At 42.6% G+C, this 144179-nt stretch overlaps 1 protein-coding gene across 1 annotated transcript; it reads left to right on the top strand.

The window, feature by feature from the left end:
- Positions 1-74921: 74921 nt before the first annotated feature.
- On the top strand, positions 74922-128965 carry LOC126251740 (uncharacterized). Its single transcript, XM_049952349.1, has 3 exons — positions 74922-75055; positions 110529-110747; positions 128525-128965. The coding sequence occupies exons 1-3, from the start codon at positions 74984-74986 to the stop codon at positions 128705-128707; spliced, it is 474 nt and encodes a 157-aa protein (XP_049808306.1). The 5' UTR covers positions 74922-74983; the 3' UTR covers positions 128708-128965.
- The last annotated feature ends 15214 nt before the right edge of the window (positions 128966-144179 follow it).

Here is a 144179-nt window from a genome sequence, read left to right as displayed (position 1 = left end):
TCGCAACCGTCTCCATGAAGCTGGGCTACGGTCCCGCACACCGTTAGGCCGTCTTCCGCTCACGCCCCAACATCGTGCAGCCCGCCTCCAGTGGTGTCGCGACAGGCGTGAATGGAGGGACGAATGGAGACGTGTCGTCTTCAGCGATGAGAGTCGCTTCTGCCTTGGTGCCAATGATGGTCGTATGCGTGTTTGGCGCCGTGCAGGTGAGCGCCACAATCAGGACTGCATACGACCGAGGCACACAGGGCCAACACCCGGCATCATGGTGTGGGGAGCGATCTCCTACACTGGCCGTACACCACTGGTGATCGTCGAGGGGACACTGAATAGTGCACGGTACATCCAAACCGTCATCGAACCCATCGTTCTACCATTCCTAGACCGGCAAGGGAACTTGCTGTTCCAACAGGACAATGCACGTCCGCATGTATCCCGTGCCACCCAACGTGCTCTAGAAGGTGTAAGTCAACTACCCTGGCCAGCAAGATCTCCGGATCTGTCCCCCATTGAGCATGTTTGGGACTGGATGAAGCGTCGTCTCACGCGGTCTGCACGTCCAGCACGAACGCTGGTCCAACTGAGGCGCCAGGTGGAAATGGCATGGCAAGCCGTTCCACAGGACTACATGCAGCATCTCTACGATCGTCTCCATGGGAGAATAGCAGCCTGCATTGCTGCGAAAGGTGGATATACACTGTACTAGTGCCGACATTGTGCATGCTCTATTGCCTGTGTCTATGTGCCTGTGGTTCTGTCAGTGTGATCATGTGATGTATCTGACCCCAGGAATGTGTCAATAAAGTTTCCCCTTCCTGGGACAATGAATTCACGGTGTTCTTATTTCAATTTCCAGGAGTGTATTCAAATGACAGAACCTACCAGTCAACATCTCTGCAAATTTTGGCTACTGTTTTCGTGATACTGTAAAATTTTCAAACCCGTCTTTAATAGATAAATATTCCTTGTAATACCTCAGTGAAAGTTTTTGTGGTGCACAAAACAGAACAGTATAGTCTACTAAAAAGTGATCAAACTTACCTTTATTTTATTTTCTTGTTTTTTCATCATTGCTTGAAAGTCCAAACTCTGAGCTGATCATCTTAGAATTACTGTGGAATAGTTAATCGAAGTTTACAACAAGTATTACCGATTGGTTAAGCACGATTCCAAATTTGCCATCGATTTGTTTCTCAAACGTGACAACTTCTGGAGTTGTTGCCTATTAGAAAGAAATTCACATTTCAATCCTATTTCTAGAAGTGGCAAGGCAATGATTGCGTCACATTTTCATTCCAATCGATGTTCGTATGTCTCAATAAACCCAAGGCAACAAAATCTGCGTCTTCAGTTTTTGGGGAGTTATCCCCTTTTGGCAATAAGTGATTCAATTTACCCAGCAGTATTTCATGACAACTGTGTCGTCTTTCTTCTAAGGATTCCCATTTAAGTTTACGAAGAGTTTCTTTTCATACGGTCTGTTCGACCTGTTCCGATCCTAGCAGCGTCCAAGCACTTGGTCAGTGCTCTAGAATTGGTCGCACTAGCAGCCTGTATGTTATTTTCTTTAGAGGTGCATTGCATTTTCCCAGAAGTGTTCCATTCTACTTTCATAACACTGATTTCACATGATCACCCCATTTCACATTGCTTCTTATTGTTATCCCTGAACACTTACAAGATGTGATATTCTCAAGATGCTCACTACTAATCATGTAATCAGAGTCTCTGAAATCCGATTAGTATTTTCGGAGAAATTGCTGTATTTTGAACAGAATTTATCTGTTCCGAATTGAACATTAATGTGATTTCTGCCTTATTCGGCAGTTCGTGGTTTGATACCATCATAAGGAAATACGTCAAGTCGGGTAACGAGGAAACAAAGTATTGCACTAACGCAATACCGGTAAAAAGCGTCACGGACGAAATCTAGCTTTCTGTTACTCGTAGTACTTGTGTTTGCTTTGGCCACCCATAATAAACACTACAGTGAGTAAGTACTCTCGTCATACCTGAATTAACGTGAGTCAATGGTAAATGTTGTTCGCACGCCCTGAATAGTATACTACAAACAGATACAGCAGAACGACACTTCTGGAATAAGTCTGTCCAGCGTGATTAGCAAATTTTTGTGCAAACAGCGTCCATCCTCATGAAGGGTCTATTTACCAGTAGATTAAGCAGACGGACTGCAGAAGATGCGTAGAATTCTGTGGATCAGTTCTGAGTTAACATTCGGACAATAGGTTCGTTTTCAAATAATTCTCTTTAGCGATGAAACCACCCGAATGTTAGAAATGTGCGTTATAAGGCTGCTGAGAATCCGCACTGGCTGAGGCAGGTTGAACATCAGGGGCAGGGGATGACTCTTACAAATCGTATTTTTTTAAAAAATTGATATGCTAGTTAGTGAGTAATAAAAATGTAGCAAAAGGATTTCTGTATTAAAACAGTATTCAAGCAGCTGAGGAACAGTTTAAAAACAGTGAGAGATCAATAACATAATTACAGGAGATGCATAACCATTGGTTCAATATGTTGTGGTATCAGATGCCAAATGTGGCGTATGGAAACTCGGCAAGAACTTTCCAAATGATTTATTTGCTTCCACTACAATGCTCCATTCACCTCGGTCTGTGTTACATGGCCCCGCAATGCTGAGGAAGCACCCCAGCGGCCTGGGCAATGCAACGCTGTATCGTGCCGGCCTTGTATGCCAGCTGCAGAGTTCTGATTATGTCAGGATGGCTGCGCTAGCAGCCTACACAGTGGCCAGGTCACCATCCCTGTTGACTTCATGCTGCTCCGCCAGGAGTTGTAGGCCGCCCCGTTGCTGCTTCTTCCTCACTTGTGTAGCTGAGAACGTGGCGGCAACGACCGCCCGTGATCCAGTATCCGAACCTGCAGCCCTCGCCTCGGAAGTATCCATCGTGTGTTGGGAGCCGAGATGACTGCCTGTGTTAGCAAGCCTAAGAGTGGCTTGCCGCTGACTGGCTGCGGACCCCACGTTGTCCTCAGAGGGTCAAACCAATGACCCGCCGTGGAGTGGGACACTGATGCCCCATCTGTTGCTGCGTGTAGCCTGGTGGCGGGACACGCCCCACTGTCCAGGAGAGCTGTCACCCTTCAATGAATCTCTTTAGAAAACGGCACCTATTTATACTCAGCTGTGCGGCTCTGTTTTGCTAATGCACCGCTTCACGTCACATATGCATAACACTTAGGTTGCCCAGTGGCCCTCTTCTGCCTGTGACTTGCGCCATGGAAACTGCTGCGTGCGCCCTCTCCGGCAGTTTTACCCCCCTGAGGACTCTATTTGCCTTCGCAGCTTCTGGTATGCATAACTTACTGCAATCTGGCCCACACCTGGAGAAGCAGAATTCAAGAATGTTTAAGAATTGGACCAGAACATCCAGTTAGCCATCATAACCAATTACTTCAAGAACAAGTGAGCACTATGTGACTTATCAGTATGATTAAGAAAATGGAGCCACAGCTATTGTGCGAACAACTGTGCTCAAAATACTGAACTTCAAAGCCCACGCTAACCATTCAAGAATATCTTTTCAATAATCGTAAATGTCAAGCACATCAAACAAATAAAAATTAAAAATGGCAATTACTGGGCAAATAAATTGTGCACTAAATATGTTCAGTTTAAACTCATAACTAATAGATTAAAAATAGGTGCCACTGACTTAAAGCCCAGAGAATTCAACTGGCTCATGCTTAATAAAACCACTTCATCTCGTTCAGTGCACGGAAATATGTCCAACACAGACCAGTCAAGTGGACTCCCAAAGAAACAACACTAGGAAACCTAAGTTCCCTCGTACAACACACACATGTGGCAGACACTTGTTAAACACATACATGGATGGTAAAAGGCGCGGATTACCGACCGTGGCTGGTCCACCAGCCAGCCTGAACATGTTTGTTAGGCGGTTTCCCATGCTCGTTAGGCAAGTGCTGTGCTGGTCTCCACTTTCTGCCTCAGAAAATGCGATACACAAGTAGTATAAATTAACTGAATAAAAAAAAGTTTATTTGTTGTGATCTAAACCTGGACTGGACTGGTTTCCTATCTTTAACGTCGTGTATCTGTGTTGTTATCCTGAACAATGCAAGTGGTGTAGTTACGAAAACGCTGTCTGATAAAAAAGTCGTCACGACATCTGAAACTGTATTGCAAATAGCTTCTATTAAATTAATTAGAAAATCAAAACTATAAACTAAATGAGCTATCCTGCGCTACTCTGTGTTGTGCAGTGCAGTGAATGGTGCTACAACATGTGACATCACACTGTGTGACTCGCAATTCTTACATACAAAAGTAACAGAATTGAAATTCTACATAACATTACAAACCGAATATCGAACGAATAAATAACTACGGTAAAATTTTTCGCTAAAAATGCCCTGTGATTCCACTTGCGCAAACTGATTAAATAAAATTTCAAACATTGAATGATACGCCCCCAAATGTAACACTGCACTGTAAGAATTAGAGTGTCGGCGTGAGAAATGTTAATTTTAAACCGAACTTTATAAACTGCCATTACTAATTTTCAAGACTTACCCGTGATAACGTAAACTCGGTGCTGCTCGAAGTGATGAACGTAGAAATTGCTCCCCAGCAGTAAACTAGGTAAAGGAGAGAAAGACTTGCGTATGCGGTAGAAGGTCGTGGAACTATTCTAAGCAAATAATGCTTTAGTTTTAACCAGCCTTCCGCTCAGTGCAACGGGGCGACACACTCAACTAGAACTTTCGTGAGGAGACGGTGGTACAATTTAAACTTGTTAGATGATTGAAAAGAAACTAACCTTTTTAAAGAACTGTACTTTGAATAATGAAACTCATTGTCTGACTGTTACAGCCATCTTCATAAAAAGTAAGCCTTACTTAAAATATGACTATGCCAGGAAATTAATTAGTGAAACAGTAAACGAGTGATAAATCTGTAACCTCTGAGTGGGATCCATGTGAATAGACAGCTTGTTTAATGACGTCTCAATACTGAACTAACTGACTCAAACCTACAAAGAAAAATCCTACTAAAACTTCCCGTTATCCAAGCACATCGTAATCTTTGAATAGGATGTGAAAGCGCTATTAGTTGGTCTGCAAATTCGCTGCTGGATTTGCTTTCTGTTGGTTAAACTCAAAGATGAAGTCCATGCTGAAGTTTCTACGACCAAAGAGGATTTACAACTTCGCATTGTTGCTGTGTGGTCCGTTATATGAAGGAACAGTTTCGATTTGTCGAGGCGTCCTTACACCAAAGGATGCGATCGTGTATCACGGTCGAATGCTACCATTTCGAACATTTGATGAAATTACTGGAACTCTGTTGAATGCTTATGGCCATTTTCTTTTGTGACTTCCATTTTGTTGATATTGCTGAAGCGTAATTTTACACTGTCCATGTCTGTCTCTAAATTCAAGTTAATTTTTTGCTCATGTGAGGTTACTAGTTAACGGTTTATAAATCTCAGTTTCCTATTTTACAATGCCTTGGCGGAAACAACGACAGAATTACTGTCGTAGTTAAATGGTGAATCGTCCTTGAATGCCCAGGTATTTACACTACTGTCCATTAAACTGATAAACAAAGTAAGAGCCTACGGAATATCAGAACAGCTGTGTGGCTGGATTGAAGAGTTTTTAGCAAACAGAACACAGTATGTTGTTCTCAATGGAGAGACGTCTGCAGATGTTAAAGCAACCTCTGGCGTGCCACAGGGGAGTGTTATGGGACAATTGCTTTTCACAATATATATATATAAATGAGTTAGTAGATAGTGTCGGAAGTTCCATGCGGCTTTTCGCGGATAATGCTGTAGTATACAGAGAAGTTGCAGCATTAGAAAATTGCAGCGAAATGCAGGAAGATCTGCAGCGCATAGGCACTTGGTTCAGGGAGTGGCAACTGACCCTTAACATAGACAAATGTAATGTATTGCGAATACATAGAAAGAAGGATCCTTTATTCTATGATTATATGATAGCGGAACAAACACTGGTAGCAGCTACTTCTGTGAAATATCTGGGAGTATGCGTGCGGAATGATTTGAAGTGGAATGATCATATAAAATTAACTGTTGGTAAGGCGGGTGCCAGCTTGAGATACATTGGGAGAGTCCTTAGAAATTGTAGTCCATCAACAAAGGAGGTGGCTTACAAAACACTCGTTCGATATATACTTGAGTATCATCAGTGTGGGATCCGTACCAGGTCGGGTTGACAGAGGAGATAGAGAAGATCCAAAGAAGAGCGGCGCGTTTCGTCACAGGGTTATTTGGTAAGCGTGATAGCGTTACGGAGATGTTTAGCAAACTCAAGTGGCAGACTCTGCAAGAGACGCGCTCAGCATCGCGGAGTAGCTTGCTGTCTAGGTTTCGAGAGGGTGCGTTTCTGGGTGAGGTATCGAATATATTGCTTACCCCTACTTATACCTCCCGAGGAGATCCCCAATGTTTTACAGACATTCGAGCCCGCACGAAGGCTTTCCGGCAATCGTTCTTCCCGCGAACCCTATGCGACTGGAACAGGAAAGGAAGGTAATGACAGTGGCACGTAAAGTGCCCTCCGCCACACACCGTTGGGTGGCTTGCGGAGTATAAATGTAGATGTAGATGTAGATGTAAAATTGCTACACCAAGAAGAAATGCAGATGATAAACGGGTATTCATTGGACAAATATATTGTACTAGAACTGACATGTGATTACATTTTCACGCAATTTGGGTGCATAGATCATGAGAAATTAGTACCCAGAACAACCACCTCTGGCCGTAATAACGGCCTTGATACGCCTGGGTATTGAGTCAAACAGAGCTTGGATGGCGTGTACAGGTACAGCTGCCCATGCAGCTTCAACACGACACCTCAGTTCATCAAGAGTAGTGACTGGCGTATTGTGAAGAGTGAGTCTCTCGGCCACCATTGACCAGACGTTTTCAGTTGGTGTGAGATCTGGAGAATGTGCTGACCAGGACAGCAGTCGAACATTTTCTGTATCCAAAAGGCCCGTACAGGACCTGCAACATGCGCTCGTACATTATCCTGCTGAAATCTGAAATGTAGTGTTTCGCAGGGATCTAATGAAGGGTAGAGCCACGGGTCGTAACACATCTGAAATATAACGTCTACTGTTCAAAGTGCCGTCAATGCCAACAAGAGGTGACCGAGTCGTGTAACCAATGGCACCCCATACCATCACGTCAGATGATACGCCAGTATGGCGATGACGAATACACGCTTCCAATGTGCGTTCACCGCGATGTCGCCAAACACGGATGCGACCATCATGATGCTGTAAACAGCACCTGGATTCATCCGAAAAAATGATGTTTTGCCATTCGTGCACCCAGGTTCGTCGTTGAGTACACCATCGCAGGCGCTCCCGTCTGTGATGCAGCGTCAAGGGTAACCGCAGCCATGGTCTCCGAGCTGATAGTCCATGCTGCTGCAAACGTCGTCGAACTGTTCGTGCAGATTGTTGTTGTCTTGGAAACGTCCCCATCTGCTGACTCAGGGATCGAGACGTGGCTGCACGATCCGTTACAGCCATGCGGATAAGATGCCTGTCATCTCGACTGCTAGTGATATGGGGCCGTTGGAATCCAGCACGGCGTTCTGTATTACCCTATTGAACCCAGTGATTCCACATTCTGCTAACAGTCATTGGATCTCGACCAACGCGAGCAGCAATGTCGCGATAGGATAAACCGCAATCGCGATAGGCTACAATCCGACCTTTATCAAAGTCGGAAATGTGATGGTACGCATTTCTCCTCCTTACACGCGGCATCACAACAACGTTTCACCAGGTTACGCCGGTCAACTGCTGTTTGTGTATGAGAAATCGGTTGGAAACTTTGCTCATGTCAGCACGTTGTAGGTGTCGCCACCGGCGCCGACCTTGTGTGAATGCTCTGAAAAGCTAATCATTTGCATATCACAGCATTCGCTTCTTGTCGATTCTTGTCGATTAAATTTCGCGTCTGTAGCACGTCATCTTCGTCTTGTAGCAATTTCAATGGCCAGTAGTGTATTTGAAGTGACCAGGTATTTGAATCACATTGTTTAACTGAGGAATACGTGAACAATGATATTTAAATTCAATCTGAGATTAGTTTTAATTGTGCCACGCTGAACATGAATGGCAGATAAAGATGGGAAATATGAGGGCAAGGACAGTGTCAGATTTTATCACCGTGAAGGATACGATATGTTGCGTACTCGTCTGAGACAGCATTATCATCCTCTGACAGAGTTTGAAAGGGGTACCACTGCGGGTCCTCATTTGGCTGGCTGGTCGAATCGTGCAGCATTTGGATTTGTGGATCATTACAGTGTGCCAACGGCCCGATGTTGGAGTGCATGGAACCGTGAGGCTAGGCATACTCGCCGTCAAGTTTCCGGCCGACCGCGTCTGACCACCTCTATTACCTAACTGTGCATCAGGGGCAGTGACTGCGGCTCCGTCTCGGTGACACGGTGGAACTCACACGGCGTACAGACTCGAACTACCCCGAATTAACTCGGCGTAACAAGCTCGAACTAACTGAACTAACGGGCCCGCCAGTCCGCTGCGGCGGCTACCCAAATACTGACTGCCGATAGGGCGTTGGCGGCGCGATTCCAGCGAGTCTGTCGTTGGCCTCTGTCGATCTTCTTGTAAGCTGTATGCCACATGGTGTACTGGCGCCAGCTTACGCCAGCACGACCGTGGGTTTGATTTTCGACTGGACATTGCTCGTTAACTGATGACACTCATCTCTAGGAACTGATACTGAGGGGTTGCCGTGGCCAACACTATCCCCAAATCTGTGCCCTGTGCAAAAGGCGTGGGAATGTCAGAAAGCAACTATCCAGAACATCAAGGACCAGCTACAATAGTTGTGGGCCAGTATGCCTCAAGAGAGGGTGCAATGGCTTTATGACATCCTTTCCAATCGAATAAGGGCATGCATCCACACCAGAAAGGCTGCAACATCATACTGGTGAGTGGGCTCATACTGGCAAGATGTTTGTAACTTCGACTCGTAATCACTGACGTAACATCATATATCCTCTCTAACCATGAAGTTTCATTTCATGTCCTCCTTATTTTCTGGGAACTTCATTTTATTAGTCCATCAGTGCAGTTCATATACAGCGGCACCTCTTTGTGCAACAGACGTACACAAAGGAATAATTCGGTAAAGGTAAACTCTTTGAATATGGGTTTTGGTCTGCTAATGTCCTGGCCTCACTTCAGTTGGCTTTTTTTTTTTAATTTCGATATAATTTGTTCAGAAAGTTAAGGCTACTGTTTTAGAAAGTATAGTCTTGTAAAGCTGAATTTGGGAAATTCGTAAGAAGCAGTGATATACCAAGTTATTCATTTTCACAGAAGACATTCGAATACACCCCCCCCCCCCCAACCCCTCATGGGTAGTGGGGCGCAACTTCGATATCTTCAATAGGGACCAACCTTTTTATTGCAGATTACGGTTGTATGGCAAAATCTACATGCATTTTGTACGGAGCACTTTCTTCGTTTTGTCACAGAAGGCACTGTAGCTGGAGGAATACAAAAGGGTACACAATCGTAATTTACGACGTGCTACTCAATGGCCCCTGCATATCGAACGGCACGTGGGACTCCACCTCCATTCTGCAAGGGCAGGACAGAACAGTATTTCGTAACTTCTGATTGGAAACCCCATTCGCAACATTGTATTCCTCTGATAGATAGAAAACTCGGCGCGGCACTGTGGCCGTGGCTCGACGAGAACGCTGCTCTACTTTTCCAACTAGAATAAGTGCTCAAACGTAGTACCTCCAACTTCAATACATTTATTGATCCGCTTTTCGAATGACCGTACACAGGACAGAAGCATATCTGCGAGAATATCAGCACAGGCGTTTCTGATGCGGTCGACCATGTCTTCGCGGCCTATTGGTACTATCTTTTAGATATCCGCGACTTCAGATCCGGCAACCTTGCGGGCAAATTAATAGGGCGACTTCTGCCGATACACTGACCAGTGGTACGAGCGGTTCTAGGCGCTACAGTCTGGAACCGCGCGACCGCTACGGTCGCAGGTTCGAATCCTGCTTCGGGCATGGATGCGTGTGACATCCTCAGGTTAATTAGGTTTAAGTAGTTCTAAGTTCTAGGGGACTGATGACCTCAGATGTTAAGTCCCATAGTGCTCAGAGCCATTTGAACCATTTGAACCGACCAATGTAAACACAGTCTAATACCTCCCGTGTTTCAATTGCGTAATGCGCTGCGCGACCGTCATGCTGAAACCACACACGTAGTCGAACGCCCAGGGCAACATCCTGCAATAGTACCAGTAATTGCTGCTCCAGAAAACGTTCGATATTTGCTTGTTCCCTATGATGCCACACCATACATTAACCGACAGTGGTAGTTACGGTCAGCTTGCCGTTAGTAACGCATGCTATGCCGGTTAACGCTACCATGGTCTGTGAATGTAGACTCTTTGGAAAATAGTACCTCGACAAGAACGTGGGGGTCGTTTGCATTTGCATTTGCTGGCGTGCCCATTCACGAAACGCTACCCGCTTATGGAAATCGGCACCATTACGTCCATGGTGCTGTGACACGTGATATGGATGATACGACGATACAGTATTGAGACAATACTACCCACGGACCCGCGGTGTAATTTCCGGGCGCTTGTCCGTGGGTTGTTGTGCACTGCGGCTAGCGTAACTGTTTCATTAGCTTCTCCGTAACAGGTTCGCTTTGTTTTCTTTTGCCAGTCTGTACGCTGCCAGCAGACATAAAAGCGTTCGCAACCGTGTAACAGAACGAACGAGGGCGAGCTTTCTCTGGAAAACACTCGGCATACAAGGAAACACCAGCTTCCACATTTCGCCTACATTCTCCGTAAATCATGATCATTTCAATTTCTTCTTCTGTGGTTGCAACATACATCGTCCACTCGTAAGTTTGTTCTCCAAATAATATGTCGCAGTGCAGGCACCAAACAGTGCGCAAGTATTGTAATGTTTGGAGCCCACATCTGCTCTACGTCTGTACGATGCGCAAGTTCCGGTCCAGTGTACTGCCTGTTATTATACGTCGTAGTTTGCTTCACGTCTACGGTGGCGCGTCGAGATGTCCCCTGTTCTACATGTCGGAGAAATATAACGTTGCGAATGGGGTTTCTGATTAGAAGTTATGAAATACTGGCTGTCCTGCCATCACAAAGCAAAACGAGGATAATGGAATGTAGTCGAATTAAATCGGGTGATGTTGAGGGAATTAGATTAGGAAATGAGACACTTAAAGTAGTGAACGAGTTTTGCTATTTGGGGAGCAAAATAACTGATGATGGTCGAAGTAGAGAGGATATAACAAGTGGACTGGCAATGGCAAGGCAAGCGTTTCTGAAGAAGAGAAATTTGTTAAAATCGAGTATTGATTTAAGTGTCAGGAAGTCGTTTCTGAAAGTATTTGTATGGAGTGTAGCCATGTATGGAAGTGAAACATGGACGATAAATAGTTTAGTCAAGAAGAGAATAGAAGCATTCGAAATGTGGTGCTACAGAAGAATGCTGAAGATTAGATGGGTAGATCACATAACTAATGAGGAGGTATTGAATAGAACTGGGGAGAAGAGGAGTTTGTGGCACAACTTGACTAGAAGAAGGGATCGGTTGGTAGGACATGTTCTGAGGCATCAAGGGATCACCAATTTAGTACTGGAGGGCAGCGTGGAGGGTAAAAATCGTAGAGGGAGACCAAGAGATGAATACACTAAGCAGATTCAGAAGGATGTAGGTTGCAGTAGGTACTGGGAGATGAAGAAGCTTGCACAGGGTAGAGTGGCATGGAGAGCTGCATCAAACCAGTCTCAGGAGTGAAGACCATAACAACAACAACTGCCTTCGCAGCATGTAGATGGGGTTCCTGTTGCCACTGGATATTCAAGGGCCATTGAGTAATGCCTCGTAAATTACGGTTGTGTACCCGTTTCTATTCCTCCAGCTACAGAGCCATCTGTGGCAAAACGAAGAAAACGCTTCATACAAACCGTAAGTAGATTTTGCCGTTGAATCGTAATCTGTAATGAAAAGCGCGGGTTCCCATTGAATATTCCAAAGTTGCCCCCACCACCCACGCACGGGGTGAGATGGCGGGTGAGTGTGGTATCGTTAAACGTCCCCTTCCGAGACAAAGGAATTGGAATTATAATTTTTTTATCCGAAGTGCCGTTTTCGAGATATTCAAAGTCTTCAATTAAAATGATCACCCTGTATGAACATATTTTGTTGAGAGTGCAGTTTTATTGCGTAATTAAGTTCATATGAAAAAAGTTGCCTCAGCTATGACGTCACGTACCGATTGGGAAAAACTTAGCGATGAGGAGATATTACCATCCACGACAGAGGACAGCAAGTGGGCGACCTCGGCTGCTTCATTATGGCCAGTGGCGACTATCAATTATCGTTTGAAGGTGTCACGGATTTTCATGCAGAATCTTCTCTAGACCAAGGCTGGAACGGGAGTTGTGACGGTCTTTTCGCCTGTTAGAAGCGGGATGTGTCACTGCACATTCTTCGATTTATTGTCCTTCGTTTACAATTTCTGACAGAACTCAATGACTCGCAGTACAATGATTTTAACTTCAGGTTATTAGATGCCCTTCTGTAACTTCGTATGATTTTGCTACATGCGATAGAAGTTAAAAACATATTAGCGTTAGTAACCAATAAGCTCACACGCATGGCACAAAGACTGAATCACCAACTTTGAAAGTAGGCCGCGGTGGTCTAGCAGTTCTAGGCGCTCAGTCCGGAACCGCGCGACTGCTACGGTCACAGGTTCGAATCCTTCCTGGGGCATGGATGTGTGTGATGTCCTTAGGTTAGTTAGGTTTAAGTAGTTCTAAGTTCTAGGGGACTGATGACCATAGATGTTAAGTCCCATAGTGCTCAGAGCCATTTGAACCAACTTTGAACGCCCACGTGGCCCGTTGAGAGAGACAGCTAACGTTTTAACTGAAAATATTTTTTGCCACACAGGAACTAATTATAAAAAGGCTGCAAATATCACGTAAGCGGCTGTGGGTTCCTTTGAAAAGACAAGAAAGATAAGAAAACGAAAACTGACTTTGCTGTGAATTTCGACTCGTACAACGAACTGTACTAATGTCAAAAAGTTCCTTGTAATCAAGAAGTTAGAACGTAGATTCTAAAATTAGTAAATTCTGGGCACCTGTTACATCACTGGTTAATTATGTCGCTAAACTCAGCGGTTCACTTGTTGTTGAAAACTATATTTGATGATGTACTCTGGACGTACACTCATACGGTGAAACGTGGGAACACGTAACGCACTTGGGAACAGAGTCGAACACGACCGTTTTAGTGGCCCAAGTATTATGATGGGGCACAATGCTGCAACTGGCGTAGTGATCTCCAAATCTCGGTACATTCATCGGTCAACACTATTGTGACACTGTGCACCTTCCCCATTTGCGGCTTTTATGTGTGCGTACAGCTCTGGCTTCATTATTATGGATGACAATGCGCGAACGCTTCGAGCAGCATAGATGGAGGAGCTCTTGGAACGAGCGGATATTCGGCGAAAGAACTGGCCTACCCATTTCCACTACATAAATCCCGTCGAGCACGTGTGGGATACGTTGCGGAGAAGCATTTCAGCACGTCCACATGCACCGATGGCCATCTGGCAGTTGTGAATTACACTGCTGGAGGAATGGAAAGCCCAACACCTGCATTTGCATTTGCATTAACATCTTACTCCCAAAGCCGTCTATTGTGTGACTAACTGAGCCTTACAACCTTGTTAAACTCGCAAATAGCGCGTGGGAAGAAAGGTTGTCGGTAATCCTCTGTATTGGCTCTAATTTCTCGAATTTTCTTCTCATGGTCATTACGCGAGACGAACGTGGGATGAAGTAATATGTTGTTCGACTTTTCCCGGGAAGTGGCTCAAATGGCTCTGAGCACTATGGGACTCAACATTTGAGGTCATCAGTCCGCTAGAACTTAGAGCTACTTAAACCTAACTAACCTAAGGACATCACACACACCCATGCCCGAGGCAGGATTCGAACCTGCGACCGTAGCGGTCGCGTGGTTCCAGACTGAAGCGCCTGGAACCGCTCGGCCACACCGGCCGGCTCCCAGGAACTGCTCTCTCGAAATGTCAGTAGTAAATCTCTCCGTGATGCCCAACGCCTCTCTTGTAACGTCTGCCAATGGAGTTTGTTGAGCACCGCCGTAACGCTCTCGTGCCGACTAAGCGATACCGTAACGAAACGGGCCTCTCTTCGTTGGATCTTCGCTATTCTTCTGTCAGCCCTGCCAGATAGATGAACAGTACCCAAGAGTCGGTCGAACAAGCGCCTTATAAGTCACTTCCTTCGTGGATGAGTTACATTTCCTTAAGATTCTTCCCAGGAATCTGTGTGTGGCATCTGATCTTCACACTATTTATGTTGTCATTCTAGTAAGGTCGCTCTGGATAGTAACTCCTAGATAATTTACGGCCCATACTGTGTCCAGCGTTTTGTCATTAACTGTGTAACTATACAGTAATGGATTTCTTTTCCTATGTGTGCACAATATATTACATTCATTTACGTTCAGGGTCAACTGCCAGAGCCTGCACCTTTTATCAGTTCTCTGGAGGTCATTCTGCAAATCGTTACTTTCTTCTGGCGTTGCTACTTTCTAATAGACAACTGCGTCGTCTGCAAACAGCCTGCAAACAGCCTACTATGCCAAGGATAGTAACACGTTGCGGAGCATGTCTTTCCGTCTGCGATGATTACACAATCTGTTAAGAACAATGTCCCACTTCTGACAACGTCCAGGGGACCAACATCAATCGCAGTGGCTTCAGTGTAATTATTATCTCTGAATAAAAATCTCATCTTTGTTCGGCTCATGCGGATTTCTTTCAGTTATCTTGTGTACTACACTGTACCAGCTCTTTCTGTGTATGATCCAAGTTTTATCGAGCTACGATACCGGGTAATGACACATGAAGAGAAAGTTACTTTTGTCCTTACGATTTCCACACCAGTATATTTGACATCTGTCGCCATAATGTCGCAAGTAGCGAACTGGCGTAACTGTCTACAGTTGCGAACTAGCCAGTTATCGCAGAAAGATAATTTTGATCGTGGTTGTACATTCATATAGAGAAAAATAGATGTTAAGCAGTTTATCTATTTTAACAATGTGCTATTCTGCAAACATTTTATTTTAAAATTTAGTGCGATGCCTAAGTGGTGTATAGCATGTTGCAACTAGGCCATTCTGTTGACTGTAACACGAAAGTAAGTGAATCATAAATGCAATTTTGACATTAATATGTCGCTACGAGAACAGTGTGGCTAAATCAGATTTTATTTCGCACAGATAGAGCAGTCACAATGCAGGGTACAACAAATATGTCACTACATGAATATATCTGAATATGAGCAAAAGCCTTAAACATATCTTGCAAAATCAAGTTCAAGAAAGTGGCTAGGTGCTGTATTTCCTTGAGTGGTTTAGACCAAAGCCAAGATTGTGAAACTCCACTGTGACGCTCTCAAAGGAAAACGTATTGCGAGAAGAAAGGTAATCAGATCATCAGCTGCATGTTGTCTGAGTCAAGCCTTGTACATCTAGTTGTTAACAAGACACTTTTTGGACATATACCTGTATACATGCATGGGATATTTTCTCGTGGTATTGTCTAAAATCACTGATTTCAAGCTGGACTGTAATGGATTTTATGAAAAACTTCTAGGAGGCCATACACTGTTTTACACTGAAGAGCCAAAGAAACTGGTACACCTGCCTAGGGCTCCCGAGGGCACGGAGAAGTGCAGCAACACGACGTGGAATGGACTCGACTAATGTCTGAACTGACAGGGCCGTCCATAAATCCGTTAGAGTACGGGGGAGTGGAGGTCTCTTCTGAACAGATCGTTGCAAGGCATCCCAGATATACTCAATAATGTTCACGTTTGGGGAATTTGGTCGCCAGCGGAAGTGTGTAAACTCACCAGAGTGTTCCAGGAGCCATTCTGCAGGAATTCTGGACATGTGGGGTGTCTCACTGCCCTGCTGGAATTGCCCAAGTCCGTCGGAATGCACAATGAATATGAATGGATGCAGGTGATCAGACAGGCTTTCACCTGCAGAGTCGTATCTAGACGCCCCATACTTTTATATAGCCTCCACCAGGTTAAACAGTCCCCTGCTGACGTGCAGGGTTAATGTATTCATGAGGTTGTCTCCATACCTACACATGTCCATCCTCTCGATAAACTTTGAAACGAGACTCGTCCGATGAGGCAACATTTTTCCAGTCATCAAAAGTCCAATGTCGGTGTTGACGGGCCCAGGCGAGGCGTAAAGCATTGTGTCGTGCAGTCATCAAGGGTACACGAGTGGGCCTTCGACTCCGGAAACCCATATCGATGATGTTGCACTTCTGTCACGTTGAACGATTCTTTTCAGTCGTCGTTGGTCCCGTTCTTGCAGGATCTTTTTCCCGCCAGCGATGTCGGAGGTTGGATGTTTTACCGGATTCCTGATATTCACGATACGCTCGTGCAATGGTCTTACGGGAAAATCCCCACTCCATCGCTGCCGCGGAGATGATGTGTCCAATTGCTCGTGCGCCGACTTTAGTACCACGTTCAAACTCAAATCTTAATAACCTGCCATTGTAGCAGCAGTAACTGATCTGACAACTGTGCCAGACACTTGTTGTCATATATAGGCGTTGCCGACTGCAGCGCCGTATTCTGTCTGTTTACATACAGTGAATCACTTTAATACCAGGACACTATGATACGTTAACCTTGTACCGTCATAAATTTATTCGTAACAAAAACAAACAAACCATATAACCAAGTATGATATTCCGTGATGTGTTTCGTAAATAACAGGATAAACTTTATTAAGATAACGTACATAAGTTCTTTGATAATACTATTTAAATAGACTTCGGTCCTACATTCACGTTACTTTAATATCCGGACACTTTGCAGAACTAATCATTTCAAGACAAGTTTTTGTGGAACATTAAATGTTTCAACGTCTTGTCGGGTAGCCATTCTGTTTTATCACTTCTTTCAAACGCTGCGGCATACTGCAAATGATCTTTTTCAAATGGCCCGCATGTACATTGTCCCATTCTTCTTTTAATCGACGCTTCAGAGTTTCCTTGGAAGATACTGGTGTTTTTCTAATAAGTCGCTACCATTCTCTCCACACATTCTCAATGGGGTTGAGATCTGATGATTGAGGTGGTGGTTGTAAGACTTTGGAGCATTTGTACAATTATTCCTGCACAATGCGAGCCTTATGTTTCGTGTCATTGTCCTTTTAAAACTTGAACGTGTTCGATATCCTCATGGTTTCAGCAATTTTCCGTAAATTCTTCTTTAATATATTCAAACAGACATATTTGTCCATAATACTGTCGATGAACGCAAATTCGCCCGGTCCAAATATCGATATACAGCCCCAGACAAGAACGCTGCCACCGCCATGCTTTACAGTCTGTTTAATATTTGTAAATTCTTCGTTCTTCTTCCTCCACACCATGCTTCCTCCATCCGACCCAAAAGATTAAATGTACACTCGTCTGCAAAAATGATGTCGTTCCACCGTATTTCATCCTTCGTAATGAACTCCCTGGCAAAGTAAAATCTCTTCTTTCGATTCTGTTCATACCCATACGGTTTCTTCCTGGCCACTCTTCCACTGCAGCTACTTTCATTCAACGCTCACGTGATAAGCTGGGTGCACTGAGTGTAGGATCCTTCTTTATTTTCCGTATAAGCTGCCTCTTGTCACTTGCACCCGGCTTCGGTGGCTGGTCCTTTTGCGGTACAGAGTCGATAGGGTCCTCATTTTTGACTCGTCTGACGATATCTGCCACAGTACTCTTACTAATGTTGAGCGTGGCAGCAATTTGTCTATATGATTTATCTTTCACGTTGTGAAAAATCACAAGCTGTCGTATCTCAGAACTAGTATTAGCTTTGCCAGCCGGAGTGGCCGTGCGGTTCTAGGCGCTACAGTCTGGAGCCGAGCGACCGCTACGGTCGCAGGTTCGAATCCTGCCTCGGGCATGGATGTGTGTGATGTCCTTAGGTTAGTTAGGTTTAAGTAGTTCTAAGTTCTAGGGGACTGATGACCATAGATGTTAAGTTCCATAGTGCTCAGAGCCATTTCAACCATTTAGTATTAGCTTTGCGTGGCACCGTATCGTTTGGACAGTCGACCGCACCTTCTGACTTCACGTATTTACCCTGGTGTGAACGGTGAAAACGAACCGCGGCGTGATCATCGAAGAGTGCTTTATTTCAATCGCATTATTCAACAAATGGTGTACGTTGTGCAAACATCATTCATACTGTTATATACTAGATGTCTACCTTCATATAATACGTGGATATATTATATTTTTGTTTTATCCAGAATACAGTTATGATGCAGCAAAGTAAAAATCTCTTAGTGTCCGAATATTAAGATTATTCACTGTATCTCTGTATTTGAATACGCATGCCTATACGTTTCTTTGACGCCTCAGTGTAATACAGATCACATATATTTAGAAAGAGTGTTTATCCGTCAGGATAATATTAACGTGAGTAGGAAACGCAACCTCCAAATACACATCTGGTGAACACACTGGATAATTACTATGGCAGTATGAACTGGATTCATGAGCGCTATTCATACCTAATAGGTAGCTCTCGCATTGTTGCATTAGTTGTAGTATTATACCTCAATATTTGCAGAGTGTTCTTCCATACACTTTTTCTTTTAATACAAACAATCCTGTTGGAAGAACATCCGCAACTGAGCATTTTAGCAGAAGTTGAAAATACCGCTTCAGTTGTAAATTTCTTTATTTTCACACGATCGGTTTCGGACTGCCATAAGCCCATCTTCAGGTCTCGTACTGGAAATAGCAAAAGACAGGAGATAATTTTCATGCGCCGCAAGACACATAAGAAACAAAACTTTTTTTCTCAAAAAAGTTTTAAAAACATTTCGAAAGCGCCGGTTGGGCGTGTTTCATTGCGCTTTACGGTTTATATAATGATTTTATATCGCACCTTCCACTCAGTTTTACCACAGTTTTGAACCGACGTGTTCAATACGCTCCTTTACTACGCATAATGCACTTTTAACTTATTTCGTTTATTTTTTATGTTTTTTTTTTCTTCTTCATTTTAAATGTAAACCACTATATTCAAATTGTGAACGGCCGCGTTCTTCTCCCCGTCAATAGATGGCAGCACTTTTGCCACTCTGGTTTACCAATTTGCCTCCTCGTTCGCATCCGCCACTCTCTGTTCTAAGCTCATAGGCAGCACACCGCACCTGGTACACGCGACGCTCGGGGATCACAGCATAGCGTTAAGTATCGAAATATCATTTGTATATTTCCCTAACCAGGCAGTCGCCCGTAGCACTGTCTGGTGCCACTTTCGCATTGCCGTAGATTTCACAGCACCTAGCCCGACCGGCGATTTCGAAATGTTTTGTAAAAGTTTTTAAAACTTTTTTGAGAAATTATGTTTTTGTTTTTTATGTGTGTTGCGGCGTGTGAAAATTATCTCCCGTCTATTTCCAGTATGACACCTGACGATGGGCTTATAACAGTCCGAAACTAGTCGTGTGAAAATAAAGAAATTTACAGCTGAAGCGGTATTTTCAACCTCTGTTGTCTTTTAATATCGAGTTCACATTTTTCCGCTTGTGAACGCAACTCTTGCTCTGTCTTTGTTTATCTTTAATAGGACACAGTGCGTTTCAAAACAAGCTGTGAATCAAATAGATCGCATCAAAACTAAAGTGGAAACAGTTGACAGCAGTTACAGAATGAGGGATGTTTCCTGCAGTTGCGTGGTCGCGTGCACACTTTTCCCTGAAACACTTTTCACACACTCATCTTTGCGGTCGGAGTAAACCACATTGTGTTTGCCTCCCACTTGAATGAATGACTATAGAAGCTCTGAGTAAAGTATCACTCGCGCAAGGCATGTCTTTTTTACGTAGGGCACTAAAGTGGAAGTTTCCGAGGCAAAGAGCACGCTTAAATTTCGATACAACCATTACAACTGTGCTTTGGGCACTCCTAATGAGGTCGTATAACAAAGGTATAGTGTCAGAAAAACACACATTGCATTCCAGATTCCGTAGAACAAATCAGTCTTCTATGCTGCAGCAAGCACACCTGGAGATCTACGAACGCTATAAATAATTCAATACCTTCTCTTGCTGACAGTACGGGTAATGTAACTGATGATGATAAAAGCAGAAGGCCGAAATTCTAAACCTAGCTTTCAAAAACTCCTTTACAATAGAGGACTGCAGCGCCATTCCCCCTTTCAATTATCGAACAAACGAAAGGATGGCTGACATAGTGTTTAGTGTATCTGGGATTGTAAAACAGTTAAGGTCCTTACACGCTAGAAAGGCATCTGGCCCAGACAATATCCCCGTAAGATTTTATGTTGACTATGCTACAAACATAGCACCATTCTTATCCGTCATCTATCAGAGATCATTGGAACGGCGGAAAGTTCCACGGGACTGGAAGAAAGCCCAGCTCATAACAATCTATAAAAAGGGTAGAAAATCGGATGCACATAATTACCGGCCAATTTGACTGACATCGATTTGTTGTAGAATCATGGAACATATTTTGTGTTCAGACATAACGACCTTTCTAGACTCTGAGAAGCTCATCTGCAGAAACCAGCACGGTTTTAGGAAACAGCGGTCATGCGAGACACAGCTGGCCCTCTTTGTGCATGATATACAACAGGCTCTAGATGCCGGCTCCCAGGTTGATGCCATATTTCTCGACTTTCGAAAAGCGTTCGACTCAGTTCCGCACTGTCGCTTGCTACAAAAAGTGCGCGCTTACGGTCTATCCGATGACATATGCGGTTGGATAAAAAAGTTTTCTGACAGGCAGGGAGCAGTGTGTCGTCGTGAATGGGGTGAAACAAGCCTAACTTCATGTGTGCCCCAGGGCACGGTCGCAGGTTCGAATTCTGCCTCGGTCATGGATGTTTATGATGTCCTTAGGTTAGTTAGGTTTAAGTAGTTCTAAGTTCTAGGGGACTGATGACCCATAGTGCTCAGAGCCATTTGAACTGCCTCTCTGACCCAAGCTCTACGCAATGGTTGGCTACACTGCTCTTAACATTCACAGAACCATGTAGCGGCTTACATGGAGCCGTTACAGGAGAGAGCACGGCTAGGACTCCCTCTGCAGGTAAAAACCACTGAAACTGTTTCCCAGAATCACTTGCATGGTCTGGTCGCTGAGCTTAGCGCTAATGGTCCCCAACTCAGCTCACTCCCCATTCTTGGTCACCTCGCTACGGCCTCCCGGATACAAATTCCCTACGGGTTACGGGTTACACCTGCAATTACAAGATAATTCTGCCCACAATTTCCTCGTATAGAAAAGGTGATAAACCACACATAGCATTTGTGGAACGAGAAAACACCGAGGCTCATAACCTACAATATGAATGTTAGTCTTACTGAGAATGTTGTTAAAGTGTGAGAGTAGCACGCCACTTCTCAACTTCAGACAGTGCACTAACTGTTTGTACTGCTTCGTAGCAGTGTTGCATTCTCGCTGCACTAGACCTGACTCTTTGTCATGACACATAGTTAAGACTTGCCCCCGCTCTTTGGCTCATCGTGTTACCCTTGGCTTGACTCATATGATGATGATGATGTCCCATACTCCTTGACAGAGCGTAGAGGATCGATACGGGAGACCCGCACCGCCGTACAAGGCAAGGCCCCAGTGGAGGTGGTTTGCCATTGCCTTCCTCCGACCGTAATGTGGATGAATAATGATGAAGACGACAAAACAACGCCCAGTCACCTTGAGGCAGGGAAAAATACCTGACCCCGCCGGGAATCGAACCCGGGACCCTATGCTCGGGAAGCGAAAACGGTACCCCGAGACCACGAGCTGCGGACAAACAGAAATTATATCCAGACTGTAATTTAAAAACTGCTGTGTTTGTTTCTTTCTGGCTGCTTTGTGTTACATTTTGACGTAGTCGTTTAGTAAGTGCCAGCTTCATTTTGCCTGTCATAAGTTGATCTATCCTTGTAATATGTTTTTTGTATTTATTTTTTCTTTTAATTCCTATTGGTTCCTGATTCCCTACAATCTACGTAGGTACAGATGCCACTGTCCAATCCCTGGCTCACAGTTTACACTACTTGAACAGCATACCACAAACGGAGCTAAACACATCAATCATAGACACAAGCATTCATAATAAACGTAACACCGACTCCAGTCACGCTTGTATTACATCCTGACACCCAAAAAAGTGTTCCCTCTTCTTCCTAATAGTACTTACACCATTTTACAACACCATTCCCTCCACAAATTACTATCCAGAACTTTGGTAAACCTTCAAAATACTACTTTCCTCAAACCAAACAAACCACCATATGTTTCTTCATCTCACTGCTCCATCAGCCTTACCTCAACACTTGAAACAGATAAGAATCCTCCCAATCAAACACAGTGGATCGCAACATAACTTCTCCCCTGATGATTAACTCTTGTACCTCATTTATCTCCTATCCCATAGTAGAACAACAACAAAAATCTGCAATTTTTGTATTCTCTGAACTAGAAAAGGCCTTTGACCGCTAACGGCATTCCAGTCTCTTTTCCAAACTCCAAACACGTGAGGATTATGTGCGCCTTATTGCATTCTTCCAAGCTAACCGCCCATCCTTCGTCACTGTTAACAACACCAGTTCCCATATCTTCCACCCTAGTGCAGGCGTGCCCTAGGCTTTGTCCTCTCTCCTCTACTTTATCTCCTCTACACTGCCGATATGCCCAACCCTCTCCGCCCGCCCACTTCCTTCAGTATGCTAATTACACCGCTTTCCTAGCCCTCTAGCCTACATTCCATGAATCCTAACGATTCCTCCAACTCCATGTTAACCAGTTTATCTCCTGTTGTAACCAATCAGTCCTCGAGATAAACCATACCAACACCCAGGTAATAATTGCACGAACGACCCCTTGTTTCCTACCTTATGACGTCTACCAAATCATTTTTGGTGATCCTATCCCACAAATCAACACATGGAAAAAATCACAGACTAACACCAAACCAACGACTAACTTGGAAACTACGTATTCTGACCATACAACAGAAAGCTCACAACAGATTAAAACTACTAACTAGCCATACATAGGGACTGCGACATCCCACTATCCTCCACACGTACAAAACTTTGATCCGACCTATATTTTCCTATGCTAACAGTGGATGGATATCCTCTCTTGCAAAGTTGTATAATTTTCTTCATGTACTTTACCTCCATACACTGGGCATCAGTTTACCTTTCTCCATGTGGATCCTTTGCCATCTCATCAAGTTCCCACCTCCCTCAATTTGAACGTCTCTGTACATGAAATTATCTGCAAACTGAACTCCACTCGTTCTGTTGCCTATTCTTTGATTTTTATTTCTGGTACACGTTTGCTGGCATATTCCACGAACTCTACACCTACACACATTCTGCATTCTCTTCCAACGAAACTTCAACCGACTCCGTCTACCACACAATGAAATCCGCACCGAAATGTATCCAGTCTATCAACTGTCACTCTTCCGCTCCTACCCTACCCACCGCATCACAGCTCCCTCTTCCCCTTTCGCCCTTCCATCTTTCCTCGCCACCTTTCTCTGCATTTCCTTCTTCATAGTACGGCACTGCTCACACCCCAGCCTCTCACAATCTTTATGTCTTGCCACCAGCCACCCCAACGCCTACTGTCATCTCCAAAAGCAAAACCCAATGGTTTCTTACACGTATACCCTCATCCCAAAACCCTACAGAATACCTATCGTTTTCTTTCCCCCAATATTCCCCTCACCCCCCCCCTCCCCCAGTCCAATCTTTAAATTTATAGTGATAGTGAAGTGCCAAACTTTAAGATCATTATTTGTCTGCAATGTCTCTTTAAATATAACTAACAATTATAATTAATAATTAACGTTTTACCTTTTCGGATTTAATTAAAAACGAAGACGTCAACAGTTTAAAGTTATACCAATAACATCAATGAAATTCATAATTTTATTAATTTTAAAACGTATGTAAATGTTTAACACTTTAATTACATTGTTTCATCTTTAGATACGAGGGTCGTTGAATTAATAATGCCCCATAAATTTTTTCAGAACGTATTTATTCCCAACAGAATTTGGTGATAATATCAGTCAACATATTTTTATACGTACTGCAGTCTCCATCACGTTGTACGCCTTATGGTGTCTTCTCATTGGACGTGGAAACACACGTGGACGAGGACTGGTGGACCGGTGACTTCACAGCGTTGAATTCCACATACCACTATAATGCGAAGGGTTGTAACGCTCCCGCCCTTAAACGGACGTACGTTATCTGTATAAAGCCTGTACTGTAATAAGTTCACGGGCTTCACCTTATAAACAAGGATTTTAGTACATAAGTTGACCGCGTGTACCTAATAGAAGCAAGATCGGACTTATACTCAGTCAATAACTACAGTGATGCATCAAGCAAATGTAAAGTATAATTGTTCGTTCGCATGGACAAGAAGTACACACAGTAGATGCTACCGTTAATTAATAATTCGGTCGCCAGCCTACTTAGGCAATGAGTGAGTTTTTCCTTGTACAAGTGGGTGCATGTACAAGCATAGTAACACGTAGTAATGATGCGTTATATGGCAAAGTTTGGAACCAGAAAATTCCACTGAACTAAAGCTTTCTCTTTTTGTACTAATTAGGACGAGCTAAATTTACACGATACCACACATCAATGATTACTACGAACTGCATTTTGTATATTGATCAGACTGAAATCGGGCATAGATTTCCCTAGAATAAGCAATTTTGAAAGCACATATACAATGTCACTATTGAAATTGAAAAGCAACACTAATACACTTAGGATTAATATAGAACTTAACTTTACTGGTCAAATTTGATCAACACACTTCAAGGTTTAAAAGAATGGACAAGAAAAGGGGGGGGGGGGGGCCTGAAACTGTTATGGTCGTTATACTGAAACTGTTAAGTACTGAAGGCAAATTAACACTCAAAATTATCAATCTATGGATAACTACTCCTTTGTCTTACTTCTGAATAATTTAACTGTCATTAATTCTGTCTCAAATTAATTAAATAGCATCGCTAACTCAATTCAAAAAACTCTCTTCCAAGTTAGTCATACTTTTGTTCTTTACCAACATTTGCAATAATTCACAGAACTTTTAAATTTCTTTATAGCAAAAGTTTGAATGCTGATAATTCTCATTTACACTAATTATAAACTTTCAGTTCAGGATACTCGGGTTGCACAATACGAGGTAAGGATCCTGTCTAGGTCAGTGATCAGGATAAGTCATGGTTAAGGCAATTCTGGTAAAATTCACGTTATTATTCAACAGTTAGAAACATTTTCGACACTGGTCCACACAGATACACTTCTAAAGATGAAATAAAAGTTTGACCTGTGCAAGTCGGTGCGGCGGTTGGCGGGCAGCGAGATAGCGGGCAGCACGGCACACATACAAGCACGGCTAAGGCTCACACTACATCGGCACTTTCCATCTTCTTAGCGCCGTAATCTTTCCAACTTTGTGCCTCAGATTAGAGCCATGCCAAGTATTCGTCGGAATCGGTGCACCCGAGGCTCAATGGAATCCACTTTTCCTGGGTAGCCGCCTCGGTACAGTCCGCGTTCCTCTGACCAATTCACCACTCCGACTATTACTGTTGCTCGCCTCCGACTGACTACTGAGCCCGTTGTGCCGAACCGCGCCCAGTGTGCGTTTTCCCGCGCTCGCCTGCCTCCACCTTTTCCCGCTCCCCTACAGGTAGGGTATTCACCACAGGTTTTCTACTACACATATCCTGCTGCATTACCTATGTATGGACCAAGTGTTTAAATTACAATTTTCACATCTTACAATAGTTTTAACAATAGTACACTTTCTTTTGATTATCACATTCTTTGAAATCCAACATAAATAATAATATTCATTTCAAAAGTTGCTCACTATTTCTTCAACACGACACGAAAAGAGAAAGAAATAAAGTCAAACATTGTTCATACTAATTTATCGAAATTCATACAGAAAAAAATTATTATATGTACAGTTGTCGTTACAGGGTGATATAAAGAATCTAGCATATCACGTAATGCTTCATGGAGACCCACGTGGCAAATGAGATTCAGTTTTACGTCACAAACAGAACGTAGGAGGCGCCATATTATATGACGTTAAACGTAGTATTCGTTGGGTTTTCAGTATCATAGAATATGTGGTGTGAAAATAAGCTGTTTCAAAGTATTACCAAACTGAGGATTCCTAGAAACGCGTCGTTTTAGCTGCGATCTGTTATAATAAAATGACAAGAAACTACATATCGATATGTAAAAGCTTCCTGCAGTTTATGTTTTTAGTGTTATAACTTGTGTGCTTTGAAAATAAACCGTTTCAGTGCTACAGCGCAATGATGATGTATCAGAAGCGCGCCTTTTCGGTTCAGTTTGCGTATTAACTATCAAATAATGACACCTTTAGATATACTCTTTTGACATACGAAAGCCCAACCGCCATATCGAAACAGCAGCGTAATTGATATCGTAGTGAGTTTTGAGCTGAGAAGATAGAGGTAGTAGGTTTGCGTCCACCTCTCTCCACTTTTATCGCCTATTGTTTTCTAAATATTATGGGTCCTGCAAAAGTCTATGCTATTTGTTATAAATAATGAATTTGTAGTAATTCTTGTAGCGAAGGCTAACGACTGGAGTGTTTCCCTAGTGGCCAGTAAGCTTAGCGTGACTGCTAGTCAATGTCAGAAAGTAAACAGAAGATGCGCAATGGAAGGTTCTGCTGTTATGAAACGTCCTGTAAATTATATAACCTATCTTCTAGTTTCATGGACTGCATCAGTTTTGTATCTTACCGGTAAATATCTTTTTCAGTGATGGTGAGCAACTTCGAAAAAATATCCTCTTCCATTCAAATTAAATTACGAAACCGATCTCGATCTTGAAATCACATGCATAATAATGCATGCGCAGGCTGATAGCCCGCCCGATTTGCCGTGCAGTCTAAGGCACCGGGAGGGAAGGGGTGCCGGTCACCGGCACGAATCCACCCGGCGGACTAGTGTCGAGGTCCGGTGTGCCGGCCAGTCCGTGGATGGTTTGCAGCGCGGTCAAGGGCGCCTTGCCACGGTTCGCGCGGCTCCTTCCGTCGGAGGTTCGAATCCTCCCTCGGGCATGGATGTGTATGTTGTCCTTAGCTGAAGTTAGTGTAAGTTAGATTAAGTAATGTGTAAGCCCAGGGACCGATGACCTCAGCAGTTTGGTCCCATAGGCACTTACCCAAATAAAAAAAAAATAAATAAAAAAGAGGAAGAAATTGCAGGCTGACATTAGACACAAAATTCTAACGGTTCTAAAAGAAGTGTTGAAGGCTTGGGGCATTATTTAATGAATGACCCTCGTAGTTTCAGACCTTTTCGGCTGAAAAGCGATACGCAAGAATTTTTACTGCTGACAGTCCAGTTTCCGTCCATATGGAGCAAGGCGGACGCAACAACAATAAAGAACAAAAGCAAAAAATTCCTTGTGGCTGTTATGACGATCGAGTGGCAAGCCAGTGTAGTGTAGTGACGCAGTAATGCTCCCGCGGAGACCGCTGGCAGCTGAGGCAACACAGTGCGTTATGTGTCGCTTTGTTTATTGCCGCGCCAAGCGTAGTTGCTCCGCGATCGTTGTGGGTCCATAGGCAGGCTACTACCGAACGAGGCGGCGCCGTGGTTAGCAAACTGGACTCGCACTCTGGTGGACGACGGTTCAAATCCGCGTCCGGCTATCCAGATTTAACTTACCCGTGATTTCCCTATATTGCTCCATGCGAATGCCGGAATGGTTCCTTTGTAAGGACGCGGCTGATTTTCTTCCCAATATTTCCTTAACCTGAATTTGTGCTCCGTCTATAATGACATCGATGTGGACGGGACTTTAAATGTTAATCTTCCTACTGTAGGCAGGCTACTGCTGACAACCAAGACGAAGAGACCTTGTATCGACTGGTCGAGATTCATGTTGACAGTCGGCTTCACAATCCCAGACCCCTCTCCTGTCTCTCTCTTAAAAGTAATTGGCAGCCTGTAAGCTTCTAGCATATCGTTAAGCTCATTTTATACGAACGAATTTCATGGGAAATCGAGCTTACTGCAATGGCCCGTGCGTTATATACCTGTACTGTGTAGTTATTAGCAGTAGTAGTATTAGTAGTAGTTTTATTACTCCATTGATTACTTTTAAAAGGGTACTGAACATGTCATATCACAAATTAACACCAAAGCTAACCTCATCGTATATACAGGCATTCACATTCTTACAGGTCTGCTTTCACGAGACTGGGGTAGGTAGTCGTTCATAGTCTTAAAGTAGGAACCGTCCCAACCTGAAATAACGTGGGAAAACCGCGGAAAAAGTAAATCACAGTGGTCGAATGAAGATTGGAACCTCTGTGTTTCCGAATACAGGACGAGTTTATTTGGAACAGTGATACCTCATTCGGTTTATCGCCAGTGTACAATAATGTTTCGCAAAGACGTTACGGTATTTGACAAGAATCATCTTTTCGATGTTGTAGCTTTTCCTACTCCCGTACTTGCTAAGAACAAACCGGAGAGGAACTACACCTTATGCGGGACACCGCTTTTATAGTTCTGTTGTCCTAGAAAGGTTTCAGCACTTTGTGTACTACCTTCAGTGGGCTTGTTTGTTTATCTTCTTTGTGAAAAATTGTTGTTAATTATTAACCTCTTGTGTATGTTATATGAGTTTTGATTAAGAAGTATTTACATTTGTACAAGGAGCAATTATTGGGTGTCAAATATTTTGCATCAGTTATCATACTATTAACGCGTATGTCACTGAGTTGAGGCATTTATGTTGTTCATAAGACTGGAAGACCAACAACAAAGTGTTCAGGTTAAACAAGAAATCGTATAAGACTGTTCAATCTATAAATCGAAGAATCATTGATGACATTGTTATCGTCAGTAAGAGTGAAGAAGACTTACGGGATATCTGAATGGAATGAACAGTCTAATGATTACAGATTATGCATTGAGAGTAAATCGAAGAAATACGGAAGCAATGAGAAGTAGCAACAATGAGACCAGTGAGAAACTTAATATCAGAAAGCGTGATCAGGAAGTATATGAAGTTAAGGAATTCTGCTACCTAGGCAGCAAAATAACGCATGAAGAACGGAGGAAGTAGGACATAAAAAGCAGACTAGCACTGGCAAAGATGGAATTTTTGGCTGAGGGAAGTCTACTTATATAAACATAGGTATTAATTCGAGGAAAAAAATTATGAGAATTTACGTTTAGAGCACAGCTTTGGATGGTACTGAAACATGTTGATAATTTGGTGGACTGGCAAGGTAAGAAATGAGGAGGTTCTCCGCAGACTCGGCGAGGAAAACACTGACAAGAAAAGGTACACAGTGATAGGACATCTGTGAAGACATCCCACATCTGTCAAGATATCAGGAAATAACCTGTGTGGTACTAGAGGGAGCTGTAGAGGGTAAAAATGTAGGCGAAGACGGAGATTGGAATAAATCCAACAAATACTTGTGGATGCTACACTGAGATAAAAGGTTGGCACAGGATAGGAGAGGAATTCGTGGAAGGTGCATCAAACCAGTCAGACGACTGATGACTCAAAAAAAATTTGTTCATTCACAGTATGTTTAATATATATATTTATCAAAAAAAGTTTTGCATCACCTCGGTTCCGAGAGTACAGGAAATTGGAATACAGATCAACATAAACATCATTTCCGCTCTTTTTTTGCCCATGAAATCCACACATTGCATGTTGTACCACCATAAAGTGAGACCTTCAGAGGGGGTGGTCCAGATTGCTGTACAAACCGGTATCTCTAATACTCAGCAGCACGTCCTCTCACATTGATGTGACCCTGTATTCGTCGTGGCATACTATCCACAAGTTCATCAAGGCGCTGATGGTCCAGATTGACCCACTCCTCAACGGCGACTCGGCGTAGATCCCTCAGAGTTGTTTGTGGGTCACCTCGTCCATAAACAGCGTTTGTCAAACCATCCCAGGCATTTTCGACACGGTTAAAGTCTAGAGAACGTGCTCGCCACTCTAGTCGAGTGATGTCGTTATCCCGAAGGAAGTCATTCACAAGATGTGTGCGATGGGGGGGGGGGGGGGGGCAATTGTCGTCTAAGAAGACGAATGCCTCGCCAATATGCTGCCGATATGGTTGCACAATCGGTCGGAGAATGGCATTCACTTATCGTACAGCAGTTATATCGCCTTCCATGACCACCAGCGGTATACGCCTGCCCCACATAATGCCACTCCAAAACAGCAGGGAACCTCCACCTTGGTGCACTCGCTGGAGAGTGTGTCTAAGGCGTTCAGCCCGACCGGGTTGCCTCCAAACACGTCTCCGACGATTGTCTTGTTGAAGGCATATGCGACACTCATCGGTGAAGAGAACGTGATGCCAATCCTGAGCGGTCCATTCGGCATGTTGTTGGGCCCATCGCGCTGCATGATGTCGTAGTTGTAAAGATGGACCTCGCCATGTTCATCGGGAGTGAAGTTACACATCATGCAGCCTATTGCGCACAGTTTAACACGACGTCCTGTGGCTGCACGAAAAGCTTTATTCAACATGGTGGCGTTGCTGTCAGGGTTCCTCCGAGCCATAATCCTTAGGTAGCGGTCATCCACTGCAATAGTAATCCTTGAGCATCCTGAGAGTGGCACGTTACCGCGGCAGTTCCTGTTTCTCTGTATCTCCTCCATGTCCGAACAACATCGCTTTGGTTCGCTCCGAGACGCCTGGTCACGTCCCTTTTTGAGAGCCCTTCCTGACTGACACAAAGTAGCAAACGCGGACGCGATCGAACCGCGGTTGAACTACAGACAACACAAACCATGTACCTCCTTCCTACTGGAATTACTGGAACTGGTCGGCTGTCGGACCCTCCCCGTCTAATGGGCACTGCTTGTAATGTCTCTTGCAGCGGTCTCTCCGCGATATTTTCAGAAATTTTATAAATTATATAACTCAGTACATATCTCGAAATATCTCTTCTTATTTTACCGATTATCAATGCAAAGTAGTTTCAAGCCAAATTATTCCTTGGAGCGTCCATTTACTCCATGGAATAGCTTCTCTGCTATCTATGTTTTCTCTTATGAAAAGAATGAAGGAATTCTTGCCGATTAGTCGTGAAAAAAGAGGGATATATATATATGTATGTATTGTTGAGCTAGTCGCCATCTTGATGAGATTCTGTATGAGAAGGAATTTAATACAGGAACTAAACTAAATTAAGTGTGTTCGCGTATTATTTAACTGATTATTATTGTCAGTGTCTGCTTACTACGCTGTGTTGCACGGGATCAGTGGGGAACGTCTGATTTACACAGGACGAACCTGCCGTTTTGTATGCTCAAGATATCCAGTTACTTCAAATAAATAGGCTAACGCGTTCTTACCAGCAGATCTCCGGTCTTCCCCACGTGATCACCGAAAGTTAATAATTATTACAAATGTTTCCAGGAGATCGACTGACAATTTTCGTCGCACCGAGACTTCGAAATTGCTTCACTGCCTTATGGAATTTAAGTTAAGCTCAATTTAATAAGGATAGAACAGTATTGAACTGTGTGAATGTGATAAGCCTGCTTTGTGAATGAAAATTCCCTTAACATACGCATGTTTTTACTATCCTGATCAGTGAAGCTAAATCAGGCCGGTGTGAGAGAGGTTTTTAAAATTTAGATTCCACAAAAAAATATTAAATGGTCATTCAAGGTTGTTTCCATATTTGAGCGGGTTTAGTGACATCTCTGAACTGTCAGAGGGACTGTGTTTGTGATACAATATCCACAGTCAACGTCTATCTTCAGGAGTTCTGGGAACTGGGGTCATGCAGAACTTTTTTTGATATGTGAATATACACCACAAATCCTATAACTTGTCATCTGCAAACAACGATTTTTATTTTCTGTATATCTTTTATTTCCAACAAAGAATCGCTATAAATCGTGTTATACAGCGTGTTACTTGCTGTTTTTTGATGATGTGGTGTTGTTTCACTTGGTTTTAAGTTGTTAAAGAACTTATTCCATTTGCTGTTGCCGTTTCCTGCTCTTACGTATATATGTTTATGATATGTCAGTCTTTAAAGTTTCTGGCGCCACTTCACGTGTTGTTATAGCTACGTGGTTTTCGGTTGTTTGGTTACAATAACATGGTCATGGATAGACCTGTTTGTGTAGCACTTATCAATATTATATTTTATATGCAGATCTGATTAATAAATGTACTCACATGATGTAGTTGATGTCCCTGGTGCTTTTGAACAGATATTTACGGTCAACTCCACTGCTATTTTTGGTTGTTCTTCATAGGCACTTTTCTGCAGTTTGAAAATTGTGTTAATTTTTTTTTTCTTTTTTTTTCCGTTGACAATGAAAGATGAACCCTCACGTGGCGAGAGGTGGGAAGACGTAATGTAACCAGGAACATTGTGCCGATGATCGTTTTCATAGTCCAGGTTTTATGATGTGACATGGGAGTACTGCCCTCCAGATGTTTGGACACTGTACACTCACCGGCCAGTGTCATTGCGTCACTGTGCTCCTTTCCCATGTGCATGTCTTCAGGTGAGCATTCGGCCCTGACTTCATTTTTATGGATGATAACGCGCGACCGCATCTAAAAGCGCAGATAGGAGCTCTTGGTACGAGAGCTCCAACGACTCTACGGCATTTGTCAACTGTGCTGGTGGAGGAATGGAAAGCGCTACCACAAGAACTACTCGTTAACCACGTGACCAGTACGGGATCAGGTTGCAATGTATGCATCGCCGTCCGCGGTGATCACACACCCTATTAACAACGATATTCCGCTTTTTGTAATGTCTAGGCGATCATCATAAATCGCGCTTACTTCAGTGAAATTACTGTCTTTGGATAAAACTGCCTTTCCGTTCGTCTCATTATTTTTTTTCAGTTACGTTGTGAAGTAGCACCTCTTTCTATGTATGGTCCAAGCGTTATCGAGTGAAAGCGGTACTGATAGACAATAAAAGCGGGTTAAAAGCTGTGAGCTGTCTGGGGAAGTTAACCGTGCATTACTGCGCAACTGTTTCACCAGGTATCTAGTCTAGGTTTACCAAATTCCCAAACAGACTAACATTAATTATAATCTTTTAATAGTCATACAACAACCGGTAATATATATATAAAAAAGAGAATTTAAATAAAAAGAAAGAAATCAGTTTATATTTGGAAATTTATTTTAAGATTGATCATTGAAATTTCAGCATATTAAACTCGATTCATAACTAAGCTGGTGCCTTATTTAGGATTGTGAAAATGTGAGATTATAATCTTACGGAAGACATCAAATATGGAGCCAAGATTGGGAGACTGCATACAACACTGCATTCATAAAATAACACACGAAGAACGTTGAAACATATGCAAGAGGAAATTAACCACAACCAACCGATTCAATTTTCACCCAAATAAATTACGTTCGTAGCACAATCCTGTCCGTCATGTAATTACCACACACTGGTATACTAAATTCATACTAACTCTCTGTGAAATCTTCCCAAAAAGAATAGCTGAGGGCTACTTTGATGATTACACCACATGCTTCATGTGGTCAACTTGGTTTACACAAAGCGTATAACTCCACAATAATTTTGATAATTAAAATAAATTAGATCGAAAAGCAATTTACAAAAGAAAAACCTCGAACTGGTTACTAACGTCTTACTATTAACCTGATGGGTCAAACAGTTATATAAGCACGTGGCACTGGTCTCGCAAAGTACACCCCACGTGGGTTGAACATAAAGAAAAGTTGCTATATTGAAAAATATTGTCAAGACGAGACGTTATAATCACACAACCATTCGCATTTAAGATTGATCTTAGTTAGAGTTACTGATCAACACGTGGTTCCACTTTACTCACAAAGTAGTGACAAAGCAACTACCGGAAAATAATCTGAACTTCACACGAGAATTACACTGCGCTGCAATTTAAGATAACATTAGATGTTTTAGAGCTAAACCTGAAACAAAGGTGATTAAATTTTCAGTTAGGCTGAACTTAAGAAATCCATTGTCCTACGGACTTAGCAGACACGCGCTTAGCCGGAGTTCTTACCACTTCAGGCGCTCGCCACGGACAGACTGACTGGTCCCTTCCTGAGGGGTGGCTCACAAATACAAACGGAAGTGGCCAGAGGGGCAGCTTCCTATACCAACATGACAACGGACGGACAGGACCATACTAAGGATAGAAACCTCTTTGCTTTTAGAAAGCGTAGCTACCTGTTCCGACGTTGGTCCTACTGTTCTCTAGCAGACAGGCTTGTCTGCTACCCTCAAGCATGCAACTAGAAATACATTTGCTCATTCATCCTCTCACACAGAAGGGAAGGGGGATGACAGTATCTTATCATATACAGTATATAAAAGAAAGCGGATGTAGGTTCCGTATGGGACTGTGTGACATGAATTACATATAAACTGTGTTTTAAAGTGTAGTAGTGTGACAGATCGTTCTCGTTTATGTGTAAAAGTAACACGTTCCAATACTCAGTCTCCTCCCAGATAGTCAGAAACGCCACAGTAAATTTAGAAGAGGAATTTATGCCGTAAATGACAACAGATTTAAGAAATTAAACATGAAAGGAATCCAACAGAGACCTTTCACGAGCTATGCTACTTCGCAGTGACACATCATGCAAAAGTAACTGTCGTCCTTAATTTCTGCACAGCAATGTGTATCAGGAACAGTATTGGTCCTAATGTGCTATATCGAGGAGCTCCTGTGTTAATGTATTTCTGTTCTGATATGTGTCTGTCTAAAAGTTTATCCTTATTTGACATATATGTTGTCTCTACTCTTTGTACCCTCTCTGCTGGGTGTGGTGAGTACCAGTCATTAGCTACGTCGCTTATATCTAATGATTCTAGCTTATTTAGTTGACCCGTATGGTCAACAGTATTAAAAGCCTTCGAAAGATCTAAAAATATTTCTCTCAAGCAAACATCTTTGTCAAAAGCATCAAGCACTACATTTTAGGCTTCTATAAGGGACAGTCAAATTAAAAATGGAAGAAAAAGTAAGTTTAGTAGTATAAAAGTAATCGCCATAACTACAAATACATTTATACCAATGTGAGACAAGACGGTCAATGCCTTCATGGAAAAATGTTGGCGGTTGCCTATGAAACGATGATTGTAGTCAGGCGTGCACCTTTTCTTCCGAAGCAAATCGACGGCCACGAATGTCTTTCTTCATGAGCCCAAAAGCATGAAATTCACATTTGGAGTCTGTGCAAGGGCTTCCAAGTGAGACTTCTGCAGCGCAGTCGAAACAACTTCCAACGCTGCAGAAGTTTCGCTGGAAAGCTGTTACAGATATATTACTGGAGGCCTAAAGAAAAACATTCGCGGCCGTCGATTTGCTTCAGGCGAAGAGGTTGTAGAGGCACAATTTACTTTTATGACTTAATTTTAATAGGATAATTATTGTTTTTCATGGTAAGAAAGAGACTTCCGTATTATGTAAGCTCAGAACGTTGATATTCTGGAAATATCTTCCTTTTTTTGTCTTGTTACATTCGCTTGTCACTAAATGCGTTACGTGTCCTCCTCCGAACTCCTGTGTGTACGAATGTGTGTAATTATGCAAGTTACCATTTTGGAGAATAATAATAAGTACGATCAAATAGACACATTTTATAGTGCTTATTTGCTTTGCTGTCACTATTCACAAATTTGTTTTTTAACAGCTCATACTTTGGGAGTGACATGACTAGAATTAGCCGGCCTGCCCATAGTCTGTTTAGTTACCATTACAGCTGTCTCACTGAGACAACTAATAACTGCAGTAACTTTATAGAACCAGCTTATTGCTTTATTTTTTATCACGAACTCCGATGCAACAGAGTGAACAGGACTGGCACACATAAAATACACACATCTAAAAAAGTTTTGTATCACCCTGGTTCTCAGAACTCCTGAAGTTAGACGTTGAATGTGGATATTGTATCACATTGACTATTCAGAGCCGGCCGGTCTGACCGGGCGGTTCTAGGAGCTACAGTCTCGAACCGCGCGACCGCTACGGTCGCAGGTTCGAATCCTGCCTCGGGCATGGACATATGTGATGTCCTTAGGTTCGTTAGGTTTAAGTAGTTCTAAGTTCTAGGGGACTGATGACCCCAGAAGTTAAGTCCCGTAGTGCTCAGAGCCATTTGAACCATTTTAACTATTCAGAGATGTCATTAAACCTGCCCAAAGATGTAAACAACCATGCTTGAGCAGTGCCTATTAGACGGAGGGGTCCGACAGCCGATCAGTTCCAGCCATTCCACCAAGGGAGGTACACGGCTCGTGTTGACTGTAGTTCAACCATGCCTAGACGGTCAATACCGCGGTTCGATCGCGTCCGCATTGTTACTTTGTGCCAGGAAGGGCTGTCAACAAGGGACGTGTCCAGGCGTCTCTGAGTGAACCAAAGCGATGTTGTTCGGACATGGAGGAGATACAGAGAGACAGTAACTATCGATGATATGCCTCGCTCAGGTCTCACAAGGGCTACTACTGCAGTGGATGACCGCTACCTACGGATTATGGCTCGGAGGAATCCTGACAGCAACACCACCATATTGAATAAATCTTTTCGTGCAACCACTGGACGTTGTTTTACGACTCAAACTGTGCGCAATAGGCTGCATGATCTGCAACTTCACTGTATGGGGAGGTCCATGTTTGCAAACTCGACATCAAGCAGCGCGGTACAGATGGAACCAACAAGATGCCGAATGGACCGGTCAGGATTAGCATCACGTTCTCTTCACCGATGAGTGTCGCATATGCCTTGAAAAGACAATCGTCGGAGACGTGTTTGGAGGCAACCCGGTCAGGCTGAACGCCTTAGACACACTTTCCAGTGAGTGCACCAAGGTGGAGGTTCCCTGCTGTTTAGGGTTGGCATTATGTGGGGCCGACGTACGCCGCTGGTGGTCATGGAAGGCGCCGTAATGACTGTACGATACATGAATGCCATTCTCCGACCGATAGTGCAACCATATCGACAGCATACTGGCGAGGCATACGTCTTCTTAGACGACAATTTGCGCCCCCATCATGCACATCTTGTGAATGACTTCCTTCAAGATAACGACATCGCTCGACTAGAGTGACCAGCATGTTCTCCAGACATAACCCTGTCGAACATGCCTGGGATGGATTGGAAAGGGCTGTTTATAGACGAAGTGACGCACCAACCACTCCGAAGAATCTACGCCGAATCGCCGTTGAGGACTGGGCTCTATTAAAACCATACCGTTTTGAAGTCTGAGCTAAATTTCGAGCTTCAGTATAACAACAAATGGTTCAAATGGCACTGAGCACTATGAGACTTAACATCTGAGGTCATCAGTCCCCTAGAACTTAAAACTACTTAAACCCAAGTTAAACTTAAGGACATCACACACATCCATGCCCGAGGCAGGATTCGAACCTGCGACCGTAGCGGTCGCGCGGTTCCAGACTGTAGCGCCTAGAACCGCTCGCCAACCCGGCCGGCACGACGAATAAAGGCACGCATCAATGCAGGATGACGTTCTACTGGGTATTAGAGGTACCGGTATGTACAGCAATCTTGACGACCATCTCTGCAAGTCTCACTGTATGGTGGCACAACATGCAATGGGCGGAAATAATGTTTACGTTGATCTGTATTCCAATTTTCTGTACAGGTTCCGGTCGGAACCGAGGTGATGCAAACCTTTTTTTTATGTTTGTATTTATAATTCATTATCGTAGAATTATGAACCAAGTCAGTTAATTAAAAAACACAATATTTCGTGTTTTTCATTTAACATTTGATATGAGCCGTCAATGTAACATTTACGTTACACTGGCGATTGAGGCAGAACAGTAACTATAAAAAAATTATGCTATAAGCGTAATGTTATTCTAAAACATACGTATTTCATGATTAGTTTATTTCTTCATGTATTCATGTCACAAATGAGAATGAAAAGTCGAAAAGTGCATGAAACGGGAAAATTTATAGAAATAAACAAGAAATAATATAATAATTTTAAAAAGCGTGAAAAGTAAAGGACATAAAAATTATTAAAATCATGATCAGTCTCCTACAATGAAACAAGGTAAGGCTTTGTCTCACTCCTTTCTCAATATGTAGTAGTTTTGTTTTCAGTACCGGTACAATCCGTTTATTTGAATTCTTTTTTTTCCCGAAGAGATTTTGTAATTTATAAAATTTGTAATTACTATATAATTATTTTATATTTCGTAAGACAGGCACATGATGGTGGATGTTTACATTTAGACAAGCGCTGTTTGCAGTAGTGATCTGCAACTGCTTTCAAACAAGTACTTGTTGACAATTAAGTTGTGCTGCACACGAATACCATCTGCGACTTGCTTACATATTTTACCAATATGATCAGCAGTAGCTTCGACAGATGTTTCTTGTACACTAATACGGTTATGACGAAAAGTCAACATATTATCACGATTTAGTTAAAGGTAGGTAATGTGTCATATCGAATACCTAAGGGCGAATTCGCCGGTGACAGTGTAAATGTCTTTTCGGCTTCAGCAAGTGAGATAATGTCATCTCCTGCGAGCTGAGTTCTTGTTGAATCTGTTATCAAGTCACGTGATCCTGTTATGCAGATGTTACAAGACTTAAAAACTATAATAAATAGTATAGCTAATGAGGTTACTACTATTAATCAAATACAAGAGATTTTAACTAATGAGATTGCTATCATAAATCAAAGCCAGAGAGTATGGCTAATGATTTTACCACTCTGTAGCAACAACAAGATAATTTGACTAGTCAGGTCGCACGAGTTACCGAAAACGTCAGAAACAAAACTGAGCAAGGTGCCAGTCATCTAACTGACATGTTACGACCCGATCTAGAGAGTATACCAACCGAGGTTTCAGGATTGCAAATAATTATCAAGGATATCCATGAATCGGTTAATGAACTGACTGAGAACTTTAATACTCTACAACTAGAACAAAACACTTTAAAATCAACACTTCAGCGGGTAGTAACACAAGTGTAGTATCTTTCTACCAAACACCAGAAGAAGATAGATGAGTTTTCAAGAGAGGAAGATGATCAGGAACAGAAAGGTCAAAGTGAGGGTTAAAAGGAGCAATACAACAAACTGTTACTGAAGTATATGAAGAGCAAAGCACTTCAGTTTAGGCAATTTAAAGCGATTTAGGACAATTACAGAAAACATTAGGAGAACAGTTGCCTCAGTGAAAGAACAGCGTACAGACTCAGTTTAGTACTCAGATAACACAGAATGGAATGCGGCTAAGGAACAAGTAACGAGTGGTGCAGTCCATGTAGTTAGGACTAGTAATACCTGTCACAGATCAGCATTTTTGAAAACATATTTACTGACGAAATGTGTGACAGAAATCGATCACCACAAAACCTTACGACCAGGAGTAAGGGGGCAGAACCTACTCTCTCTTCTGTTTTGCTAGAAGTCTTTTAAAGCATGGGCAATTCCATGAGTTTATTTCAGAAAAGAAAAGTGTGCTCCCAGTTACTTTTATTAAATCTTTCAAAAGTTTGTTGCCTAAAACATGGTCCAATCAACAAAATATATAATTTGTGACACGATTCCTGTTAGCTGAGGCAGCCCTTTAGGCAACCAAAACCGCGGAATCTTATCAAACATACGAACAGTTTGAGAGTGCCTTTTTGGCGAAATATTGGTCCAAATGTGTACAGGAGGGCCTACATAAAGAACTTTTTAATCTAGAACCGTATAATGTCAAACAAGGGTGTCTAAGAAGATATTTAAATGAAACTCGATTCTTGGACGAACAAGTATCTCACAAAACCGTATTACGCACACTGAAAGGGAAACTAGCGACTTACATCAAAGAAAAGCTATTAAAAAAAGTCCTTGAGTCAATTTTTATCTGCTCTAAATTTTACTGACTTAATACATGCGGATGTTAGAGACACGGTACAACAACACTAGTTATCGACATGGTAAAGCTGCGAGCCAGGTAACACCTTTAGTGCCATCAGTACAACAACAAAAACGAGCAATCAGCGGATGCTTGTGATGGGTCGTTGCTTTGCCGCCGGCTTCCCGGACGCCGAGTGGTCGACCGCAAAATGGCAATTATCCGAACTAAACTGAGGTGACAAAAGTCATGGGATAGCGATATGTAGATATTCGGTTAGTTGTAGAACCTCGTGCACAAGGTATAAGAGGGCGGTGCATTGACGAAGCTGTATTTGTACTCGGGTGATTCAAGTGAAAAGATTTCCGACGTGATTAAAGCCGTACGACGGAAATTAACGGACTTTGAACGTGGAATGGTCGTAGGTGCTAGACACATGGGACGTTTCATTTCGGAAATCATTTAGGGAATTCAGTATTCCGAGATCCACAGTGTCAAGAGTGTGCCGCGAATACCACGTCTCAGGCATTGCCTCTCACCAAGGACCACACAGTTGCCGACGGCCTTCACTTCGCCGAGAGCTGTGGCGTTCGCGTAGAATTGTCAGTGCTAACAGACAAGCAACACTGCGTGAAATAACAGCAGAAACAAGTGTGGGACGTACGACGAATGTATCCGTTACGACAGTGCGGTGAAATATGGCGTTAATGGGCTGTGGCAGCAGACGACTGATGTGAGTGTCTCTGCTAACAGCACTACATCGCCTGCAACGTCTCTCCTGGGCTGGTGATCATATCAGTTGGACCCTAGAGCAGTGGAAAACCGTGGCCTGGTCATATGAGTCCCGATTTCAGTTGATAAGAGCTGGTGGTAGGGTTCCAAGTGTGTTTGGTCACCCCGATCGTCAGAGATGAACCCCACCGAAAATTTATGAGACATAATCGAGAGGTGCAGTTTGTGCACAAAATCCTGCAGCGACAATACTTTCGCTACTATGGACGACTATAGAGGCAGGACCGGTCAATATTTTTGCAGGGGACTTCCAGCGACTTGTTGCGTCAATGCCTCATCGAGTTGCTGCACTGCACTGGGCAAAAGGTGGTCCAACACGGTGTTAGGAGGTATTCCATAACTTTTGTCGCCTCAGTGCATAAGAGAAGAAAGAGAGCCAATAATGAGTATCATCCTGGCTATCTAAATATCGGGACACGTCCCTGGAATAATCATGACAGTTATAATCAGTCTTATTCTAGCTACAGTTTGATGTAAATCAAGATAGTTGTGGTAATCAATGTCATCCTATCAAAGAAATCAACCACACTTCAATGTGCAACAACACTTACCAACAGCCAAATTCTTAATCTACACGTAATGTTGAACTGCAGTGGAGAAATCAGAATCCTGCAGTCAATATTGTTGAGGTCAGAGAGGAGGCGCGACTGTGACCATTGTAAGTAGGCTGTTCAAGTTTTTATGTTGGTAACGCCACGTAGCGCTCTCTCCTGTGTGCAGTCTGTGGCTGGTTTGAATTGTTGGAATATTCGCTATTGTAGTGTTGGGCAGTTGGATGTGAACAGCGCGTAGCGTTACGCAGTTGGAGGTGAGCCGCCAGCAGTGGTTGATGTGGGGAGAGAGATGGCAGAATCTTGACAACGGACGATCTCGACGTCTGTCCATCAGAAAGTAAATTTGTAATACTGGATATCATGAACTTATATATATATATATATATATATATATATATATATATATATATATATATATATATATATATATATAATTACTTTTGAACACTATTAAGGTAAATACATTGTTTGTTCTGCATTAAATTCTTTCATTTGCTAACTATGCCTATCAGTAGTTAGTGCCTTCAGTAGTTAGAATGTTAGAATCTTTTATTTAGCTGGCAGTATTGGCGCTCGCTGTATTGCAGTAGTTCGAGTAACGAAGATTTTTGTGAGGTAAGTGAGTCATGAAAGGTATAGGTTATTGTTAGTCACCGCCATTCTTTTGTAGGGATTATTGAAAGTCAGATTGTGTTACGCTAAAAATATTGTGTGTCAGTTTAGTGATGATCAGAATAAGTAAAGAGAGAAATGTCTGAGTGCCTTCAGTTTTGCTCAGCTGTTTGAAAATCAAATAATGTAAGAGGTTTACCAGCACAGTAATTCATAAATTTTTCTAAGGGGATGTTTCACCATCAACCTGACAAACTTGATTCGGCCTCATTAAGGTTCTTGATGATGGCCATGAAATAGGCTAGGCGCAATTTAATTCCAACAAGCCATCATCATTTTCTTAGGGCCTTTGTCCACTTCAACGCGGGGTCGGCCTTGTTCTATGGATTTGGCAACGTTAGTGTCAGGGGTTGGCTGGATGCCCTTCCTGTCGCCACATCGCACCCGCTGAGACGGAAATTAGTGAACTCCAGCTGTCTGTGTCTAGTGTAAGCCACGATATAGTGCGATCGTTTTCATATGCCTGCGAGTCGTGTAACTGAGGCAGAACGTGGGGACTGGCCCGGTATTCACCTAGTAGGATGTGGAAAACCGCCTAAAAACCACATCCAGGCTGTTCGTTAATCCGCCAGGTGGATTCGATCTGGGGCTGGCCTGCCTACCCGAGTCTATGAAGCAGCGCATTACCGCTCTCGGCTATCCTGGCGAGTACTTTAAATCCAACAAGTAACCTGTTGAAATATAATTACAATACTGATATTCGTGATGAGGTTTAGATAGTTACCATAAATGTTCAGAGGGAGTGGAAGAAACCGTATATGCTTGCATATCTGGTATTATAAGAACTATCCAAACTACTATTCTACTTGATACTGGAGCTATGTTTAATGCTATCTCCCGAACACTGTTCAATGAAATCAGCAATGTTAAAAAGTAACCTACCTACTCTGTAAACAATTGCAGAATAATTAGTTCTGTAGCTGGTAAGTCGAAACCCAGAAATGTGCAAATTCAGGTAGATGTGAATGTAGGAAATATGGTGATGGAGTGTAATTTTCTCGTGTTAGAGGGACTAATAGAAAGGTGTCGCGAGTTTCTTCGAGCAAGAAATGCCAGAACTGATCTTCAGTATGGAAAGTGCACTTGCAAATAGAGGGAAACACAGGGCCGTGGACTTCGTTAACATAAGCGGATGCCGTGACAAATTTTGTCAAAGTATACAGATAAGGTTTATAAAAATAAAATGTTGCTAATGAATAATCTCTGTGAACATGATGGCCAACATATGAAGATAGTAATGATATACTATTAAAATATTAGAAACAACCGGAATTTCTCTACAGCAGCAAGAAGGACTTAAAGAGATACTTTTAAGATATGTCCACATGTCTGATAGTAAGCCAGATGTGATGAATGCCTGTCAACACCATAATGAAGTCAAACCGCATGAAAAGTACTGTAAGAAAACGCACTCCATTCTGTCGTCAAAATGGGAAGCAGTCAACCAAGGAATTAGACATATGTTAGAATGGCGAGTCACTGAACCTTCAGTATCTCCAAATTTTAATACACTAATTCACTTCTAGCGACATCTAAATAGGGTGAGAAGGTACACCTGGTGTTGGACGCTAGAGAAATCAATCAAATTATTATGCCTGTGCCAACACTCCAGAAAAATCCGAAGCTTAACTGCGCTGAATACTGGAATAAGTATGTGTACTTTGACCTGAAGCCTTGAGTGTAGAACTTCAAGCAATATTCATTCATAGGTGTAATATGAAAGCATTCTTTTTATATGATGTAATGGAGAATATTTTTCCCACAACATAGTTGCAAAATTAATTAACTATATCTAGCGAAAGTAATATAACTGATGAACAACAAATTGGTAAATCATTTAGGTAAGAAGCACCTCAAGCATTGCGATCACTGAAAGCATGCAGTATGATAGTCAGTAGGAGGAGACTATAAGGAAGGAGAAGAAAACTGGAACGACAATACAGTAATCGAAACTCAGAATTCTGTAATGATCTGATGGAGCAACATTTACACTGACTTATCTAGCATGTAATCTTGGAAATAATAATGAATGAGAATTTGATTCATTGCTTTCAGTTATAAAATGACAAAATTATTCTCGACGAGTTAAAGACAATACCCACCTGTAATTTTTGAAGTTTATGTGATGTACTAAGTCCTAATAATACTGCTCCAGAAACTTAGAAAAAAGTACAAAATTAGAGATGCATATAATACTAATTTCTCTAATCTGGATATTTGTAAATGTTGTGGCGTAGTAAGACAACCACGCCACTTGGAAGTAGCCGAAAGGCACGCGTTAACTCACGCAGGCTAGTAGATAGGTCTGAAACAGGATACGTAATGAATGCTATAAAGAAAAGTACGTAGCTCCTGGAATACTTAACTTTAATCCATCCTTGTGGTACATCTCTCGTGACGATACAAGTGAGACTCTTTAGATACAAGCTATGTAATTCTAATGGCGCCTTGCTAGGTCGTAGCCATTGACTTAGCTGAAGGCTATTCTAACTATCTGCTCTGCAAATGAGCGAGGCTTCGTCAGTGTGCATCGCTAGCTAAGTCGTCCGTACAACTGGGGCGAGTGCTAGTAAGTCTCTCGAGACCTGCCGTGTGGTGGCGCTCGGTCTGCGATCACTGTCAGCGGCGACACGCGGGTCCGACATGTACTAATGGACCGCGGCCGATTTAAAGCTACCACCTAGCAAGTGTGGTGTCTGGCGGTGACACCACAGTAAATATGTATGTAGATAGTTTTGTAGGTAGTAAGAGAACAATAATGAATTACTATTTGCTATACCAATGAGTAAAAGGAAAGAGTGGTGGCTTTGAAACACTTGGTGGTAACTTCCTATTAGAGTAGCTTTAGTTCATCTTTTCCGCTTATTTTTTATGAATAGATAACCAAGTAAAGTATACCACTGAATTTCATGTTTGGGTCTCAAGTAATTGGATTTCATTCGGTAAATGTCGTGGTGGAGATTATTTTTCGTCTACTTTGGTTGAGAGTGGCATCTGCGTGTCCCAGCCCCTGTTACATGCTACTTTCAGTATTGAAAGCTATCGATATTACTTCTTTGTAGATGAACGAGTGGCACTGTCTGGCCTTCGACGAGGACATTATAAATGTCAAAATGTGATCCTGTCTGAATAACATACCACTTAGTTAAATATGTATGTCCTCACCACACAAGAAAAGACAATAACAAATGTGAAAATAATTATATATTGAGATTTTTAGTTGATTAGCATTTAGATTAGCAGTAAGTGAGGCCCAATCATGTATGAAGTACTTTATGTGTGCAACTATCTGTATATCCTTTCAGGTAATCCACCAAATATAGACGACACCATAACCTCCTGGAATTCTATCCCGAGTGGCCTGGAAAACACCCGTCCACAGATTCTGTAAACCTTTCCTGGAGGGTTCTGGATTCTGTTGATGAATCCTGGTCAGTCGTGCAACCGACTTTGCAGTCCAAGTCCTGTCCGTCGTCGGCAACGCAGTCATCATCAGTTCCTTCCAGTTGAAACTGACGTAAATAAAAGAGATTGCCATTTTATCTAGAATAAAGAAAGAAACTATAGTAAAGAAACAGTAATCTATACACTTGTGTTATGTAATGAGTGTTCACAGAAATTAAATGGATAACAAAACTTTTTTCTTGTGATAATTATGTGACCGAGATCAGTTTTGAAAATTCAAAAACTTTTAGTAAAATTGAAAAACTAAATTTGTTGGAAGCTTTATCTATGTACAGTGTGTGGGTTAGCAGATCGCCTGCTCACCATCTTGTTGCCCATCCACCTCTGGACCGCCTTTTTTCACGCCGTCCCCGGGCTACATTGCCGTTTGGGATCCGTGTGCAACGTGTACTAGAGTCCCTCGGTGTGGAGTCTGTACAACCCCAAATCCAAGGTTTTAACCGCTGCCACCCTGGTTACTGAAGAATCCCGGAGTGATTTTAGATTTATTGCAGTACAAGAGAGATTGCACTCCTGCCACCGTTTTTAATGCAGCATTTTCTGCCATTTCATCTGAGCACCACGACTATGTAGCTGTTTTTACGGATGGGTCGAAACAAGGGGATTCTGTTGGTTGCTCAGTTCTTTTTCCATATCGTGTCCTCAAGGTCCGACTGCCTCAGACTTTTACTGTCTTTGATGCAGAATTGTTTGCGATCTTGCGGGCACTGGAGCACATGAGACATTCTTCCTCTCCTAAATTTCTTGTCTGTTCCGATTCACTCAGTGCCCTTCACTCATTGCAACGTTTGTATGCGGCAGACAAAATTGTCCAGACCATCCAGGATGCCCTCCTCCGACTACAGCGACTGGGGAAAGTTGTAGCTTTCTGCTGGGTTCCGGGGCATGTTGGCATTGCTGGGAATGAAAGGGCAGATCTCGCAGCCAAGGAGGCGTGTCTCGCCCCACAAGTATCTCAGTGTGCTATCCCCTTGCACGCACTCACCTCGCTGTTGAGCTCACGGGTCATGCGTCGGTGGGAGGAAGAGTGGCTGGAAGTGACTGACAATAAGCTCCGTATAGTCAAGCCCACAACGCGTGTGTGGTGTACTTCCTTTCAGCCCCATCGACGGGACGAGGTTCTCCTCACTCGGCTTCGAATAGGCCACAGCCCTATGACGCATGGCTTCCTTCTCCGGCGAGAGGACCCTCCAATGTGTGGTGCTTGCGGCGTCCAGGTCACTGTGCGCCACGTTTTATTGGATTGCGTTTTATTTTCTGACCAGCGGGTCGCGGCTGACTTGCCAGCGGACCTGCCATCTCTTTTAGGTAACACTCGGACGAATGTGGTTAAAGTTTTAAAGTTCTGTGCCCTGTCAAATGTTTTTTACAAAGATATTAGGGAGAGGATTTTAATTTGCTCACTGTGTGACAAGCTCGCCCATATTTTATGTAAGTGGCCAGCCAATAACAATTTCCTGTGACATTCTTGTTGCTATGTTTCCCCTTTCCTTAGGTTTTACTTTCTTAGGTAGCATTTTCCTTCTTTTCCTGCTTTGTTTGAGTGTGTGCTTTAGTTTTCTTAGGTCTGTCCACATTCGTTCCTTTTAATGTGTGTCTGGGCGCTGATGACCTCGATGTTGAGCGCCCATAAGCCCCAACACACCACCACCACCACCACGAAGGACATCGTAAAAGATTTAGCTTAATCCCATGACTGAACATTTGTATGAACTGATTTAGCCCAAACCTGAATATTTACAAGAACAGAGAAAGGTCTGAATGTCCCGCCACAGTTTTTATCCTCGGGGTTTTTCTGCTATCCTTCTGCCTGTATGTGGGTCAATAATCAATTAAGCCCCTGAGCGTAACATTATGACCCAAAGCTCTAAATAACTTGTCATTTGCAACGAACAAGCTTTTGTATACCATATTTTCTACTAAATATTTATCATCTATGAGCATTTTAGCAGCGAAAGGTAGTTACAGTGGATTTCTTCACAAAAATGTGACCCTTTTCATGCCTCAATCAATGGGGCATTGTAGAGAAACAATTGTTTATTTTGGACTAAATTGAGGAGCAAATCTCCAAGGTCATGCAACGTGCCAGTACATGAAATTACAACATAAAAGTAATAACAGATAAAAATAAAATGTTTATGAACCCGAAAAAAGTCAATCCATTAGTTTAATTAAACGCAGTCAACAACACAACAACAATCACCTTACTTTTTCAAGGAACTCCTCGACAGAGTAGAAAGAGTGACCCATGAGGAAACTCTTCAGTTTCGATTTGAAAGCGCGTGCATTAGTGCTAAGGTTTTTGAATTCTAGTGGTAGCTTACTGAAAATGGATGCAGCAATATACTGCACACCTTTCTGCACAAGAGTTAAGGAAGTCCGATCCAAATGTAGGTTTGATTTCTGCCGAGTATTCACTGAGTGAAAGGTGCTTATTCTTGGGAATAAGCTAATATTGTTAATAAGAAATGACAGTAAGGAATATTTATATTGAGAGGCCATTGTCAAAATAACCCAGACTCGTGAACAGGGATCGACAAGATGTTAGTGGACTTACACCACTTATTGCTCGAACCACCCGTTTTTGAGCCAAAAATATCTTTTTAGAATGGGAGAGTTACCCCAAAATATAATACCATACGACATAAGCGAATGACAATAAGCAAAGTAGACTAATTTTCGTGTCGAACGATCACTCAGTTCAGATACCGTTCGAATAGTAAAAGTCATTGAACAAGATCCTGAACGTGGGCTTTCCACGACAATTTACTATCTATCTGAACACCTAGAAATTTGAACTGTTCAGTTTCACTAATCATATGCCCGTTCTTTGAAATTAACACGTCAGGTTTTGTTGAATCTTGTGTTAGTAACTGTAAGAACCAGTCTTATTGTGATTTAGCGTTAGTTTATTTTCTACAAGCCTTGAACTTAGGTCATGAACTGCATTATTTGAAACCGAGCCAGTGTTGCACACAACATCCTTTACTACCAAGCTAGTGTCATCAGCAAACAGAAATATTTTAGAGTTACCTGTAATACTATAGTGCATATAATTTATATACCCGCCACTTGACCGTACCCCACTCAGACCCCACATCACAGCCATTCTCAACATTGTGAATAATGCTTTTTTGCTGTCTGTTGCTAAAGTAAGAGGTGAACCAGTTGTGAGCTACTCCCTGTATCCTGTAATGGTCCAACTTCTGGAGCAATATTTTGTGATCAAAACAATCAAACGCCTTAGTTAAATAAAAGTTAAATAAAACATACGCTTAGCGTTCGAAACCTTTTGTTTAACCCATCCGGTACCTCACAGAGAAAAGAGAATACAGCATTTTCAGTTGTTACGCGACTTCTAAAACCGAACTGTACATCTGATAACAAAGCATGATCGATTGTCCTTACATATACAGCCGTTTCAATAACGTTAGCAAACACTGATGGCATAGAAATAGGTCTAAAATTGTCTACATCATCCCTTTCTCCATTTTTATAAAGCGACTTTACTACTGAGTACTTTAATCGTTGAGGAAACTGACCATTCCTAAAGGAAAATTATAAATATGGCTAAATACAGGGCTAACATGTGCAGCACAGTAACTTATTTTTCTGCTAGACACTCCATCACAACCATGAGAGTTCTTAGTCTTCAGTGATTTAATTATTGACTCAATCTTCCCATTGTCTGTATCACAGAGGAGTATTTCAGACATCAATCTCAGAAAGGCATTTGCCAAGAGAGTTATATGATTCCCTGTAGAAGCTAAATTTTTATTTATTTCACCAGCAATATTCAGAAAGTGATTATTAAATACTGTACATATATCTGATTTCCAGTAACAGAAATATTTTTACTGTGAACTGACTTTATATCATCAACATTGTGCTGCTGACCAGGCACTTCCTTCACAACTGACCACATAGTTTTAATTTTATCCTGTGAATTAGCTATTATATTTGCATACCACATACTCTTTGCCTTCCTAATGACATTTTTAAACACCTTACAATAACGTTTGTAATGGGCTACTGTAGCTTGATTGTGACTACTTCTAACATTCTGATATAATTCCCGCTTTGTTCTACATGATATCCCACCAGTCATCCACCCGGGCTGCCTATTACTGCTAGTACCTCGTTTAGGACGTTCTAATGGAAAGCAACTCCCAAAGAGCATCAGAAATGTGTTAAGGAAAGCATTATATTTATCATCTATCTTATCTGCACTATAAACATCCTGCCACTCTTGTTCCTTGACAAGGCTTAAAAAACTCTCTATTGCTGTTGGATTAACTTTCCTACATAGTTTGTAATTACATGTGACATTTGTTTGAGTAAAAAAAAACATTTTAGTGTTAAAATTTGTGCATCGTGGTCTGAAAGGCCATTCACGCTTTTACTAACAGAATGCCTATCTAGTAATGAAGAATGAATGAAAATATTGTCTATGGCTGTGCTACGGTTCCCCTGCACCCTAGTTGAAAAAAACACAGTCTGCATGAGATCATATGTATTTAGGAGATCTACCAACATCCTTTTCCTTACACCATCATACACAAAATTTGTATCGAAGTCACCACATATAACTAATTTCTGGTACTTCCTACAAAGTGAATCAAGAGCCCTCTCTAGGTTGAGTAGAAATGCTCTGAAGTCAGAGTTAGGGGACCTATAAACTACAACAATTAGAAGTTTAGTTTTACTAAACTCAACTGATCCTGCGCAATGTTCAAATAGTGACTTAATTTTAAGAGGTCAGTTAATATTTTCTTTTATGATAAAAGAGATTTGGATAATATGTAAGCTCAGAGTGTTAATAACTCTGGAAATATCTTCCTGTTTTTGTCCTGCTACGTTCACTTACCCGTTTTCCTCCTAGTCTCTGCCTATACGGATGTGTGTAATTATGTAAGTTATCGTTTTGGAGAATAATAATAAGTACGATCAAATACATACGCTGTATAGTGCTTATTTGCTTCCCTGTCACTGAAGATATATTTGTATTTTAACAGCTCATACTTTGGGAATGTCGGTAAGTTTCTTTCGCACCCAGAATTACCCGGCCTGACGTAATTAGTTCAGCCTCCATTACGACCATGTTACAGAGATAAATAATAATTGCATCAATTATGTAGAACCTGCTTGTTGTTTTATTTTTTTTTATCACGAAGTCCGATGCAACAGTGTGAATAAGACTGGCTCACATAAAATATTTAAAATTCACAGTCACCGAATTGTTAACCAAGTCAGTTAATTCTAAAACACAATATTTCGTGTTTTTCATTTAACATTTGATCTGGGACGTCAGTGTAACATTTACGTTACAAGGTGCACGCCTGGGTACAGTCATGGTTCCGTTGGCATCCGCAAACATTTTTCTATAAAGGCATTGACCGTCTTGTCTCACAGTGGTATAAAGGCATTAACATTTATCGCGATTAATTTTGAAATAATAAACAGTTCACTTATTTTGTCCAGCTGCCTCGATTTCATTTGACTATGCCTTATACTATTGCTGCTTCTGTTCTTCTACCACTTCGGAAACCAAACTGTTATGCACTTAGTACGATGTATTGACTTAAAGTTATTCATTAACCTATCTTTGATGAATTGATTGTTACTTCCGAGAATGATGACAGCATGAAAATGGGTTAGTAGTTTTCCATGTCTTCTGCATTACCTAGCGCTCGCACAGGTACTAGTCTTGCAAGTTTAGATGCCCTGATTTGAATGACATATAACACGTTTGTTAACAGGGCCTATATACTCTTTATGCAATGTTTCAGCACACACATTGGTACTAATTCTAACTCTACTGGCATTTTATTTTTGGATTCTGCGCAGTTTTACTGACTTTACGCTCTATGTTTGGCAGTAACAACTTTATACTAAGTGCATAAGCGTCTACAGGTGTTATATTTGTTTTTGAGGATTTTATTGCACTTGCTCTGCAGTACTTGAGAAATGCGCATTCAGATAGTTTTGTAGGGGATGTGGGTAATTTATTACTTCATCCTGCTCCCTTATCAGAATGTTCTGCTTTTGTTCGTCTCTGCCTGTTTGCTGTTGAATGACATACGTAATACATCAAATTTTGTCTTTAATTAAGCATTAGGCACAGATATATATGTATATCTTTTATCTCGATGTATTAAGGACGATGGATTAATTTCTTTCTTCTTTCATATGAAAAAAGAAAGATCATTAGGGCCTTAGTTACTTCCTACTTCTTCTGCCTAGATGCTTCGAAGAACGCCATATTTATGTATTTAAGTTAATTATAGGTAATAAGCTTGATATTGAAGTAAAATGACTTACTATTGCCGGCCGGAGTGGCCGTGCGGTTCTAGGCGCTACAGTTTGGAACCGCGAGACCGCTACGGTCGCAGGTTCGAATCCTGCCTCGGGCATGGATGTGTGTGATGTCCTTAGGTTAGTTAGGTTTAAGTAGTTCTAAGTTCTAGGCGACTGATGACCTCAGCAGTTAAGTCGCATAGTGCTCAGAGCCATTTGAACCATTTTGACTTACTATTTATTGAATCTGTACTTTAAGTGTCACTGATTGTCTATACAAGTTTGATGTATGTTTCAGCAAACTAATTCCGCTGGGAAGCGTAAATTCGATAATGTGCCGATTACGCACCACCAACGTGCTATCGTATGCAAATACGCAAATTTACTGTTAGAACTTACAGTCTAAATTGTTTATTATTCGTTGTGTGATTGTTCTTGCTGTGTCCTACGATATACTTCACCACGCTGGACTACATTTTAACACAGTCAACCGTCCCTAAGGTTGCTATATCTATCTGGGACCTCGTCGGGGCACTCTGGGATGAGAGTGAAGAAATGAAGTAAAAAATTTATTTAATATAATTACTTTTTATTTAGAACGCAATTACATGGAACCTGTTGCAGCAGAAGTAGTTGATACACCATATTTTTAGGAAGATTTCGCCTTTTTCAGCAAGTCTTTTAAACCCTTTTACGTATTTATAAAATTCCATGTAACTCATCTTGTAGTTAAACTGGCACTGTAAGGTTGATTCCCCGGTTTCTGGCAGCAGTCGATCTCTTTCATCAGTCCAGAAGCCGACATCAGTGAAAATATTCTTTCCAAAAAGGCATTATGTTCAGGAATAGAAAACAAATACTAGCATAATTTAGGAGGAGTTGGCATTTGCGTTCAGGAATTTCGATTTCCTTAAAAAATTAAATCCACCTTTCTTCCAGGGAGTGCTTAGATTTCCAGTCTTCCGAGTCACGCTTGGTTTCTAAACAGCTCTTAAAGTATGTATATTCCTGAAAACAATTGTCGCCTGAACTCTACACACCATTTTAGTCAGGTATATAATACTGTTTTCATTCAACCCCTAATCTGTGGTTTCCGATAGTGTCATCCCTCCTCTCCGTCCAAACAGGCCTTGGATGGCCCAACGGGACCGACCGGTCGCCGTGTCATCCTCAGCCCACAGGCGTCACTGGGTGCTGATATGGAGGGGCATGTGGTCAGCACACCGCTCTCCCGCCCGTATGGCAGTTTACGAGACCGGATCCGCTACTTCTCGATCAAGTAGGTCCTCAGTTTGCCTCACAAGGGCTGAGTGAGATAGCGTCATGCAATCAAGTAACTGATATTTACTGAAAGAAATAACCCATTTCTCTAAATAATCAAATGCTGCGGTATAGAAAGCCATCGTCTCTTCCTGAAACCTCGAAATCAAATTATTTCTTGGTAGTGGTTCTCATTTTTTAATTTATTCATACTCATCTTGATTCGCATACCAATAAAACTGGCAGTGTTCCTTTCATTCAGATAGTTTTGAGATTCGGTTAATATATTTCTTATTCCAAATATCGAGACTTTACTCTTCCCCACGCTTTTTATATTTTTATTCAAAAAGAAGCAAGTTTGGCTGCAGAAACATGAAGCAAATTTCACTGTTCGGGTTACTGAACAATTTTGAAATTATTTTAGGTTGCCTGCATTCGGCGTCAAAAAATAGTTTTAATGGAATCCAAAGCTTAAGAATTCTCTCAATTGCGGACATTAACGACAGCTATCTTGTTTTAGAGTGAGACAGAAGAGTGTGATGATTGACATCAGCGTATAAGCAGAACTCTTTCATTTTCTCTGTCCTTACAGCGTATATTGAAAAATAATTAAATATTTCCATGACGATTATTTTAATGTCGACAGTTAAAACTCCAGCAATGCTCGATATAGTATTGTGGAGAATATGGGCAGGGCATCGCACTCCTTACACATTTTTTGTTGGTTCTGCATTGGTATTGTCTCCACAAAAACGATTAATTTATCTAATGGAATTTGCAGTTGTCTTAAAGTGTCTAGATAAAACTTTGCAGTTGTTTCCGATCTTTCGTTATTCAGCGAATCAAACTTCAACAGCTGCTGTTGGATTCCGACAGCTTCAGTAAAGTTATGAATGACTAAATGAAACATCTTTTCAGCCTTGTGGTTCGTTGCGTCGGTGTCTATGCCGTAAAATGAAACTTATTACAGTTGTTTCATGCATTCGGACACGGAGTGTGGTGCGAGAATATTTTTAACAATCGCTGTAGCTTTGGTCCTGGCTGTAGACTGCTTTGCGGCGATTTTTGGAGTCAGGATACAGTGCGGCGTTCAGTTTTACGGTAAAGTCAAGAGAACTGAAAGACTGCCGATGCTTGACAACTTTGCAAGCTGTTGTTAGTTCTGCAACAGCAACGAGCAATTCTTCCTGGGTATCGTCTTTAATGATGAATGTAGAACCAGACTCGATGTTGATGCTACCGCGAATCTGTTTGTATGATTATTCGTAGAAATGTGATACCTCACATCTGCCTTATCTCCGTGAATTACTGAGATGAAACAGCTACAAATCTGACATAAAGCTTCTTGATCCGTGTGTCGTTTCTAGGAAAAACACCGCTCTTTTAGTGTGATCATCCGAAAAGTGACACTTTCTCTTTCCATCCTTAGGCATTTTCGTAAGCTATTTAAACAGTCCACAATTAACACTTTAGTCATCAAAATACACATCAATATACACTTCGCACCCTATATACCCGCATTATTAACTTGCACTCGTTGTTCGTATTAGGTTTAGAAAGAATCATCTTATCACATCGCTATTAAAGTGGAACTGCCCAATTCTTCCGCTTGGCGCTGCTTAAATAGTTCGAGCCCCTTACTACTGAAGAAGTCTGGTATTTTCTCGAATGATGGTGGTAGATCTAGAAGGTGCTTGCGTCGTCGATACAGGACACGCAACATGCAGCTCCATCTGTGAGACAACCTTGTCACCATAAACATGTTGACATAAGTAAAACTAACTGAGGCTGCATTTATATGTTGCGCTAACAGATGGCGTTACTTCATCACTTGAGCCAAGCTCGTAACAGTATTTTGCAAAATCGGACAAATTTGGATCTTGTCGGAATGTCGGGACAAGAAGGTCTATCACGGTGATGGTCCCAACATATCAGGATGGATGGCATCCCTAACCATCACCCAACCACTCTCCTGCATCGATCTCTACGCCTGCTTCCATCACAATCACAATGGGAAGGGTAATAGTAACACACACAGGATCAGCTACCATCCCGACCTGTGGAAGACCTCCCGCATCCCCTTATTCCTCAAAGCCAACAAACCCTCTTCTGTCACCTCTTCCTATCATCCCATCTGCCTCACCTCCGTCTTCAGTAAGGTCTTCGAATCCATCCTCTCCCACTGTGTCCATCACCACCTCCATCACCTCCACCTCCTCCCGCTTACCCAGTGTGGCTTCCGACCCTCCTTCTCCTCCGCCGAAGGCCAACTCCTTAACCTCGTCCACCTTCTCTCCCTCCAACTTAACTCCCATTGCTCCACCATTTTTGTTTCCCTCGACCTCCAATTTGCCTACAACCGTGTATAGCATCCCAGTCTCCTCTTTAAACTCCAAACCCACGCCCTGCCTATCAATTTTGTCCGTCTGGTCGCTTCCTTCCTCTCACGCCGTCCTTCCTATGTCACCCTCCACGACACCAACTCCCGTATCTTTTATCCTATTGCTGGCATCCCCCAGGGCTCCGTCCTCTCCCCTCTCCTCTATCTCCTGTAAACTGCTGATACGCCCAAGCCACCCCCACCTGTCCACCTCCTGCAGTATGCTGATGACACTGCCTTCCTGGCGCTCTACCCAACCCTTCAACGGTCCCAATGCACCCTCCAAACCCACTTTGACCAGTTCACCACTTGGTGTAACCAGTGGTTCATTCTTATCAATCCCTCCAAAACCCAGGCAATCATCATAGGTTGCACCACACGCTCCTTCCATCTCCATGATTTCTAACTAACCATTTATGGTCGTCCCATCCAGCTCACCCCACCCTGAGATACCTTGGCCTCACCCTCGACCTCACCTCACCTGGACCCCTCATCTCCTGACCAGCCAGCAGAAAGCCCATTCCTAACTCCACCTCCTGAAACTCCTGTCTGTCCAGACTTGGGGATTGTATCCTTGCACCATCCTCCACACCTATAAATCCCTCATCCATCCTATCCTCTGTTATGCCAGCATCGCCTGGATATCCACCCCCTCCCCCGCTTTTATAAGACCCTCCAAATCTTACAATGCCAGGCGCTCCACCTTGCCTTCTGTATCCACCTTTCTTCCCCCACACAACCCTGTATGACCTCATTCCCTTCCCCCACCTCCTCCTTTTCCTCCAACATCTCCACATCCTTTATACTGTCCGCAGGTTTGATCCCCTCCCACCCCCTGGTTTCCTCCTTCCTCTTCCTCTCCACCCCCCCCCCTCTGTTGCAGCACCTCTATCACTGTGCTGTATCCCTCGCTCTCTCCACCACTACACCCTCCATCTCCTTCATCAGGGCAATTTCCAGCACCTTCCCCTCCCGGATGTTGAACTTCGCCATGACATCTAACCTTCCTACCAACTGTAGCCTGGCCTCGTCCCCCTCCCTCCCCAGTGCCCCCTTTTCCTCTCCCCTCCTTCTCGTGGAGCTTCTTTTCCTCCTTCCTCCCTGAGTCCTTGCACCCCCTTTCTCTCCCCTCCTTCTCGCCTCCTTTCCCCTTCTCAAAATGGCTCTGAGCACTATGCGACTTAACTTCTGAGATCATCAGTCGCCTAGAACTTAGAACTAATTAAACCTAACCAACCTAAGGACATCACACACATCCATGTCCGAGGCAGGAGTCGAACCTGCGACCGTAGCGGTCGCTCGGCTCCAGACTGAAGCGCCAGAACCGCACGGCCACTCCGGCCGGCTTTCCCTTCTCCCTCGTTCCCCACCCCTGGCAGATCCTCCCAGGTTCTTCTTCATCATCAAGTGTGCTGCATTAGTGTTGTGACTGGTGCCGTTCTACAGTGTCATCAGTGATGTGGTTTTAATTGTGTGCTCCACCTGTATATAGTCCATGATTGTTCCGTGCTACGCCGTCCATCACGTGACTGTTTTAATCGTTCTGCGTCTTTTTATGCTCTGGCTGTACTTTGCCTGGTGCCTTTTAATCCTTACAGTGTGTGTTTTTTGTGTGTGCAATGCGTTTTTAGATTTTTACAGTCACCGCTTTTTGTATGCCTTCTTCTGTTATATTCCGCCTTTTTTGATTTTATGTTCTGCCATGTTTTCTTCTTTATATTGTTTTAAATGTGTTCCTGTCTACTTGTAATGTCTTTTGGTTGGAGAGCAGCTCCTGTGCTGCTGCCAGCCCACCCCAAATGGGGAATTGGAAATACAATAAAAAAAAAAGGATCAGCTACAGTGGGAGCTTGTTCAAATCATATCTGAACTGAAGACTAAACGAAATCATTTCCACTCCGTTGAATCCTTTGTGATTTTTCCACCCCAGAACAATCAGTATTCCGAGGCACGATGCAATTAAGTATTCCATCTCTATTCCGACTGCAGACATTTTTTATGGGAAATATCTCACATCCCAGACTGCCTTGCTTTTATTCTATGCTTTGTGTATTATTTTGTCAATAAATGACTTTTTTGCAGGAATGTTTCTGTTTCTATGATATAAATTTAACATTGTGGCTCTTATGATACTTTTTCATGGAACCGAGGTCCTTAAGGGTTTGAGAAGACTTCCTAATACCTGTTGTTATCCATTTGTTTCTGTAAGCCATTTATACTGACATGGGTACCGGTAGTTTTGGAAATGTCAATGAAAAGGACATTTTAAATAATGTTGTGAATTTACAGAATTTCGAATTTACATTGGTTTCCCTACAAACTTCATCACAACTTTTTTTGCTATTTCACTCCAAATTTTTTTCTGAAAAATGTCTTTTATAGACCTGCAGTTTATGGATTTTTACCACATCTGATTTTACTCGTATTGTTTGATAGAAATGGAGAGAGGATTCGGATCTTTTACAGCAACATCGCACCTTTCCCTGCCAATATCTGTGGTCGCATGGCTATACTACTGACCAAGAGATACATAAAAAAACTGTGAAAGATATTTCTGAGGATATTACACGTTTCATTTTGTGGTCAAATGAATACAGAGTAATAGCATAAGCAGCAGAAAATGGAATAACGGAAGTAGGAGTCGTTATGTACAAGAATGCGGGGCACAGAGTGAGTTACTGTGAGTAGTTCAGTGCCATGGTTTTTCACATCAGAATGGAAGGAAAATCAACAATAGTTCACATGTAGAGCAGTAAGAGATAGAGAAAGTGTATAAGGCTAGTGAACGGCTAATGCAGTACGTAAAGGGAAATGATTATCTAATAATCATGTGGCTGTAGGGGAAGGATAAGCAGCTGCAGCAGCAAGTCGTATACCCCTAGCGTACTTATTTGTTACATAGTTTAATTCTTAATTTCTTTGCCTGTTTTTGGGTACTTGCATTGTTTGATTCATAAATTTCGGGCGTATTGTAGTATTTGAGAGTTGTAGCATCGCGCTTTAGTACCTGAATAGTGTAAATTCGCGTAGTCGTCTGTCTTCTGTTTTTGTTTTGAACGGTCAGTGTCGGTTGGTCACAGCCAGTGTGCTCCCTGCAGCCGTTGGATAAGCAGCTGCAGCAGCAAGTCGTTTACCCCTAGCTTACTTATTTGTTACTTAGTTTAATTCTTAATTTCTTTGCGTGTTTTTGGCTACTTGCATTGTTTAATTCATAAATTTCGGGCGTATTATAGTATTTGAGAGTTGTAGCATCGCGCTTTAGTGTTTACTTCGTAGATTCTTACTTAAATTGCGTGTGAGTTTCGTATAGGAGGTGTAATTTCGAGTTTTAGTTACTGTAATCGTAAATTCAGGCAGATTGTAGCGCAATCGTTAGGCATTTGTACAGGTTAGTTAATACATTCTTTGCGTGTTTCCCTTGCGTTAACTAGGCACTGACTCGTGTTTCAGTAACTGTTGTTCAACATCGATTAGAATGGACAGGGACTGTGATTGCTGTGTTCGGATGAGGGCTGAGTTGGCATCCCTTCGCTCACAGCTGCAAGCGGCGCTGACTTCGGTCGCGCAGCTTGAGGCTGTTGCCAATGGGCACCACTGTGGGGAGCCGGACTTGGGTATCACGGGGATGTCAACCTCGTCCCGTCTATCCCCAGATCGGTCTGCCGCTGTGGTTGCCCCGGTTGCTGCCCGCAGTGGGGCTGAGCCCTCGCCTGTGGTTCATTGGGAGGTCGTTCCAAGGCGTGGCAGGCAGCGAAAGACGTCCCCGGAGGCTGATCAGAAAGCCTCCCCGGTGCGTCTGACAAACAGGTTTCAGGCACTGTCTCTGGCTGAGCCAGATGCAGCTGCCTGCCCTGTTTCAGAGGATGATTCTCAGTCTTCAAGGTCCGGGCAATCACAAAGGGTGGGCTTATTGGTAGTTGGCAGCTCCAATGTTAGGCGCGTAATGGTGCCCCTTAGGGATATGGCGGCTAAGGAGGGGAAGAAATCCAGTGTGCATTCCGGGTGGAGTCATTCCTGATGTGGAAAGGGTCCTTCCGGATGCCATGAAGAGCACAGGGTGCAGCCAGCTGCAGGTGGTGGCACATGTCGGCACTAATGACGTGTGTCGCTTTGGATCTGAGGAAATTCTCTCTGGATTCCAGCGGCTATCTGATTTGGTGAAGGCTGCCGGTCTTGCTTATGAGATGAAGGCAGAGCTCACCATCTGCAGCATCGTTGACAGAACCGACTGCGGACCTTTGGTGCAGAGCCGGGTGGAGGGTCTGAATCAGAGGCTCAGACGGTTTTGCGACCGTGTTGGCTGCATATTCCTTGACTTGCGCCATAGGGTGGTGGGGTTTCGGGTTCCGCTGAATAGGTCAGGAGTTCACTACACTCAGCTGGCGGCTACACGGGTAGCGGAGGCTGTGTGGCGTGGACTGGGCGGTTTTTTAGGTTAGAAGGCCTCGGGAAAGTACGGGGTGGGCTGCAATCTCAAAGGGTGCATGGCAAATACAGGACGTGCTTGGATCAAGGAACAGTCGGAATTGTAGTTGTAAATGGTTGTAGTTGTGCTGGGAAAGTCCCTGAGCTTCAAGCGCTAATAGAAAGCACAGAAGCTGAAATCGTTATAGGTACAGAAAGCTGGCTAAAGCCTGAAATAAGTTCTGCATAAATTTTTACGAAGTCTCAGACGGTGTTCAGGAAAGATAGATTAGGCAGAATTGGTGGTGGAGTGTTTGTGTCTGTCAGTAGTGGTTTATCTTGTAGTGAAGTCGAAGTAGATACTCCGTGCGAATTGGTATGGGTGGAGGTTATACTTAACAGCCGAACTAAGTTAATAATTGGCTCCTTCTACCGACCCCCAGACTCCGATGATATAGTTGCGGAACAGTTCAGAGAGAATTTGAGTCTCGTAACAAATAAATACCCCACTCATACGGTTATAGTTGGTGGGGACTTCAACCTTCCCTCGATATGTTGGCAAAAATACTTGTTCAAAACCGGTAGGCAGAAAACATCTTCCGAGATTGTCCTAAATGCTTTCTCCGAAAATTATTTCGAGCAGTTAGTCCACGAACCCACGCGAATTGTAAATGGTTGCGAAAACACACTTGACCTCTTAGCCACAAACAATCCAGAGCTGATAGAGAGCATCATGACTGATACAGGGATTAGTGATCACAAGGTCGTTGTAGCTAGGCTCAAGTCCACTAAAGAGACAGCTTACACTACACTCGTTCATCCTCTGTTAGAATATTGCTGCGCGGTGTGGGATCCTTACCAGGTGGGATTGACGGAGGACATCGAAAGGGTGCGAAAAAGGGCAGCTCGTTTTGTATTACCACGTAGTAGGGGAGAGAGTGTGGCAGATATGATACGCGAATTGGGATGGAAGTCATTTCAGCAAAGACGTTTTTCGTCGCGGCGAGATCAATTTACGAAATTTCAGTCACCAACTTTCTCTTCCGAATGCGGAAATATTTTGTTGAGCCCAACCTAAATAGGTAGGAATGATCATCAAAATAAAATAAGAGAAATCAGAGCACGAACAGAAAGGTTTAGGTGTTCGTTTTTCCCGCGCGCTATTCGGGAGTGGAATGGTAGAGAGATAGTATGATTGTGGTTCGACGAACCCTCTGCCAAGCACTTAAATGTGAATTGCAGAGTAGTCATGTAGATGTAGATGTAGAAGAGGAGACAGAGTAGGGGGAGCGTGTGGGATGGTATTAGTAATGAGAGAGAAGAAAGACTGAGCTCTGTAATAAATGTCAGTTACGCTGCCTGAAAAAAAATTAATACATCGTTTCAGGGGTTTCCAATTCACTCAAGATTTGTTGTTGCAACAATGCATATGGAGTACTTGAAATGATAACATTTACTGATCAATATCACAAGCAGTTACGAGGTACTAGGTACCGGCCTATGTTGAAACTCCTATATTAGTACGTGGTGTAGCCTCAATGGGAGGCAACTCAGGTGCTGACTCTGACATCCAGTCGATTTTACAGATGGTAAATGCTGACCTGGGATATGTTATTCCATGCTTTCTCGACCTTTCCACGTAGTTTTGCATGAGTTGTTGGTCGTCGATTCTCACGGGTCACTTCTCGTCCCATCATATCCCACACATGCTCGATTGAAGACAAGTCCAGAGATCGTGCTGGCCAGGGAAGTTACTGCACATCTTGCAGAGCACGTTGAGTTTCACGGACAGAGTGTGGGAGAGCATTATCCTGTTGGAACAACATATGATCTACCTGTTGCATGAATGGCAAAAGAACGGGTCTAACAACATTCTGCTCATGCTCCATGTGAATACACTTACCAGTCAGTTGTACACATAAAAAATAACATTGGTAACTACTTCAAAAATACTTTTGTCCATGACCATGGAACAAGAGCTAGACTCAACTTACATTTGCCAAGAAACAATAAACATAAATCTCAGAACAGCATTTTCTACCAATTAATAAAACTGTAAAATAAATTACCAAGAGAGATAAAAGAAATTGCAAAAACGCACTTATTTAAAAAGGCAGCTAAAAAGTACCTGTTATGCAATACATTTTATACATTGAAGGATTACTTACGTAAAAGAGAGCAGGGGTTTGTTAAAAAAAAACGTTATACAAATAAATAATAATAATGATTATAAGCTATGCATTGCACAGTACTAACACCTCTTCCTCTTTCTGAGCTCAACATCTCAATCATTATAGAGGGATGCTGACTCAGTTTTTCAGGATAGCAAATGGGAAGTTGTGGTACAGAAAATGGCCCAGAGATCACTGGTGTATGTATGTGTGTGTGTGTGTGTGTGTGTGTGTAGTGTGTGAAGTGTTATCAAACAATGTGTGTATAGTGTGTGCAGTGACTGATAGTGAGTTCGAGTGAACAGTGTGGCATTACATTATTTAATAAGTTATTTGTAAAAAAAGTATTGTATACCAGGAGTAAATGTAATGATTGTCTCTAACTAGAAGTCTGTAAATGTATGTGTACACGAATTAGCTTATTTTAAATTGGTCTATACTTGTAAATACTTTGATATGTCCTATATCCTTGTAAAAAGAGATCTACGGATGAATAAAGCTACTACTACCATTTCACGTACTGGTTAGGGTCCCCTTCCAGAAACACCAAAGATGAACGAGAGTTGTAGCTTATCGCACCCCAGACGAATGCAGTCTACGAGACAGTGATCACTAGGTCTACGTATACGAGCAGACGACCAGCGCTTGCGTGCAGGCAGAATCAACTTTTGTCGTTGAAGACCACGGCGCGCCATTCCATCTTCCAAGTGATCCACTGACGACACTAGTCAAGCCGTGCACGTCGATGCTGTGGCGTGAGTGGAAGGCGGGCTGGAGGTATGTATGCCCTTAGTCCCACAGTTAATACCTGGTTCACAACAGTCCATGTCGATAGGTCATGGCTCAGAAGCCCTCTTATCTGTGCTGTGGTAGCTGTACGATCTTCCACTGCTGGCCTTATTATAAAACGATCATGGCGGCTCTCTGTGATGTGTGGACTTCCAGAACCTCCCCTATGCGTGTGAGAACGTTCACGTGACCACTGATGGCAGCATCATTGCACAACAGATTCAGCACGTCCAACTTGTGTGGCAATTCTCCAAAAGGACTATCCCGCCACTCTGAAGGCCAATTTCATCCCTTTCAAATTCGCTCACTTTACTGTAGGACAGGGCTCAACAACTGGCCGGTTCTGAGCGCGAGTACTCGCGTCTGCTCAGGCACGTGCTCGCGAGCAGCTGCAAGGTCGCGGAGTAGGGAGGGAGGGGAGGGAGGGGAAATGCGCGCGGACGTTTGAATAGGGCTGCAGCGTGCCTATTGAATTCGCGCCGACTGTGTAACGTTTGAAGTACTACGATCAGCTCTTAACAGTCATTTCGCTGGTTAAGAATCTTGTGAAGTCGCCGTTGTGTAACCCCAACCATGCTTTCGCAGTTCAACCCCCATGGGGAGGAATTGTATCTGTTTACAGAAAAAGATGGTGCTGCAAAATGTTTAGTATGTCACAAAACGCTGAATTCTTTTAAGAAATTTAATTTGTAGCGACATTATATGTCGTACCACGCGAAAGACTACGGACGTGGAAAATGTGACTGACCAGATCGTGCACAGGAAGTTATTAAACTTAAAAGGAAGCTATCCGAAGATCTGGACGACGAAGAAAAATCAACTGAGGCAGCTCTAAGAGTGGGTTACAAAATTGCTTTGCTTTTAGCAAAATCCCTGCGCCCCTTAACTGATGGCGATTTAATAAAAGAGTGTTTGGTAGTTGCAGCGGAACATTTGTGTCCATCTCAAGTTGAACAGTGTCGGATTGTGCCATTATCTAACATGACCATTATGCGTCGCATACAGGACATGGCAGACGACGTCCAGAGCCAGCTTGCAAATATCTGTAAAGATTTTATGGCGTATTCTCTAGCTCTGGACGAAAGTGTTGATATCACTCGAACAGCGCAGCTTGCCATATTTATTAGAGGTGTTAATAGAGATCTTCAGGTGAGGGAGGAGCTCCTCGATGTAGTAGCCACGAAGAACACTACAACCGGAGGTGATATTTTAAGTAGTGTTGAAGAAAGTGTTGAAAATATAGGATTGTCGTGGAATTCTTTAGTTTCAGTGTCTACAGATGGTAGAGGCATACACTAAGCTAATAAAATTATGTGGCGTGTGTACATTCTCCTTTATTTGTTTCATTTGTCGCAGTGATAATTCGTGAGTGATATCCCTGCAGGTGGCCGCGGATTTACATCGACTGGCGGCAGCTGTTGTGTACCCCACGTGACTCTCCCCACTCTCCGCTCTGGTCCGGTAGTGGGGGTAGCGTGCTCGCGCTGCTCCGTGCTCGCGCCTTGCTGCTCACAGCTTGCTCCGTGAGCACGTATGTTGTGAAGCCCTGCTGTAGGAAGCACGAGTGTGTCTTGTGGCATGGTTGCCTGCTTGCTTCATATGTTTGCACCACACTGACAGTGAACTTCGTGGCTGTGAGCATTCACTGTTAAAGGATAAACGCAGTTGACGCTCTGGTGTCAATGCTACTACGCTCTCTAATGGTGGACGAAGTTGAAACCATTGTCAGTCCATCTGCTGTCCCCCATGTGGCACATGCCGTCATCGGATCAAAATAAACGTTGTCTTTAGAGGTGCATTAATTTTTTCCGGCAGTGTAGTAATAGCAAATACACTGACCAAAAATCGTAAGAGGAGGAGGTATACTTGGAAAAGTCCCGGCGACACGGAAAGATTCCAATTGGATTATACCGTGATGAGATAGAGATTCCGAAAATAAAATACCCGACTGTAAGGCGTAAGCAAATAATATAGATTGGGATCACAATTTAATAATGATGACGAGTAGACTAATTGTGGAAAGAGATGGGATACGTAAGTACTGAGACGCAATGATATGTATTTGAAGTTCGCTGAGGTACTGGGATAAAGAATACCACAGAAAACAGTTCAGTTGAAGAACAATGGACATATCTGAAAAGGATAATTAGAGACGTTAGACAGACAAACATACACTCCTGGAAATTGAAATAAGAACACCGTGAATTCATTGTCCCAGGAAGGGGAAACTTTATTGACACATTCCTGGGGTCAGATACATCACATGATCACACTGACAGAACCACAGGCACATAGACACAGGCAACAGAGCATGCACAATGTCGGCACTAGTACAGTGTATATCCACCTTTCGCAGCAATGCAGGCTGCTATTCTCCCATGGAGACGATCGTAGAGATGCTGGATGTAGTCCTGTGGAACGGCTTGCCATGCCATTTCCACCTGGCGCCTCAGTTGGACCAGCGTTCGTGCTGGACGTGCAGACCGCGTGAGACGACGCTTCATCCAGTCCCAAACATGCTCAATGGGGGACAGATCCGGAGATCTTGCTGGCCAGGGTAGTTGACTTACACCTTCTAGAGCACGTTGGGTGGCACGGGATACATGCGGACGTGCATTGTCCTGTTGGAACAGCAAGTTCCCTTGCCGGTCTAGGAATGGTACAACGATGGGTTCGATGACGGTTTGGATGTACCGTGCACTATTCAGTGTCCCCTCGACGATCACCAGTGGTGTACGGCCAGTGTAGGAGATCGCTCCCCACACCATGATGCCGGGTGTTGGCCCTGTGTGCCTCGGTCGTATGCAGTCCTGATTGTGGCGCTCACCTGCACGGCGCCAAACACGCATACGACCATCATTGGCACCAAGGCAGAAGCGACTCTCATCGCTGAAGACGACACGTCTCCATTCGTCCCTCCATTCACGCCTGTCGCGACACCACTGGAGGCGGGCTGCACGATGTTGGGGCGTGAGCGGAAGACGGCCTAACGGTGTGCGGGACCGTAGCCCAGCTTCATGGAGACGGTTGCGAATGGTCCTCGCCGATACCCCAGGAGCAACAGTGTCCCTAATTTGCTGGGAAATGGCGGTGCGGTCCCCTACGGCACTGCGTAGGATCCTACGGTCTTGGCGTGCATCCGTGCGTCGCTGCGGTCCGGTCCCAGGTCGACGGGCACGTGCACCTTCCGCCGACCACTGGCGACAACATCGATGTACTGTGGAGACCTCACGCCCCACGTGTTGAGCAATTCGGCGGTACGTCCACCCGGCCTCCCGCATGCCCACTATACGCCCTCGCTCAAAGTCCGTCAACTGCACATACGGTTCACGTCCACGCTGTCGCGGCATGCTACCAGTGTTAAGGACTGCGATGGAGCTCCGTATGCCACGGCAAACTGGCTGACACTGACGGCGGCGGTGCACAAATGCTGCGCAGCTAGCGCCATTCGACGGCCAACACCGCCGTTCCTGGTGTGTCCGCTGTGCCGTGCGTGTGATCATTGCTTGTACAGCCCTCTCGCAGTGTCCGGAGCAAGTATGGTGAGTCTGACACACCGGTGTCAATGTGTTCTTTTTTCCATTTCCAGGAGTGTATGTAAAAGGAAAGGAAGTGCGAAAAAACCTTGGGTGACACAAGAAATACTTCTGTTGATCGACAATACACGGAAATACAAAAATGTTCACGGGTATACAGGAACACATCAACAAAACTCACTTGGGAATGAAATAAACAGGAAGTGCAGAGAAGCCGAATCAAAACAGATGCACGGAAAATTGGAATAAACTGAATAACAAATGGTCGTCGGAAGCACTGATGCACTGATTTAGGATGTGGAAGTGTCAAAAAAAACTTCAGTTGAATTTAAAAGCAAAGGCGCCAACATTAAGGTGCCATCAGAATTCAACTGTTAAACGCATGGAAGAAAGCTAACACGTGGAAGGCCTCTACAAGAATGAAGAAGTGCCTGATGAAATAGTTGAAGAAGAAATGGGAGTCGATTGGGAATACATAGGGGATCCGGTAACACAGACAGAGCTTAACTGAGCTTTGTAAGACTTGGAATCAAATGAGGCAGAAGGAATAGATATCATTCCTTCTGAATTTGTAAAATTATTGGAGGAAGTGACAACCAAATTCCTGAAGAGAGTAAGGGCTGATGTTGTTGTTATTTTTGTTGTGGTCTTCAGTCCAGAGACTAGTTTGATGCAGCTCTTCATGCTACTCTATCCTGTGCAAGCTTCTTCATCTTCCACTACTTACTGCAACCTACATCCTTCTGAATCTGCTTAGTGCATTCATCTCTAGTCTAGGATTTTTACCCGTCACGCTGCCCTCCAATACTAAATTGGTGATTGCTTGATGCCGCAGAACATGTCCTACCAACCGATCCCTTCTTCTAGTCAAGTTGTGCCACAAATTTCTCTTCTCCCCGATTCTATTCAGTACCTCCTCATTAGTTATGTGATCTACCAATCTAATCTTCAGTATTCTTCTGCAGCGCCACATTTCGAAAGCTTCTGTTCTCTTCTTGTCTAAACTATTAATCCTCTAAGTTTCACTTCCATACGTGGCTACAGTCCATATACATACTTTCAGAAACGACTTCCTGTAACTTAAATCTATATTCGATGCTAATAAATTTCTCTTCTTCAGAAATGCTTTCCTTGCCGTTGCCAGCCTACATTTTATATCATCTCTACTTAGGCCATCATCCGTTATTTTGCTCCCAAAATAGCAACACTCATTTACTGTTTTAAGTGTCTTATTTCCTAATCTAATTCCCTCAGCATCTCCTGATTTATTTCGACTGCTTTCCATTATCCTCGTTGTACTTTCGTTGATGTTCATCTTATATCCTCCTTTCAAGACACTGTCCATTCCGTTCAACTGGTCCTTTGCTATATCTAACAGAATTACAATGTCATCGGCAAGCCTCAAAGTTTTTATTTCTTCTCCATGGATTTTAATTCCTACTCCGAATTTTTCTTTTCTTACCTTTACTGCTTGCTCAATATACAGATTGAATAACATCAGGGATAGGCTACAAACCTGTCTTACTCCCTTCCCAACCACTGCTTCGCTTTCATGCCCTCGACTCTTTTCTTTTTGGTTTCTTTCTTTCTGGTTTCTGTACAAATTGTAAATAGCCTTTCGCTCACTGTTTTTGACCCCTGCCACCTTCAGAATTTCAAAGAGAGCATTCCAGTCAACAATGTCAAAAGCTCTCTCTAAGTCTACAAATGCTAGAAACGTAGGTTTTCCTTTCCTTAATCTAGCTTCTAAGATAAGTCGTAGGGTGAATACCGCCTCACGTGTTCCAACATTTCTACGGAATCCAAACTGATCTTCCCAGAGGTCAGCTTCTATTAGTTTTTCCATTCTTCTGTGAGGAATTCGTGTTAATATTTTGCAGCTGTCACTTATTAAACGAATAGTTTGGTGATTTTCACATCTGACGACACCTGCTTTCTTCAGGATTTGAATTATTATATTCTTCTTGAAATCTGAGGGTATTTCGCCTGTCTCACACATCTTGCTCACCAGATGGTAGAGTTTTGTCAGCGCTGGCTCTCCCAAGACTATCAGTAGTTCTAATGTAATGTTGTCTACTACCAGGGCCTTGTTTTGACATAGGTCTTTCAGTGCTGTGTCAAACTCTTCATGCAGTATCTTATCTCCCATTTCATCTTCATCTACATCCTCTTCCATTACCATAAATTGTCCTCAAGTACATCGCCCTTGTACAGACCCTTTATGTACTCCTTCCACATTTCTGTTTTCCCTTCTTTGCTTAGAACTGGGTTTTCATCTTAGCTGTTGATATTCATATAAGTTTTTCTCTTTTCTACAAAGGTCTCTTTAATTTTCCTGTAGGCATTATCTATATTACCCCTAGTGATATGCGCCTCTACATCCTTACATTTGTCCTCTAGCTATCCCTGCTTAGCCATTTTGCACTTCCTGTCGATCTCATTTTTGAGACGTTTGTATTCCTTTTTGCCCGCTTCATTTACTGCATTTTTATATTTTCTCCTTTCACCAATTAAATTCAATATTTCTTCTGTTACCGAAGGATTTCTACTAGCCCTCATCTTTTTACCTACTTGATCCGCTGCTGCCTTCACTATTTCATCTCTCAAAGCTGCCCATTCTTCTTCTACTGTATCTCTTTCCCCCATTCTTGTCAATCGTTCCCTAATGCTCTCCCCGAAACTCTCTACAACCTCTGGTTCTTTCAATTTATTCAGGTCCCATCTCTCTAAATTCCCTCCTTTTTGCAGTTTCTACAGTTTTAATATACAGTTCACAACCTTTACGTTGTGGTCAGAGTCCACATCTGCCTCTGGAAATGTCTTACAATTTAAAACCTCATTCCTAAATCTCTTTCTTACCATTATATAATCTATCTGAAACCTTCCAGTGTCTCCAGGCCTCTTCCATGTGTACAACCTTCTTCCATGATTCTTGAACCAAGTGTTAGCTATGATTAAGTTATGCTCTGGGCTAAATTCTACCAGGCGGCTTCTTGTTTCATTCCTCACCCCCATTAAATATTGATCTACTAATTTTCCTTCTCTTCCTTTTCCTACTATCGAATTCCAGTCACCCATAACTATTAAATTTTTGTCTCCCTTCATTATCTGAATAATTTCTTTTATCACATCATACTTTTCATCAATCTCTTCGTCATCTGCGGAGCTAGTTGGCATATGAACTTCTGCTGCTTTGGTAGGCGTGGGCTTCGTGTCTATCTTGGCTACAATAATGCGTTCACTATGCTGCTCGTAGTAGCGTACCCGCACTCCTACTTTTTTATTCATTAGTAAACCTAGTCCTGCATTACCCCTATTTGATTTTGTATTTATAACCCCGCATTCACCTGACCAGAAGTCTGGTTCCTCCTGCCATCGAACTTCACTAATTCCTACTATATCTGTATTTAACCTATCCATTTCCCTTTTTAAATTTTCTAACCTACATTCCCGATTAATGGATCTGACATTCCACCCTTCGATACGTATAGTGCCAGTTTTCTTTCTCCTGATAACGACGTCCTCCAGAATAGTCCCCGAATGGGGGACTATTTTACCTCCGGAATATTTTACCCAAGAGGACGCTATCATCGTTTAACCATTCAGTAAAGCTGCATGCCCTCGGGAAAGATTTCGGCTGCAGTTTCCCTTGCTTTCAGCTGTTCGCAGTACCAGCACAGCAAGGTCGTTTTGGTTAATGTTACAAGGCCAGACTGTTGCCCCTGCATCTACTGAAAAGGCTGCTGCCCCTCTTCAGGAACCACACGTTTGTCTGGCCTCTTAACAGATACGCCTCATGCAACTAGCTCTCCTTCTTCCTCTTCTTTCACCATTTCATTTCCCGTTCCTATTATAGGGTCAGCATCGTTATACGACTTTTGGCAACGTTGGTAAAACTTATTGATCAGATGCCCTCCCCGGCGCCCCGTCCCCTTTCCCCGAGGACTGCAGCTGTTTATCCTGCCCGTCTGTGTCTAGAGTAATCTCAGGTCTACGTGTGGAAACGGTTTACTAAATGCTTGCTGTGAGAGTGTCTGAGGCGGAACGTTGGGAACAGCCAGGTATTTACCGAGTTCGTTGTGGGAAAAGACCTAAAATCCAAATCTAGTTTGTCCGGATGACCTTGTTGCTAATCCGCGAACCAGATTTAAACTGGGTTAGGTTCGTCTCACCGTATTCCAGTAGCGGAAAGTTAACGCGCTGGGTACTCCGGGCGGGGATATCATGCATCCAAGTTGCTGACAAGTACAATATACAGAAGCATGGAAAAGAAAATCAAGACTCTTTCAGTGGATTTGTCGATCTAGCAAAAGCGTTCGTTAATGTAAAATTGTGCAAATGTTAGCAATTCTGAGAAAATAGGAGTAAGCTAAAGGGAAGTCGAATAGTATACAGCATGTGAAAGAATCAAGAGCTAGAAAAAACTTAAAAGAGCAGGAATAAAGAGCACAGATTAAAAGGGGTGCAGGTTTTCGCCTCAGTGATCAATCTATACATCGAAGAAGCAATGACGGGAAAAAAGGTTTCAAGAGAGGGATTAAAATTCAGGATGAAAGAATATCACTGAGAAGATTCGCTGATGACATTGCTGTCCTCAATGAATGTGAAGAGAAATTACAGGATGTGTTGAATGGAATGAACAGTCTAATGAGCACATAATAGGGAATAATAAAGAAAGGTGAACGTAATGAGGAGTAGCAGAAATGAGTTTTGTGATAAACTTAACGTTAAAACCGGTGACCACGAAGTGGTCGAAGGAATTCTGTTACCGTGGAAGCAAAATAATACATGACGGACACAGCAATGAGGATATAAAAAACAGACGGACACAGGCAAAGAGGGTACTCGTGATCAAAAGAAGTCTACTAGTATCAAATAACGAGCTTAATTTGAGGAATAAATTTCTGAGATTATACGATTGGAGCACAGTGTTGTATGGTAGTGGATCATGAACTATGAGCAAATCGGAAAAGAGGAGAATCGAAGCATTTGAGATGTAGTGCTGTAGAAGAATATCGAAAATTATGCGGACTGATAAAGTAAGGAATGAGAAGGCTCTTCACAGAATCGGCGAAGACCGGAACATATGAAAAACAATGACAAGAAGAAAATGTCAGGGAACTACTTCCATGCTGGGACCGGCAGAACGGAAAAAACTATAGAAGAAGACTGAGATTGAAATACATATAAGTAATATTTGGAAATGTAAGTGCAGCTGCTTCTGTGAAATGAAGAGCTTGGCTCAAGAGAGAAATTCGTGGCGGGCTGCATCAAACCAGTCAGAAGACCGATGACTCACAAAATAAAAGGTTGACAGTGGAGCCAAGATTGGACCAATCACTATGCGCACGAAGCCATTTAAGCTATCATTGTTCCTGCATTCCACATGCAAATGGAAGAGGAAGAAATCTTAATAGGCGGTGCGATGGGAAGTACTTTCTCCCACGTGCTTCTCATAGGTTTGCAGCTTGGTTTGTAGAAGGGGCGTTCAAAAAGTAATGAAAGACTTTTTTTCTGAAAACAGGTTGGTTTTACTGAGAATTCGACTACACCATATTATTCCCCAATCTTTTGGCTACAAAACCCTATTTTTCAACATAATCTCCGTTCACTGTGACGGACTTACGCCACCGTACGCCCGCATTATACCATCTACTGCTCGACGTCGGAGCCAACGTCTTGCTGCATTAATAACCACGCCGTCATCCACGTGCTGCTTTCCCCCGGAGTGCGTCCTTCATTGGGCTAAACAGACGGTAATCGGAAGGCGCGAGATCCGAGCTGTAGGGTGGATGAGGGAAAACAGTCCAGCGAAGTTTTGTGAGGCCCTCTACCAACAGAGACACTCAGCTGTGCAGCCAGGTGTTTGATTGTGATCCGTCTGTCACCTCAAATGAGAGTGGCCGCACGTTCCAACACTGCAGGAGTCACAGCTGTGTGCGGCCGGCCGGCACCTGGAAGATCGGACACGTTTGCGCGACCTGATGACAGACGCCTCGCCCAACGACACACCGTGATTTTGTTTACTGCCAGGTCTCTGTAGACATTCTGCAAGCGCCTATCAATATCTGCGATGCTCTGGTTTTCACCAAAAGAAACTCAGAGACAGCTCACTGATTGGAACGTACCTCCGTTACAGACGCCATTTTGTAGGCTACGTATAGCGCCGCTACCTGCCAGTACTTCATGAAACTACAGGGGGCTCAAGTGGGAATATTCTACGATGTCCCACAACGAATTCCACATCTTTTCAACCGAAATTAGCCGAGAAAAAGGTGAACGAACTTCCAGCATGCCAGAGTAGCTTGGTTCAGCAACTTTTGTTAATCAGTAGAACGAAAAACCACTCCAATTTTTGTTCATTCGATGACTAGTTTCTGGCCGAGACCCTTTTTCATATCATCATAGCATAGTCGAAAATAGCACATTTTCAGTACATACAGATATCTGTGCACAATGTAAATGTTAATTGCACATTTTTTGACACCTCCGGAAATGCCATTTTCGACTATGTTATGATGATTTTACAATGGGTCTCGGCCAGAAACTAGTCATCGAGTGAATAAAAAGTAACAATTTGCAACTTGGACTTGATCGTTTTTTATATGTATGAAATGATAATTAAATCAAGACCCTACGCTGCCGAAGGGGTTGATATACATCAATGGGGACAGTTGAAAATGTGTGCCCCGACCGGAACTCGTACCCGGGATCTCCTACTCACATGGCAGACGCTCTATACATCTTTCTTTTTTTCGATATAGTTCGTTGCGTTTGGTCTGTTCGGACAAGTTGATCGTTGTTTCCTTTACTCAGTTTTTTTATTACAGAGGGCAAGCAGCCTTCTGACCGAACACGCTGAGCTACAGTGCCGGCCTACCGCCGAGGGCACAGAGGATAGCGCGACTGCAGGAACTTATCCCTTGCACGCTCCTCGTCAGACCCACATTCCCAACATAATGTCCACACACTATACTCGTAGTGCCCCTTCCCATTACACTCGTTACTCGCGGCAGACAATATTACCGAGTCCCGTAAGAGTTCGGGCAATACGTGTGCATCCGCACAAAAGAAGAAGGTCAAAGGCCAGTTAGGCTTAACCATATGAAGATGGTATCTGTTCTTTCGAACATGTGCGAAAGAACAAATACCATCTTAATATTTTATATGTATAGTTTTCATCCTTTTTATTACCTGCCAGATTAGCCAAGAGCGTTAATGCGCTGCTTCCTGGACTCAGGTAGGCGCGCCGACCCCGGATCGAATACGCCTGGCGGATTAACGACGAGGTCCGGTGTGCCAGCCAGCCTGGATGTGCTTTTTAGGCGGTTTTCCACATTCTACTAGTTGAATACTGGGCCAGTCCCAACGTCCCGCCTCAGTTACACTACTCACAGACATTTGAAAAAACATTCACACTATTTCACGGTTTCCCCCAGACACAGACAGGTGGGGTACACTAATTCCATCTGAGAGGGTACGGGGTGGTGGCAGGAAGGGAATCCAGCCACCCTCTGACACTAGCATCACCAAATCCATAGTAAGAAGTCCGATTCCGCGTTGAAGTGGGACAAAGGCCCAAAGAAAATGATGGTTCTTCATCCTTTTTATTGTCCGCCCCCCCAGTAGATGAGTGGCGCCGGCACAGTAGCTCTGCGTGTTCGGTCAGAGCGCCGGTTGGCCTCTGTAATAAAAAACTGAGTGGAAAGATCAACCACCGAACTTGCACAGGATGTCTTGCGACGTCCGCAGCGACCAAACACAACGATCAACAACGTAAAGAAAAAAGAAAAAGAAAAAGAAAAAAGTGGTCAGCGCGACAGACTGTCAATCCTAAAGGCCCGGGTTCGATTCCCGGCTGGGTCGGAGATTTTCTCCGCTCAGGGACTGGGTGTTGTGTTGTCCTAATCAACATCATTTCATCTCCATCGACGCGCAAGTCGCCGAAGTGGTGTGAAATCGAAAGACTTGCACCAGGCGAGCGGTCTACCCGACGGAAGGCCCTCGTCACACGCCATCATCATCGTCATCCTTTTATTAGATGTATCACTCAGCTGAAGAGCAGCAGACTGCGCCGCTGGCAGCCCTCCCATGCCCATATGAGGCAGGGGAATGAAATCACAATAAAGGAAAAAAAAACTCGGACTGGTTTTTCGTTCTGTTGAAAACAAAAGTGTTGTATTACTTATTGAACGCCAGTCGTAGATCTGTGTCTTCTCTTGCAATTGCTGTTCAAGGTCGTGAGGCCGGTCGCTCGTACGATCGTTGACGACGATAGGAACATGGCAGATGTGGTCGGGATTCTGGTAACAAACAGTTGCCGGCGAGGTCGCCGCCGGCCGGAGCGGCAGCACTGCGCTCGCGACCTCGCGACCGCGCGTGCGTCGCGTCCCCGTCTACGTCAGAGGCGCCACTGGACGCGGCTGCCCACTCGCCGTCTGGCAGCCGAGGCCCTCACTGTAGCAGCGCCGCCATGGCAGCACCACGCGCCGCGCTCCTCGTCCTCGCCGCAGTAGTGCTCTGCACTGTCGTCGCTGCACCGTCAGTACGTACACCCGCTAGCCTCGCCACTCTCTCACTTCCATTCTACATTTTTTTACCTTTTTGTATGAATTTACCCCTGCTATGAACTGCATGACTCACTCACAACTTGACGAGCTCTTCTCTTATCGCAGCGCTCCCTCATGTATTCTTCCTTTGTCCGTTTCACGCCTCATTTACAACTTAATGTCTAATGGCCTGCTCGAGCCGGCCGCTGTGGAGGAGCGGTTCTAGGCGTTTCAGTGCGGAACCGCGCTGCTGCTACGGTCGCAGGTTCGAATCCTGCCTCGGGCATGGATGTGTGTGATGTCCTTGGGTTACTTAGGCTTCAGTAGTTCTAGGTCTAAGGTACTGATGACCTCAGATGTTAAGCTTAGAGCCATTTGAACCATTTTTAGCCTGCTCGAAGTTCTGTGTTTATCTCCGTGGTAGATTTCACTGCGATGGATATTTGTTTTAAATCTTTCCGAACTAATTTTGTCCATTTAGTGTTCGGCGCTCTCCTTATGTGTATAGTGTTGAAGTTTCTTGAAGGGAATCTTGGGTTGAGCATTCAAAGTGGAGTACCGGGTGGCCGTATTGGATTGCTGCATAAGTTCTTAGCGTTTTCCCATCAGTTAAATAAACACAACAGATACACATAACAGAGATTTTAGTCATCAATAATACATTCTCCTTCACTATTTACACATTCTGCAAAGCCCGGCGTAACTCTTAGATTCCGCGTCTGTAGCGATCACGGGGTTTTGAGGCGAAGAACTCGTCGTGCCTTGTTCGGAGCGCATGTTCATCCGACAAGGAAGTTTCTTGAAGGTTGTTCGATACAAAGCGGGAAAAGGTAAAATCTCAGGGCGCAAGAGCTGGTGAATACGGTGGATGCGGAATGACTTACCAACCTAACTCCTATATAGTCTCTTTTGTCATCAGAATGCAGGCGGGCGTTATCGTGCAGTAGCATCACTTCACGCAGACTTACTGGTTTTTGTCTTCGGATTGTGTCTGCCAGACATCTCAGTTTTTTACAGTAAATTTCAATAGTGATGTTTACACCGTGGGTTAGCAATTCGTAGTACACCACACAGTCACTGTTCCGCCAGATACAGTACATAACATTATGGTTTATGGATGCACGCATGTCTTTGTGAAGGAAATTACTGCTTCGTCTAGGCTAAACCATTCCTTTCTTTTCCTTAGATTAGCAGAAAGACACCATTCCTCGTCACCATTAAAAGCAGGATAGGAATGTTTGGGGCTGTTCACTAGCCTGTTGATGACGAACTTGCAGAGACTCACATATGGCCACCCGCTAATTTTTGTGAGTTTGGCTTAGAGCATGGGGTACCCAGAAACCCGATTTTTGAACCTTCCCCACGGCATGAGAGTGTCGCACGATGGTGGAATGATCACAGTTCATTACATTTGCCAGTTCTCGAGAACATTGTGGATTAATGCGTTTAAACGATCCTCATCAAACACCCAAAGTCTTCCTGAACGTGTAGAGTCACTAATGTTAATAGATCCTCCTTCAAATGAGAGAAACATTTTCTTGCCGTGCTCTGTCCAGCTGCATTATCCTCATACATGGTGCAAATGTTTCTGGCAGCCTCCTCTGCTGTCACCCCTCTATTGAACTCAAACAGAAGAATATGTCGGAAAAGTTCTGATTCCTGCACTTCGCACTGAATTTTCTAGAGTCCTCAGCTCCATTCAGTAACTCCAAATGACAAAATGACAATATGTAAACTCATATAGCAACAGTGAATTACAAATAAAAAACGACTATCGCTAAATAAACCCACACCAACCGGAATACCGACATGCAAAACAAAAACGCATCAACTTAATTAAAGTGCCGGAGGTCCAGTGTGGACTGAAATTATCGTATGGCAGCGAAACGTGATATATATGCTAGTGCGTTAATGCGGAACCGATTTACACTAGAAAAAATTATTTCCAATCTTGGCCACCAGATGCGAAGCTGGCGCTGTACAGCATCTCGTTGACATCTCCGGTACTCATACTGAACAAACTGGGTAAATGGTGGTTGATAATAAAATCGACATTATGACTTCCTCACTTATTTGACCTTTTCTGCTTGCGTCCGGTTCCTAATCCACTAGATGCGAAAGTTTGAATATTGTCTGAAACAACATTTATTTTATAGTTAACATTTGAAAAATGTTCCTGCATTTGATTATGATACTGTTTTGGTTTCTCCTCAATAAAGCCGTTTTCTTGCTAGATGTATTGATTCATCACCTTAAACTCTACATTGCGTCTATCGAGTTCTTTGCAAATGGTATCCTCAATATTCTTAACACGGGATTCTAAATTTTCCAGCCTGTCATTAACTGTTTGAAAATCTAAGGCAGTAGATTCGCGTAGCTGACTTTCTAACAGAGTGCCTGCTACACGTTCACTAGTGTCGTTAATATCTTGCTTAATTGTTCTAACAGATTCATTCAGGTTATCAATAGTATGATTTAAACCTTCAAATTTGCTATCAGTATCCTCTTTCAGGTCTTTAATGTCCTTTTGTAAACCTTGTTGCAGATCCTGCTTATTTTGTTCTAACAGTTCCGTTAAGTTTGGTAGTAAACCAGACGCTTGCTCTTTTGGTCCAAATCCCAAAAATGGCGAGCTTTCCGACGACTGCTGCCGGTTTGGTGTCGATATGTGGATTTGTTGTGGTGGAGTAGATGTTTCTCCTGTGACGTCTACACTCTCGGAGCTAGACATGGTGATTGTTATAGCAAGGCACAGCATACACAACAGCAAATCCTGACCTCGAACTTCGTCACACGCATTTCACATATTAGTCTGCCTACAATATAGTCACTCACAAACACTACAAAAGGAACTGAAGAGAACGTTACTGCAAATTATCGTACTCATCTTTTGTGTGGCAGTCCAGCGATGATTTGGTAACCCTTCACTTATCACGTTCTTTTATCCGCAAATCCTTGCTCGAATTTTGTTCATGGCAACACTCATTATTAACTGCACACATACGAACGTATTAAATACCAGCTTTGTGCACTCCCAGCTCCTCCACCATACTGAAATGTTCACGCTACCTTGGGAAGCATTCCAATTACTATCGATGTTAGAGATCGCATCGAATAGTAATATCGGCACTTCTCGAATTAAGCACACGGTTCTTTGTTGCTGGTTAAGGAATACATAACCTAAATTGCTTTGGATGTAGGTTTCTCCGCTAGGAAAGAGAATCCTTGGTCTTACTGCAGCGGGTCTTCCTACATGTGTATGTTGCAGTAATAAACTGCAGAATTATTGAGTCATCGATGTTTATTCACGAAAAATACAAAACATTTTCATTGTCTAACCATTCCATCCACACCAGCCACGTGCATTCCACGGCGTTAGAACTTCCTTCAAAAACCCATCTCGTGCAAAGAACAAAACAATTAATAAAAACATTAACAAAAAATGGTTCAAATGGCTCTGAGCACTACGGGACTTAACTTCTGAGGTCATCAGTCCCCTAGAACTTAGAACTAATTAAACCTAACTAACCTGAGGACATCACACACATCCATGCCCGGAGCAGGATTCGAACCTGCGACCGTAGTGGTCGCGCGGTTCCAGACTGTAGCGCCTAGAACCGCTCGGCCACTAGGCCGGCAAAAACATTAGCATCTTTGGAAATGGAAGATTAATGATTTAACCACTAATATTAATATAGATAATTCTGTCACACTAGAGAATGCATAATAAGATTTGGTTAACAATTGGCATAAAACAAAGTAGACACTAAGATCTGCACATAGTAAAATACGTAATTAAGATTTGCACATAATTTGCATAAAAACTAAAGTAGACACTAAGATCTGCACATAGTAATGGGAAGGATAGAAATGGGAAGGTGGTTCAATTTCAACCATAGAACACTTATCTCCTCTGCTCCCTGTTAAATGTGCAGGTTCGTGATTACGAACAGCTCTGCATCTGTCTTCTTTCTAAATAGGAAACAGATTTTTCCACGGAGTCTTTCAGTTCCAGTTTCCTGAAATAACTACTTCTCGGGGCTCTTTCGGTATACTGTGGGTGACAGTATGGAAGTTCTTGTTATAACAATATATCGGTTACGTTTCAGATTTTACACATATACACTTCTCAGACAGGACATTACGACCACCTACCTAGCAGCCGGTATGTTCACTTTTGGTGCGGATAACAGCGGCGAGGCGTCGTGACATGGAAGCAGTGAGGCCCTGGTAGGTTGCTGAAGAGAGTTGGCGCCACATCTGCACACACAAGTCCTCTTATTCCCGAAAATTCTGGGGAGGGGGGCGACGAGCTCTGACGCCACGATGAATCACATCAGATATTTTCTATCAGGTTCAGATCTGGCGAATTAGGGGCGGGGTGGGGGGGGGGGCAGTATATCAATTGGCACTTGCAACTGTGTTCCTCGAACCACTCCATCACACTCCAGGCCTTGTGACATGTCGCATTATCTCGCTGAAAAATGCCACTGTCGTCGGGAAACATGGTCGTCATGAAGGGGTGTATGTGGTCTGCAACCAGTGTACGATACTCCTTGGCCGTCATTGTGTCTTGCACGAGCTCTACTAGACCATTGGATGCCCGTGTGAATGTTCCCCGGAGCACAATGGAGCCGCCACCAGCTGGTCTCCGTCCCACAGTGCAGGTGTCAAGAAGTTGTTCCCTTGGAGGGCGACGGATTCGTGCCAACCGATCGGCATGATGAAGGAGGTATCGGGATTCATCAGACCGTGCAACGCTCTGCTACTGCGCCAACGTCCAGTGCCGATGGCCACGTGTCCATTTCAGTCGTAGTTGCCGATGTCGTGTTGTTAACATTGCACATCGATGGGTCGTCGGCTGCGGAGGCCCATTTTTGGGAGTATTCGGTGCACTGTATATTCAGACACATTTGTACTCTGCCCAGCTTTAAAGTCTGATGCTAGTTCCGCCACAGTTCGCCGCCTGTCCCGTTTCACCAGACTGACCGGCCTACGACGTCCAACATCTGTAATGAGGGTCGGCCGCCCAACCCCACGACGTATGGAAGTGGTTTCACCTTGGTTTCGCCACTTGTTGAAGGTAATCACCACAGTACTTGTCGAAACCCGAAAAGTCTTGCAGTTCCCAAAATGTTCGTCCCAAGCCTCCATACTACTCTATCACAATCTGCTGTCGGTCAAACTCAGATAGATCGCGCGCCTTCTCCATACTACACACAGGTAGCACGCTCGCTGATACTACATGCACCTTGCATGTGTCTGACTAGCAGTCTTTCCTCGCCAGGTGACGCTGCTATCGCCTGGACAAGTTGATATCGATTGCAGGTCGTGGTCATAATGTTCTGGCTGATTAGTGCATGTGTTGTTGTGCAAATGATAAGCTCTTTACAATATGGTTTATCTGTCCTCAGTTGCGAGACATTTCTAGAATTATGCCTTTAATACCACTTTCTTTCTTACGTTGACTGAGTCGAGTGCCGCTTTGCTGTTGATTGGAACTCTGTTTTATCACCTACGATCTTGAACGCTACTGTTCCTGTGCATAACCGTAAGATGGAAAATCTGCCACATAAAGAATTCAGTGCATTCGTAAAATGTCTAGAAACGTTCAAAGTGCATTAGAATTTATGACTGCACGAGGATTATCCAAATGAAACTCGTTCAGGAGTTGTAATCATTGAAAGAAGAAGAAATTAAAAACAAGGAATAATCACTTTTTTGTTGTTGTTGTTGTTTTGGTCTTCAGTCCAGAGACTGGTTTGATGCAACTGTCCACGCTACTTTATCCTGTGCAAGCTGCTTCATCTCCTAGTGACTACTGCAACCCACATCCTTCTGAATCTGTTTAGTGTATTCATGCCTTGGTCTCCCTCTACGATTTTTACCCTCCACGCTTCCTTCCAATACTAAATTGATGATGCCTTCATGCCTCAGAACGTGTCCTACCAACAAATCCGTTCTTCTAGTCAAGTTGTGCCACAAATTCCTCTTCTCCCAATTTCTATTCAGTACCTCCTCATTAGTTACGTGATCTAGCCATCTAATCTTCAGCATTCTTCCGTAGCACCACATTTCGAAAGCTTCTATCCTCTTCTTGTCTAAACTACTTATCGTCCATGTTTCACTTCCATACATGGCTACAGTCCATACACATACTTTCAGAAACGAGTTCCTGTAACTTAAAACTATACTAGATGTTAACAAATTTCTCTTCTTCAGAAATGCTTTCCTTGCCATTGCCAGTCTACATTTTATATCCTCTCTACTTCGACCATGATCAGTTATTTTGCTCCCCAAATAGCAAAACTCATCTACTACTCTAAGTTTCTCATTTTCTAATCTAATTCTCTTAGCATCACCTGATTTAATTCGACTGCATTCCATTATCCTCGTTTTGCTTTTGTTGATGTTCATCTTATATCCTCGTTTCAAGACACTGTCCATTCCGTTCAACTGCTCTTCCAGGTCCTTTGCTGTATCTGACAGAATTACGTCATCAGCAAACCTCAAAGTTTTTATTTCTTCTCCATGGATCTTAATTCCTACTCCAAATTTTTCTTTTGTTTCCTTTACTGCTTGCTCAATATACATATTGAATAACATCAAGGATAGGCTACAACCTTGTCTTACTCCCTTCCCAACCACTGCTTTCCTTTCACGCCCCTCGACTCTTATAACTGCCATCTGGTTTCTGTACAAATTGTAAATAGCCTTTCGCCCCCTGTATTTGACCCCTGCCACCTTCAGAATTTCAAAGAGAGTATTCCAATCAACATTGTCAAAAGCTTTCTATAGGTCTACAAATTCTAGAAATGTAGGTTTCTTTCCTTAATTTATCTTTTAAGATAAGTCGTAGGGTCAGTATTGCCTCACGTGTTCCAACACTTCTACGGAATCCTAACTGATCTTCCCCGAGGTCGGCTTCTGCCATCGCATACATAGAACAGTAGTCATTGTAGCTTATGGCTTACATAGTTTTGGCAAAATAGTGCTCATGCGGTTGAGACAGGCGACCCGTTCGTAGAGTAGGTGCTGAAGTCTACGTTTCTCCCAGAAAATGATGTTGCTTTCTACTTGCATTAATCTCTAATTGCATCCATTTGCCTCTTTGAAACATTGCAGAGTCATCAGACTGCTACAAAACTTGTCAACTGAGGCGTGTGAATGGAAAATTTAACACATATAACTGTAGCATCTTCTGACAGTACGATAAATTACTCACACCTGCCATCAGTCACTTCATGCTGATACCAGGAAATACCTGTGCACGTGTGTATGAAGTGGGACGGTTTAGTCTCAGATGAATGGGAGGCCCTGCTTTTTTGATAGCGTACTGAGAAATCTTAGTATGTTTAGAATTTGTATCAGATTGAACCAACAGAGGATTTCAAGCGTATATGCACAAAAGGTAAATTGAAAGGGTGCCCGAATCGTCACCAGGCAGAATCGAAGAAAATTACGAAAATACTTAAAAAATAGCATCTGACCGAAACACGAAAAATGGCGCTCATTATCTAACGAACACCCTACTCCGAATACTCCAAGCATCACTTTTCACTATGACCTCCACGAACTCACTTTAGTCCCTTATGAACCACTCCTGCAGAAAGCTTGAAGATAAAATTCGACAAACAAGGCGCCATACGTTCAAGGAAGGAGAAGAAATCTTGAAACAACTCACAATAAAAAACACTCTCTGCGACACACTGTACGCTGCATCACAGAATATCCATGTCGACTGAGAATTTCTTCAGTGACCAGAATAGTGAGTGTCCCGTGATGACAAATGGGTTCTCAGAGCAGGCTGTTCTGGGACTTCTGAGCCGAGCGGTTCTAGGCGCTTCAGTCCGGAACCGCGCTGCTGCTACGGTCGCAGGTTCGAATCCTGCCTCGGGCATGGATGTGTGTGATGTCCTTAGGTTAGTTAGGTTTAAGTAGTTCTAAGTCTAGGGGACTGATGACCTCAGATGTTAAGTCGCAGAGCCATTTGAACCATTTTTAGGACCTCTGACAACTTTGCAGCGCTGTTCAGTCGTCAGGTGAGCTGCACGTTGCCAACAAATTCTTAGGAACTTACTGTTGTGAGTCATCATTTTATTTTCAGTTTCAAGACAAATTGTTGACATAACGTTCCAAGTAGCAAATTCTTCATCGACAAATAGTTTTGATTTGATTGTCACAATGTCTACAAGTAGTCTAAATTGTTTTTACTATATTTTCATAGCTTTTTATGACCGCTGACTTTTCACAAAATCATGTTTCAAAAAATTTAAAAATGTGAATGAGAACACAAAATTACGGAGTTAAATATTAGGGTCAATTTTAATTACGTAGTCTAGACTGTTTTTATTATACGTCGGTAAGCAGGGATAATACAGGAGTAGGTTTAGTAATGAATAAAAAGACAGCAGCGTGTATAAGCTACAATGAACAGCATAGCGAACGTATTATTGTAGCCAAGACAGATACGAAGCCCACACCCACCACAATGGTAAAAGTTTATATGCTAAATAGCTCTGCAGATGATAAAGATATTGAAGAAATGTATGATGAGATAAAAGAAATTATTCAAATGGTTAGAGTAAACGATAATTTATTATTCATGGGGGGCTGGAATTTGATAATAGGAAATTAAAGAGAAGGAAAATAGTTGGTGAAAATGGACTCCGCGAAAGGAATGAAAGGAGAAGCAGCCTAGTAGAATTTTGCACAGAGAAAATTTAAGCGTAGCTAACACTTGGTTTAAGAATTACGAAAGAAGGTCACATAAATGGAAGAGAGCTGGAGACAGCGGAAAGTTTCGATTGGTTATATAATGGTAAGACAGAGATTCCGGAACCGGGTTTTGATTTGCAAGACATTTCCAGGGGCAGATGTCGACTCTGACTACAATTTATTAGTTATGAACGGTAGATTAAGACTCAAGAAACTTTACAAAGGTAGGAATTTAAGGAGATGGGATCTGGATAAACTGAAGGAACCAGAGGATGTAGAGACTTTCTGTGGGAGCATTAGGGAACGACTGACAAGAACAGGGGAAAGAATACAGTACAAGAAGAATGGGTAGCTTTAAGAAATGAAATTGTGAAGGCAGCAGAGGATCAAGTAGATAAAAAGACGGGGGGTACTAGAAATCCTTGATTAACGCAGGAGATATTGAATTTAATTGATGAGTGGAGAAAATGTAAAAAGGAGGTAAATGAAGCAGGCAAAAGGAAATGCAAACGTCTAAAAAATGAGATTGGCACGAAGTGCAAAAAGACTAAGCAGGAATGGCTAAAGCACAGATGTAAGGATGTAGAAGCATATATCACTAGGGGAAAGGAAAATTAAAGTGACCGTAGGAGAAATGAGAACCACGTGCATGAATATGAAGAGCTCAGATGGAAAACCAGTCCTAAGCAAAGAACGGAACGCAGAAAGATGGGAGGAGTATACAGAGGATCTATACAAGGGAGATGTACTTGAGGGCAATATTAGGGAAATGGAAGAGGACGTAGATGAAGATGAGATGAGAGATATGATACTGCGTGAAGATTTTGACGGAGCACTGAAAGAGCTATGTCGAGACAAGGCCCCGGGAGTAGACAACATTCCGTTAGAACTACTGATAGCCGTGGGAGAGCGAGCCGTGACAAAACTCTTCCACCTAGGGCGCAAAATGTATGAGACAGGCGAAATACCATGAGACTTCAGGAGGAGCATAATAATTCCAATTCCAAAGAAAGCAGGTGCTGACAAGTGTGAAAATTACCGAACTATGAGTTTAGTAAGTCACGGTTGCCAAATACTAACACGAATTCTTTACAGAAGAATAGAACAACTTATAGAAGCCGACCTCGAGGAAGATACGTTTGGATTCCGGAGAAATATATGAACATGCGAGCCAATGCTGACCCTACGAATTCTTATAGAAGTCAGGTTAGGAAAGGCAAACCTACATTCATAGCATTTGTAGACTTAGAAAAAGCTTTGACAATGCTGAGTGGTATTTTCTTTTCCAAATTCTAAAGGTGGAAGAGGTAAAATGTAGGGAGCTAAGGGCTATTTAAATTTTGCACAGATACCAGATGGCAATTACAAGAGAGCAGTAGTTGAGAAGGGAGTGAGACAGGCTTGTGCCCTATCCCAGATGGTATGCAATTTGTCTATTGAGCAAGCAGTAAAGGAAACAAAAGAAAATTTGGAGTAGGAATTAAAGTCCAGACAAAAGAGGTCTTGGAAGAGCAGTTGAACGGAATGGACAATGTCTTGAAAGGAGGATAAAAGATGAACTCCACCAAAAGCAAAACGAGGATAATATAATGTAGTCGAATTAAATCAGATGATGCTAAGGGAATTAGATTAGGAAATGAGGCACTTAAACTAGTAGATGAGGTTTGCTGTTTGGACAGTAAAATAACTGATGAAGGTTGAAGTGGAGAGGATTAAAAGTGCAGACTGGCAATGGCAAGAAATGCACTCCTGAAGAAGAGAAATTTACTAACATCGAATATAGATGTATGTGGAGGAAGACTTTTCTGAAAGTATATGTACGGAGTATAGCCATGTATGTAGGTGGAACATCGACGATAAACAGGTTACACAAGAAGAGAATACAAGCTTTTGAAATGTGATGCTACTGAAGAACGCTAAAAAGGTACTGAATAAAATTGGGGAGAAAAGAAATTTTTGGTACAACCTGACTAGAAAAAGGGACCGGATGGTAGGACACACTCTGACATGTCAAGGGACCACTAATTTAGTATTGGAAGGAAGCGTGAGGAGTAAAAATCGTAGAGGGAGGCCAAGAGATGAATACAGTAAGCGGATTCAGAAAAATGTAGGTTGCAGTAGTTATTCGGAGATGAAGAGGCTTGCACAAGATAGAGTAGCTTAGTAGTCGTTGGACTGAAGAACAGATTTTCGTTAGCGATTTTGTGGAATTGCATGTGTCGCAGAAAATTCGCTGCCCCCTCACGGCCTTCGTGGAACTTTTGTTACTAATCAGCAGTCGTAGCACATAACAGGCTGCTATCCATACAATGGAGTTGTTCCCAGATGTTTAGCAATTCTGCAGCGTCACTTATTCGTAAAAGAAACTTCTGTTGCTGTTTCGTCCGATTTTGCACAGCACGAGCCATCCTTTCACACTAATACCACACGCCTCCATCACATCATCACCCACAAAGCCTGGACGCAAACATCCGCTTTCAAAACACAACTGATACCGTATCACACGGCATGATACCAACGGGGTTTCATTTGAACTCCGCTTGAGTAATGAAGATATCTGAGTCGTTCCCAGCAATGGTCTACACCGTAGACAGACGACTATAAGTAATCCACTTACTTTCTTTTTTTTACACATCGGCGTTTTAGCTACACCGGTAAGCACCAGAAATTTAAAAAATTTAACACTTGTGACTATAAGAGCCGTTCTAGCGCAACACTTATGTTGTTCATGGACAACGTAGGTGTAGCTTGGTGCCTAAGAGGATGTCAGACAAAATTTCAAGTACGTAGGATTCAGTCCTAAGGTGGCTCTAGAATTTTTCGTTAGTTGTCGCTTTTTTTATCTTTAGTAATCATTTGTAACGTAAATTATTCAAAGTTACTCCTTAAATTGTAAGCCTCCCTATAACCGGCTGTGTCATACGGTTCAAGAATTGGAGAAAGTCATTGACCTTGCCCACTAAAGCAGTGTGACGTTCAAACCAATATTCGGGTTGAGGATAGCTTTGCGTCTCAGACAATCCAGTAAATTAAACAGCTAATACACAATTACACGTCAGAAACTCACTAGAGTTATAAATTTTGTATCCAATAAGAAACATGACTTTCCGTCACTGTGATTACGCTCATTTGTATATGACAGCATTTCAGAATCAAAGTTTTGCATGCATTCGTTTTTTAAATTAGCGTTCCAAATGTAACTGTAGCGGTAATATCCTCCATAAACAATGTATTAATTCACTGAGAAATTTTTCATTTAATAAAGATCATGTGTCTTACACTTCGTCCAATCTGACTACTATGTTTTATTCCATAGTGTAAAGGTCATAGAACCGAACTTTTCTGGAATTACTAATCGAATTCAGGGCGATGGTTGTTTACAAATAAACTAGGACGTGGCCATTTTACATTAGTTTCATGCCTGCACAGTTGTCAAGCTGTCAGTAAAAAAACTGTATCGATGTTGTACAAAGTAACACTTAAAATTAAAATTATGTATCTATATAATAAACTTTTCGGCTTAGCAGAACAGAAAATGCGATTTTCTTCCAGAACTAACACGAAAATAACATCACTTTTGCACCAAGTTCGATCAAAAAAGAGCTTCGTCACATGTAGCGGGGGCTGCTCACTAGCGACGCACATCTAAAATAGCCACTGGGACGTCTCACCCAGTTGTACAACTCTCCCGGACTCACTCTATTAGCACTGAAGGTAATCTCCATTGGGCACAATATACGTTTGGCAATGTTTATTAACCCTTGGATGGTTGGTGGGAGACGTATGTTCCGCTAAAGTAATATACACCTTTGAGCTTTGGGACGTCTTGTATATCTGTCTAGTGCTAGCATGAAGCAAGATGCCTTCATAGCTCGGAGAAAACTAATACGGACCATGGGGTGGATATATACAAGGCTGTGAGGAATCAAATGGGGCGGCGTGTGTTTATATGTAGCACAGTGCATTTGTTTCACGAAAATCGGATTGAATCACCATCGTCAACATTCCAAGAATGTCTGAAGTAACAAATCGTGTTTGCTTATAAATCATAGACATTGTTTTGAAGCATTACTTCACACGTCAGTAAGTCTGCTAGGTTGTACATAATTTGTATGTAGTGGGACGTACGAGCCCCAGAAAATTTGACAGAATGTAAAAGACAATGGTGTGTGGTACGTCACAGCCATCTTCAAATGTTATGCTGAAAACTTGTGTCAGATACTTCATGTTTTTGATTGTCAGGAGAACATACGTGTTTTGGAACTGATGTGTTACACATTTTTCATAAGAACCATCCTGTTAAAATCATTCTAAAATTAAAAACTTAACCCTGCAAATCCTAGGTTCACATGAAAACATGGATCTGATTAGAGTCTTTGGACACATGCGACTAACATCACCGATTTTCAAACTCGATCAGCTTAAAATTCTTTTGCTAATGAAAGTATATTGTCTATCACAAAGGAAGATAGTTTTTGACCTTTAGTTTTCAAATATACGAAGCATAAATTTTAACTATGAAAGGATTAAGCCTCTGGAAACTCTCGGTGAAAATTTCTCTTGTAATCGATCTAACCATTGTAAAACATGTCCTCCTTAGCTTCCATAAATTTCAAGAACGACATCTTCTTTCCTCAGAAACACCATCTAGCTGCGTTTAAATAATTTTGTTATCTGGACAGTGCTATGGTTTAGACCACCATAATTTCCGGTTTGGATTATTTAATTATACTGCCTCGATCCAGCGATAGTGTCCGTCGAAAAAGTTCCGAGACTGATTTTATTCCTGGCGTATAAGCGACGGCAGCGAAATAGCTACAGTGGCAGCCTGAACTAATAATTGTAATGAATAGATGTGCATTCTACCAGGCAGCTGTGAGCAGCCAGTGTTAACTAGTGTACTTGGCCCCGTGGTGTGTAAACGTTCACATGTCACAAATCGCATAGAGTAATATATTTCAGTCAAGTGTTCAAGACAATCACAAGAATTTCTCAAGAAGAGAAATGTGTATGCAAAGTTTGTGTTGACTGAAATGAAAAACGGTAAAAGTTCTCATGGGTGACGAGACTTAACATCCAACTTCATCGGACTTCTTTTTCTTGTAGACCGGTGTTTTCGTCTATGACCAGTAATTAAGGACATCCAGGGACCTAGGTTCGAAGCCAGACATTGCTTCAGTTTTGCATAAAACTCATTAGCAACGGCCGCCGAAAACTACCGGTATAACGAGTCACCCTCGTTCTGCAAACAGCTTTGTCAAAGAGGGCCTCCTGAAAGGTGGAAGAATAACCAATAACCAACGGCGTGAGGAAGCAGTAGGCAATGGAAACAAGTGCTTTAAAGTCACATAATGTATATCCACAGTACATGGGGCCGGAAATTGATAGAAGTGCCCTTAATGACCCCTCCATTGGTAAAAAATTCCGTATTAGCCGCCCACTCGGAACTCCGGGAGGGGGCTGCCAATGAGGAGTTAGTTGACCATGAGAAAAAAACTGAATAGCCAATGAATGTGTAATCTTTTAGGAGCCAGTATGAAATGTCAGACGTTTGAACGTGGTAGGGAAGCTAGAAAATATGAAAACGGATAAGTGGAGTATGATTCGTTACGAATAACAAGATACATAACAGTTGAGTTGCTCTAAACAATTCGGCGGTAGGATTATTCTCATTTCAATCAACAGCAAAACCAACACCACCAACAATAGTTTAGATATACACGCAACGTCTTAACAAGAATATGAACAGACATAGAAAGGTTGTGGGGCCATTAACGAGTAGCTCAATATGTGAAAGGAGGTGCCAAAATAATCATAAGGGTTTGGAGTGCGGCAGTGGGGGAAAGTAACAATAACGGGCTTGGTGGTAACAATGAGAGAGCAGAAGCACTAATTGAATTCTACAATAAAATTCAGTAAGTAATAGCTGTTCAAGAGGTGGAAACATACTTAAAAAAGGCCCAGACACACGGGTAGACTGAAGCTAGATTATGTCACGGTCAGGCATTGGACTGTAAGGCGTGCGCAAGAGGAGATATAGCCTTGGATCACAAATTGGGAACGATGAAGACTAGACTGAAGTGCAATAGCACAGTCTGAAAGAACTAATGTGGACATAAGACTGATAATGATTTATTGAGGAATGATGAAATGCGTTTCAAGTTCTCTAGGAGTGTAGATGTTGCAATAGTGAATACCATAGTGGGTAGTTCAGTTGAAGAACAGTGGACTATCACTAATGTTGAACAAACAAACGTAGGTACAAGGAGCGTAAATGCGAAGAAATTTTGGTTAACATAAGAAAAATTTCAGTTCATCGATGAAATAAGGAAGTGGAAAAATGTTCAGGGATACACAGGAATATAGCAATATAAGTCATTTAGGAATGAAATAAATAGCAAGTGCAGAGAAGCCAAGTCGAAATAGCTGCAAGAAAAATGTGAAGATATCGAAAAAGGAAAGGCAGTCATTCAGCGTGAGCAAATGTCAAAACAATCTTCGGAGAAATTAAATGCAAGGAGATCAACATTAGGCGGAATTAAAAGCAAGGCGTCAACATTAAGAGGGCAATGGGAATTCCACTGTTAAACGTAGAGGAAAGAGTGGATAGGTAGAAACAGTACGATGACGTCTTAGAAGAGATGTGGCTCGATATGAAGTACTTAGGTGAACCAGCTTTACAGTCAGAGTTTAACCGACCTTTGAAAGACTTGTGGTCAGATAATGCAGAAGGGATAGATAACATTTCTTCCGAATTTCTGATGTCATTGATGGAAGTGGCAACCAATAAATATTCAAGCTGTTGAAAAAATCTATGAGAATGGAGAGATACCATTTGACTTTCGGAAAAATATCATGCGTAAAATCTCGAAGGTGACAATAATAGATAATTGTGAGAATTATTATACAATCAGTTTAACATCTCATGTACCCAAACTGCTGGCAAGAGTAATACACAGAATAATGTAAGAGAAAATCGAGCGTCTTTTAGATGACGATCAGTTTGGATTTAGAAAAGATAAGGGCATCACAGAGGCACTTCGGCCTTGAGCTTCATAATGAAAGCAAAACTTAAGGAAAATTAAGGCATGTCCATTGGATTTGTCGACATAGAAAAAGCGTTCGAAAATGTAAAATGGTGCAAGAAGTTCAAAATTCTGAGAAAATAGGGGTAAGCTATAGGAAAAGACGACTAATATACAACATTTACAAGAACCAAGAGGAAATTTATGAATGGAAGACCAGGAACGAAGTGCACGGATTAAAAAGAGTGTAAGACAGCTATGTAGTCTTTCGCCCCTTATGACGAAAATAAAAGAAAGTTTCAAGAGTGGGATTAAAATTCAGGGTAAAAGAATACCAATGAGACTCGTTGATGACATTGCTGTCCTCAATGAAAGTGAAAAAGACCGATAGGACCTGCTGAATGGAATGAATAATCTAATGAGTACGGAAGATGAACTGAGAATAAATTGAAGAAAGACGTAAGTAATGAGACATATCGGAAACAACATTCATAATAACCTTTATAAAAATAAGTGACCACGAAATGGGTGATTTGAAGGAATTCTGCTGCGTTGGTAACAAAATAACGTATGACACACGCGGCAAGGAGGGTACAAAAGCAGATTAGTACAGGTAAAGATGGCATTCCTGACCAAAAAAAATTTCCTAACATCAAACATAATTCTTAAATTGAGAACGAAATTTCTGGTAATATACGTTTGGATAGCAGCATTTTATGGTAGCGAATTACGGACTGTGGGAATACCGGAAAAGAAGATAATCGAAGCGTCTGAGATTTGATACTGTAGAAGGATGTTGAAAATTACGTGGGCTGGTAAGATAAGGAATGAGGAGGTTCTCTGCAGAATCGGTGACGACAAGAACATATGGGGAACACTGTTAAGAAGACAGGGCGGGATGACAAGACATGTGTTTATATTTCGGGGAATAACTTCTTTGATACTTGGGGAAGTTGTTGAGAGTAAAACTGTAGGTCAAGACAGAAACTAGAGTACAGCAAACAAATATTGAAGATGTAGGATACAACTGCTACTGTCAGATGAAGAGGTTGGCTCTAAACAAGCCAGAAGTTTGATGAATCAAAAAGATTATAAACTTACAATGCAGTACTTATTCTATGACTTCTCTCAGAAGGTAGGTGAAAGAAAGACTAACCTACATTTATTTCATTTGTAGATTTAGAGAAGACTTTTGACGATTTGACTGGAATAGTTCCTTGAAATTCTAAAGGTAACAGTGACAAAGTGCAGGATGCGAAAGATTATAGTATATAACTTGCACTGAAACCAGACGGCAGTTATAAAGAGTCGAATTACATGAAAGGAGAGCAGTGGTTGAGAATGGGGTGAGGCAGAGCCATAGCCTACCCCGATTTTATTCACTCTGTTCATTGAGAAATCAGTAAGGTAAACCGTGGAAAAGTTGGAAAGGGAATTGAAATCCAGGGAAAAGAAATTAAAAAATTCAGGTTTGTAGATGAAATTGTAATTCTGTCAGAAATAGCCACGGACTTTGAAGAAAAGTTGATGGACTGGATAGTCTCTTGAAGAGAGATCAAAAGAATTTCAACAAGAGTAAAGTAAGAGTAATTGGATGCAGTCGAATTAAATCAGGTGATGCTGAAGAAATTAGATTAGGAAACGAGACACTGACAAAAGTAAGGAGAATATGGCTATAGTACCAAAAGTATATATGACAAGGAGCAGTTTGATAACAAGTAGTATAAACTTAAATGTTAGGAAGTTTTTCTGAAGGTATTTGTCCGGAGAGTAGCCTTGTACGAAAGGGAAACGAAACCGAGAGGTAGTTCAAAGAAGAATAGAATAGAAACTTTTGAAATGAGTCGCTACAGAATGATGGTTAGATCACGTAACTAAAGAGTAGCTCCTGAACTGAATAGAGGAAAAAATTAATGGCACAATTTAACTAAATGAAGGGACCGGTTGACAGGACACTTCCTGGGGCATCAAGGAATCGTCACTTGGTTAATGTAGGAAAGCATCCGAGGTAAAATTTGTAGAGGGAGACCATGGGGTAAATGCAGTAAGCGGGTTCAGATGGGTGTAAGATGCAAAAGTTATTCGGAGAAAAAGAGGACTGCCGCAGAATAGAGTAGCATGAAGAGTTCCATCCAACCTGTCTTTGGGCTGAAGACAACAACAACAACACATCTTAGTAACGGGTGAGATAATTGGAATGTAGCAAACGTGGTCCATTAGTAAGAATGTTTTGGAAAAATCACAGAACAACGAAATTCAGATTGTTGCATTAGTTAAACAGATCCACATGTTGAAATAAACAAGTTTTTCTTGCTTCCACTTGCATTTACGAGGCTTACAGCCGTAATAACTTATTGTCATGTGTAAGGTATTTATATATGACTTAAGGAAGACGTGTAATTGAGTATATCTGGAATCTCACAAACATTTTGTCGGTTTAGAATCGATCTTCTGCGTAGATAAATATCCACAGTTTCGTGTTTTCGTTCGCAAGAAAAAAGTATCACTCTGTGATTCTGCTCCAGCGTCACGCGGAGCCATAAATCTCGTTTCGTCACGCAGATAAACATGTCAAGCTACCGTCTAGTCACAGTACTAGATAATGCTGTAATTCATCACTACAAGGAAAAGTGAAACCCATATAAATATCTGCTGGAGCTCTGTGCGAGTGATACTGAGATTGTTCAATACCATATTACTCTCATAACTCGTAAGAAGATAAGCTAAGATTATGTGAAGATTGGTACATGTTTTATACGCCTATAGTAAAATGGTAACAGCAGCCTTAATTTTGTAGCACCTACAAAGACAGTACATTTTTCCGGATTTCTAGCCCAATCATTGATGCCGAAAACACATGAAATCATCTCTCACGTTCTTCCAGCAACGCTATGAAAAGAGTGTATCCAAGACGGAAGCTAGGCAGAGGAAGGGAAAGGGGGACCGGGGTGGCAGCTCATATTGGCTTCGCTGTGAATTGCGAAATAGAATTTTAAGAGAAATGACTCTTCGTATACTTGCTGCTAGTAAATATTCGTTAATTGTTTCAGTTTTCTTCAAACTGATAGTGAATTGATGCGTCTCTGCAGGGTTGGGGGTCACATTGCCCTCGCTATGTACTCACTTGACTACGAATGGAAACATGACACTTTCAGCCATTATAAGAGGTCTGTGAGAAAAGTAAAGAGACTGGAAACCCTGCGAGTAATCTGGCAACGCTGTGTTGTTCTACCTGCGTACACCGGCGTGTTCACCCTTTCAGACGCTCAGTCCAAGTTTCAGCTCTGTATAGCCGTCACATGATTTTTCAGAGGGCCATCAGTGAAGTCGTGTTTTTGTGTGTGCTATGAAAATGGAACAGCGGAATTTAGAGCAACGTTATTTCATCAAGTTTTGTGTTAAACTTGGGGAGTCTACGAGTATGATCTTTGAAAAGTTGAAACAGTTCAACAAGGAACATTTCCAATCACTGTCACAAATCAATTTTGACAGGCCGAGAACGCGTTGAAGAGGAATGCCTCTCAGGGAGACCGTCAACTTTTCTGAGATCAGATCGACATTTGACAGTAAGAATGATGGGTGACCTGTTAAACGTAACACTTTCAGCGTACATCAAATTTTGACCGAAGTTTTGTACATGCGAAAAGTTTGTGCCAAAATGATGCTGAAAAACCTCACAACTGAGCAGAAGGGCAATTTGAGAAACGCGGCTAGTGATGTCACGCTAGCACTAAATTTCAAGACAACTCTGCCGAAAGCCACAATGCATGTTCCCAAACAATGTGAATGTCATCACACTCCCTCTTACCTACATTTCACCCCTTCTTTTGATGCCTCTGCGATGGAGGTCAGAACCACGACACCTAGCTTTGAAATCACGCAGTTGTCTTATAGGTGGCCGAAGAAAACATTTCAGACATACCGCCACTCAGAATCGCCATGGAAGGTCCTCATGTGGTGGTACAGAGGCTGTCAATGAAACCACTCCTTTCTTCTGGGCAGTGATTCCCTCACATTTCACCATTGAAAATGACAGTTCGCTTTGTGACAAGCTATAGGGCTACGTCCTTGACAACGTTCGACTCTGCTGGCACCCTCTGGGCGTTTCAACCCTACTCTAAGGATATAGTGAGGCTGCAATCCCACTAAACCTGGCCTGACCCCTTTAGAGTGAAATGCAAGTGCAATTTTCCCCCTGGTGTACGGCCTGGAGCGATTAGAGACCGTTGAAAACGATTCGACAAAATCTGAACGTGATCCGAAGTAGCAAATGGTTTTAAACTTTTTCATCCCTCCTTTTTGGAGCCCTCCTATGGCGTGATCGCTAGTGACAGGAGGGGGAAGGATACAACATTAAGATGTGCGTGAATAGAACGGCAGAGAGTCCCTCTAAGACTCCCTAGCTCGGTAACACCCTCAGTGCCACACAAACATCTTAGTTGAAGACGTTACATATATACTTGTCAGAAACTTCGACACACATTCTGCCTTGTGGCTGCTGCAGCACCTGAAGGCAGGCAAACACCACCGGAAAGGTGTCGAAGAGATTGCCTAACCCTCAGCCACAAGGATGAATGTAAATTTTTTCTCTGCTGTACAGCTTAGAATTACTGGGGACCGTGAACTGTTTTGAAATTTGGTGTCAATGTGACATTATTAACCCCCCCCTTGCAGCTCATATGAAATTCTGAGCTGCGGTTCTTTTTTCCTGGGCTCCGACCCCGAGGGTGACGTCGCAGGGCGCCACGCCTTTGCGCAATTACGTAATTGTTGCTGTTCGGATCTTTATTAAATATATCAATATATAAGAAATTTTCCGTTTCTATCGCATACCTGGCACATGTTAAGGCGCCTGCACTGGGGCAAGAGCTTAGGGCTTATTCGTGTCTCACGGTTCTTCACCCTACTGCGGTCTATTTGGGGACCGGGCTTGTTTGTTTCTTTTTCCAGAACCCTCTCTGGCTATCGGCTAACATTCAGTCAATGTACTATACTGGACATGGTGACATCATAGGCCACAGCGTGAAGTGAGGTGAAAGGGACGAGACTAAGATGAGTGACACTGAGATGCCATTTGTATAGTTACACATTATTGTTCATTTCATAAAATATCCGTTACAGGAGAGAGGGGGCGAAAATAACGTAAAGGGGGGGGGCAGGAAGGAGAGTTGTTTGCCGTATGGAACTCTCCAACACAGTGATAGTTTCATGCTTTTTAGTCTCTGAGGTACATTCTTAGAAATAAATGTTCTTCTACCTTGAACATGTAGCTCTCTGGCAAAGTGTGATTGGCAAAGCAAACACACATAGTAAACTGGGTTTGCCTTCCAGTCATCCCAGTGTCGAGCTGACTGTACAGCCCCAGTTTTCCCCACTGATGACAGATCGAGTGAGGTGGAGCAGTTTCTATCTTGCCATTTGTACTCACCATTTACTTTTCTATCCTGCACTATCTCTTATCAATCGCTGCTCATCGAGTTTTCCTCAAAAAGAAGTGCCTCACGATGGAATAGCAAACTCCATGGTGAACGGTCGAGGACTAAGGAAAAATAATCATTAACAAATATGTGAACTGAAAATATTCCTGAAACATTCTCACACGCAAACCTCCAGATGTCAGACAGTCAGATCGGTACCAAATGTTGTATATCGATGGAGTATCATTCAAAATGCCGATATAGTTTGTACTATGCACTATCGTCCAGGTGAACGTGCATAAATAGTAAGTAATAAGTACCACATGACTTATCGAGCACAGGAAAAGCCTGTGAGAGCCTTTAGTGGCACTCTCGTCGGGAATTCGCTAGTGCGTTAGTACTCATACTAAAGGTTCCGGGTGTCAGCCCCGATCATGCCAGTCTTTGTAGTTATATGGGACATGTCCCTGACGTAAAAGGGGTGTTCGAAGTTTATAGATGTATGGCGGTGCTGACATCCAGCAGTCAATTATTATTATTGTTATTATTATTACTACTTGTAGCTTATCCCCGATGTTATTCAATCTGTTTATTATTACTACTTGTAGCTTATCCCCGATGTTATTCAATCTGTATACTGAGCAAGAAGTAAAGGAAACAAAGGACAAATTTGGAGTAGGAATTAAAATCCATGGACAAGAAATGAAAACTTTGAGGTTCGCCGATGATATTGTAATTCTGTCAGAGACAGCAAAGGACCTGGAAGAGCACTTGTATGGAATGGACAGTGTCTTTAAAGGAGGATATAAGATGACCATCAACAAAAGCAAAACGAGGATAATGGAATGTACTCGAATTAAATCAGGTGATTTTGAGGGAATTAGATTAGAAAATGAGACACTTAAAGTAGTAAATAAGTTTTGCTATTTGGGGAGCAAAATAACTGATGATGGTCGAAGTAGAGAGGATATAAAATGTAGACTGGCAATGGCAAGGAAAGCGTTTCTGCAGAAGAGAAATTTGTTAACATCGAGTATAGATTTGAGCGTCAGGAAGTCGTTTCTGAAAGTATTTGTATGGAGTGTAGCCATATATGGAAGTGAAACATGGACAATAAATAGTTTGGACAAGAAGATAACAGAAGCTTTCGAAATGTGGTGCTACAGAAGAATGCTGAAGATTGGATGGGTAGATCACATAACTAATGAGGAAGTATTGAATAGAATTGGAGAGAAGAGAAATTTGTGACACAACTTGCCTAGAAAAAAAAATGGTTCAAATGGCTCTGAGCACTATGGGACTTAACATCTTAGGTCATCAGTCCCCTAGGACTTAGAACTACTTAAACCTAACTAACCTAAGGACATCACACACATCCATGCCCGAGGCAGGATTAGAACCTGTGACCGTAGCAGTACCGCGGTTCCGGACTTGACTAGAAGAAGGGATCGGTTGGTAGGAAATGTTCTGAGGCATCGAGGGATCACCAATTTAGTATTGGAGGGCGGCGTGGAGGGTAAAAATCGTTGAGGGAGACCAAGAGATGAATACACTAAGCAGATTCAGAAGGATGTAGGTTGCAGTAGGTACTGGGAGATGAAGAAGCTTGCACAGGACAGGGTAGCATGGAGATCTGCATCAAACCAGTCTCTAGACTGAAGACCGCAACATTATTACTATTAATACTTCCGCATGTGTACCGATTATTAGTATTTTTGCGAAACTACAGATGTACTCTATTGGTTAGCTGCTCTCAAATAAACGAAGCGAAAGCCTACTTCCAATGGGAAATTGCCGTAAACTCCGAACAGTCCTTTTATATGTCATGAACAATGTCCCATATAACAGTTTCACAGTTACTATAATACAAAATTTGGCAAAACCAGGGCTCGAACCCGGGACCCTTCCTACGACAAACTAATGCTCTATCAACTTCCGACTGGAGCTCTAAACGAGAGACGCCCACAGTTACTCATGTGCTCCGTAGGTCATGTGTTGCCTATACTTTCCGTTTACGCACATTCTCCCGGACGACAGCACACAGCGCAAGCTATATTGGAGTGTTAGTTGACACTCTGTCGATATACAACGTTTGGTACCGATCTGACTGACATCTGGAGGTTTGCGTGTCAGAGCTTACACACCCAGTTCACATACCATTTTCTTTCTTTTAGTGTTCAACCCTGAGGTTGGTTTGCAGCAGAGCGCCATTCCTCTCTTCTGTCTGCCTTCCTCTTCATTTCCACGTGTATGTTACATCCAACGTCATTCATGATCTGTTGCATGTATGATATCCTTGGCCGCCCCCGCCGATTCCTTCCCTCAATAGCTCCTTTTGCCATTGTTCCAATGATGTTGTTGTGTCGTAGGATGTGCACTACGAGTTTGTCCCTTCTTGTTTGGATGTGCCTCCACAGAGATCTGGTTTCCTGTTCTCTTCGAAGCACCTCTTCATTTGTTACTTTGTCTCTCCAGCTGATCTTCATCATTCTTCTATAGCACCACATCTCCAGGGCTTCTAGCCGTCTTCTCTCTTCTCTTCCTATTGCCCAAGTTTCACATCCGTATAGGGCCACACTCCAAACGAAACCTTTCATGATACGTTTTCTTACTTTCAGACTGATGTTGTTGCTGGTGAGTAAGTTCCTTCTCCGATTAAATGCAATTTTGGACTTTTGTATTCTGGTCGCAATTTCTTTCCGGCTTCTACCATCTCTTATGATTTTGCTTCCCGGGTAGGTAAATTCCTCTATCACTTCCAACTCCTCTCTTCCAATTCTCATTCTCAGAGGTTCATATTCTGCTCCCGTGCTGCATACCATCACTTTAGTCTTTTTCTTGTTTATTCTCATTCCATACTGATTGCACAGAATTTTTTCCATTGTTCTGAGGACTTCCTCTAGATCTTCTTTTGTCTCCTTGACTATAGCAATATCATCTGCATAACGTAGCATGTCTATATTCTGCCCATTAATTTTGATCCCCACCTCAGTAGTTTCTCGAACTTGGTCTATAGCTTCCTGGATGTAAGCATTGAATATAAGAGAAGAGAGAGCACATCCTTGCCTTACCCCTTTTCTGATATTTGCTTCTTGTTCCTGGTGACAGTTCCTAATCACTGCCACCTCATTCTTATAGAAAGTGAGTATCACACGGATGTCTTTGTACTTTATTCCACTTTTCCTCAGCACTCTGAACATCTCTTGCCAGATAAAGTTATCAAATGCCTTTTCCATGTCTACAATGGCAATATAAGTTAGTTACCACTAAACACTCGCAACACTCGCTATTGTTAACGTTAATGTGACACAACATATTAGTCTCAAAACGTTTCTTCTGACCTTCCACACATCATTTGCCCACTGTTAACTCAGACTACAACACCTGTTTAGAAATGCGATTATTGAGTACGGACTACGTGCCCTGTCCATCGTAACTGGCGTCTTAAAACCATCTTTTATACTGCTTGTAGGCCTCTTCAAGGACGCTAGTATTTGTGACTCTGTCTTACCATATCGTATACAGAATCCTCTTCAAGCATCGCTGATAATACTGTTCGAGCTTCTTAAGATATTTCCAGGATTCGAATCCACAAGGCAGAGCAACACTGCAACTGAATTGTACACGAAGGTCTTTGTACGCATATTTTAACATAGCAGTGTTGCTACTGAGGATCAGGACCCGAAACTCCTTCGGCTCCGAGAACAATACATAGTTTTAATCTACCAGGTGACACATTTTTGCAGACTTGTAATCCGTATGATCAGAAGAGCACGTGGCTCAAAGGCCAGTTCGCCTGCGAGCAAAACTGTGAGAATCGCCCCTACAGCACAATGGCCAGCGTCTCTTAGTGCTGAGGCCGACCTCAGCTTTCCAGAACAGCCGCGCTACATGACCACACGCCGGCTGTTTGCTCATGAGAGGATGCTGGAAATTCAAACAGAATTCTGAGAAGCTGTTCCATCTCAACAAGTAATGTCCGTAGTGATATACCAATGCATCACTGGCACAGGAAATTTTTCCAGACAGGTTAAAATATGCAACTGTTAAACCATTTAGAAATTAAGGTGACATGACAGACTTAAACAATTATCGTCCAGTTTCCTTACTGATAAATTTTTCCAAAATATTCGAAAAAGTAATGTACTCAAGAGTAGGCACACACTTATGTGAAAACAATCCTCTACTAAGGATGTTATTTTTACATTCATCCATCAAACAGCACAAGTTAAAAAAAAATGGCTCTGAGCACTATGGGACTTAACTTTTGAGGTCATCTGTCCCCTAGAACTTAGAACTACTTTAACCTAACTAACCTAAGGACATCACACACATCCATGCCCGAGGCAGGAGTCGAACCTGCGACCGCAGCGGTCGTGCGGCTCCAGACTGTAGCGCCTAGAACCGCTCGGCCACTCCGGCCGGCAAACAGTGCAAGTGTTGAACAATAATATATAGCCAGTTGGTATTTTTTGTGCTGTTTCCAAGCCGTTTCATTGTCTAGATCATGTTATTCTGTCAAAAAACGAACTCAAGTTTTATGAAATTGATAACTTTACACATAGTTGGTTTAAATTGTCCTTAACAAACAAAATGCAAAAGGTTGTGTTGAATAATTCTGACTATGTCGGAAACGTAGAAAATTTTAGTGACTGAACAAAAATCACAAAGGCAGTCACAGGGTTCAGTATGAATGACCTTACACTTAACATATATATATATATATATATATATATATATATATATATATATATATATGAATGATGAATGACCTTACACTTAACAATCAACAAGCAAAATTGACCCATTACAGAGAAAGCAACAGAAGACTTGGTAAATGATATTTTCTGAAGAATTATTAAGTGGTTCTTTCAAAATGGACTCTCCTTAAATTTTGAAAAGCATACAACATTCCGTACAGCAAATCGTCATACCAACAATCGATGAAGCCATGAGCCGGAGTCAGTATAAAGAGTAGAATGCTCCAAATTTTTGGGTATACATTCTGACGAAAACTTGAAGTGGAGGAAGCATATTAATGAGCTTCTCAAACACTTCAGTTCGGCTACTTGTGCTCTGCGTATAATTGGTAATCTTGGAAACAATCGTATCAGCCTCTTGACATATTTCGCATATTTCCTCTCAATAATGTCTTGCAGAATAATTTTCTGGGTAACTTATCACTTAGAAAGAAAGTTTGATTGCACAAAAGCGATCACTAAGAATAATATTTGGTGTTCTTCAAAGAGCCAGGCATTTTAACCGTGCCGTCACAATACATGCATTCGCTTATGAAATTCATGATAATTAATCGCTCACAATTTGAGAAGAACAGTGACGTCTACACCTACAACAGTAGAGGGAAAAATTACCTTTATTACCCACTAGACTATAGCCCGCTGCTTCGCTCGCATAGATTGTATGGTTCGTACAGATTTTTTGGTCTATCTTTAATCGAATTTTTGTGTTGTTCACAAATTGCAACACCTTCTAAACTTTTCGCGCTAATTAAAGCCATAGAAGCATCGTCTTTTCCGAATATACTTCTGGCTAAAAAATGATCCTGCTAGGTGGAGTCCAAGGTTTTTATTAATCATGCCTTTGAGTTCTGGCGGTGTTAATTCCATAGGAATTGTCATGCCCTAGCACACATTTCTTTCTAACTAACCGAGAAATGAAATACAAATTTTTATAGTTTATCTTTGAATATTTTTAATATAACGAAATATTTTCTTAAAAACTTTCCTCCCTTATTTCAGCCCCTTAGGAAGACAACATCCAAAAGTAGTGAAACGTGTATTTTTTATTCCTAACAGACAAGCCAAATAGAAATTTTCATAGGTTTAGCTTTGAAAATGCGTTCGTAATAAAATAATTCCATAAAATTTTTCATCCCCTCTTTCACTCCCTTAGGGCATTGAATTTCCAAATACACTGTTACATGTATTTTTTGTTTTCATCGATGTAGCTTTAAAAATGATTTAGTAATTTTTTTAATGAGTTTAGACAAGAAGAGAATAGAAGGTTTCGAAATGTGGTGCTACAGAAGAATGCTGCAGATTAGATGGGTAGATCACATAACTAATGAGGAGGTATTGAACAGAATTGGGGAGAAGAGGACCTTGTGGCACAACTTGACTAGAAGAAGGGATCGGTAGGTAGGACATGTTCTGAGACATCGAGGGATCACCAATTTAGTATTGGAGGGCAGCGTGGAGGGTAAAAATCGTAGAGGGAGACCAAGAGATGAATACACTAAGCAGATTCAGAGGGATGTTGGCTGCAGTAGGTACTGGGAGATGAAGAAGCTTGCACAGGATAGAGTAGCATGTAGAGCTGCATCAAACCAGTCTCAGGACTGAAGACCACAACAACAACAACAACAACAATTTTTTAATAATGATTTATTTTCAAACAAACTTTCATCCACTATTTTCCCACTTTAGTGGTTGAATTTCCAAAAATGCTCAATAAATTTTTTATTCCTGACCGAGGAACGAAACACCAATTTTCGTAGACCTAGCTTCAAAATTGGCTTAATGGCGACATATTTTCAAAAAATACCTTTCATCCATTATTTCACCCCCTTAGGGGTGGAATTCCGAAAAATCTCTTCTTACACGAAGTCTGTAGTATAAGATCAATACCCTCTGCAAATTTCCAGTTTCTATCCTTGATGGCTGGATTGGGCGCTGATGAGTCAGTGAGTCAGTCACTCAGTGGGGACATTGCCCTCTGTATGCAGAGTTTGTTAAAACTATCAGCGACTCAGAAAGGAGTTCAATGTGCACTAACAAAAATTTTTGATCATTTGCCCAATAATATAAAATGTTTGACAGTTAGTGAAGAAAGTTGTAAATCTTATTTTTAAATCATTTCTCCTGGTCAACTCCTACTGTCCCACTGACGAAATTCTGCTTAAAAACTGGTACCAAATTTTAAAAAAAGTTAAATGTAGTTGCACGGGTAGGACTAAAAACAGTGAAGTGCTCATAAATGTTAACGCTAATCGTGTATGCATATCCCGTAAGCTGAGTTGTTACACATCATTTCGATAGAAGAATCGTTCAAAGGATCCGCGGAACACGTAACTATGAGACCTGAGTTTCTCCCGGAGAAACTTATGGGATACAGCCGGGCGACATCGTCGACGACCGCCGATATTTCATCAGGAGCACACCCTGCCATTTTCAAGGCAAAGCTGCAGCAGGTAAGAGCTGTGGAAGAGAATTTAAAATCTCTGTTTTCAGAGAAACTCTAGGAAGACAGCACTCACGTACACTGTAAACACTAGCGCCATCACAAACTGAAGATGACCGACGTCAGAAGTTTTCGATGGCGAAATTACTATCAACAGATGAGGTAGCATTAACTCAGGGCCTCTGTTTTTTGGCAGACGAGAGAGCAGGATTCCATACAGAATGTAAACAAAAACCACCATCTCTATTTATAAGGCTACTTGCGAATCTAATTTCAACAGCTTTCTCAATAACACTACCCACTAGTTGGAAGTGCATCTAGAATCAACATGTTGTTATATTTCATAGGATGACCGGAGCCAAGACAAGGTTCTGCAATGGCGGATTTGCTCGGCTTTTGTAAGCGCATGTGCAGTTTATGCTCAGTACACCGGTCCTCCACAGTCGATAGTCTGACCAATATATCATCATCATCGTCGTAGTCGTTCGTATGGCATGAGTGTAAATGTAGCTCGAGTCCACAGTAGAATACAGCATATGCATCCTGGATACGTTAATTGAACGAGGCCGTCAATGCAGCCTGCCCTTTGTTGGATTTCCTGGCTACAAACAAGCAGACTATCCATCCATCAATATATGCTGGTAATTTTAACAAACACTACGAGCGGCTTAAGTATGCACGCAACAACGATTCTGACCAATATATACTGAAGACCCAAAGAACGTGGCACACCTGCGTACTATCTTCCAGGGTCCCCGCACGCACGCAGCAGTGCCGCAACACGACGTGGCATGGACTCGACTAATGTCTGAAGTAGTGCTGGAGGGAATTGACGCCATTAATCCTGCTGCAGGGCTGTCAACAAATCCGTAAGAGTAGGAGTGGGTGGAGATCTCTTCTGAACAGCACGTTGCAAGGCATCCCAGATATGCTCAATAATGTTAATGTCTGGAGTTTGGTGGGCAGCGTAAGTGTTGAAACTCAGAAGATAGTTCCTAGAGCCACTCTGTAGCAATTTTGGACGTTTGGGATGTCGCATTGTCCTGCTGGAATTGTCCGTCGGAATGCACAATGGACACGGATGGATGCAGGTGATCAGACAGGGTGCTTACGTACGTGTCACCTGTCAGAAGCCGGCCGTGGTGGCCGAGCAGTTCTAGGCGCTCCAGTCCGGAACCGCGCGACCGCTACAGTCGCAGGTTCGAATCCTGCCTCGGGCATGGATGTGTGTGATGTCCTTAAGTTACTTAGGTTTAAGTAGTTCTAAGTTCTAGGGGACTGATGACCTCAGATGTTAAGTCCCATAGTGCTCAGAGCCATTTGAACCATTTCACCTGTCAGATTCGTATCTAGACGTATTAGGGGTCCCATATCACTCCACCAGCACACGACCCACACAATTGTAGAGCTTCCACCAGCTTGAAAATTCCGCTGCTGACGTGCAGGGTGCATGGATTCAGGTGGTTGTCTCCATACCCGTACACGTCCATCCGCTTGATACAATCTGAAACGAGTCTCATCCAACCAAATGAGATGTCTCCAGTAATCAGCAGTTCTATGTCGGTATTGACGGGTCCAGTCGAGCCGTAAAGCTTTGTGTCCTGCTGTCATCAAGGGTACACAAGTGGGCCTTTGGCTCCGAAAGCCCATAACGATGATGTTTCGTTCAATGGTTCTCACGGTGACGCTTGTTGATGGCCCAGCATTGAAATCTGCAGCAATTTGCGGAAGGGTTGCTCTTCTGTCGCACTGAACGATTCTCTTCACTCGTCGTTGATTCCGCTCTTGCAGGATCTTTTTTCGGCCGTAGCGATGGCGTAGGTTTGCTGTTTTACCGGATTCCTGATATTCATGGTACACTGGTGAAATGGTCGTACGGGAAAATCCCCACTTCATCGCTAACTCGGAGATGCTGTGTCCATCGCTCTTGCCCCGACTAAAACACCACGTTCAAACTCACTTAAATCTTGATAACCAGCCATTGTAGCAACAGTAAGCGATCTAACAACTGCACTTTTTAACATAGGTTGAGTCCCTACACGCCCACACTGGCATGATGGCCAACTAAAAAGGTCCACTGCCATCTCTGCATAAGGGTTAGTTTTCACTAAAGTGAGGTGTCGCAGGATGTGAGTACTGCGATGTTTGCGTACGTCTGGTTAAGATTAACCATTAATACGCGCTGATCTGGAGATAGATTGGGTCGAAGTCGAACGAAGGGTAGCGGTTTGAAGGGCAGAGGAAAAAAGTGCCAAGGCAAGAGCCAAGGGAAAAAAAAAACCTCTGCGATAGTTAGGTCGGGTATTTCACCGTCACGATCGGCCTCATCTTAATACAGCCGTCAGGCGTAATAACATGAGACTTGGGGGTGCGCTGATGACAGAAAGCATGGGTCACATTTCAGTGGTGTCGGTGGAGTCTATCAACAGGACGGGTTTCACTAGACATGGCCTGCACCTCAACAGGTATGGGAAGGGGAGGTTAGCAAAGCTTATAGGTGACAGCATAGGTGGGGTTGGTGGGATCACTCATGGGAAAATTCCTGCAGTAGTGGGTGTTAGAGCTGCACCTTTTTTAGATTAAGTCAGCTGATAGGTATTCCTGCTTAAGGGAAGTCTCTCTAACAAAGGAACCACTTTTGACAAACCTTAGGTATTCGAGTAATGAGGGAATTAGTATATTTCATCAAAATATACAAGGTATTAGAGATAAAGTTAGTGAACTGCTTATAGATGTTGACTCTGAAATTATTGGTATATCTGAACACTTCTTAAATAAGGAGATAATTCAGAGGCTTCCTTTACCAGGATACAGGTTGGCTGGCAGCTTTTCGAGGAGCTCTTTGCGGTGTGGGGGAGTAGCCATGTATGTGAAAAACGGCATCCCATTTGAGTCAATTGATGTTTCAAAGTACTGCACTGAAAAGGTGTTTGAATGTTGTGCAGGTGTGGTTCAATTTAATGGAGCTAAACTTCTAACTGTTGTTATTTATAGATCCCCAAACTCCGATTTCACAACATTTTTGCTAAAGCTAGAGGAGGTTCTTGGTTCACTTTATAGGAAATACAAAAAGTTAGTTATATGTGGTGACATCAATATTAATTGTATAAGTGATTGTGCAAGGAAGAGGATGCTGGTAGACCTCCTTAATTTATATAATCTTATGCAAACCGTATTCTTTCCAACGAGAGTGCAAGGGAACAGTAGAACAACCATAGACATCATTTTTGTTCATTCCTCCTTACTAGAAGGGCATTCTGTTAGCAAAAAGGTGAATGGCCTTTCAGATCATGATGCACAAATTTTAACTCTAAAAGATTTTTGTGCTGCAACACGTGTTAAATATAGTCATCAGCTGTTTATGAAAGCTGATCCAGTTGCTGTAGAGACCTTTGTAAACCTTATCAAGGAACAAGAGTGGCAAGATGTTTATAGCGCTGATACAGTAGACGATAAATATAATGCTTTTCTCAAGACTTTTCTCGTGCTCTTTGAAAGTTGCTTTCCGTTAGAACGTTCAAAACAGGGTACTAGCACAAACAGGCAGCCTGGGTGGCTGAATAGAGGGATAAGAATATCTTGTAGAACAAAGTGACAATTATATCAAAACGTTAGAAACAGTCAAAATCTAAATGCAGCAGCCCATTACAAACAGTATTGTAAGGTGCTTAAAAATGTTGTTAGGAAGGCAAAAAGTATGTGGTATACAGATAGAACAGCTAAGTCTCAGGATAAAATTAAAACCATACGGTCAGTCGTAAAGGAAGTGGCTGGTCTGCAGAGACAGGTCGAGGATATAGAATCAGTGCGTAGTGGGAATGTCCGTGTTACTGATAAGTCGCATATATGTACAGTATTTAATAATCACTTTCTGAATATAGCAGGTGAACTAAATAGAAACCTAGTCCCAACAGGGAAGCATATAGCGCTCTTAGAAAAAAGTGTTCCGAGGCTGTTACCTGAAATGCTCCTCCATGATACTGACAAGAGGAAGATTGAGTTAATAATTAAATCACTTAAGACCAAGAACTCTCATGGATATGACGGGGTATCTAGCAGAATACTGAAGTATTGTTCTACGTATGTTAGCCCAGTACTTAGCTACATCTGTAATTTTTCCTTCAGGAGTGGTCGGTTTCCTGACCGATTAAAGTACTCGGTAGTGAAGCCACTTTATAAAAAGGGAGACATTGATGATGTTGACAATTTTAGAGCTATTTCTATGCCATCGGTGTATGCTAAAGTTATCGAGAAGGTTGTATATACAAGATTACTGGAGCATTTAAATTCACATAATTTGCTGTCAAATGTTCAGTTTGGGTTTACAAATGGTTTAACAACTGAAAAGGCTATATTCTGTTTTCACTGTGAGGTTTTGGACGCATTAAATAAAAGGTTGCGAACGCTAGGTCTTTTCTTTGATTTAACGAAGGCTTTTGACTGTGTTGACCACAAAATATTACTGCAGAAGTTGGACCATTATGGAGTAAGGGGAGTAGCTTACAAATGGTTCGCCTCTTACTTTAAGAACAGAAAGCAGAAGGTAATTCTCCGCAATATTGAGAGTGGTAGTGATGTTCAGTCCCAATGGGGCACTGTTAAGTGGGGCGTTCCCCAAGGGTCGGTGCTGGGGCCTCTGCTGTTTCTTATTTATATAAATGATATGCCTTCTAGTATTACAGGTGATTCAAAAACATTTCTGTTTGCTGATGACACCAGCTTGGTAGTGAAGGATCTTGTGTGTAATACTGAAACAGTATCAAATAATGTAGTTCATGAAATAAGTTCGTGGCTTGTGGAAAATAATTTGATGCTAAATCACAGTAAGACTCAGTTTTTACAGTTTCTAACTCACAATTCAACAAGAACCGATATGATCAGACAGAATGGGCATATTATAAGCGAGACGGAACAGTTCAAGTTCCTAGGCGTTCGGATAGATAGTAAGCTGTTGTGGAAAGCCCATGTCCAGGATCTTGTTCAGAAACTAAATGCTGCTTTATTTACCATTAGAACAGTATCTGAAATAAGTGACACTTCAACACGAAAAGTAGTCTACTTCGCATATTTTCATACGCTTATGTCGTATGGTATTATTTTTGGGGTAATTCTTCTGATTCAAAAAGGGTATTTTTGGCTCAAAAACGGGCTGTTCGAGCTGTATGTGGTGTAAGTTCGAGAACCTCTTGTCGACCCCTATTCAATAGTCTGGGAATTCTGACATTGCCCTCACAGTATGTATTTTCTTTAATGTCGTTTGTTGTTAGCAATATTAGCCTATTCCCAAGAGTTAGCAGCTTTCACTCAGTTAATACTAGGCAGAAATACAATCTGCATGTGGAATGCACTTCCTTGACTCTTGTGCAGAAAGGAGTGCAGTATTCTGCTGCATCCATTTTCAATAAGCTACCACAAGAATTCAAAAATCTTAGCAGTAGCCCAAACTCTTTTAAGTCTAAACTGAATAATTTCCTCATGGCTCACTCCTTCTATTCTGTCGAGGAGCTCCTGGAAGAGCTAAAAAATTAAGCGTATTCCAGTGTTACATTGTCGATTTTCTTTATTTAAACTTACGACTTGTCACCTGAATATGTTTTTTTATATTTCATTTTATCTGTTTCTAATATCGTGTTATAATTTCATGTATTGACTCGTTCCATGACCATGGAGACTTCTCTTTAATTTGGTCCCACGGAACAATAAATAAATAAATAAATGAGCAGTAGCGGATGTCTTGCTGCCTGTGATATGTCGTGCAAGGGTAGGCTTGGTTAGCAGTGGGTATCATGCATGTCGATACCTTTGACGTTGTGCGGTGGTGTTGCTCGGTGACTGCCGCTGGGTGCTGTTGTTGAGCTCTCATTCAGCGTCAGCAACCTGCAACAGTTAGGTTTATTATCGTTTTTGTGTCCGATTGGTCATATATCGGATGCACAGTGTAGGGTGATGGTGGCGAATTGTTTGTGCGTCAGTGGGCGAGCTCGTCGGTGTCCCTGCTGTGGCCTGTTGGTCGGCTCTAATAGCAGCTGGTAATTACCAGTCAGTGTTGCTGATATGCATGGGCTTGCCGACGGTTGTCGCTTGTTAGTGTATGTTAGTTTACCATAGGTGGCTATGCCCTAGCTAGTAGTGTCTTTGGCTGCTTGTGCTTCCACCCTAGACGTTGCCGACCGCAGCGCCCTATTCTGCCTGTTTTCATATCTCTGTATTTGATTACGCATTCCAATACCAGTTTCGTTGGCGCTTGAGTGTATGACATGCCACAACTGCAAGGAATGCGATAGACATCCACCTTGATCGAACGAGGTTAATCCTTTACGGACCCTAACAGGATCCTGGTCTTAGATGCTGGTCGAGAAACACACTTCACATCGTATTTCCGCAAAATACGACCAATCCTGTTCGAAGCGCTCCCTACATAAAGCAAGAAGGCCATAGACTTTAGTGCCACCTCGGTATTATCGTCAATTCATCACTCACTCGGTGCACAGTTGGTATATATGGCAGCGCACTTTTGGTCTGTCTTTCGCTGTGACCATTCTGACGAAATGTGTGACTACCAGATGGGCTGAATGGGCTGACAAACTCTCAGAATCCAAGGTGATGTATGTCCTATGAACCAAGGCACGAAGTACCCCTTCACTTTGAACCAGATGGTGATAACTATCTACCTTCAGACACAAGTCTGTGTGAATAGGCTTCCTATAAACGGCATGTGCCAAAGTACCATCAACCTTCCTCCTGAGCAACACATCAAGGGAGGGAAGACGGCCATTGTTTTCCAAGAGAAACAAATATTCGGGTGGGTTGAATTCAGGTGTTCTAAACAGGCCTTCTACAAAAGTATTGTCTAAATAATTGAAAAAGCACGCACGTTTCAAGTATGCAGACGAACAGTTGTTGCTTGGCCTCGTGGCTCTGAGAATCTGAACGACTTTTTAGAACACCTGAGTGCAGCTGCACAACGCTTACTTGCTGCAGTTTTGCCTTGAAAATGGCTGCCCCTGTCGAAATATCGGCTTTTGTCGACGACGTCACATGGATGCATTCCCATAACTTAATTGAACATGTAACTAACTAACTACATGCGACTGGCGACCATTTTGCAGGGCACCAAGCTGACGAAGGAGCAGCTGCGCGCCATGTTCATGAAGAACCTGCGCCGCTTCCGGTCGTTCCCGTGCAGGGAGCCGCAGAGGCGCTCCGTGATGGTGGGCGACTTGCTGCTGCGGAAGGGGCAGCTGTCCCCCAGCCAGACGATCGCGCCGCCTGCCACCGTGCTGCACCTCTGCGGGCCCTCCACCGGCTACTGCTACAGCTCCGACACGGTAACCCCACTGCAGTACTCGTTACTCGACATCTCGCGCCTTACACCTTAGTTCCTCCACCCAGAACTCCCAGTGATACTCATCAACTGTCCACCTAATTTCCAAAAGGTCCCAACGTAGCGTCAGCCCACTTTGCAGTGTCTGTTATAGGGCACTGCCGGCAGCGTACTTCGGGGGCTCTGAACACTGATACAGTACATTTATCTCTTTCTAAATACAATCTACTGTGTTGAAAAATGATTGATTGACATACACTGACCAGCCGATACATGGTGACCACTGCCCACAGCGAGAGTGATTGCCGCCTGCTGGTATTTGGGGGCACACGACGTGGTAAGGAAGTGCGAGGTGCCGGGGCTAGCAGTGTATTTAACACTCAATTCATCTAGAATCTTCATATGGAAATGATGCTCTAAACCCCCCTTTTCTAACTCCGACTTTTGCTGTTGCACATGGATTAAGAAGAAAAGCGGACTGACTGTAATCGACCCTGCAAGTGAAGTAGAAAAGAGTTTGGCAACTGCAGTAATTCACTTTGATAGAAATTAATTGGATAAAGGAAAGTTTCATTAACGTGGTGAGAAATGAAAGGGTTGCTCTACCGATCTACAGAATGAAAGTTCTGTTCAAAATAACAATTTGATTTATTATAACTAAACTCAAAATAATAAACAAAACACATGAAACATTTACAGTACGTCAAATTGGATACTCAAATAAATCCTGTGAAGGTGAAGTTGTCCATAAAGTAGCTTGTGACATTTATGACCATGTGGTATGTGGAGCCAATTCCTTCCAGCTCAAGTCTTAAGAGAAACACCCAGCCAACCCAACATTAATTGCTGCTACAGTAGTGAGAACTGAGACAGTGAACACCCAAGACAGAACCACGTTAGAAAAGACGGGAACAGGCGCGCTCTGCTGAGCTCTGATTATCACATAGCAAAATTCCATAATCTGCCGGAGCTGCGGACATACATTACCAAGCTGTTTTCTTAACTGCATGGACACGATCTGGCTTACTGGTTGCTTCGACGTCCCGTCGTGGTGATGATAATGTCTTGAGTATAGCCCGAAACAAATTGTCCTGGTCTGGTTGTTCCAGACTAAAGATTTCCTAGCAATACAAATGCGGCTCTGAGGTAGACGAAGAAAGCTCGCCACATAATCGCTGACGTTACAGTGATTGAATTTAACAAGCGAAGTCACACAGTAACTTCGATATAGTCAACTTTAGCCAAAACTGCTCAAGACGAACAACATAGGCCGCTTGTACGCAGAACGCTCAATTCCCAACTGTACTCGGAAAGTTACATTGAAGACGAAACTTCAGCAAATTCGTCAAACAGTTACAATTAAATGTAAGTATAGTAGACAGCCAACGGAAGGCAGGTTGTCCAGAGCAGCGAGAGCTCAGTCTTGTAACCTACTCCGACCGAAAGGCGAGAGCCGACTCTACCAAGAGCACCCGTACAAGCCGAACACAAAACATTACCGCCCCCATCACAGTGGCCGTGGTTAAACATGCCAATCAGCAACTGCAACTCGAAAACCGGTGGAAAATTTCACTCTGTTGCCGAAGCACTACTATTCCACCAATGGAGATACTTGGCGCCAATTTCTGCGCCGATTTTGCTACGTCACGGAGCTATCCCCTGGGCAAGCCAATCACAGTTATGATTTTGCAGAGCTGGCCGGTGTGGCCTTGCGGTTCTAGGCACTTCAGTCTGGAACCGCGTGACCGCTACGGTTGCAGGTTCGAATCCTGCCTCGGGCATGGATGTGTGTGATGTCCTTAGGTTAGTTAGGCTTAAGTAGTTCTAAGTTCTAGGGGACTGATGACCACAGATGTTAAGTCCCATAGTACTCAGAGTCATTTTTGATTTTGCAGAAAACACGGGAATTTGCCCGCCAAGACTGCCTGGGAACACAAGTCATTCCCACGCCTCGCTGGTAGCCCGTCAGAAAGTTTTTTCACTAAGTTTCTGTGAAGTAACGGAATCTCTAACCCCAGCCGCTCCTTCAGGCCCCTGTGGGCGTGTCGCCCCCACTCTTACGACAATGTCGGCTTCTGGACAGCATCCACTTGCCTCCCTCACACCCGTCGGCATAACCCTTTAAAGATCAGCAGAACCAGCCTGTCACCGGACGACCCGGGTGACGAGAGATGCTGCGTGGGAGGTCTGCGTGTGAAGGAATAGCAATTTGTAATTGCATGCAATTAGAGAAGAAAACATTCATATCTTCTGACTTCTCAATACTAGCCTTGTAATGACCATATTCAGCTATTCTTCCCCAAATCGAATTACTCAGAGTAAGATATAAATATGAGAGGGGGCAAGTCACTGTGTGCATTGTAAAGGCGTACCACCTCTCAGAAGGCAGCCAGGTTATTTACACAGAGATGACAAAAGTCGCGGGATACCTCCCAACATCGTGCCAGACCTCCTTTTGCCCTGCGTAGTGTAGCCTTTCGCCCCTACAGTTCAATCTGCACATCGAGGAAGCCATTTTGGAAATAAAAGAAAGGTTCAGCAGCGGAATTAAAATTTAAGGTGAAAGGATATCAGTGATACGATTCGCTGATGGCATTGTTATCTTGAGTGAAAATAAAGAAGAATTACATGATCTGCTGAACGGAATGAACAGTCTAATGAGAACAGAGTACGGATTAAGAGTAAATCGAAGGAAGATGAAGGTAATGATAATTAGTAGAAATGAGAACATCAGGATTGATGATCACGAAGTAGGTGAAGTTAAGAAATTCTGCTACCTATGCAGTAAAATAACCAATGACGGACAGAGCAAGGAGGACATCAAAAGCAGGCTAGCAATTGCAAAAAGGGCATTCCTGGCCAAGAGAAGTCTACTAATATCAAACATTGGCCTTCATTTGAGGAAGAAATTTCTGAGAATGTACGTCTGGAGTACAGCAATGTATGGTAGTGAAACATGGACTGTCGGAAAACAGGAACAGAAGAGACTCGAAGCATTTGAGATGCGGTGCTACAGACGAATGTTGAAAATTAGGTAGACTGATAAGGTAGGGAACGAGGAAGTTCTGCTCAGAATCGGAGAGGAGAGGAAAATGTGGAAAATACTGATAAGGAGAAGGGACATGATGATAGAACATATTTTAAGACATTTCCATGGTACTAGAGGGAGCTGCAGAGAGCAAAAACTGTAGATGAAGACAGAGATTGGAATTCATCCAACTAATAACGGAGGACGTAAGTTGCAAGTGCTACTCTGAGATGAAGAGTTTACCACTAGAGAGGAATTCGTGGCGGGCCGCATCAGACCAGTCAGAAGACTGCTGAAAAAAAAAAAAAAAAAAAAAAAAAAGTGCAGCAACTCGACGTGACATGGACTTAACAAGTCGTTTGAAGTCCCCTGCAGAAGTGTTCAGCCATACAGCGGCCTGTAACTTCATAAATGTTACCGGTGCAGAATTTTGTGCACTAATTGACCTTTGAATTACGTTCAAAAATGTTCGATGAAATTCAAGTCCGGCAACCTGGGTGGCTAATCCATTCGCTCGAAATGTCCAGAATGTTCTTCAAATCAGTTGTGGCCCAGTGACATAACATCGCTGTTTGGGAACACAAAGTCCATGAATGACTGCAAATGACCTCGAAGTAATTGAACATAACCAGGATATAAAATGTAGGCTGCCAATGGCAAGAAAATCATTTCTGAAGAAAAAAAATTTTTAATATCGAGTATACATTTAAGTGTTAGGAAGTCTTTTCTGAAGGCATTTGTCAGGAGTGTAGCCTTATCCGAAAGTGAAACGTGGATAATAAGCAGTTCAGAAAAGAAGAGAATAGAAGCTGTTGAAATGTGGTGCTACAGAAGAATGCTGAAAGTTAGATGTCTAGCTCGCGTAGCTAATGAGGAGGTACTACATAGAATTAGGGGAGAAAAGAAATTTGTGGCATGATCTGACTAAAAGAAGGGGTAAGTTGATAGGACAAGTTCCGGGTCATCAAGAAATCGTCACTTTAGTACTGGAGGGAAGGGTAGAGGGTAAAAATTGCAGAGTGAGACCCAGAGATCACTACAATAAGCAGGTTCAAATGGAAGTGATTTGCTACAGTTATTCAGATATGTAGGGGCTCGCACGGGATAGAATAACAAGGAGAGCTGCACCAAACCAATCTTCGGACTGAACACCACAACAACTACTACTACTACAAACAGGCCTCATAATACACAGCAAATAGTCATTGACAACCTTTTGTTTTCGAGGCGATTCCAACGAAAATCTGTTATGTGACCAGTCGGTGTCTCCAAATCATGGAAACAACAAATGACATGTGACATATCGGTTTTATCCAACTTGTCAGTAGTGCACAAGTAAAACAGCAAATGTAGAGAGCCCGTTTCTTGTCCACCAACATTACACCCAAAATGAAGTTCGCGGCACCTCTTTACAAGAATAATCAATTTTTGTTCCTCACGTAAATGTAACAGATACGGCAAAAATAATTTTTCAGAAAGAATTTTTTTCTGTCACCTGAGAAACAAAGAACATTCGTGAGCCTAAAGCAACAAGCAGTCACCTACAACAATTGCTGTTAGAACTCTCATTTCTGAAACGCAAGTGGCAAGTAACATAACACCGTGTTCAAGCGTGTCTAATCGGTAATGTTGCTAGGCCTTCATAATTTCCTTCGGGTAGATTGCCGAACTTGGGGTCGTTTGTGAGAATCCATGTACTTGATTCGGTTGTTTCCGGCACTTGCAACAGCAGAATAATTAAAATGAGCCCCAGCACAACAATCAGACTGCAGTATTTCAAAGGATTTCGGCAGGGTGGTGGATGTGTACCACAAGAAAACTTAGCTCCAATTCATATTGGAATACAGAAACTACAATTGCGCAAATAAAATTATTCAAATTCTGTCTGACTGAGATGTGATTTATCTGTTTAACAGAAGAATCTGGTCTTTGTTAGACGACGTCATGATTAAGGTCGACTACGGGAAGCTATTTCGCTATGGTGTACACAAATCCTCAAGCTCCGATGCCACCCATGGAAATTTCGCTCCAGCGTGGAACACGTGCTGAATCTGCAGCTGCACCTTCTAATGCTATCGCGATAAATTTTCGCCATCGAAACAACTAAATCAGTGTAGGGAAATCTTGGGTATCTGTGATTGTTATTAATTATATGCTCTACAAGCAAAACATTTTTCGGGCAGTATCCACACTTGCCGCTGAATGTACCTATAAAATTATAACTTTGTATGAGACATAGATCAGGAGATATAGTCATAGACACTGAGATGTGTGAAAAATTGGCGTGTCATGCATGACGTTTATTACTCATTTGCTGCTAATTCTATTCATAACATATTTCGTAGACAATATCCACTTATGCGACTGAATGTATCTCTGCAAATTTATCATTGTACGCACATAGTTCAACAGATATGATTTCATAAACACTAAGACCTATGAAAAAATGCCGATTATTCATGAATTTTTAATACATTTATTCTTTACTACTAAGACACTCTTACAGTCGAGTCAGCATCAGGAAACCCCTGACACCTGGCAGCAGCGTTTTGACAGCTTTCAATGGCCAAGCAGACAATAGCCGCCTGCAGAACTGTGAAGATGGCAGCTGTGGTCACGAGGACGTACGGTCGCAAGAAAACCGGGTTCCGGACGGCCATGTCCCACTACCGGAAGGGAAGACCACCGTGTTCGGTGTATGTCTCTGGCACATCGTTCTTCATCTGCGGCAGCAATTTGAGCTGCAGTTTGCACCACAGTGACACAACGAACTGTTACAAATCAGCTACTTCAAGGACAGCTCCGAGCCAGACGCCCTGTAGCGTGCATTCCACTGGCGCCAAATCACCGCCATTTGCGACTTCAGTGGCGTCAAGCGAGAGCTCAGTGGAGAGCAGGCTGGAGGTCTGTTGTGTTTTCTGATGAGGGCTGGTTCTGCTTCTGTGCCAATAATGGCCGTGTGTTGGTTAGGAGGAAGCCTGTTGAGGACCTGGAACCAATCTCTCTGTGTGCTAAACACACTGGATCTACACCTCCAGTTATGATCTGGGGTGCGGTTTCGTATGACAGCAGGAGCGCTCACGTGGTTACCCCTCGCAGCCTGACTGCAAATTTGTACGTCAGTCTAATGATACGACATGTTGTACTCTCATTCATAAACAGCGGTGCAGAGGATGTTTCCCAACAGGACAACGCTCGCCCACACACCAATGTTGTAGCCCAACTTGCTCTACAGAGTGCCGACATTTTGCCTCGGTCCGCACAATCATCAGATCTGTCTCCAATCGAACACATATCGGACGTCATTGGACGACAACTATAACGTCATCCAGAAACAGCATTAATCGCCCCTTTATTGACTGATCAAGTGCAACAGGCATGGAACTCCATCCCAGTATTGCTGTGCGGTGTGGGATTCTCATCAGGTGGGACTGACGGATGACATCGAAAAAGTACAAAGAAGGGCAGCTCGTTTTGTATTATCGCGAAATAGGGGAGATAGTGTCACAGATATGATACGTGAATTGGAGTGGCAATCATTAAAACAAAGGCGTTTTTCGTTGCGACGGGATCTTCTCATAAAATTTCAATCACCAGTTTTCTCCTCCGATTGCGAAAACATTTTGTTGGCACCCACCAACACAGGGAGAAATGATCATGATAAAATAAGAGAAATCAGGGCTCGCACAGAACAATTTAAGTGCTCGTTTTTCCCTCGTGCCGTTCGAGAGTGGAACGGTAGAGAGACAGCTTGAAGGTGGTTCATGGATCAAAATCAAATGGCTCTGAGCACTATGGGACTCAACATCTGTGGTCATAAGTCCCCTAAAACTTAGAACTACTTAAACCTAACTAACCTAAGGACATCACACACATCCATGCCCGAGGCAGGATTCGAACCTGCGACCGTAGCAGGTTCATGGATCCCTCTGCCAGGCACTTTATTGTGAATAGCAGAATAATCACGTAGATGTAGATTAAATCTGGCACCTGTACAAAAGAATGCACGTACGTTTGCATGCTTGCATTCAACATTCTGGCAGTTACCCCTATTATTAATGTACCAGCATTTCACATTTGCAATGGCTTATTTCGCGCTTACGTTAGGCTGTGATCGTATAATGTTAATCACTTATGTTACATAGTGAAACGTATTGTCGAAGTTTCATTACTGTACATTAATTATGTTTTGGTGTTGCGTTTATTTTTCCCGTCAATGTACGAGGGCTATTCGGAAAGTAAGGAACGATAGGTCGCGAAATGGAAACCACAGTGAAAATCAAAACTGTTTTATTTGCAAGTTAGCTACAACGTCCAGCTATTTATCTCCATAGTCACCGATCCGACTTAGACGTCTGATGTAGCGTTGTAACAACATTCCAATACCCTCGTTATAGAACGCAGCCGCCAGTGCTTTCCGCCAATTCTCTACGCTGGGCTATAGCTCGTTGTCTGTGCCAAAATTTCGTCTTCGTAGCCAGCGGTTCATGTAGGCAGAGATGAAACTCAGAGGGAGACAATTACGAGCTATATTGTGGGTAATCAAACATTTCCAATTGCAAACGATGCAGGAATATCTTCATTGCCCCTGCAGAATGCGGCTGAGAATTGTCTTGGAGAAGAAACTGCACGGCAGTTAAGTAATGTTGGTTGCATAGCTTTAGGCGAAATTTCTTACCAGGCCCTCGTACTTGGTGGGAGACACTATTGTTTTAGGTATCTTTATGTGCTCCCTCCTTGCTTAGAACAAAAAGAACGACGTAACGCGACCTACGAGCACACTAGAGACATTGCCCAACACTCCTGTGCAAAACTTCATCGGATTTTCACTGTGGTTTCCATTTCGCCACCGATCGTTCCTTACTTTCTGAATAACCCTCGTATAAAATTTCGCTTCAGCAGAAAATCGGCAAAATGAATACCCAGTTAATGCCGGGTTTGTCAGCTAGTAAGAAAATAAGAGACGTAGACGAAGGTAATGACTGTGCTAGAACAGAAAGAAATCAATGACGAATTTTCTAGGACAAGAGCACTAGCTCGAATTCTCAACAATACGGCAGAAAAGCAACCATGATCTTTTCGAAGGAAGCATTAAAACTTCAGCTTAAGTGATTTAAGGTAAGTGCGGAAAACTTAATTTCATTTTGTTGAACGAGGATCTGAATCCGACTACCCAAACATGAGCCTGTTTTCTCGAACACTGTCCATCTCGCTCCAAGATCAAATCAGTGAAATGAGGACACACACATACGAGTATACACGTATCGAACACTACTATACATGAATCGGTAGCAGCAAAGCCTTATCTTTTATCTCGAAAGAGATGTTGTACTCTACTATCTGAACACTGATTTGTTGCGGCTTTCCACACTAGTCTATCACATCCAGATTACTTTATCTTTGCGTAACTGCTGAAACCTCTACCTTTCTATTCCCATAACTTCCTCCCCTAAGGAAACACGGCGGTTAGCTGCGTCACAACACAGAGAGACGCGTAAAGGAAGAGGATCGGATCTGTGCGCATAGCGACTTCGCTGCCTATGTGCGTACGCCAGAGATACGCGTGACTGTGCAAGCCACGCAGGCGATGTGTCATTAAGCGAGATTGTGTTGGTCATTTTCCGCAACTTCCGCCAAGCTGTGCGCAGCTTATTCGCCCCGCACTCGCACACTGCAGCCGAGTGAACACTACTTGGACCAGGCACGCGCCTTCTGTGTTCTACGTAGTAATCCTTGAAACAGTTTTCAGATCCTGAGACTAAGAAATTGAAAAAGGAATGCGTTTGTATGGAACATACTTAATTCACCTTCTATACAAAGACGAGATGTTGTTTCAAAAATCTCTAGAAACTCTAGAACCGATTTCCTTCAAAGGAAATATTCTTAGCAAAAAACACGAATAGTTATTGACCGATTTACTTCAACTTTTTACACGGCGCTCCAATAAACATTCGGACGGATGTAGGCTAAATATATTTTTAATACATATAGGGTGTAGGGGTGTAAGTGCAGATATTTTTGTATGTAGTACCTTAGTATGCACACACATCAATATGTTCGTTGTTTCTTCTCTGTGCCGGACGTTCTTCCCAAAAACACATCACAAACCTTACGAACTAACGTTTTCTGTATAGCTGTAACTGCAAAACTAAGTGGAATATGCCTGCCAGTCTAGGCCACCCATTTTGTGTCCACACATCTACAATTCAGTATCCGACCTGCTGCCCAGGGAAAATTAAGCATTAATGTCTTGCTCTACTCACATGTATTTGGAGACACTAACCAATCTAAAAGCATACTAATCCCATTAGTCTGCAAACAAAGTAAGTACTGATGTCGTGTTGTTCAGTACACCGTTGTCGCTCACGAACAGAAATATCCTTTACACCCTGCATAGTACATAAATATTGTTGTTGTTGTGGTCTTCAGTCCTGAGACTGGTTTGATGCAGCTCTCCATGCTACTCTATCCTGTGCAAGTTTCTTCATGTCTCAGTACCTACTGCAGCCTACATCCTTCTGAATCTGCTTAGTGTATTCAACTCTTGGTCCCCCTCTACGATTTTTACCCTCCACGTTGCCCTCAAGTACTAAATTGATGATCCCTTGATGCCTCAGAACATGTTCTACCAACCGGTCCCCTCTTAGTACATAAATATATATAATCATAATAGGGAAACATTAGAAAAAAATTTCGAAAAGTGACTGACCAATTTACTTCAAAATTTTGCGCGATACTCTAATAAACATTAAGATGGATGCAGACTACACATTTTTAACAGACATAAATTGTGCTAAACAAGTTATTGATTGAATACCGTAAACAACTAACAGGTGATTTAAGATGACACTGGACAAGGATCCTAGGTGGCAGAGACAATCTGAATTGATCTGACGTTGAGCAGACTTTGATTGTTCAAATCTTCTGAAGTTTCTCTATACAGGTGCAGCTGAGATCTGTACAACCTGACAATGCCGGAGCAGCAGTACGTTACCCTCTTTGCTTCATGCGGCGATGTAACTTGCAGCTGGCGAGATGTGGGGGGCGGAGGTGGGACTTGGAGGCGGCACCTGTGAATCGATCGCGGCCACGAAAGAAATGTAAAAATCTCACGGTCCAGCGATCAGACAGACATGTTGCAATTTACTCTCTACCAGAGCCTTGAAAACACGGTAGATTTCAGTGTCTGACACACCGTTGGTCGTACCAAGGACCAATCTGGCTCACTTACACGACAGAGCGCACAAGGATACCAAACGTCAAAGCTTGTAAACCAAAAACGCATAAGTGTTCCCTCGGGAAACGAGTAGTCCGAGACGTTTGAAGTCACACTGTCGGTACGGTAAGAACTTCATCACAGGCTCCCCAGTCTAAACTACTCGCAAATGAAGTCAGTCTCAGGACAGGCCCCAAGTACCAATCATGTCAGAGCTTCGACCAGAAGTGCTTACCCAAGCAAAGTCCCGCACCCAAGTGCTTTGCACTTCTCCAGAAAAAAAAAAAAATCCGTTTTCCTGCTAAGTTCACGAACGTCACCGCCTTCATCCCGTCTTGAGCCAATAACAGGGCTCTAGAGGCGCTAAATCTCCCCTCCCACACTGCAGCACAAACTCATGTCGAACCAGTGCAAGAGTTAAGAAACATACGTCTCTGGAAAAAAAAGAAACCGCCAATTAATGGCTCTTTTTAAGTTTTCGCAGAGGGGGAAGATGATTTTTTCCGAAGTCATGTCTCTTCCCACGGCAACAGGCTAACAGATACAGTCTCAAAGATCCTGATCTAAATCGCCTTTGCCTTGGAGCTTGTTAGTCCTAGTCCTAGTCTCCAAACGTTTATCAGACGCCGGATTTTTCTTATACAACCGAGGCGGCCAGGGGAACTGGTTCACTGGCCTATTTGCACAAACGGCGAACAAGAAAACAGGTGAATTTTTATTACACGTGGCTCTGCACACAATGCCCTGTTTACAAAAAAATGGTTCAAATGGCTCTGAGCACTATGGGACTTAACGTCTGAGGTCATCAGTCCCCTAGAACTTAGAACTACTTAAACCTAACTAACCTAAGGACATCACACACAGCCATGCCCGAAGCAGGATTCGAACCTGCGACCATAGCAGTTGTGCGGTTCTGGACGGAAGCGCCTAGAATCGCTCGGCCACCGTGGCCAGTTCCAGTTTACAACTCCACTGTGTAGGCCTGTTCCTTCAGACCATCGCCCCTCCCCAGTCTTCCACTGGTGCTGCAGCAGGTAGCTCTGCGTTGTTCTGCTGGAGACCTGTCTCAGTGGGGGCTCCCTGTCTGCCCTGTACAGCTGTGGACCTGTCCGCCAAGATTTACTAAGGGATGGGCTTTCAACTCACAACATGCTGTTTCTATGAGCTAAGAATCATAAAAGTACCTCATGCTTTTAGCGCCCTTCCAGGCACCATCAATGTCTGCTCAGGCCATTAACTTTCTAGAATCTCGCTCAAGGTGCTTCACGTTGTAATGAAATCTTTAATAATTTTCTGTATACGAAAAATACGTGAGAGAGTAACTTGTCCTCTCTCAACACCACTGAAGTCGCAAAAGGCGATCGTTTGGGATCAGCGGAATGCTTGCTGCAGGGCGTCTGGATCGGAGCTGTCCTTGAAGTAACAGATTTGTAACAGTCCGTTGTGCCACTGTAGTGCAAACTGCTGCTCAGATTGCTGCTGCAGATGCAGTACGATGCACTTCAGTCATACGCCGAACACAGTGGTGTCCCCGTTTCGGCAGTGCCATGTGGCCGTCCGGACCCCGGTCTTCTTTCGACCATACATTCCCGTGATCACCGCTGCCAGCTGTCATGTGCAGTGGCTACATTCCTGGCAAGTCTTTCTGCAATTTCGTAGAAGGAACATCCAGATTCTCGTAACTCTATTACACAACATAGGTCAAATTCAGTGAGGTGTTGATAATAGTGTCTTTGCCGCCTTAAAGGCATTCTTGACTAACATCAAGTTACTACGTTCAACTCCACAGGTAACTAGTGCTCAGTACCGTTACGGCGAGAATTTAAAGCAAACCTGATTTGCATCTTCATAATGTCGCTCCTAGCGCCACTCTTATGCGACTGTCACGGAATTGGAGCAGACATCATCTTTCAGATATACAAACAACCAACATTCGTTTATATCGCACAGCTACTTCTTGGTGTTGCGATTTTTTCCGTCAGTGTAATGTAAAAATATATATAAAATATTTTATATTTTTAAATATTTTAAAACTATTTGTAATACTATAATAGCTTTTGGCTGAAGAGCGGCATGTTGTCCTGCTGCAGTCCTCACAGGCGCGGGAATGGAAGAACAGTGTAGGAGGGAAAACTGCGCTTGGCAGTGTTTGCGAAGTGTAACGTGGACTGTTAGGGTTGCGAGCACCAAACTGCAGTGATGAGCCAAAAAATCTGGCACATCTGCATAATATCGTGTAGGGCCCCCCACGCCAATGCAGAAGTGCCGCAACACGACGTGGCATGTACTCGACTAATGTCTGAAGTAGTGCTGGAAGGAACTGACGCCATGAATACGTCTGCAGAGTTGTCCAGAAACCCGTAAGGGTACGAGCGGGTGGAGATCTCTTCTGAATACCACGTTGCAAGGCATCCCAGATACGCTCAATAATGTTCATATCTGGGGGGTTTGGTGGCTAGCGGAACTGTTTAAACTCAGAAGAGTGTTCCTGGAGCCACTCTGTAGCAATTCTGGACGTGTGGGGTGTCGCATTGTCCTGCTGGAATTTCCTAAGTCTGTCGGATTGCACAGTGGACATGAATGGATGCAAGTTATCGATCAGACAGTATTCTTACGTACGGGTTACCTGTCAGACTCGTATTTAGACGTATCAAGGGTCCATTATCATTCCAACTGCTCACGCCCCACACCATTACAGAGCCTCCACCAGCTTGAACTGTCCTCCGCTGATATGCAGGGTCCATGGATTCATGAGGTTGTCTCGATATCCGTACACGTCCATCCGCTCGACATAATCTGAAACAAGACTTGTCCGACCAGCCAACATACTTCCAGTCATCAATAGTCCAATGTCCGGCCGCGCAGGGTAGCCGCGCGATCTGACGCGCCTTGTCAAGGTCCGTGCGGCTGCCCCCGTCGGAGGTTTGAGTCCTCCCTCGGGCATGGGTGTGTGTGTTGTCCTTAGGGTTCGTTAGTTTAAGTTAGATTGAGTAGTGTGTAGGCTTAGGGACCGATGACCTCAGCAGTTTGATCCCATAAGACCTTACCACAAATTTTCAAAATTTTTGCAATGTCGCTGTTGACGGGCCCATTCGAGGCGTAAAGCTTTGTATCGTGCAGTCATCAAGGATACACGAGTGGGCCTTCGGCTCCGAAATCCCATATCGATGATATTTCGTTGAATAGTTCGCACGCTGACACTTGTTGATGGCCCAGTACTGAAATCTGGAGCAATTTGCCGAAGGATCGCACTTCTGTTACGTTGAACGATTCTCTCAGTCGTCGTTGGTCCCGTTCTTGCAGTATCTTTTTCCGGCCACAGCGAAGTCGGTGATTTGATGTTTCACCGGTTTCCTGATATTCAAGGTACACTCGTGAAATGATCGTACAGGAAAATTCCCAGTTCATCGCTCCTTGGAAATGCTGTGTCCATCGCTCGTTCGCCGACTATAGCACCACGTTCAAACTCAAATCGTGATAATCTTCCATTGTACTAGCAGTAACCGATCTAACAACTGCACCAGAAACTTGTTGTCTTATATAGGCGTTGCTGACCGCAGCCCCGTATTCTGCCTGTTTACATATCTCTGTATTTGAATACACTTGTGTCTACCAGTTTCTTTGGCGCTTCAATGTAGTATAAATTACTCTTGAAATAACCTTTACTTATTTGGTCTTGACTACTTTAGTAAATTGCTTTCGTAGTAATATACCCTTTTAGTAACTGTTGGAGAGTTCTATTCCTGTTTGTTTCTTTAGTTGTAACTGAGATGCTAATGTCTTTTTACTACTTTTCCCAAATGGTGCATCACGTGTGGAACCCGGCCAACAGCTTATCATGTTTAAAAGTTTCTTTTTGGCATCAAAGTTGGTTTGTATATTTTTAATGGAAAAGAAATTTTTGCAGTTTGCCTATAGTTCTGCTTGTGCTCAGAAAGACAAAGTGTGGGTATATGTATACAAGTTATGGCCTCCACGATATTTGGGGATACCAGTTCGATAGAATTGCCTTTTTTTCTTTGATACATATTCTTGTGGCATGGACACATACAGTGGTTTTAAGGTAGTTAAACTGTTTATCGCACTGTTAAAAGCTCTTTCAGCAGTGTTATGATGGAAGTTAGTGAGATCGCCTGCTACGATTTGATAAGAATCAGCGCAAAAGATTCATAGTCCACAAATAATTTGCAGTTTAGGAGAAAAAGCGCGATTCCTGTGAGAGTTAAGCTGCAGCAACGGCTCCGCCATAGCAAGCAGTGACAAAAGATTCCAATCGAAACCCAGTCCGCTCACTGAAACTACTCTCGCTATATATCGCAAATAGGCCTCTTCTCTCCAATAAAAGTCTCTTTTCTGTGACGTCTACCTCTTTCTCTATTTTCACGTATTCTTCGTAGTCCATGTGATCTGTAGAATCTGATATTTAACATGCAGAAACACACTTTACTTTCTAACTTTTCATCTATAACTGCTGAGGAGAAAATTTTAGCCTTATTTCCTCTTTCAGTTAATAAAGTCGTAGCTTACTCTTTGATGGAGCTCTGCACCAGTTCTGGAGTGAATTGATTTACTTCACCAGCAAATGAAAAATTTACTCCTGCAGTAATTTACGCCTTTAGTTCAGTACTTTCGACTGGAAGTCAACGATTTCCTTCTCTCTTAGTAAAGTATTACTTCAGTTTCACTTAAGGGGCTCCGGAACGCCCTATACTTGCAATGTTAAAATAACGCTTATAAATTACATCTTTCCTCACAAAGTATTTGAGGTAGGAAGTTGAACTTTTTACAGATTATTTATTGGAATATGGGCTACAACTTAACACAGGGATTTTACAAAATTTTAGTTCAGTTATTAAAGATGATTTTTTTTCAATTGTAATGGAAATTCACAACATTTTTTTGCAATCTTTTATTTATATATTCAAAAATATACAGTTTTTTGGAAAAAGGCTGTGTTAAATTATGCAGAAGGTACTGTGTAACATTTACTGAAAGTTTGAAACAAATATGTTTGGAAGATCCTTAGAAAACATGTAATTAGTATGAGAAAATAAAAGTTTTGGGAATCGAGCGACAAAGATTGGATTAACTTTTTAGTGCATTCCAGGTCCATAGGATGGATTATCTTCATCCTCTGCAAACTCCTCCTCCAGCTTCCTCTTGTTCCTCCTCCTGTTTACTCTTGCTTGTATTTCTAGACTCTTTACAGCCCTGTCTGCAGCCCGAAGGCGTTCCTTGTCTAAAGCAAGCATCGCTCGTACCATGTTAGAACCTATCTTCATTCCCATATTTCTAAATACCTTGCACCTTACAATGTTGCCATCATTGAGAGTCGCAACAGCATCATACACACCTAAGTGAAGTGTTTCTATTCCTACAAATACAGTCTTGGGGATTCTCGACCATATAACACTATTTACACTTTCATTGGGGTTTTGAGTTTTTCCGTGAATACACTTTTTCAACAGTTCAGGTGCTGCTAAGTCTCTGAAAATAGGTTTTATCACCTCCATTATTGCATGAGGCAGACTATGCTTATTAGTGTACACTTCACCAGTTAGCAATCCTTTGTTATATTTACACCAACTGTCTTCTTCTTTGGGACACAAGCTATGTTGGGGATTTTCATCGGTTGAAGAAGTATGAAAAAAAAGAGCCCAAACAGCCTTCTTCATATCGTCGACACTTTGTGTATTTTGCCTAATAGCCATTCCATAATAGTTCTTTATTTTGTCAATTATACTGTCAGTTAACCTTCCCTTCCCATCCAACCCTTTACCATCACTGAGTTTTTGTTTTTTGTACGAAGCTTTCAGTCGCCGAAGTCTTGTTCCCATTCGCTTCTGTACGTGTCCAATACACTCAAATTTCTGCACTACAACATCATCACCATAGGGCTTCAGTCCTTGAACATGTTTGAAACTTTTAGAATCACCGTCACCAAGGTAATTAACATATCGCACTTTATCACACGCCTCAGAACGCTGGAATATACTGGCAACACCAGCCACTACCATTCCTCCACTACTGCCACTATAGTTAGCTTTGCAATTATTTTCATGTGTACCTTTATATTTTTGTGGACATCTACAATACTTTGATATTACTGCTACATCTAAAACTTTCCCTGTATACATACTGGTGGCAGATACACCACCATGAAGAGATGTGTGTCCCCGTTTATGACAGGTACCATCGAACGCTGCAGTCAAATCTCTGTTACCATTATTTTCCGTTACTGCCTCTTCCACAGCGTTCTTCATAGATTCTATACAGACATCTTCTACTTTAGACCCTATTAATTTATTATAGGTCGTAAACTTGGTTGGGGGATTTGGAATATTCATGATGCCACAGAAAATTGCACCTGCAGTAGCACCCTTACCAATTGACGCAAGGAATAAACAAATCTAATGTTGTGTTCGTAGATTTTGCTACCATTTTCTTCAGTTGCAGTTACTGCAACACTGTTCCAAAAGGTGGTCATGTATGAGCACTTATCACATTTCAGTTGTATTTCACTAGCAAGTCCTACGTGCTTTATTATGGAGAGTTCCAGACCAACTTCACTACAATGAATATATCTTACACAGTTTGAAAAAATTCCTTTGAGAACCGACATATCAAATATTTCATTCACATCCGATTCGCCCATAAAACATTCATAGTTTTCACTCATTGAACCAAGCTTCTTCTGTGAAGTATTTTCTTTCCCACTTTGACTGCTATGGGCAGGTATACTTGAGAGGTTAGGTTCACTCACTTGGTTATCGTCTTTATTGTTTACAGTAATAACACATACCTTTGGCATTCCAACATTTCTCCTTTTCTTAAAAGCCTTCAGAGGATTTCTAATAACTTTACTTTTACTCATTATTATACTTCAACAAAACAGAGACTCAAGAAACAGAATTAATTACGAATATTTTCGAGATAACGACAGAGTAAATAAACATGAAACAATCGACAATCACACCAGCGATATATATTGAACCATCACAGGTTAGCCACAACACACACTTTATCTCACATCACTAAAATGTACCTGATGAACACGGACGTTAATAATAAGACCATTTGACAGCAGTTTAACAGCGCCACAGTGGGTCACGCCCATGTAGAACACATTTCAAAAAAAAATTAAAAATAGTTGTAGTCTTCGGAATTGAATAAATTATATATCTATTAAAAGGTAATAGTCTGCAGATTCAGAAAACGCAAAAAAGTAAAAATTGAACTTTTCATGATTTTGAGCCTTTCTGGAGCCCCTTAACGCTTGGTTGGTGTTGGTCACTCTTAGTGTTCTCTCCTCACTGCGAGTAACGAGTCTGGTTTACTGCCGCGCGGAATGGCCGCGCAGTTTGAGGCGCCATGTCACGGATTGTGCGGCCCCTCCCGCCGGAGGTTCGAATCCGCCCTCGGGCATGGGTGTGTGTGTTGTTGTTAGCATAAGTTAGATTAAGTAGCGTGTAAGTCTAGGAACCGATGACCTCAGCAGTTCACACACGTTTGAACATTTTCTCGTTTACTGCCGCAGGTGTGTGCGCCGCTGGAAAACCAGACGGTGACTCTGCCGTTCCGAGTGCAGGACACCCTGCAGGGCTCCGACTTCAGCGACATGTCCATCAACTTCGTCAACCACACGCGCTGCGGCTGCGTGTCCAGGACCGAGGCCCGTGACACGGAGGAAGTCGTCTGGGAGACCAACAGCGTCCCTTGACTCGCTCCGGAGGCGAAGCCCGCGTCGACACGCAGTGCCGGTCTGCAACACGGGTCCACGGTGTTTTAGCCGCCGACTGTGTGCCAAACGAGCGAATTAACTGATCGTGTTGCAAGCTGATTCTCTGCAACATTATAAGACTGCATATCATTTGTTGTATTCATAATATTGTTAAATACGTAAACCTTCTTTAACATCTTCCAATCATGTATTTTTTTCTTTTGTGAATCACAATAAATGGCACCTAACACTTTCTAATATCAATCATATTACTTACCACGAGCAGTCTTTACTTGGCACTAATAAAGTAATAGAACGCTATATTGTTGTCGAAATGTGCTACCACACGTAAACTGACTGACACACAGTTTCCGTATCCCAGGTCGCTTGAATGAAAAGAGCTCGCGCGCGTTAGGGTATGAGGTAAATATTGCGAGGCCATCGGGATCTCATGCTATTATTCTACCCAATATCAGACCTTGGGAAGGCTACTTTCAGGGATACATTGACTTGAATAGATACTCAGGGAAGGTGCCAGAATTAGCAACACAAATAAAAGACTTAGCGGAAAGAGATATATTCTGAAATTAGCACAGAACAACGTACTCTCAACCGTGGGCAGCCTCCACTGATACAGACACGTTCGCAGAATGACATATACACCCATAGCTACATAAGTTGAACTGAGAACACTTCGGAGTACGAATTCTGAACCATGAGAACTAGGGGGGGGGGGGGGGGGGGGCAGAATCCGGTGAACCTTACTTACCACATGACAGGGGCTGCTGCTCTCCCGCAAAATCGCGAAGTGCTAGCGATCGCCAAACAACTGAAACGGTGATCGAATGCGAGCGTCATTATTAGACTGTGTCTGAAGTCACGAACCATTAAGCTTTACCCTCACAAGGCGGAGCGTGCCTATGGACAACAGGAGATCGCGGACGAGATGGCAGCTTCCAAGAAGAGGTTCAAGAATGAGCTCGGGCGGCGATGCTCAGGGCTTTTGTTAGCTGGTCGGCACCTCACACTAGTCTGTCTATGAGTGATAAAAGTAGTTCCTGTGCTAACTTCCTGGGTAGTCAAGCGGTTAGCTGTCGCCTGCTGGGCCATAGACCTGGCCGCTTCCTTTCTGCCCCAGAAGTTTCCTTACCTGGCGCATCCTCGGCCGTTGGGTCGGCAGGATGTTCTCCATTCATACGCTCCGTTTAAACTTGAATTTTTTTTAATGGCCGCTGCCATTTTGAACAATGTCTTATTTCGCCACAAAATGACGACAGCCGAAATCTGTTTACAAGCTTTAATTTGCTGTTGAATCTTTAGTTACTTCGAAATAAATTTTATATGCGAATTATGGATAGAGCAACGGTTTTTTCCTCGTCAAAAGGTTCCGAATCTATCACATGATTTCATATTCATTAATTACTCTCGATAAATTCTTTGTTTCCGGCCTTTCGGGGCCGACCACGCAATCGTCACTGCACGTGGCACTCTTGGGAGGGTTCGTAACACGATGTGTTAAAGACAGCGAGACAGTATCCTGTCCGAAAGTAGAATTTAAATAAAAAAAAAATACCGCCGTGTCTGTAACCTGAGCCATTACTATTAAGATCAAAATTACGACCATATTTCAATTACTTGTGATTATATGCCTTCTGTGTTCACTGTTGTCACCTTACAAGTGTATTCATTAGAAAAAGCAATGTTTGATGTACTTTTGAGTTGGGGACGATCATGTATCAGTCAATGATAGTGTTCTAACATGTTGCAAAGTAATATTTATGATGATAAATTTACTGTGTTTGGCAGGTTTTGTTTCTCCATGCATCTGACAAAATGTTTCATTTTTCCTATGGAGACGCTGCTAAAAACGAAAAAACTACAAAGAACCATACTTGTCTAGCTTGAAGGGGGAAACCAGATAGCGCTATGGTTGGCCCGCTAGATGGCGCTGCCATAGGTCAAACGGATATCAACTGCGGTTTTTTAAATAGGAACTCCCATTTTTATTACATATTCGTGTAGTACGTAAAGAAATATGAATGCTTTAGTTGGACCACTTTTTTCGCTTTGTGATAGATGGCGCTGTAATAGTCACAAGCATATGGCTCACAATTTTAAACGAACAGTTGGTAACAGGTAGGTTTTTTAAATTAAAATACAGAACGTAGGTACGTTTGAACATTTTATTTCGGTTGTTCCAATGCGATACATGTACCTTTGTGAACTTATCATTTCTAAGAACGCATGCTGTTACAGCGTGATTACCTGTAAATACCACATTAATGCAATAAATGCTCAAAATGATGTACGTCAACCTCAATGCATTTGGCAATACGTGTAACGACATTCCTCTCAACAGCGAGTAGTTCGCCTTTGTAATGTTCGCACATGCATTGACAATGCGCTGGCGCATGTTGTCAGGCGTTGTCGGTGGATCACGATAGCAAATATCCTTCAGCCTTCCCCACAGAAAGAAATCCGGGGACGTCAGTTCCGGTGAACGTGCGGGCAATGGTATGGTGCTTCGACGACCAATTCACCCATCATGAAATATGCTATTCAATACCGCTTCAACCGCACGCGAGCTATGTGCCGGACATCCATCATGTTGGAAGAACATTGCCATTCTGTCATGCAGTGAAACATCTTGTAGTAACATCGGTAGAACATTACGTAGGAAATTAGCATACATTGCACCATTTAGATTGCCATCGATAAAATGGGGGCCAATTATCCTTCCTCCCATAATGCCGCACCATACATTAACCCACCAACCCCACTTGTCGCAGCCATCGTGGATTTTCCGTTGCCCAATAGTGGATATTATACCGTTTACGTTACCACTGTTGGTGAATGACGCTTCGTCGCTAAATAGAATGCGTGCAAAACATCTGTCATCGTCCCGTAATTTCTCTTGTGCCCAGTGGCAGAACTGTGCACGACGTTCAAACTCGTCGCTATGCAATTCCTGGTGCATAGAAATATGGTACGGGTGCAATCGATGTTGACGTAGCATTCTCAACACCGACGTTTTTGAGATTCCCGATTCTCGCGCGTCTGCTACTGATGTGCGGATTAGCCACCACAGCAGCTAAAACACCTACTTGGGCATCATCATTTGTTGCAGGTCGTGGTTGACGTTACCGAGCAGCATATACATCACACGCCCATTGGGCATTTTGATCACAATAGCCATACATCAACACGATATCGACCTTTTCCGCAATTGGTAAACGAACCATGTATCACGAAGCAAATACCGTCCGCACTGGCGCAATGTTACGTGATACCACATACTTATACGTTTGTGACTATTACAGCGCCATTTATCACAAAGCGATATAAGTGGTCCAACTAAAACATTCATATTTCTTTACGTACTACACGAATATGTAATAAAAAATGGGGGTTCATATTTAAAAAAAAAACGCAGTTGATATCCGTTTGACCTATGGCAGCTCCAACTAGCGGGCCAAAAATAGCGCCATCTGGTTTCCCCCTTCAAGCTAGACGAGTTTCGTTCTTTGTAGTTTTTTCGTTTGATGCTTATTTCGCGAGATATTTGGCCCGGTCACTATCAATGGACCACCCTGTATACTTTTCATTCTACCGCTTATTAACATGAAGGTAGGAGTATACAATGCACATCATTTTTCTACGTAATCTCCCTCCTCCTCAATGCATTTGGCCCAACGGTCAACAACGAGCTTACGTATTCCTCCCTGCACTGCACTTCGCACGTCCTCATCTGAGGCAAATCTGTGACCACGCAAAGCATGCTTGAGTGGCCCAAACAAGTGAAAGTTACTTGGAGTAAGGTTTGGGCTGTAGGGAGGGTGTTCCAATACCTCATATTTCGTCTTGTTGATGGTTTCAGTAGTGTGACGGGCCGTGTGTTGCCGTGCATTGTCGTGCAACAACAACACCTTCTTCGACAGCAAACCTCGGCGTTTGGTGCGAATTGCTGGCTTCAGCTTCTTTACCAACAATTCGTTCCCTTTCCGATGAACTCTGCCAGTATGGGTCCCTGTCACGGTGAACATAACCTTTCCTGCGGATGGCCCCGTCTTGAATTTTTTCCTCTTCGGCGATCCAGGATGTTTCCACTGCATACTCTGGCGCTTTGACTCAGGCTCGTAGTGATGACCCCATGTTTCATCTCCGCTGGCAGTTCTGCTCAAAAATGCATGACCTTCGTTGTGGAGGCGAGTGAGTAAGCGTAGACAGACCCTAACACTGCTGAGCTTATGGTCGTCGGTAAGCGTTCTTGGTACCCACCAGGCACAGACCGCATGGAAACCGAGCTCGTTGTGGATGATGTGATGGGTGGAGCCATGACTGATGTTCAGAGCGGATGCTACCTCATCGATTGTGAGGTTGATGGCCGGCCCGCTCCCTCTTCATGCGTTACACTTGTCCGACCACTTTTAAACTTCTCGATCCACAAAAACACACTTTTACATGATAGTGCACTTAACCCATATTGCGATGATAGTCTGCGATGAACGTCTACCGCTCTGACACCCTCCAACCACAGGAATTGGATCACCGGCCGGTGTTCCTCTTTGGTGCCCACTTCTAATGGAGCTGCCATGCTATATCTGCAACAGGAGGAAGAACAAGGCGGAAATAAGATCAAAATTTCACAGCATTACCACAACTGCAGTATAACAGTGACATGTGCGAGGACAAAAGACATTGTGCGCAATGTTACAAACGTTATGGCAAAAGTGTAGATAATTTTCGTCTTGCCCTCATTTATATATAAACTTTGCTGTCATCAATCGTTTCTCCTTTATCGACTGTTTTGCTCAATTTTGTTGTGAAGTACAGTTTTCTATTTATGTCTGACACAGTGTTCTAATTCTATTTCACGAACAAATCACACAAAAAATTCAAACCAAACGTTTGTGCTAACGGGTATTTTTCATAAACAATTCGAATACTTTTTAGAAAAGAAAACATAATTGTATTTCCCAGGTTTAACGCCTCGACAGGGACATCGCAGATCACCAAATACTGAAGTAGAACCTTTTTGTAAACAACTCATTTATAACAAGATGAGTAGAAAAAGAGGAAAAGGATATCTAACAAATTGTTCTGAAATTCTTTCTAAGACATGGTTCATAATTATTTTGGTTCATTTTGCACACCAAATTTCGCACTCCACTCAGATCTAAGATATGTATTCAGGAAAGCTAGAGAACCATACTTCTTAATACTACTTCAAACATGTAAAGACAAAACTAATTAATGGAACATGAAAAGCTCCAGAAGTACACAGATTACAATACTCGTGCTCGTTAGCATAGCTGTGGTACATACCATACGACCAAGCGAAGACATGAATGCAAGTTACCAATTAATTTAAGGCTTTGTCACCGCTACGACTGAAAGAACCAGTTTCGGTACTTCGACCGTCAGACAATTAGGAAATGCCTTCTCACACAGTTTAGGTGGATGTTACACAAAACTAGCAGTACCGTATGAAACGAAGCGCATGTACGCAGTGCGAACTTGAGCCAAAATAAATCATTACATGCAAATGAAATTGTATTTCAACCGTAGCGGATGCAGTTGAACTCCATGACTGCCCCTTAGTAGTGTGCAGAATAATAACCGCTACCAGTCATAAGGCAAGATTTTATTTAACACACAATTAGTTCCTCGCTTGTGCTCATTTTCAGGTGGTTTACATTAACTTACGTTTTTCCACACTCAGTGCTGGAGTTCACTGTATAAATAAAAAGCAAATAATGTGATGACGACCAAATAAACGAAATTGAAATAACTGGAAGTGGCTAAGCGACGTGTACTTACATATATTTTCACATTATATTTATCAAATTTTTTACAAACATATTTCGATCTTTCACACGTTAGCTGTATATTAGTCACCATGGTAATTACTGGAACTTCCATATTATGGCTTTGTTTACATTGGAAAAGTTACTAACATCTATAGTGTCAAAGGCGCAATATGGAAGTTGTAATTACCATGGTGAAAAATACACAGTTAACGTGTGATAAATCGAAATACGTTTGTAAAAAATGTGGTAAATGTAACGCGAACGTGATATGGATATTATGTGAGTCCACTAATATTTTCAACATAACTCGCTTAATCACTTCCTATTGTTCCAGCTGTGTCTGTTTAGTGAGCATCACATTATTTGCTTTTTATTTAAAAAGTGAACTCCAACACTGATTGTGGAAACATGTAAATGAATGTAAAGCACATGAAGATGGGCACAAGCCCGAAACCGGTCGGGTGTTAATAAGATCTCCTTGTATTGTGAGTGGTAGTAGTTATTACTGCAAAGCCTTTAATAATAATATTTCTTAGAACAGAAACGCGCTGTCATGTGGATCGATGTTTAACAGATTTTTTAATAGACTTACGTAATCTGATCTCTACTTTTCACATGAATGTGTCTGTGTTATTGTTCTAGCCTCAGAAACTGATTACACAAATTAGAAATCAAATATATCTCACTGTAAACGTAGGTAACAATCTGAAAAATTGCAATCATGAAGTATCTACTTTTATTTTTCCCATAATGTTGCATGATAATGGATGTCTCCAGCCTTTCTACTTTTCTTAATTTTAGTTAACTTTGTGTCTTGCATTCCAGGAAATTTTATAATAAATATCACTTTTACTAGACAATACTATTGCTAAATTTTAATGTTATGGAGCATGAAAAATTGCAGAATATCCGAATGAATGCAATATTTCATGTGTCCCACTTTTATACCGGTATCGCAGCGGCGCAGCACTGTTTCCACATCATCCAATATGACGTATTCCCTTATTTGAATAAGAAATCGTGAACTTCCGCGTGACAGCAGCAATCGATTTCATGTTCAACACAGATAAATTCTAAATTCTAAGAATTATAATTACTCATAACTAGTCATCGGATTTTGAAGAGGGAAATGCCATTGAATTCATCTCTTTTACAACTACGACAAGCGGGAGAAATTACTATACTTTCATTTGTTATAGCTAAGTTGCTACCGACAGCTCTGTAATTAATGTAACTATGAAAAGAGACTATATCACGCCCTGGCAAGAACAGTGACACAACTCAAAAATGCACTACTTCAGATAAATCGACTAAAGGAATTCTATGAAGTTTATATTGAAATAGTAGTAGCGTCTTTTAAATTCTAAGTAGTTCTTTTGCCAGTAAAGTCCATTATAGTCTTTACAGCGCTAATACAGTTCTGTTCTCGTCGATTGTGAGGTGCTGAATTGTCTCACATTTCTTTATTTTCTGAAACCTTTTTTGTTTTTATTATAATCATTCGTGTAATACTTTTGCCATTTTTCCACGCCCAAACGATATATTTTTTTTACTTTCTGTAATATAATACGACATTCAAACATCCACCAGATAAAATTAAAACTTAAGTGAAAATAAAAAATGGAAAAGAGATGGAAACTATTTTATTAGAAAAATAACGCAAAACTCTAATTTATGAAAATTCATAGAATTTAGTAAGAAACATCAATTAGGTAAAATTTAACCCTTTCAGATCCACTGAATACAATTGCATACATTGATATTTAATGTGTAAAGGTTGCAAAAGAAATATTTTTCCTCAATGGAAACTTTGTGTACAAAATTTCTGCTGTGTGTGTGTGTGTGTGTGTGTGTGTGTGTGTGTGTGTGTGTGTGTGTGTGTGTGTGTGTGCGTGCGTGCGTGCGTGCGTGCGTGCGTGTGTGTGTTTGCACTGACGTCTGAACATTCATCACGCTTTTACATGGGAAAAAGTGGACATAGTCATTTGAATGATAACTGAGACCTCTGATTTATTTTAAGCGCTTATACGAGTATCTTTCGTAGTGTGTTTTTACATCGGTCAGCTATGAACTAAATATTATGACACAAACTTTGCACTATGTCCTATCCTCAATGGTTGGATCTGGACCCAACCAGCCCTTATAGTCTGCAGTTCTGACGATTTTTACTATATCTTTCTTGTTCCGGAGTTGAAGATCCTGCTTCAGTATCATAAATACAGGAAAGTACCACTTACAACGCTTCTATCGCGATCTGGAACTGGCCACTTCCAGTCCCTTAGAAGCAATTTATCCCTGTGGGACACTGTGTTCCCAAACCATTTCTTTGTTGTCAACCTCAGGTCAGTGGCGTAGCCATTCTGATTAGGTAATATAACATATGTTACAAGTAAATTTAGTCGAAAGAAAAAGAATAATTTGCATATCAAAACATAATGTCTTTCTTATGCAGTATTTATTTTTAACAGATATTCACGTCGCATTTAGCCCATATAGCTGGATTGTACATCTTCCAACGATGTTACAAATCCCTAAACGTATGGTCGATACAAAGCGTCTGGTAATGCTGGAGCATTTCGAAACAATGACTCAGAGCAGTCTGTTACGCACGTCAAAAGGTTTACATTTTAAAGGAAATGCTGAATTACGACACTACTAAACACAAAAGAAAAAGAAAAATGTATAAAATTTATCATAATTATCCAAAATAAAGGGGCGTTATGAAGCTGTGACTGTTTACGTTGCCTTGACAACCAGAAATGAAGAGCGGAGTTACAGATATGATGTGACCATCCAGATTTATGTATCCATTGTACCCTGCATCTGTGGACTGGGGATAGCGACTTTGATTCTCATCAAAACGACTTCAGTCCCGGCTACGAATCCCAACGCTGCTTAAATTTTGATTGATAATCAGCATTGGCGGCCGAAGACTTCCGGCGTTCTGCCAACGGCCTTGTCAAAGAGGGAGGAGGAGCGGACAGAGATTCAGGGAACTCTCTTGTCCTATGGGTGGGAAAAGGCCGAAGAATCAGCAATGATCAACGGCATGAGGATGCAGAAGGCAACAGAAACCACTACATTAAAGACACGTAACGTGTATCCACAGGATTTGTGGCCTGTAATTGAAGAAGTGTCATGATGAATTCTCCATTGGCAAAAGATTCCGGATTAGTCAAAAAAAATTCAAATGTGTGTGAAATCTTATGGGACTTAACTGCTAAGGTCATCAGTCCCTAAGCTTACACATTACTTAACCTAAATTATCCTAAGGACAAACACACACACCCATGCCCGAGGGAGGTCTCGAACCTCCGCCGGGACCACCCGCTCAGTCCATGACTGCAGCGCCTGAGACCGCTCGGCTAATCCCGCCCGGCCCGGATTAGTCCCCCATTCGTATCTCCAGGAGGGGACTACCAAGGGGGAGGTTATCATGAGAAAAAGACTGAATAATCAACGAAAGGATAACGTTTTATGAGGTGGGGCGTGGAATGTCAGAAACTTGAATGTGGTAGGGAAGCTAGAAAATCTGAAAATGGAAATGCAAAGGCTCAATCTAGATATGATAGGGGTCAGTCTAGATATGTTAGGGGTCAGTAAAGTAAGTGGCAAGAAGACAAGGATTACTCGTCAGATGAGTATAGGGTAATATCAACAGCAGCAGAAAATGGTATAAAGGGAATAGGAGCCGGTATGAATAGGCAGATAGGGCAGAGGTGTGTTGCTGACAATGAGAACAGTTCAATGACAAGGTTGTTCTTGTCAGAATCGACAGCAAACCAACACCGACAACGATAGTTCAGGTTTACATGCCGACGTCGAAAACTGAAGATGAAGATTTAGAGAAAGTGTATGAGGATATTGAAAGCGTAATACAGTATGTAAAGGGGGATGAAAATCAAACACTCATGGGGGACTGGGATGCAGTGGTAGGGGAAGGAGTAGAAGAAAAAGTTACAGAAGAATATGGGCTTGGGACAAGGAATGAGAGAGGAGAGAGACTAATTGAGTTCTGTAACAAGTTTCAGCTAGTAATAGCGAAACTCTGTTCAAGAATCACAAGAGGAGGAGGTATACTTGGAAATGCCAGGTGATACGGAAAGATTTCAGTCACATTACATCATGGTGAGGCAGATATTCCGAAATCAGATACTGGATTGTAAGGTGTAAGGAGCAGAAAATTCAGTAGTGATGAAGAGTAGGCTGAAGTTTAAGACATTAGGCAGGAAGAACCAATACGCAAAGAAGTTGGATACGGAACTACTAAGGTATGACGAGATACGCTTGAAGTTCTCTAAGGCTATAGATACAGCAATAAGGAATAGCTCAATTGGCAGTACAGTTGAAGAGGAATGGACATCTCTAAAATGGGTCATCACAGAATTTGGGAAGGAAAACATAGGAGCAAAGAAGGTAACTGCTAAGAAACCATGGGTAACAGAAGAAATACTTCAATCAATCGATGGAAGGCGGAAGTACAAAAATGTTCCGGGAAACTCAGGAACACAAAAATACAGGTCGCTGAGGAATGAAATAAATAAGAAGTGCAGGCAAGCTAAGACGAAATGGCTGTAGGAAAAACGTGAAGACACCGAGGAAGAAATGATTGTCGGAAGGACAGACTCAGCATACTGGAAAGTCAAAACAACCTTCGGTGATATTAAAAGCAAGGGTGATAACATTAAGAGTGCAACGGGCATTCCACCGTTAAATGCAAAGGAGAGAGCGGATACGTGGAAAGAACACACTGAAAGCGTCTATGAGGGGGAAGATTTGTCTGATGTGATAGAAGAAGAAACAGGATTCGATTTAGAAGAGATAGGGGATCCAGTATTAGAATCAGAATTTAAAACAGGTTTTTGAGGACTTAAGATCAAATAAGGCAGAAGGGATAGATAATATTCCATCAGAATTTCTAAAATCATTGGGGGAAGTGGCAACAAAAAAATGGTTCAAATGGCTCTGAGCACTATGGGACGTAACATCGGTGGTCATCAGTCCCCTAGAACTTAGAACTACTTAAACCTAACTAACCTAAGGACATCACACACATCCATGCCCGAGGCAGGATTCGAATCTGCGACCGTAGCAGTCGCGCGGTTACGGACTGAGCGCCTAGAACCGCTAGACCACCGCGGCCGGCAAGTGGTAACAAAACGACTATTCACGTTAGTGTGTAATGTATGAGTCTAGCGACATACCATCTGACTTTCGGAAAAGCATCATCCACACAATTCCGAAGACGGCAAGAGCTGACAAGTGCGAGAATTCTCGCACAAAGAGCTTAACAGGTCATGCATCCAAGTTTCTTACAAGACTAATATACAGAAGTATGGAAAAGAAAATTGAGGATGCGCTAGATGACGATCAATCGGCCACGAGAGAGGCAATTCTGGTGTCGCGGTTGATAATGGAAGCAAGACTAAAGAAAAATCAAGACACGTTCATAGACAGAATTTGTCGACCTGGAAGAAGTGTTCGACAATGCAAAATGGTGCAAGTTGTTCGAAATTCTGAAAAAAGTAGGGGCAAGCTGTAGGGAGAGACGGGTCATATACAATGTTTACAACAGCCAAGAGGGAATAATAAGAGTGGACAAGCAAGAACGAAGTGCTCGTATTAAGAAGGGTGTAAGACAAGGATGTAGCTTTTCGCCCCTACTCTTCAATCTGTACATCGAGGAAGCAATGATGGAAATAAAAGGAAGATACAGGAGTGGAATTAAAATTCAAGGTAAAAGGATATCAATTATACGATTCGCTGATGACATTGTTATCTTGTGTGAAAGGAAGAAGAATTACATGATCTGCTGAACGGTATGAACAATCTAATAAGTACAGAGTATGGACTAAGAGTAAATCAAAGGAAGACGAAGGTAATGAGAAGTAACAGAAATGAGAACAGCGAGAAACTTAACATCAGGATTGATGGTCACGAAGTAGATGAAGTTAATGAATTCTACTACCTAGGCAGTAAAATAACCAATGGCGGGCGGAGCAAGGAGGACATCAAACGTAGACTAGCAGTCGCAAAAAGGGCATTCCTGGGCAAGAGAAGTCTACTAATATCACATGGCCTTAATTTGAGGAAGAAATTTCTGAGAATGTACGTCTGGAATACAGCATCGTACAGTATTGAAACGTGGACTGCGGAAAAACCTGAACAGAAGAGAATCGAAGCATTTGAGATGTGGTGCTACAGACGAATGTTGAAAATTAGGTGGACTGGTAAAATAAGGAATGAGGAGGTTCTACGCAGAATCGGAGAGGAAAGGAACATGTGCAAAATACTGACAAGGAGAAGGGACAGGATGATAGGACATCTGTTAAGACATAAGGGAATGACTTCCATGGCACTCGAGGGAGCTGTAGAGGGCAAAAACTGTAGAGGAAGACAGAAATTGGAATACGTCCAGCAAATAATTGAGGACGTAGCTTGCAAGTGCTACTCTGAGATGAAGAGGTTACGACAGGAGAGGAATTCGTGGCGGACCGCATCGAACCAGTCAGAAGACTGATGACCAATAAAAAAGTATGTCTAAATCGCTTAAAGCTGTTGCCAATAAGTTTCCTGACCCATCCTTGTCCAGACGGAACGGATGCTCTTTCTGTAGTAACCACACATTGACATGGTTTTAAACCCCAGTCTTCCTTCGTTCTTGACAAGCCGATGTACATCCTGTACATACAGAGTAGTTAAGCCGAACACCAGTCAGAATAAATCTCTGCTGTGACAACCACCCTAACACTGTGAAGACCTCAACTTCAGTGGCGGACGCAGGACTTTTTTCCGGGGGGGGGGGGGGGGGGGGCAGGAGATCTGAAAAATTAGTAAAATGTATTAATCGAGACTAAAGTAATATATTCATAAACATTATAATGGCTTTACTACACAAACAATGACGAAACGTCACTTACAGAAGAGAGCGACGAGGCTTCTTACACATTTCATTCAGTACTTTATCAGTTTTAATTTCTATATTTTTGTGGTGATACAGCTGGGCCAGTCCGCTTAACCTGTCTACTCCCATTGTGATCCTTTAAGTAAGCCCTCAAATACCACAATGTTGAGAACGAACGGTCTGGTGTTTCTGCACTTACTAGCAATGTACAGAAAAGTTTCAGCGCCTAATGACTTTGGGGGGAAAATAGTTTAGTTACACCTTTTTAAAGACGTAATTAAATCCGTGGGCATACTGGAAGATATACCTCGAGCGTGTGTTGCGAGTAGATATAAATAGTTGCTTTCAGTTTGTCTATTCGCCTGCTTAGCTAACACGTCTTTTTCTGCAGTTATAGGTCTTGTTAGAGTAGTTTAATGGTATAAAATTATTACGTCTAACTTCTAAAACGTCAGTTGTTATAAGGTATGGAAATCTACCATTGGGGCACATACTCTGGAATACTCTTGAGTAAATTTCCACATACACTTTAACGTGGACACTGATCAGCCAGAACTTTATGACCCTCTACCTAACGTCGACAAAAACCCAGCCAGGAAATAGCAGTGTCACCTGGCGAGGAATTACTGCTTGGCAGACACACCTACAGTACATGTAGTATCAGTGAGCGTGCTTTCCTTGTGTAGAATGTGGAAGGCGTGTGATGTTTAGCCGAGGGCAGATTTGTAATGGCCCGTTCGCTCGGCATGAGTATTTCGGAAACTGCACAACCTGTCGGGTGTTTGAGGACTGCTGTGGTGAGTGTCATCAACACGTGACGAAACCAAGGTAAATCCACATTCAGAAGTCATGGGATTGAACTGCCACACCCGATTACAAATGTCGAACATAGTAGGCTAGACAGACTTATAAAACAGGACAGCTGGAGAAACGTGATGGAGCTAACATTACACTTGGAACTTTGTGGTAAGTTGCTATGGGACCAAACTGCTGAGGTCATCAGTCCCTACGTTTACACACTACTTAAGCTAAGAATAACACGTATACCCGCGCCGCGCGAATCGTGGCTACACCGCGCTGCCATTAGACTTAAATGCTGGGCAGGGCACAAGCGTGTCTGAACACACAGTGCACCGAACACTCATAACGATGAGCCTCTGCTGCTGACGAACCGTGCATGTGCCGGTGTTCACACAACATCGTCAGCTACTGTGGGAGTAGGCACTTGACCATCGTCACTAGATACTGGTGCAGTGGCCGAGCTTTGCATGGTCTGATGAATGCTGACACCTTCTTCATCATGTCGATGGGAGGGCACAAATCCGTCGTCTTCCAGCGGAACAGCTCCTTGACACCTGTGCTGCAGGATGGAGACAAGGTGGCAGCGGCTGCATTATGCTCTGGAGAACGTTCACGTGGGCATCCATGGGTCCAGTGCAGCTCGTGCAAGGCACACAGGTGGTCAAGCAGTTCATACACTGGTTATGGAACATGTACACCCCTTCGTAACGATCATTTTTCACAACAGCAGTGGTATTTTTCACCAACATAATGAGCAATATCACAGTGCCAGGATTGTGATGGGGTGGCTCGAGGAACACAGTGGCGTGTTGCAGTTGATGTGCTGGCTCCCCAACTCATCAAGTGTGAAACCAATCGAATACATCTCGGATGTGATTGAATGTAGCATCATAACTTTCTTTTACATTGCAGACTTTTTTGCAGTATTGTGACATCATACAGGGTTTTTCGTAATTAACCTTAACAGTCGATGTAAACATCGCACTTTTCCGCACTGTTAATACATTTTATAGAATTCTAGAATATTTTCAACGCCCTAGATCTGGAAATATAAATAATTTACAGCTGTGTTTTGTTTTTTAACCATGTAGTATTATACTGGCGGCAGTACGAAACCATTGTCTAAAAATCGAACTTCCCTTCAACCAGACGTAAGTACTGGAGCAAGGCTGGCACCAGTCCAAAGTACCATTATCCAAGATGGTGGCGATGACGTCATCGAAGATGGTGCTGATGACGTCAATCAAGATGGCGGATATGGTGGGAAGTTTGAATTTTGGCGGGAAAGTGGCACACCCTCCCCTCCCCAACAAAAAGGGCACGAAGTTCAAATTCCAACACGATAATGCATCATACCAGGCTTATCTCTACTAAGCAAAGTACTTGTCTTTATTATTTAACCAATTTCAAGCAGATCTGTTCGCCACTGGGTCTGGACTCCCACTGGCTTAGTTCATATAGGCGCCACCAGAGGGCGCTCTCGTGATGTCAGGTGATGACACAAGTATTGTTATTCAACATGGCTGCACCCATTATGTTCACCACTGAGTCCAGAGCCCAACTGACGTAGTTCATATCATCACCACCAGAGGGCGCTACGATGACGTCAGATCATGACGCAAGTGAACTTATCTAGGCGCTCAGTCAGGAACCGCGCGACTGCTACGGTCGCAGGTTCGAATCCTGCCTCGGGCATGGATGTGTGTGATGTCCTTAGGTTGGTTAGGTTTAAGTAGTTCTAAGTTCTAGGGGACTTATGACCACAGATGTTGAGTCCCATAGTGCTCAGAGCCATTTGAACCATTTGAACCAAGTGAACTTATTCAAGATGGGAACACCCAGTGTATCCACCACGAGCTCCAGAGCCTAACTGGCTTAGTTCATATCGTCGCCGCCATAGGACGCTACCATAATGTCTGGTGATGACACAACATCGTCTGCTCTCTCTCTCCCAGAC

Source organism: Schistocerca nitens, chromosome 4 (assembly GCF_023898315.1).
Source record: "Schistocerca nitens isolate TAMUIC-IGC-003100 chromosome 4, iqSchNite1.1, whole genome shotgun sequence".
Lineage (NCBI taxonomy): Eukaryota > Metazoa > Arthropoda > Insecta > Orthoptera > Acrididae > Schistocerca > Schistocerca nitens.
Note: the sequence above shows the minus strand (reverse complement) of the source record. Positions and strands in the feature narration are given on the sequence as shown.

Bases quoted from the DNA above. Each gene is read 5' to 3' on its own strand.
- LOC126251740 (XM_049952349.1), top strand. From the start codon at position 74,984: ATGGCAGCACCACGCGCCGCGCTCCTCGTCCTCGCCGCAGTAGTGCTC. The intron at 75,056-110,528 runs GTACGTACACCC...ACCATTTTGCAG, and splicing joins CTGTCGTCGCTGCACCGTCA to GGCACCAAGCTGACGAAGGA. The intron at 110,748-128,524 runs GTAACCCCACTG...TTACTGCCGCAG, and splicing joins ACTGCTACAGCTCCGACACG to GTGTGTGCGCCGCTGGAAAA.